This window comes from Ochlerotatus camptorhynchus, unplaced genomic scaffold, assembly GCF_037179485.1.
Source record: "Ochlerotatus camptorhynchus isolate MF236.1 unplaced genomic scaffold, CSIRO-AGI_Acam_v1.1 ptg000282l, whole genome shotgun sequence".
Classification (NCBI taxonomy): domain Eukaryota; kingdom Metazoa; phylum Arthropoda; class Insecta; order Diptera; family Culicidae; genus Ochlerotatus; species Ochlerotatus camptorhynchus.
The window spans coordinates 733014-877192 of NW_027040771.1; the positions used below are offsets into that span (position 1 = coordinate 733014).

Consider the following 144179-nt stretch of genomic DNA (forward strand, 5'->3'; position numbering starts at 1 on the left):
GGGATTGAACCCAGGCCTGCTGGGGTGAGAGATAATCACGCTTACCACAACACCACCGGCGCCGTTGATATCAAGATTCAAAATCAAAAATGTTATCAATAAGTTTTCATTTATTCAAAATAAAAACAACACACTTAGAAATTTCTGCAGAAATCTGTAAAAATTGTACCGAAATCAAAACCGCTGAACGTTCGGTAAACAGTTTCGCAGATTTCCTGTTATTTTTCACAAATATCTGTGAATTTTTCATAGATATCTGTAAATAATTACACAAAAACTGTAAAATTGTTTACCAAACGTTCAGTTGTTGAGATTTCGGTAAAATTGTACAGAAATTTGTTAAATAATCTAAGATTGTATATTATCTATCGATATCTATCTTATATCGATTAGTAAATTAAATTCGCAGGTAGATTAATATTAATAAATGTTGTAAAATAAAACTGTAAAAATCATAATTGTCTTTGTGATGTTTATAAAGAAAACAGCAAGCATCCTGATTGACTCATAAAAAAATTAAGATTTCAGTGATAAATGTGCATGCTCTTCTAATAAAATATCAAATTTTGTTTTTAGTTATATTTTTTAGAAATATCAAAATAATATCAAAATATGAATTCAACTACAATTCAAAAATAGTATATCAAAATATGTGATCAATATGATTTCATAAACATAATTTGATATCATTTTGATATTATTTTGATATCCGACTTTGCTCGGGTATAGCTTTTGTCATTATAGACAAATCAGTGCCAACATTTCAAAGGGGCGTAATTGCTTTTGTAAACAATGGCTTTAGACGTAGATTTCTCGCAAATGAAAACCCACCCCTTCAAATTACAAATGCTAGCTAATACAGGAAACATTCCTCTGCGTGCTGGTGTCATTCATTTTCATGAGTGTGCTTTCATTCGCGAGAAATCGACGACTAAAGCCATTGTTTACAAAAGCAATTACGCCCCTTTGAAATGTTGGCACTGAAATAACAGACTCACCTCTAGTTGGCATACTTTCCTGATAAATGGAAAAATGCAAAAGTTGTTCCAATTTTGAAGCCGGATAAAAATCCAGCTGAAGCTTCTAGCTACCGTAAAAAAAAAGTTTTATTTTCCACTCTATAGGGGAAATGGATGTAATGTCGGCCTAAATGCCCCTAATTTGGGCCCATACATAAATCAAGCAATCGACTAAATTTTCAATAGCGATCAAAAAATATCCATAAGTACCGTCCCAATGACGCGCTCAACTAGATAAAATTGATAAATAGCAGATTTTTAGCGATGGGTCCAATCTTAGATCCATAGGCCAACATTAGAGCCATTTCCCCTATCACATCAAAGTGGATGCACTTCAATCGTGTCGAAAATATGGTGTAATATTACTTGCCAAAAAGGACAAATGTATCATTAATATAGTGCTTGAACTGACATTACTTGAGCTTGAGCTTGAGCTTGAGCTTGATTGACCGCCCACGGTTGCTACTCTGTTACTGCCAGATCAGCTGTAATTACACAGAGAACCAATAGACGATGCTTGGGACTAGCAATCATCCTCAATGTGTAAAAACTGGTGATCTTAAATTAGGCAATACCAGCGCCGGCCGCGCCCGAACACAGGTCAAGAAAGGAATGGGAAGGATTGTGTTGACATGACACTCGCTTTGATGGAAGCCGAGAACACCTCTGCACTTCCACGAGGAATCACTGGGATGTTGGATAAAACGGTTGGGTTTGCAGCAGGGTTCGTTTTGGTAAACGATAAGCTGAATTGATGTCCTAACGATCATATAACGCGAAGGAGCTTGGGACTAAACCCACGGTCTTCTGCTCAGTAAGCAAAAACGTTTGCCATTAGGCAGACGAGCACCTTTTTAATCACCGAGTTGCTGTTATTACCATGTAGTCATATTAACAAATAAAACGATTGACGAATCTTGAATGTGGATGGGCCTGAGATTAGACTCATGATGTTCTGCTCAGTAAGCAAAAACGGTTGCTCTAAGGCCACCGAGCCCCTCATATCACATAATACCGTTGCTCAAATTTGTGTATCCATTCAAACCCGGAACCAACGACAACAACGAGTTTCGCAAAATACACGATACACAAGCGATTTTACCATAAATCTCTTTGATATGTAAGGACCTGGCACCACGTTTTTCTGCTCAGTAAGCAGGCCACTGTAACCGACGATCTTTCAAATCCGAAAACTAAAAACTACGAAAAAGTACTTAGGCCTTCATTAAGTTCCACTTTCACGCGACGTTCAATGACAGGGTCCTATCCAGGATTACATCTGAAAAATCCAAATCTGGTCAACGCCCACCTAAACCTGTTCTAATCCACCTGAAATGACTAACGAATGGAAGACTTTGACTACCCAGCCATGCAATAGTCTCATTCCGTGCCTTATGGCAACTTGATGATTCTATTGCGCTCATCTTTTGGCACCACCCAGGGGAGACTTGGTCCTGTACCCAATGCTTAACTTATCTCCATTCCACTCAGCTACTCGCAATTTCTTGTGATATAGTGGGCGGAATATTATTATATTTTTTTTATATCTTTATTAAGGAGACTTTCAGCCCTGGGCTGGTTCGTCTCTATATATTATTATATGAGACAATTCAATGCAGACGTCTTTCCAAATTTGGCAGATCGACAGGTAATCGGTGAGTTACCACGATAGTTGCTATTCAACAACTCGACAACGTCCCATCGTCAACGCCTGCTATGAGAATTTCCCATTGCAGACGCCAACGAAATGACGTCATCGAGCTATCGATCAACTACCCTGGTTATCGCCTGGTACCTTATAGCACGATGCTAGGAGGCGAACCGGAAGAATCGATGAGCTACCTCTCCCCCATGAACTTAACTGACATTACGCTGCTTTTACTGCATTTGTTTATTGTTGTGACCATAAAAATAACATGAGATTTTCGACATGATTGAAGTGCATCCTCTAGGATGTAGTATTAAAATTTATTTTTTTTGCTGTGCAGGCATTTCTGCTAAAGGAAGAAGTCTCCCGACCAACCATTCGTGAAACTTCTTCAAAGTTCTTTATACAAAAATAAAGATTAATGTCGGTAATTCTTTACTTTCAAGTTTCTTTGATTTCGATGAATATGTTTAAAAACCTTTATTGATCGATACTTACATTTAAGATAATTTCCTTATCGGTCGCAATTTCTTCTAATTTCGATGTGTCACAAGGACTATAGTTTTCTTTATAAATATTCATCTAAAAATATTTGAATACTGATACCATCGTAACGTTGAACTTTGGCAAAGAACAATAAAGATTGCCATCGATGCACATTATTTTTTATCGATTTGCATCGCTGGGTAAAGAGATGGTACACACTAGATGACAGATGGCAATGTTTATATTAGCTATCGACAAATTTGGTTCTTCATCGAGAGAAGCATGATCGGCCGGAAAATTAATGGGAAGACTGATCGATGGCCACGATGATACAAATGTTTTCCATTATAGTTCTTTAAGTTTACGTCGATACGCTCTCGGCCATTTCTTAAGAATCAGCGATAGCAAGCGTGGTAGAATTCTCGGCATTTTGAACCGAATGAGGGAGCTTGATACTTTGGTTATGGATGTGACAAATAAATTTTAAATTCATGCTTGAAAAGATGTACATAAATTTCAAAACACCATATACTAGAGTGTGATTGCCAGTCGTTAAGAAGCTCATCAACAGCAGCTGTAGACCCGAGGATTAGCTACCAACAAAGAAATCAGTACATCCTAGATGGCACGGGATCGAAACCTAGCAATTATGCAGATAAAAAAAAATCCTAAAAATATCAGTACCGTGTATTGTTATTTTGATCTGACAAGAGAAATCGATACTTTGATCTGGCAACACGAATCAACACATAGGTAACGATTAGTAGAAACATTTTGATAAAGATGTTTATAAATGATTCACGATCAGGCTTTTAGTATCTTTACATTTATATTCATTAAATGGTGACGATCGCTATCGATTTTTCATATGAATGTCTTTGAAGATCGATATATCGAAAATTAAAGAAATTTAACGAAATGGTTGGTCGGGCTTCTGTTATTTGCAGCACACTGCAGAAAAGTTTAGTTATATTTTTTCTTCTGGTTTACAAAAATGGAAGATTTCTGCCAACGCTTCCAAAACTCAGCTTATAATATTCCCACATAAGCCTAGAGCTTTCTTTTTGAAACCTAGTACCTAATACTCAGATGAGTGTGACTATTGTCGGCAACTCGAAATCAGCCGTATTTTGTAGTGCCTATGTTTCATTTGAAGAAAAACCAGGCATAACCGGGCAGGCCGAAGCCATCATTGTGTGTGTGTGTGTGTGTGTGTATTCCCTCTAACCCCCACTGGCCGGCAGTGTTATTATGGAAGAACTCTCTCTACAATGTCGCATTTATGGTCATTGTAGACAGCAACCCATTGAATGCCTGGAGAGTCACGCCCATTCCGAGGTTACTTTCACTCACAATAAGCCCCGCATGTATGCATCACCGTTATCAAATGGATATTGGTTATATATAGGGTAGAGCGCTACTTCGTCGTAATCGCCCATTTCCGTTCTATCGATGAGAAAAGATCAACAATATCAATGATTTCACCGTGCATTAATCAATAATAGCTTTGTTCCTATGCGTTAGTTCATTAGCTACAACATAAATCCTATTAGAGCGCATTGTATGGATATTTATGCTCATTGAGCATGAGCATGATTGACCGCCCACGGTTGCTACTCTGTTATTGCCAGACCAGCTGTAATTACACAGAGAACCAATAGATGATGCTTGGGACTAGCAATCATCCTCAATGTGTAAAAACTGGTGATCTCAAACTAGGCAATACCAGCGCCGGCCACGCCCGAACACAGGTCAAGAAAGGAAGGGGTAGGAATGTGTTGACGTGACACTCGCTTTGATGGAAGCCGAGAACACCTCTGCACTTCCACGAGGAATCACTGGGATATTGGATAATAGGGTTGGGTTTGCAGCAGGGTTCGTTTTGGTAAACGATAAGCTGAATTGATGTCCTAACAATCATATAACGCGAAGGAGCTTGGGATTGAACCCTCGGTCTTCTGCTCTGTAAGCAAAACCGTTTGCCACTAGGCAGACGAGCTCCTTTTTAATCATCGAGTTGCTGTTATTACTAGAAATACTAGAAGGAGAGATGAGCGGAATGTTTTGAGCCAAATGGACTGTCAAAATCTGAGCCAAACGAACATTCCCATTAGTTTTTTTCCGAGGATTTCTTGTTCTTACTAGATTAAATTTGAGAGTATTGCATTCGAACCGAAATTCAATCACCTTTATGTTTCGTGTGCTTCTCAAATTCAACTAGTTTTTGGAATCAAAAGCAATATTCATAGAGCTAGAACAAAATATTGCGATGCAATCAATTATTAATTTACACGTAAATCGAATCAAAAGTAAAAGTCATTTTTAAATGCAACGTTTTAGCAAGCGTTGCAAGATAATTTAGATACAAATCCCTGCTGCCGAATTGTATTTTGTTTTCTCCGCCTATCTCTCCCTCTGAGTATTTCTAGTTATTACCATGTAGTCATATTAACAAATAAAACGATTGACGAATCTTGATGTGGATGGGCTTCAGATTAGACTCAGGATGTTCTGCTCAGTAAGCAAAAACGGTTGCTCTAAGGCCACCGAGCCCCTCATATCATATTAACGCTACTCAAGTTTTTATGACTATTCAGACCCGGCACCGACGACAACGAAAAGTTTTACAAAATACACGGTAAACAAGCGATCTAACCATACATTTTTAATATGAATGGATCTGGGACCGCGTTTTTCTGCTTAGTAAGCAAGCCACTGCAACCGACAATCTTTGAAATCATTACACTAAAAGCGACATTAAATGTTTCGATTTTCTCTTTACGCATGGTTCAAGTAATCATAACAAGCTATGACCGACGTGACGATTGTTTAAGACCTAGTTGAACAAGCTATTCAAATAAAATTACGTTCTCGAATTTTACTTGGCATGTAATGAACAACAGAAATACGCGATAATTCATATTTTCAGCGGTTGGTGTTTAATTTTAAATATACTAACGGTACTGCCTACGAATACGACGGCGATTACGACAGCGACTACGACGGCGCCTACGACAACGACAACAGCGAATTTGTAACTTACTATTTGTCTAGGATGAACAACTTTGCCCGGCCCCTCCACTGGTTCTTCATGTCCGCTATCTGTCACTGTTTGCAAAATATCTGATAGCAATTACCTTCCAATACCAATACTTCCTGTATTGCCATGGTCATCTGGAAGGAGGGTCGCATCTAGTGCTTTCCCCAGGAACCGTTCACGGCCGCCAGCTACTGCCCGTTCAGTCTTGGGCGTATCCAGCGAGGCATCCTTCAGATTACTTACAATCTCCGACACTCAATGCAAATCGCAGGCACACTTACGCTAGTTACAAAAAAAAAACACACACACACAGCCGTGCAAAGAAACGGATCAAATAAACGTCACTCTTGCGAAAGCACACCCGTCGTCGTCGAACGGCAAAAAAAAGGAATCGGTTGGCAATTTTGTGATACGGATTTCCAAAATCAACCGGGAATGCACGAATTTCACCACACCCAACTACGAAACACGTTTAGAAGCACTTTTGGTACACTTTCGTTCGAAAACACTTATTTTTTTTTTTCAAAATAGTTGCGAGTGAACCAACATCATCAACGCGTAAAAATCTGTATGGATATTTATGCTCATTGTTCTCAACACAAAAGAAGTGCTCTTAGCGAATCTCCTTTTTCTACCTAAAAATCCGTAGGACGCAGAAAATCTAATGGCGTTTCAATGCGTTAGGACGGGGAATTGAAACTTGTAGAACGAATTTAGAATCAAGAAGCAGTATTAGATTTTAAACCATATCTCAACAATTTGTGACTCTTTATCAAATCCAACGGTACGTATGAAAAGGTGAATAAATTTAGAAGTCATCTTTGACCGAGTCTTTGACAGAAATATTCCATTTTTCGTTCAGATCCGTTCAAAAAAGAGAGGTTACACGCGGGTTATGCTTAGTAGGACGGAAATTAGATCAAAAACCCTACACACTTCCAGGTTTGAAAATATTTATTTCAAACCTGGCATGCATTTAGTTTAATTTTGATGTTTGATTTTTTTTTAAATAATTGGAAAGCTCTCACCATATTCTGCTCGTCCGCCGTCGTTAATTGCTTATTTTGGAATCCCTTGGACTTTTTCTCTAACGCTTCGTATTTCATTCCGTGCTTCACCGGCAATTTCCTTCCGTAGATCGTCCTATTTGCACCCAAACCTATTTGCATTACTGGGTCAATCTATCCCGGGCCTCGACTTTTTGTTTTGTTTTTTTTTTTTAGAAAATACCGTGGCCGTTTTTGCTTATTGAGCAGAAGACCGTGGGTTAGAACCCAAGCCCCTGTACATTACTGAGTTGATAGGATCACCGCGCTTTAAAAGATCGCATCACTTTCCAATCTGAATCCAGATCTAATCTACTCTTCTCACTAACAACAACGTCTTTCCCGTGACAACGACCGTAAGGACGTAGCCAGCACCGTTGTTTACCTGAAAAGTAATGATTTACCGGATTTTGAACAATGAGAATGGATTGCTAATCCCAAGTCCCATTTAAAGGGTTATACGGTCAAAATTTGGTCAATATCAACTTGACGTATTTCTTTCAATTTTGCATTTAAAAAACCTGAACACCCCTCATTTTGAAGGTGTGTGTGTGTAGAATGTTGCTCCTATTTTGATTTTGGAATTCACTCTTCAGTTGTCAAAATGCCGTCCAAGCAAGAAGAGCAGCGTATCAAAATTTTGCTCGCGCATCGCGAAAATCCGAGCTACTCGCACGCAAAGTTGGCAAAATCGCTAAAAGTTGCCAAATCAACCGTTACAAATGTAATTAAAGTGTTTGGGGAACGTTTGTCGACAGCCAGGAAGTCTGGATCGGGGGGAAATCGAAAACCGGAAGCCGCTGAGACGACAAAGAGAGTTGCCGGTAGTTTCAAGCGAAACCCTAACCTCTCTCTCCGAGATGCCGCAAATAAGCTGGGTGTATCGTCTACAACCGTGCATCGAGCCAAAAAACGAGCCGGACTATCGACTTACAAGAAGGTAGTGACTCCAAATCGCGATGATAAAAAAATACGACGGCCAAAGCGCGATCCCGGAGGCTGTACACGACGATGCTGACGAAGTTTGACTGCGTGGTAATGGACGACGAAACCTACGTCAAAGCCGACTACAAGCAGCTTCCGGGACAGGAGTTTTATACGGCAAAAGGAAGGGGAAAGGTAGCAGATGTTTTCAAGCACATGAAACTGTCAAAGTTCGCAAAGAAATATCTGGTTTGGCAAGCCATCTGTACCTGTGGCTTGAAAAGCAGCATTTTCATAGCTTCCGGGACTGTCAACCAAGAAATTTACGTGAAAGAGTGTTTGAATAAACGTCTGCTGCCTTTCCTGAAGAAACACGGTTGTTCCGTACTGTTTTGGCCGGATTTGGCATCTTGCCATTACGGTAAAAAGGCCATGGAGTGGTACGCTGCCAACAACGTGCAGGTGGTTCCCAAGGACAAGAACCCTCCCAACACGCCAGAGCTCCGCCCAATTGAGAAATACTGGGCTATTGTCAAGCGGAACCTAAAGAAGACCAAAAAAAAACTGCTAAGGGCGAGCAGCAGTTCAAGGCAAACTGGCTTTCTGCGGCGAAGAAGGTGGACAAGGTGGCTGTACAAAATCTGATGGCAGGGGTCAAGCATAAGGCCCGGCAATTCGGATTTGGAAAAGCGGAAGCCTAACTGAATATTTTTCCTGAATTTTATACTAATTGAACTTGAAAAAGAAATTTAATTTGATTTTTTAAATAAACGATTTCACCGATTTACACGCGTTTTCCCTTGACCAAATTTTGACCGTATCACCCTTTACATCTGATTCTTTGTGCTAATTTCGGTAGATCTGGTCAATCACGGACTAGCAGCTACTGAATTGTATGGTTGTCAATGCTCATGGAATGTTCGGTCAAGTTTTAATGGTCTATATGAAAACGAGCTCTATTACTCAATATTTTTAACTGCAGTTTGTAGACTTGAGTAACACAGTTAGTATACAAATAACTTATAAATTATGTTAGCTCCTAAGCGGAAAAGTATAAGAACAGAAGCTGCGTTTTAAAATAGGAACATCTTTCGGATACTAAAGCACCAACACACAATGGGTACGTTTTTAAATATATTCCAATGCTTTTCAATTTGTTTTCTTATTTATATACAAACTTGTTTTACTGTTTACAAATTACCAATCGTACAAACTACAATTTAACCTTCTTGTTTTTTTTTTCAATGGATTATCGTTTAGGTAGTTCATGTTGCGATTACTGTTTTTTTCTTCTTCTGCTCTGTCATATCCCACTCTTTCCGGTTGGTAGGTATAATTACATTTGAATTTTCCTTTCTTCCTCCACTATTTTTCAATTCTGACACAGTTAGTCTCTTTTTCGTTTAGATATTTCTCCGATGTCGATAAAAATGTTTCCGTTTTGGCGTCTAAAAATCTTTATTCATTCAGGACCTTACGCCGTACGATTATGGATTTGTGTTTATTATGTTCCTGTATTCTGTTCAAGACTTTGTTTCTTTTTCTTCTGTTTGATGGATAAATTGCAGGCAATGTTCGATTGCTCACTTTTTGCGAATTTCCAAACGGGTAATTTCTAGAAACATTCAAACCAAACTGATGGTCGTTCTGAATTTTTTGATATATTTTTAGTAATTGTTCTGCATCTAGTTTGCTGCGTTGGCTTTAGTAGTAGTCGTTCTTCATTATTCGGAGTGTTCTCGTTCAAATGGGTTTTGCTGGTAGCCTTTACTCAATGATTTTATGCTTTACACGTATGTACAAATATGGCGAGTGTTGTGTTCCAATGTGTGACTGTGTTTTCCGGGCTGGACGGTTGAGTCCGGGGACAATCCCTGTGCGGGTTGGTTGCATCCGTCCTCGGAATGCTAGTCGACCAGCCTCAGCAGTCAGCGAATGCTTAATTAGGTAACAAAAGTAAATCAAGACTCGGGTTTTCAATGATCGATTATTTTTCATCTCCTAGGAATGATAAGGGAATTTTGTATCTTCCAAATGATGTCACTTTTAGTGAAATTGGTTTTTACGTTAGGATTTGGCGTTTTGTTGATGACGAAATCATTCAGTTGGGTACAAATTTCACTCGCTCAAATCTGTTGATTTAAATAAATACTAGAAAAAAAGATCACTTGCGCAGTTGAGAGAAAACTAAGCCATGGAACGCCATACTGATTCACTGTTACAATATCAACTGTTAATAAAAGTAATGATGTTCTGCACATAAAACAAACACACGAACAGATCCTATCGATTTGCTTTAAAATTAATAAGGCTTGAGATCATGATTGCACCCTAGAACTGCACGAGCAAGGGGCGGATGTAAAAAGTAACATTTGTTCTATTACTATCGTCAGCAAAGAATCAGATTCCACCTCTCCACCTGTTGGAATTAAAAACCGAAACCTAACCAGGTTCAAAAATCAACTGCTTACTATATTCAAACTCTTCCAGAGGGAATCTAGACGATTATCACGCTCTCGCGATCAATATGGTGAACGGTTAACGATTGATGCTAATTGTTTTGCTGTGTTGAATGCGCTAATACCTAATTGGAGTTCCCCGCTTCAATCTATATTTGAATTCCTCAATACACAGCAAAAAAAGTTGTTGAATATTACATCGAAAATGATGCAACCAGGTCAATCCATCGGTTGTGTAATATCACATTGTACGATGTACATCGATTTGGCGAACAAAATTACATCCATTGATGTAATATTGTATCTGCTTTTTGCTATTACATCATTATTTCATACATCAGCTTGAATTACGTTGATCGATATTACATTTTTTTTTGCTGTGTAGAGTCTGTTTTGGCCAATTTTCCACTAGCTACTCTGTTTTGTTCGGATGCGACCGGAATCGGGACTCGATCTTCCGCTCTAGTATGGGGATGATGCTGTTTTAGAAGTTGTGAAATATATTGTTTTCGTTTCATTAGGTTTTCTGTATATTTTAGTTTACTTGAGTACCTGCTACGTGTACATACGATATACGATTTATGCTAGAAAATTTGTTAGTTTATGTTGCTGTTTACTTTTTTTTAAAGATTCTCGTCGAAGGTGGATTGCTATCTCTTGGAATACGCTAGATTTTCTTTAAGGTACGGTTCGATTTGTTGGTCTACAGAAAATGGTAAATTAAATTTGTTAACTAACATTAATGGCAAACTAGGAATGTGATCATCAATGCTCCGCTGATTACTCTCTGTAAGTTAAGATTAGGACCATCCGTAGCATTTAATACTAGGCGTTGGGTACAAGTTCGTAGGTAGTCTCTTTTAACATTTCACACGGCTAACAATATTTTATTATTGATTCAAAATGTCCAAAATTAATATTGATGGATCAATAAATTGTTTTCTGATTCTACAGTCGTTCTGTTAATTCAATTATATCTTTTGTTGAAATAATCGTAAAATGTTTCTTTTTCTCATCTTTCTGATCAGTTCGCTATTACCTTTCGACATAAGCAGCTGTGTGTTTTTTTCGATGCAAGTCACGCAATAGTCTGTTTTTTGTTTGTTTCCTTCGTTTTATTTTCCGTCGATTTTGTTTCCGTGCTGAGCACCAATGCTACCGACGCCAGGGAGGCAGCTCACACACCTGGACCCTACCTATCGACCCATCAACTCATGAACCGGGGACCAACGGCTTTACTTCTCTTCCGAAGGAAGGCGTGATCAGAGATGTTATGGATCGAACCCAGGCCTGCTGGGGTGAGAGGTAATCACGCTTACCACTACACCACCGGAGCCGTTATAGTCTGTTTTTCGATATCAACTCATTGTTGCAGGGCTTACTCATCGTGTGAAGTTTGTTCGCTTTTGTCGTTGCCCCGCAGGAAGCAAACAACTAGAGATGCCGGTGGAAATAAAGCTGACGATTAAAGGGTGTCCCATATCAAATTGCATCACGGAAAAAACGCTCTAGAATATTACCAAATATATTATATTAACAATATGATCCACTCTTTCGTTTAGCTGGCGAACCGAATTTATAGCGATGAAAGCACCTCTGTGGCAAAAAAGGCTACCAATGTATTTGCTTATCGTCACGAGGGGTAAACCAAATGAAAATTTGTTTAATATTTCAAATGAATGTATTTCAGCATTTTATTTTATTTGATGACAACAGTGACATTTTATACAAATTTTAAAGTAATGTACAAAATGTAATTAATGAACATAATTTGACCCTTACTTTTGTAATAAGTGCTATATTTGCACCCCTCGATAGTAATTGAATGATTGTTGCTGACCTTTTTCAACGCTAGATGGTGCGTGAAGCAATATTTTGCGGGTCGCCATTGCAGCATTTGGAAAAGGCATGAATGGATCATATTGTTAATATGATATATTTGATATTACCCATTGGGAATTTTCTCTTGAAAATTTGGGTAGAAGTAGTTTAGAGTGTATTGTTTACACTGTATTTTTATCGCTGTTAGTTTTTCGAAAGTTGGAAAAATTGGCGTCACCCGAAAAGCAACGTCGCGAATTGATTTTGCGCAAACACCTGGAAAATCCTCAAAACTCTCATCAAGACATCGGTAAACAACTCGGAATCGTGTGATTAAACGTTACTACGAAACTCTGAGCATCGAACGGAAGGATCACAAGCGTGTCGTGAAAGCGTTTAAGCGGAATCCCAGGGATGTGGCCAAAAAGTTTAATATGTCCAAGTCTTTCGTTCAGCCAAGGACCGTGCACAAGGCTTCAAATCGTGACTAACGGCAAAATACGGTGGGAAAGTCACGGGCCCGGAAACTTTACACCCAGATGCTGACGCAGTCTCATTGTCTCATCATGGATGATGAGATTTACGTTTAGGTGGACTTCCGGCAGCTTCCGAGGCTACTGTTCTTCACCGCCCAGTACAAGTTTGATGTTTTGGAGGAAGTAAGGAAGCAGATGCTTTCAAAGTTTGCCAAAAACTACAAGATTTGCAAGCGATCTGCTCATGTGGCAAACGGAGTGCGCCGTTCGTGACTACCGGGACTGTAAACGGAGCGATCTACCTCAAGGAGTGTCTACAGAAGCGTCTTCTGGCCGGATCTAGCTACGTGCCACTATTCAAATGTTGTCCTGGAGTGGTACGAAGCCAACGGCTCACTGTCGTACCCAAGGACATGAACCCTGCCAACGCTAAGGAACTAAGGCCTATCGAAAAATACTGGGTTATTATGAAGCAGGCACTACACACTAAGAACAGCTGAACGTTCGGTAAAACTTTAACCTTCATTTTAAAGGCTATTGAATTTGAAAATAATTTCACAACATGTTCAACCTTGTTTAAATGATCAAATCTTGTCATTTTAGTGGAGATTTAGTTTCAAAGTAGCTGAAAAGCAATTGAATTGAATTGCATAAATTTTACCGAAAAGTTCAGGTGTTCAGATTTCGGTAAAAATTACCGAAGTCGGCGATAATTTCTAAGTGTGTACGGAAGCATCCCAAGAAGGTTAAAACTGAGGAAGACATGAAGAAAAAGTGGGTTTCCGTACAGAAGAAGCTGCAGCCAGATGTTGTACAGAATCTAATGAATGGAGTTAAGCGTGAGGTGCAAGCGTACGGTTATGGCATTGAAGTTGAATGAAACATGGCTCGGTGAAACCATCGATGGATGAAATTGCAAACTTCATGGAAGCGCTGGCCGTGGATCCCACCCGATCGCTACATATCGCCTTGCGGAGGAAAAATCTATGTTTATAAAGTTCAAATCAGAAGATTTCACGCTTCATTGATTGTTGAACGACCGTGAACAATTAACTTTTCAATATACCGATGGGAAGTCAGTCGAGGTACGCATGTCACCTGCTGGAGGCACCGTTCAATATGTGAGAGTGTACATTAACCTCCCACCAGAAGTCCCGGATAGCGATCTAACATCGGTGCTGGAGAAATACGATAATGTCAAGCGTGTAGTTCGGGAGAAATTTCCAGCTCTATATAACTGGAGGTGTATCGCTAAACGAGGAAGCGGTTGAGGTGCTGGAAGAACAGGAAGTGGTGATGAATGTGACGTCCCCGGACGTCGAGAAAAATAGTGGAGAGGTAGCGAGCACTGCTGAGAAACAGCAGCCGCCTGTTTTCAAGTGCAAAGATGATGCGAATTACTACTACAAATTCGGGATAGTAGACAATACCGAGGAGGAGCGGATAAAGGACGAAGAGGAAGCCAAGCGGTGGGCGCTTCTGAAGGAAAAACAATTGGAAGAAGCAAGGGAGGTGAGGGCACGGATGAAAGCGGAAGCTAAACTCATGTCGCCTTCAAGGAAGAGTAAGAATAACTCCCAAACTATGTCCCTCCTAATATTTTAATGTATTTATTAAATTATTTAATGGTTCTCGTCTCTGTGGAGTCCTTTTGGAAATTTGCGCCTAAAAAAACTATTGAAAAAAATTCGGGTCGTTAAATTAGGTATAAAGGACTTCGGTAAATTCTAGCATCAAAAGACAAAGAAAGAGGCATCTCAGTCTACTCGACTATGAAAAACAATTGCTCTGCAAAATCGAACAGAAACAATAATTTGTAAACGTCGTAGGGTTTTTGATCTAATTACCATCCTACTAAGCACAACCCGCGTTTGACCTCTCTTTTTTGAACGGGTTTGAACAAAAAAAAATAGAATATTTCTGACAAAAATGACTTCTAAATTTATTCACCTTTCCATACGTACCATTGGATTTGAAAAAGAGTCACAAATTATTGAGATATTGTTTAAACTCTAATACTGCTTCTTGATTCTAAATTTGTTCTACGAGTTTCAATTCCGTCCTAACGCATTGAAACGCCATAAGATTTTCTTCGTCCTATGGATAAACGTAGAAAAATGGGATTCGCTAGGAGCGCTTCTTTTGTTTTGAGAACAATGAGCGTAAATATTCATACAATGCGTTCTCATAGGATTTATGTTGTAGCTAATGAACTAACGCATCTGAACAAACCTATTATTAATTTGTGCACGGTGAAATAATTGATATTATTAATCTTTTCTGATCAATAGAACGGAAATGGGCGATTACGACGAAGTAGCGCTGTACCCTATTCAGAGAAAGAGTTTTTCCTTGCCATCGGCATCATCCTGGGCAACGACGAAATGTAGTTCTAGGCTTCGCATCAATTTTAGAACAATTCTGCACCGCACTTGTTCCTATCCTGAGCAGGGTTGGCTTTCATAGGTCCGGACCATGACATGGAATGGCTCATCGACCGAAGTAATCTGCTTAATGATTCAAAAGTTGCGAGCTGCGTTATCACCGTGCACTATGAAATCCAGTGTGATGATTGGTATTTCAAGATGTACTCTACTTGTCTGGGGACCTACGCAGTACTACACTACGCCAGTCCTAGAATTCAGGTCTTCAACCAAACCAAAGTCATTTTTGTTATAGTTAGTTAGTTATAGTTAGAGAATTCTTGAAAAATGAAATTGCTGATGGAGCATTATTCTGGAGATCTCTTCTAAATTTCAAATTTTGTTTGTCAAGATCAGGAAGTATATTATTCTGACGATTTTCAACTGTACAAACATTTTTACCTCTCATCCCAGCAGGCCTGGGTTCAATCCCAGTCGGCGCCGCCGGGATGTTCTGAAACATAACATCTCTGATCACGCCTTTCTTCGGAAGGGAAGTAAAGCCGTTGGTCCCCGGTTGGTGAGTTGATGGGTCGATAGGTAGGGTCCTGGTGTGGGAGCTGCCTCCCTGGCGTCGGTAGCATTGTTGCTCAGCACGGAAAACAAGATCGACGGAAAAAAACAAAAACAAAAAACAAGAGGGAAAAAAACTAACCAAACATTTAAATGACGTCTCCAGATATTATTTAAGCAAGGGGGGGAGGTGGCTGTCAAATACGAACAATCGTCGCCTACCTCGCATGCCTCGCATAACTGGTTCCAAACGTAAACAAGCCATAAGAAACCTACAGCGATTGTTTACGTTTGGAGCCAGTTTCATACAAGAATGATCAGTAGGCTGATTTGACAGCATGTCCCCCCCCCCCCCAGTATTTAAGCTAGATTGATGGTTGATCAGATACTATCATGGGAATTTTATGAAAGATCGCAGCTATACATTTAAATATAGATCATTTTTTCAAGATTTTAGGTTGATAAAGTCCATTCTGAGGTTCTTAAACTTTCCAAAAGTTCAACTGGCGTACTCTGATATTCACAAAAGATGACAGATTGATTAGGTCGTATCTCCAGCTGATCGAGACTGTAAATTAATTTCTTTGGATATGTTTAAAGGCTGTAGGTTGATCAGGTCTTAGTGTGGAAATTTTCAACTGTTCAAAGATTCAAATGACGTCCCTCAGATATTCTCCCAGCAAGCCACGTTGACCATGAAGCATTTAAATGATCTCCACCTAATTATTAAGTATTATTCATTGAAAACTGATTTTGGTAACATTATTCATAATTAACAGGTACAAGCTTAAATATGAAGACAAAATATGTGTTTCAAAAGCAAAAATTATGTCCACTTAAAATTAAAAAAAAAAGTCTGTCTTCAGTTTCACCATGTCTTCAAACAACTTCATAAAATATGAAGTATTGTCAATATGTATGCGGGAAAACAATAATTTCAAATGTCTTCAAAATGAAGACATGTCTTCAAATTAGGCATCCCTGCTGAACGAAATCAACCTTTTTAGGGGCTGTTCATCTACGTAGACCGATTTTAAGAGGTTTTTGAACCCCTCCCCCCTCCCCAAGGTAAACAATCGTCCATACATTTTTTTTAGTAATTTGTATGGACCGTAGATATTTTCAACCCCCCCTAAAGAGTCTACGTAGCTTATGAACAGCCCCTTATGAGCCGTTTGCGTGTTGCAAAAATAAACAAATCAAAGATGAAGGCTAATTATCAGCCGTTAAACGGCAATACATTTAGAAATTTAAATTCGCAGTGGAGTTTATGGTGGAGAATATTGAAAAATATCGATGTAAAGCAAAAATATAATTGCGTATGCAGAGTAGTTCTGAACTGCTCAACAACAACCGACTTAGCCTGTTCAGACAGTGTAAAAAAGGGTCATTTTTATCTAACTTCGGCCCCACATCTGTTTTTTTTTCCACCACAGTCTCGAGGGACTATAAAACCGCTATGTACTCTCAAATACTGAGTCATTAGTATACAAACAATAGAAATTAGATAAGTGAAACAAACCTGACCAACAAAAAGCTAAGTGTTTCGTGATCTGTGTAATAGACTCAGTCCCAGTGCAGTCATCCCGTATTTTCCGTTTGTCCTATAGTGATCGTTCCAACTAGACCAAAATTCACGGCACCGACCCAACAGACGCTTGAATGTGCGATAGCAAGAATGCTCCGGTATATTTTTCTACAATTCCATGTCAGCAGCATTCGGCGACGAAATGGGCAATTTCGCCCAAAAATCAAGCTGAACATTGCATTAGGTCCTAAGTAACATTGATCGATTCTCTTCGTCGACTTTCTCTTTCGTTAATAAATTGAGCGCATAACCGCTTCTTGTTGTGTTTGTCGTATTAGATGCTAGATAAAAGCTTTTTTGATCGATTTGTGTGCTGAAAATACCAGGGAATGTCTTTACATGCCCGTGGGGATACAAAGAGAAAGTCGACGAAGAGAATCTGAAAATGTTACCTAATGCAATGTTCAGCTTGAAATGGTCTTGCACTTCCATTTCAAACTCAAAATAAACGGTATTCTTAACCTCAATACCAGGCATCACCAAATTTCTAGACCAACAATTGAAATAGGCGGAACAACCAAACGTAAACAATGCCCAATGATCCCAAAGCCGTATTTAGGAAGCCAAAAAGGTTTACGCTAAAACCGTTGATTTTAGGCATATGGTGTCTTGTGGAAAATTTCTTCATATTTTTTGGCCATTTTTTTCATGTTAGTGAAATTGAACATTGAACAATAGAACATTGCACTGGTCTATCTCACATAATAAAAAAGTTCACATTTTCAATTCACCAATTTTATGGACCACCCTAATTTCACTAACATGAAAAAAATGTCCAAAAAATATGGAAAACTTTCTGCAAAACATCATATGCCTAAAATCAACGGTTTTAGCCCAAACATTTTTGTCTTCCTGAATACGGCTTTGGGACCATTGTGCAATGGCTTTAAACACAGAATTCTCGAGAATCAAAACACTCTCACGCAAACTAACAATGCCATTCAAGCAAAGGAAGTTTGCTCTATCAGATGATGGTGTTAGATTGCTTGAATGTGTTTTGATTCTCGAGGAATTTGCGTTTAAAGCCATTGTTTACGTTTGGTTGTTCCGCGTATTTCAATTGTTGGTCTGGATTTCATTTGCTTCATCGACCGACCCAGCTGCAGGCAATGAAAACCCCTAATAAACAAATGCCATCCTCGAACTGTATCCCGGATGGGTAAACTATCCCACAAATGGTTTGGATGATACCCTGAACACGTCGTTAAGCTCTCTTTTATGGTTATTTTTATTAGGGAATGCACTCGGGGCAATATCCTCTACCAGCTATATAAACGTGTAATCCACATCGAGCTGCTACTCTTATTCTGCTTGAAATGTTTGTTGGGTAATGATACGTAAAAAGTACTTCCATCCTGGGCGTACGAGAAAAAGACTTCCATCCTGGGCGGCTGCTTGCTTTTGCCTTGTCAGATTTCTGTCGACTTGTCAATTTCCTTTTTGAGGATTCGTCGCCATGGGCCCCTGGAGCTGAATCTATTGCAATGTCCTACGATTTCGCGATGTGTGTGGCCGACCCACCTCCACTCACGTTTTCAGTTTTCTCTTGATATTGGCTTCTGGTGACATCAAGATCCAATTGTGAGGCCACCAGGCGCGGTTATATACTACAGGCTTCGGTTAATGAGGGCCTGCAGCTTTTGAGTGTTGTTTGCTGATTCGCTGGTGTATAGCAGAACAGATTTCACGTTGGAATTCAAAATCCGGATTTTAATGCGTTGACCAATATTTATTATTATTATTATTAGTCCATCTGACTTGGTAGTCTTAATAAAACACTTAAATCTAAATGTAGTCACTCATTAAAAAATTTACGATGACGAAATCTGGAGGCATTAATGTCAAAGTCAAATAGGCCAGATACTTCGTTGAATTGATGAATCATGGCGACAAAGAAACTGTTTGTAGCATTACTTAGTCAGTTGCATGTACTTATTCATGTAGCAAGGCTCTCGGACACAGTGTTCGGGAAGGCGCATACAGATTAATCTGTGCCAGTAACTCAGGAACATCATATTCTGCGAGCAAGACTTTAGCAACGAAGACGACCTGCGATACGTCAAACGACAGCGGTCAGCATACGGTGGTATATTCAGTGGGTCACTCCAAGGAAGAAAGCGCAGTGCGTATCTGACGATTTTGCTTTGAACAGTTCCGAATCGTGCACTCTATACTGCTTGGTAGGGACTCCAGACAACACATGGTTTGATCACCAGATATTTCGTAAGCACCTAAAGGCAGCCCTAGCCTGCTTGATTCGTGCATCTACGCCGCTCTAGGTCCCGTCGTCTAACGCTAACGGGTGGCAACTAAAATTTTTGAATTTCTTTCTCAAGCTGTCAAAAAAAGACAAACATACTTGAAGAAGATCTGATTTATTGAAATAAAAGATACATTGTCCATTGTTGAAAAAAAATAGTGAACATTTGAAAACGGTCCGTAATCGGATGTTCGGCGAAGCTTCCGTTTGATGTCGGAACAGGAGCGTTGTACGGCCTTCATGTCAACTTTGCGAATGCATCTCTTGATTCTACCAATCAACTGTTTGCAATTCGTGGCTCTCCAGTTATTTTTGTACACCAAGAAGCTCAAAACCCCGAAGAAATCTTCGATTGGGCGACACTGAGGCAGATTTGTCGGGTTGTGGTTTTTGGGTACAAATGGGATCGAATGGGTATTCAGGAACGATTGTGTTTTTTTGGCGTAATGCGATGACGCTTTATCCGGCCAAAACACGTATTGTCCATCAGCATGATGTTTTTGTAGAAACGGGATCAAAATTTTCTTCAAACATTCGTTCTGGTACACATATTGATTGATTGCCAAACCAGAGGGCTTGAACCATGGCACGAGAAAGAGAACGAAGTCCTTTTGCGTTCATAATTTTGGCTGGTCTTCCACTACCTTGCTTGCGAGCAGTTGTTGGGGATCTTAGGATATGGTAAACAGTCGAAGCTGCAACATTTTCGCTTTTAAAATGTTGTACCGTATACTTTTTGCCGAGATTTCTGTGCAGTTCGTAGAACTGTACAACGCGCTCGCGAAATACTTCTTGTTTCGACGGCATTTTGAGCAAAACTGAGCAAGCATAAACAAAACAGAAAGAGGAGAGAGAGAGCTAACACATTCACACTCTTATTTCTCTCTGAGCTCGTTTGTTGTTGAGCATAGAGGCCTCGAAAAAATTCCAAAATTTTAGTTGCCACCCGTTATCTTCTTCATTCCTTTATTTAACGTCGGTCTCTGTTTCGTAATCTAGTGCCAATCACCGACGGACATCGATTGCCATCCATTGACGGCAATCGAATGTGCAGGAAAGCAGCTTCCACACCTGCGTAGGATATTGCACCCATTCAACACACATGGGCCGGGACCAACGGGTTTACTTCCTTTCCCGTAGCAAGACGTGACCAGAGATTTTTGTGCGTCAGAAAAATCCCACCGACTTCGGCTGGGATTGAACACAGACCCATTGGGCGGCGCCAGCATCTAACGCTATCTAACTGCCAAGATATTGGAAACTTTCGACTTACTCAACTGCTGGCCTGCTACCGTTAATTTGGAAGGGTTGTTCGTGCTGACATCCAACGATCTTGTGAACATTGATGGTAATACCCATCGCATGCTTTACTCTCTATAAAAAGCATTGAACACAGAATTAAATTCATTTCATTACTAGAACGTTCTCAAAGGATCAGAGAGCAGATATCCAGGAAGTATTGATACAACATTGGGGAAAATATCTGATGAAGACGTGTTGCCAAAAACTTGATGGCACTGTAATACTTCTCCCGAGGAATTCCCAGACTACCAGAATGCACGTATATTCAAAGTTGTTTTTGTGATGTACAAACATATATACAAACAAACAAATCGTATAGAATGCAAAGAAATGGCTTATACGTACAAAAGTGGAGGCCATATACATGCAATTTTTTATTTAATTTTAAATGGGTTGATTTAACATCATATACGATTTAATCTGTAATAACACATTCACTTTGAAAAGTCATACGATGTAATCCGATTTGATTTGTGATAAAGTACGACGAAAAAATGAATCATCGCATATTGGTCGGAAATTTCATTCTATACGATTTAACTTAAACACAATGCGATGCATGCCGTTCTTATATGCGATGTTGACTTTAACTGTAGCAATTTACGATACTGTCTGCACATTGTTATACGACTTCTGGTTGTCTGGGTTCTCATTAGCATTCCCTAAGAAATTTACCCTTGTAGTAGATAACAAAAATGAAATTCTCCATAGAATTCCTTTAAAACTAGCTTAAGATTCAGATTCCTTTGAAAAACTCTTCGAAATTCTCTTGGTTTTCGTGTCAGAATTCCTTTGGAGCTCTTGCCAGAATTATCTTGGAATAGTAATCAAAATTCCCTTTGAACTGTCCTAACATTGCGTTGGATTTATCATCAGAATTCATTTTGAATTCTCCCAGAGCTTGTTTTAAATTCTCTTCAGAATTTCCTTATAATTCTCCTGAACTCATCATAATCACCTTAAATTCCACCTCAGAATTACCTACTAATCTCATAACTACCAAATCCAACTCGCCATAGAATTCGCCTAAATTTCTCCTTACAAAACCCGTGGAATTCTTTTCAGAAGCACCTAGGAAGTACCTTCGAATATTTATAGGCTTACTTTTCAAAATTCCCTAGGCATTCTCTTCAGAATATCCTTGGGATTGTCCCAATTTCTAGGGGGTTCTAAAAGTTGTGACAGTACGTTCAATAAGTATGGGGGAACGCGTAACGACACAACATGGAACAGTGGTCAAAATTCCCTTTGAACTGTTCTAAATTTGCGTTGGAATTATCCTGGGAGTTCTTTTTGAATTGTCCTAGAGCTCGCTTTAAATTCTCTTCAGAATTTCCTTAAAATTCTCCTGGACTTCTCACAGTCATAACTACCAAATCCAGCTCTCCAAAGAATTCGCCTAGCAAAACCCGTTTAAGTCTTACCTAATACACCTAATTAGTATCGTCGAATTCCCTTAAAAATATTTTTCAAAATTCATGCATGCTTACTGTCGAATTGTCCATACACATTTAAAAAAAAAAAATATGGGTCGTGGATACTTGCCACCCCCTCCCCTAAATTGTCTACGTAGTTAATGAACAGTCCATAAGCACATTGTCTAAGTCTAAGCAGTATGTCCCTGGAATTATCCCAATTTATAGGAGGATCTAGAAGTTGTGACAGTACGTTCAATAAGTATGGGGGAACGCGTAACATAAAGGGTGGGGGGAAGGGGATTTACTATTGAGGGAGTTAGAAGGAAAGGGGTGAAAGTGACTATGATCGATTCTCTTCATCGACTTTCCCTTTCGTTAATAATTCAGCTGCAAACACATTCCTTGATTCGTGTGCCATTCTGGATGCTAGATGAGAACCTCCTTTATCAAACTATGTGGCAGAAATAGCGCAAAATCTGTTTATTAAGCTGTGGCTATCAAAAGAAAAAGTCGATGAACAGCCCGGGAACCCCGCGAATAAGATAAATAGTTGTTAATAGTTAAGAAAGGCACATGGGAACTATAGGCAGTGCAACGTCGTTGGGTAGGGACTGAAGGAAAACTCGTACGGCACTGAGCATTCACAGAGCAAAGGAAAAGCCGCCGCCATCTTAGAAGGGCCAACAATGAGAGAATCTTTGCTCAGATGAGCATGCCCTGGAAGGCATATCTTAGCCAACTTCCTAGCAAGACCAACAATTTAAAAGGCCTCAACTCCATTTTGTAAACAAACCTTGTTTGACTTTTTTCGCGAACCGAAGTCCGCCAACGCAAGCCAACAAAAGGTGTAGGGGAAATTCTCATCTTCCCGAGTGTGTGTTAGGTTTACGGATGTAGGTTTCGGTTCGCGAGAAAATGGCCTTACAAGGTTTGTTTACAAAATGGAGTTGAGGCCTTTTCAATTGTTCAATCTTGATCTCTTCCCTTGATTTGTCCCCTAGATATTCACCCATATTCTTGTTTTCGTTCGAACCGTTCGATCCATAAAAAAAAGGTGGTTTGTATGGTGCGAACGAAAACAAGAGCATGGGTGATTCTTTGATTTTTTCCTTTCCTTGACATATGGCATTCATTTAAACCTTAATAGCTTAAGGACAGAAATTCGAAATTCACTGATGCATTATACTGCCGCTATTCGTTTAGAAGTCCCATGTCCTGCGCATTTCCAATCTACACACTTAGATTTTTTTGCCGAGATGGGCACCACCGAGCAGCTCGGCATTTTATTTTGCTGGAAATTCAGCAAAAATATGTTTGTTAGCTGAGATCTCGGCAAAATTCCCGTTTGTTAGCTGAATCTCGGCAAGTTTTTCACTGAGATCCAGCAAAATAAAATGCCGAGCTGCTCGGTGGTGCGCATCTCGGCGAAAAAATCTAAGTGTGTACGTGGGACTGTTATGCGAATAGCGTCAGTATATATTTGACTGCGATCATTTGCAAATCAGGTTCTAAGAGAGAAAAAACGGCATTTGATCGAAATGCCAACGTTTTTGCATCAAATTCAGATTCCCGATCTCTAAAAGATGAAAAACAACATGTCAGGATCACCGCAATGATAATCCAAACATGGAAAAAGTTGAAAGCAAAACATAAATCACGGGAAATTTGTCCGTAGGTAGGTATAAATAGAGAGCTCCCGGATTTCATGATTGATGACGTCTTTGCTTCGAACGAAGCAAAAAAACAATCAAACTCAAACAAACAAAAACATCTCTGTTGGCAAAAACTGCTAGATCAACTAACACCTCGCAGCTGGAAATTACACCGTCATGATTGATAACTAATCAATAGATGAACAGCCACGGTGGATTTCAAAATTCCGGTTCAAGGGAATTGCTTGCACACCATTTGAGAAAAAAAACACAAACCTGCCCAGTTCCTAGCTGTTAAACGAAACCAGTTTCTGGATATGTTGAGAAGGTTTTAGTAAACCAGTATCGGTCGATAAGCATTGATGATCTACCTATTTGTTAAAGAAAAAAAAAAAGAAAACTGACGAGCTTCGACATTGACCAGCAATGTCGTTTCTGTTGATAAGACAAATTTCAGCAAACACAAGGGAAATGTAACTTAAACAAAATAAAAGTAAGAGAACACAAGCTTTGTAAGACCAATAGTTTTTCATCTGTATTTACGAACTCTTTCTCTTCGTTTTAACATGTTTTCTTCTTCTTCTTTCCATCCATTTAAAATTGTTAAATTAAAAAACAAATAATGCTTCACGTTTTCGCTCTTTCGCCTACACTCTAGGTTCCTCTCGGCTATGTACAGGTAGTTCGTTAAAAGAAGAAAACTATATTAATAATCATAAATATATGGTGTGTTCTTGTTTTAAAGTAAGAATAAAGATAATAGCATTTAAAAAATTAAATAGGTCAACTCTTAAAATAGAGTTATCTGATTTGTTTCACTTCTCGCGTTTCAAAGTTTTTCTTATCCTTTTTCTTTATACAAAAAAAAATGTTTCAATTCGGGCTATGATGCTCTGCGAATTTCACCTTATAAACTGGCTTATATACGTTAGCAACTGTTTGCCTTCTGGCGGTTATGTAAGAATTTGTTTGTAGTAATTATTCAAGCGCGCCTTTCCGCCGCACGTTGAAATATAAAAATCTTAACTAATTAAAAAATCTTTCCGTAAAACAAACATATCAATTGTAAGGGATTTTCCACCTCTTGCCTACTGCATAAGCTTGTATTTGTGTACCTTCTTAAATCGATTATTCACATTATTTCGCTTCTAACTTCCGCTGTTGCTTTAAATTAATTCTCACTAAGAATTACGATGTTCTTCCTTTCTGCTACAAAACTAGTTCTTCTTATTGCATTTTCACTGATGCAATTTTTCTCAAGAAAAAAGGAAACATACAAATGAACAGTGTGTTTGTGTGTGTGATTTTAAATCCCGCTCCATTCGTCCGATGGGTTTGTACGAGATACGCCAAAAAAGAGAACTTCTCTTGTCACTAAAAAATGCCCCACAATCGAACGGGTTCGTTCCCCGGGGGGAGGAGCAAGCTTTTATGTGTTTGTGGTTTTTCTTGTTTCAACTTATACTATTTTGATTATGTACAACAATTGTTCCTGTTATTGTATCCCAAAAAACGGTTTCCGTATAAAACTTCCTCCTTTTCTCTTCATCATGCTAGTTTTACCAACAGTTTTGTCAAAATCCCTTAGAGATTCATTCCCTACTCCTATAAAAAAATGGTTTAACTGGTTGAACTTCCGCTGCGAGAACCATTCCTTTCTGTCTGTAGAACGACAGTGGCAAAAAGTTCAATGATTTCACTCAAGTTCACGGCGAGTTCCGGCATGGCCCAACTCCCAAACAATGGATTGTGCTGAAGGCTGAGCAGTTGAAAAACTGGATGCGGCCGCTACCAACTGACCATGCTGCTGTTGTTGTTGTTGATGACGATAGTACAAGGGTTGCTGTGGCGCAGCGCCATGGGAACTGGGCAAGTCCTGTTGGTAGAGGGCGATACTGTTGTTTCTGTTGTCACTGCTGCTGCTGCTATTGTTATAGTACAAGTAACGGTAGGAGGACGTCATCAACTCATCACTAGTAGTAGAACTTCCAACATCATGCTGATGATGTTGATGGTGGCTCTACGTTTCGCGTTCCTTTTTCACCTTCAGCTCCTCGCCAAGGATCGTGGCGATTTCGCCCTGCATGAACGCCCACGGTATCGTCGAGTTGGCCAGCGGGCACTTCTCGCCACTAGGACAGTACACCTCGGCGCCAGAGCCCTGTAGATGGAAAGGAAAGGAGATAGGCGTTAGAGTTTAGCTGTGAGCTGGATTTATAACCTATGAGCTCGGATGCTGCGTGTTTAGACACATTGATTCTATAACATTCCCCAGAATGAACCATTCCCCCAGAATACCATTCCCCAGAATGTACCATTCTCCAGAAAAGTATGCCATGTATTAGATTGACTATTTTTGTTTATTATAGTCACTCCTGGAATCTTCTTTCGCGTATATAAAAAGAAGAGAAAAACTTCTTAATGGATCAAGGGCTTTTCCCTTCTTTGAAAATATAAGAAAAGGAAATAATTTATTCTTTGGATATACGATAAAGAAGGGAATATTCCCTTCTTTTAATATATAAAAGAGAACATAATTAATTCGTTAAATATACGATAAAGAAGGGAATATTCCCTTCTTTTAATATATAAGGAAAATATATAATCAATAGTTTTTCGCAAAGGATTCGGGGTAATGCCCATTCGGGATAATAACGTGTGGAATAATGTTTTAAATTTGTAATCGGTAGTTCAACGTTCCATGCCCCGATTTTTTAATCCATCACGAGAAATTCTTCAACTCAGGTCGAACAATTCAGTGCCTACATTTCAAAGGGGCGTAATTGCATTTGTAAACAATTGCTTTACCCGTTGATTTCTCGCGAATAAAAGCTCACTCATGAAAAATAATGACACCAACAGGTAGAGGAATGTTTCCTCTACTAGCTAGCATTGGTAATTTGGAGGGGCGAGCTTTTAGTTGCGAGAAATCGACGGCTAAAGCCATTGTTTACAAAAGCAATTACGCCCCTTTGAAATGTTGGCACTGAATTCTTCGACATATAGAGTTGTTGTTATTCACATCGTCGTGATTTTGCCCTGCTAAATTTGTTAATTTTTTATCACACGGGCTATCGTTATTCGTTTTTTTCCGTTCGGTATACTTGTAATATTGTACTGGTTGTTAGTGGAAAGTGTAGTTCGTTGCGATAATCGTCTTATTAGAGCATATTTTGTGTTGTGAAAACAGTGAAAAAATTTCCAATCGGACATATTGTACACGACTAGCATTGGGCGATGTTGAGAATCCAATTCCTCTTTGCGTATTAGAGCATCTCCACCGCTGTTTCTAAATCACTTTTGGAAACTGAGTCAGCACCAATACGCTAAACCAGTTAAAGGCGATGAAGAATCCGTCTCCTGCATGGCTTTTTTTGCCACAGGATGATTCACCTAAAGTGCGGCGACACAAAGCTGAATAAGGCTTCTCTGAACATTGTCTACACTAGCCCGAGCCTGTTTTGGATGTGTAACGAGTGCGCGAAGCTGATGAAATGTGCTCGGTTCAAAACTGCCGTCTCGTCGTTTGGCAGTGTGATTATTTCTATCACCGAGAGACAGGAAATCGCACACGCTGAGCTTAGGAAGGAAATGGCTAAGCAAGAACAGCAGATCGCTCAGCTAACGAAACGAATCGCATTGACAACTCCGACAAACTCTGATTTCATGCGTCAACCGCCATTAAAACGGCGCCGCGATGAAGTCGCGCTCACTAACAAACCACTTGTTGGTGGTTCTAAAGCAGTAACAGGCGACAATGCCTTTACTTAGCTGTTTTGGCTGTACCTTTCTCGTATTCATCCTAGCGTGAAATCGGAATCAATCGAGAAGCTGGTGAAAGGTTGTGTACGGTGCGAAGATCCGATTAAGGTTGTGCCGCTAGTCATCAGCCGTATGAGCTTCATCTCGTACAAAGTCGGAATGGATCCCAAACTACGCGAAGCTGCTCTTAGATCGGATACATGTTCCGTGAATTTGAAGACGGTTCAAAAAACATGTGGTTGCCTCCTTTGAACACGCCTACCATCACTATCTCTCCTATTACGGGACCTTCCGAGTTCTCAACTCCCATTTCTGGACTCGACCCTGTCTGTTGTTTCAGAATTGGATTTTGCGTTGTGAATTGAAGCGCTGTAGACCAGAACGCAATGCTTGTCGCATTATGGGAGACCTCGAATCACTCGATCCAGTCGCGCTAGCTGTTTCCCGCCATCAAAGTCGTTCTATTTCCTGACATCAGAGTCGTTCTGGCCCTGCGGTCGAGTTCGGTGGTGGGGTCTCCCAAGCATCGTCTTCAGGCAAGTATGCATACATTAATTACAGTCATTTGCCTGATCAGTTTCCGTGTTCCAGTGCGACGCTTCAAGCACCTGCCGGCTGTTTCCAGTTGAGAAGCACTTTTGATACTACTCATTCACAACATCCGCTTTACTGTTCGAATAATCCTAATTCATCTCCGGGACGCACAATAGACCGCTCTTTGGAAGCTCCTGGTTACTCCAGCCCAGTCGTGCCGATTCCTGCCAGCGTTCAGCATAGTCGTCCTGGACCTTGTGGCTGGATATGAATCAGGAGTCTTCCACCTTGCCTCTACAAGCAAGTACAATCAATATATTGACTATTCACTGCCTGATGCCGATCAAATTTTCAGCAATTCTGACTATGTTAGCCATTGTGATGATGCCTCCCAATCCTGGAAACCCGGAACGCGCCGAAGAAAACCCCATGGAAGCCCCAATCCCTCCGTCTCAGTCCTGCCATCAGCAGCCTTCGTTCATCGTAGTCGTTCCGGACCTGCTGTCGGATGTGGAGAGGGGGTCTTCCAACCCACTCACTATGGCGAGTATCCAATGAGACTTGATGATGGTCAGTTATTGCCTGATGTATCTGTGATTTCCAGGGAGAGCAGTCGTTCGATTCCTTGCCGCAAGCAGGATGTCGTGATCTTCTACCAAAACGCCGGTGGAATGAATTCTGATGTTGAAGAGTACCGCCTAGCTGTATCGGATTGTTGCTACGATATTATTGTCCTGTGCGAAACGTGGCTCGATTATCGAACGCTTTCCAGTCAAGTCTTCGGTCCTGACTACGAGGTCTTTCGTTGCGATCGGAATCCTAACAACAGCCGTAAATCTACTGGTGGAGGTGTCCTTGTAGCTGTCCGTAGCGGGTTGGAGGCAAAGGCCATCGAGCACGATTCATGAAACTATGTGGAGCAGGTTTGGACAGCCATCAATCTGGGAGATCGCATACTATTTCTATGCGCTCTGTACATTCCACCTGATTGAGTGAACTCATTGATACTCACTGTCGGTCAGTTTTCACAATTGTCGAAAGTGCCACTCCAGTTGATGAGATATTCATTTTTGGTGACTTCAATCTGCCAGGCGTTTCGTGGAGTCCATCTCACAGCCGATTCCTGTACCCAGATCCTGATAGCTCTACATTTCATGCAGGAGCTATTAGCCTTCTCGACAACTACAGCGCAGCGACGCTTTCGCAAATTAACCATGTAGTTAACGAAAATGGTCGCTCTGCTTCGTGAGCACACAGGACAGGGCTCCATTCATTTCCTCGGCTCCTTGTGCACTAGCTAAGCTAGTTCCACATTACCCTCCTCTAATTGTCACTGTTGAGGGCAAACTCGTGCGTGATTTCGACGCTATCCTGCTACGGTTTCTTATGACTTCCGTAAAGCTGACCACCGTAGCATCATAGATGTATTGCCTAGCATGGTATGGGAGAACATCCTTGATCCAGATGACGTTGAGGCTGCAGCGCAAACCTTTTCACATGTATTGGCATATGTCATTGACAGACACGTCCCGAAAAGAACTCACCACAAAGTGTCTCACCCTCCCTGGCAGACGAGAGAGCTACGTAGGTTGAAGTCAATCAAGAGAGCAGCATTGAGAAGATTTACGAAGTATCGCACGCTTCCTCTGAAACTACATTATGTGAGGCTGAATCACATGTACCAGCGAGTCAGTGGTGAATGCTTTTCAAGTTTCCAACGAGGCATCCAGCGCAAACTTTTGGAACTACGTGAACGAGCAACGCAGGGAATCCGGCCTCCCATCGTCTATGGAATTCAACGGAGAAGTTGCTGCTACTGTTCAGGATATATGCCACCTTTTTCCGAAAAGTTTGCCAGTGTATTCACTAATGAGATACTAACTGACGACCATATTAACCTGGCTGCCAGGAACGTTCCAGTAAACGATCAAACGCTGTTTGCAATTGATGTTAATGCTGAGATGATTTCTAAGGCCGCGGCTCTGCTCAAGTCATCCTTCAATCCTGGACCTGATGGAGTTCCATCTGTATTTTTGAAGAGACATATTGCTAGCTTGTTAATTCCGCTTCTTCACCTGTTCCGAATGTCTCTCTCAGGTGGCATATTTCCATCTTGCTGGAAATTTGCGCACATCTAGATAGAGCTAGAATTAGGGCGTAACAGCTTTTGTAAACAATGACTTCTATCGATGATTTCTAGGAATTCAAGGCACACTCACGCAAACCAACCTAACCATCCGATAGGGAAAATCTTTCCCTACCCGATGAGGATGTTTGTTTGCATGGGCGAGCCTTTAATTTCAAGAAATCGTCAAGAGAAGTCATTGTTTAAAAAAGCTGTTAGGCCCTAATTCCAGCTCTATCTAGACATGTTTCCCGTCCACAAAAAAGGAAGGAAACGAGCTGTGGATAACTATCGAGGAATTACATCGTTAAGTGCTATTCGAGCTAGTGATTATGGAACCGTTGCTGTCCCATTGCAAGCAGTATTTGAGTGCTGATCAACATGGGTTTACTGTCGGCCGCTCTACAACCACCAATCTGCTGTGTCTCACATCGTATATAACCGAAAGCATGTCGGATCGGGTTCAAACGGACGTTATTTATTCAGACCTATCCGCAGCATTCGACAAGTTGAACCATGCTATTGCGATTGCTAAACTCGGCAGGCTCGGTGTATGCGGTAATCTTCTGAGTTGGTTTCGATCATATCTTACCGGTGGTCGGCAACTCAAAGTTGCCATAGGAGATTGCAGATCAGCTAGCTTCTTCGCCACATCAGGTATACCTCAGGGAAGCCACATGGGACCGTTAATTTTTATACATACTGTACTTCAACGATGTGCATCTGGTCATCGAAGCTCCTCGGTTATCATATGCAGATGACCTCAAAATCTTCCTACGGATCTGCTCCATTGCTGACTGTCACTTTCAGAACAGAATGGTAGTGAACCCAGCCAAATGCTCCGCTATTACGTTCTCACGAAAACAACAACCGATAATACTTAACTATGACCTGCTTGGCTCGACAATCGAATGCGTGAATCAGGTGAAATACTTGGGTGTGATCTTGGATTCGCAGCTTTCATTCAAGCAACACATTGCATATGTTGTTGATAAGGCGTCAAGAACTTTAGGGTTCATTTTTAGGATAGCTAAAAACTTCACTGATATCTACTGTCTAAAATCTCTCTATTGTTCGCTTGTTCGATCGACGCTTGAGTATTGTTCAGCGGTTTGGAACCCAAACTACAACAACGGTGCCGAGAGAATTGAATCTGTTCAACGTCGCTTTCTTCGCTTTGCGTTGCGTAGATTGCCTTGGAATGATCCGTTTCGATTACCCAGTTACGAAAGCCGTTGTCAACTTATCGACCTAGAACTTCTCCGGACTAGAAGAGACACAAGCAGAGCCCTAACCGTGGCCGATATCCTGCAAGGAAGGACAGATTGCGAGGCTATCCTGAGGCAAATTGACCTGAATGTTCAACCGCGACGGCTTCGTAATAACCTTATGCTAATACTGCCTGCGTACGGTGCGATTTGGGGACTGCAGAGAACATTCAACAGAGTTTCATCTGTTTTCGACTTTCATCTCTCCCGTGATGCGCTTCGTCGAAAGTTTTCTTCTGTTTTTCGCCGGCAGAGTAACTGACTATAAGATATATGTTTTTTAATGTTTTTTATGTTATGACCATGCTTGAATGTATTTTTTTTACCATAGTTGATAAGGTTAACATCATGATGTAAAACAACAATAAAACAACAATAAACCAATTACAATTAACTAGTGAAGAAGATAAGGTTTAACAGTTTCCGACTGATTGAATTGGATTGCATAATAGACCCTTTGACTTTTTAAATGATGCACTTCGAAAACTTGCAGGTTGTCTTTTTCTAAAGAGCTATAAAATGGTTTGGAATTGATAAATACATAGTTCCATAAAATATGTATATTAAGCTGTTCTGTAATATCAAATAATAATAATCTTTTCTGGGGAATGGTGCATTCTGGGGAATGCTTTTGTGGGGAATGGTGCATTCTGGGGAATGTTAAAGAATCTAGTTTTTTCACTATTTTAAGAATTAGTACTTCTTGGAAAATACAGCCACATAACCGTAGAAACGTGTTTGTTTTTTTTTTCGAAGAACACTCAAACATTCCAACCGATTCCAACACACTCACCTGTCGCTTGATGCTCTCGCGGCTGCAGGGGAAGCAGAACTTGTGATGCCCGACCGAGGGACACTGCACGAAGTGGGTGTCTTCCAATCGTTCCTGGCAGAGGGTACACTTGAGCGTCGGATTCGGAGCGGGAGCGGGCGCATTTCCACCGGGTGCACTGTTTGGTGCCGGTCCGTTGATTCCCGGTGGCGCTCCGGGTCCCGGCGGTCCAGGTCCCAGGGGACCTGGTCCACCCGGACCACCAGGCGCTCCGCCAGGTCCTGCACCACCGACGCCATCCGGGGGCGGTTGCGAACCGGGCTGTGACTGCGGTTGTTGCGGGCCTTGCTGCGCTATTGAAGGTGCCCCCAGGGGTCCCAGTGTGACCGGTGTCGTACTGCCATTACCGTTCGGTCCATTTCCGTTGGGAGTGGAAGCACCGCCCGAGTTGGACTGCGCTGCCTCCGTTGATGTGACTGTTGTACTGGAAACGTGCCGCGAACCGGATGATCGTCGACCACTAGAAGAACCTGCAAGGGAGGAGGTGTTAGGTTATTAGTATCAGCATAATACGATCAAGCAGAACGAAAGCAAAACAGAAATCGTACAGCTAAAAAAACTCAAGCGTGGTGGAGTTTGTTTTTGATGCGCGATAGCTGTAAATTGTAACGGAGGGTGGAAATCAAACACGTCGACTATAAAGTGACAATCTTCTACAGAGGGTGATATAATGAGCGCAATGGAGTTGATTTTTTTTTTAAAAAGGAAGCCACCTACCGGAACTGTTTGGCGAATGTTGAGAACCTCGGGAAGCCGTTCGTGGTGGCGGCGGTCCCGGTGGGCTTGGACCGTTACGTGGGCTACCCGGCGGCAGGGTTTCGGTGATCGACATTAGATTAGCCATAGGGCTTTGTAGTGGTGCCACCGACGATGGGGTCGGTGGTGTAGAATCGCCCATCGAAACCGGCGGAATCGGTATCACGGTCGGGTACACTACACGGAGGAAAGAGAGAGAGAGAGAGAGAATAGAAAAACTTTTAGCCAAATCTCTTATTTCATGCGGTTCATAGAATTTCATTCGAATCGTCCTACAGGAAAGTGTCCCGATCGCAAATCAAATTTCGCTGACGTGATGCGCTTATTTACAAACAGTGCAATTATATAACAGCAAAAACAGAGTTATTAAACCGTTCAACGGAGTTGTTTGGGTATTCAATTTACAATTTTCTAAACAGAGACTTTTAGGCAGCAATCGCGAGCACAATAGTAGAATTATTCGGTGCTGATTAGCGTGCTTATCAGCTGAAACGTATACCTTTTTCACGCTGGCTGCTGATAAGCGAACTGCATGCCACACAATCTCGCATTGAAACGACACACTGCCTGATAATGGCCAAGCAGCTGAAATCAAAGGAAATATTTCTTTGGTGGTGAGATAAGCGCGGCCGCAGTCGGTCATCAGTGTGTTGATAGTAAACAGAACGCTCCACTTATATGTGAGGTACAATCAGAGCCATTATCGCAAAAGCGCGCGGGACTATCAACGAACAGAAGGAAAATAAAAACATCCTTCAAAACCGCCATTCGGTCAATAGCACAGTGTGTACAGCTGAAGCGAGCAAAAAACAGCGTGTCGAGATCGTGCGCCGGAACGTGGTCGTTAGTTTCAGTTTTTGTTTTGCTCTCCGCTAGGAATAGGTATACAATTACGATTTGCTGACTCCATAACTTGGGATTGCGTCATATATGAGATTGAGAGAGACGGAGACTGGGGTTGTAAACTGAGAAAGCTTGATCTGTTTTGTGTACATGGATTTTTTTTATTCTGCTGGAGGTAGCACGTTGATGAAGGCCATTTGCGTCAGACCGAATTCAGCCACGTGATTATGTAGGTATGGAGTTGATGTCCTTGATATTCATTTCGCGCAAGAAGGAGTAGGTGCTGTTGTGCCAGTTATCAACCGGTTTGAATGTAGATCATGAAATTGCTATTGGAAGTTCTTAGAACTTGTTGAAATTGGCAAAGGGGTTGTTGTTATTATAAAGATCTCGGAGCAGCCAATTTTGATATTGCATTCCATAGATTTTTCATACTAAGGACACAACATCGAAGGCATCATAAACAAGAAAGTCGTTTGAGCTACCGATTTGTAAATTCGAATCTTGACAATGGCGTAGGTGAAACTTCATCATAGGAAGAGCGGACATCCCAATCGTTTTGTGCTTCACAACGGGTAGTAAAACATAGTAATTACTTAATAACATATTAAAAGATGTATCGATTTTATCCGGCAACTCCATAATTAATTCTGTAGAAAAAAAAACAAGATTATAAGGATGCCAGTTGAATGATTAAGCAGAATAAGGAACGATGAAAGAGGTACAATTTTTTTTTTGCCGAGATTTGCACAGCCGATTACTCGGCAACCAACTTGACTGAGATTTCTGTAAAAACGATGCTTGCCTCCAGTGATGGATCGCTCTTTTGGGACGTTTTCATTACTTTTTAATATGGAATGCTTACGTGAAATCCAATTGAAATTTCAGTTAACCCACCCTAAAAATAGATAGTTTAGTGCTATTAATCTCCCTATAAAAATTCAAAATATTCGCACCGTAGAGCTACACTCTGTGTTTTCACTGAAGCTACACTCGAGAGCGCTCTAAAGTGTACCTTCAGTAAAAGCACAGAGTGTGGCTCTATGGTGCGGATATTTTGAATTTTGATAGGGAGATTAATAGCACTAAACTATCTTCGTTAGGATGAGTTAACTAAAAATTAAATTGGATTTAACGGAAGCATTCTATATTAAAAAGTAACGAAAAAGTCCCAAAAAAGCGATCCATCCCTGCTTGCCTCCTTAGATCTAGCGAAACATTTTCCGAGACTCAGCAACCAAAATAATGTCTACTACCTTGAAAACTCTGGAAATACCTGTAAAACCAGGAATTCTCAGAGATCATCAGTTTCCCCTGGAATAATCTGGAATTCTCAGGGAATTTTGAAATTAGAATAGAATAGATTAAGGTACGCGAAAGAATCTAAATTTATTTCCTTGATTTGTTTTCCGTCGATCTTGTTTTCTGTGCTGAATACCAATGCTACCGACACCAGGAAGATAACTCCCACACCTGGACTCTACCTATCGACTCATCAACTCATGGACTGGGGACGAACGGCTGTACTTCTATTCCGTAAAGAAGGCGACGGGTTTGAACCCAGGCTCTTAGGAGTGAGCGACAGTCACGCTTGCCACTACACCACCAGCGCCACGGACTATTACTCTTTGAACATAATAATAATTCTGAAGTGGATTCATCTTCAGTAACAACCGAAATTATGCTTTTTTTAGGGTTCTGAATCATGAATATTTTTTACAGATTTTAAACTTGGACAAGTTTTTCAAACCTTAGCTAGGCCTGATAATATCAGACTTAGCGAAATTTTCAAGAATCTGGAACTAAAATTAACATTAAAGACGACGAACATTAAATATTTCCAAGAACCCAGATTTGAAAAAAAAAACTTTAAAAAACCCTTTCAATACATGAGAATCTAAAGGGAAGAATTGTTAGGAAAACTTGAAGAGAAATCTGAGGATTCCTTTCAAGTTACTGCTGTTTAACTCCAGATGAAACTTAAGGTGAAACGTAAGGTATCTGAGTATAATTCCAAGGGAATTTGAGTAGGATTCTGAGGAGGTTGATTCCAAAAGCATTTTTATAGGTATTCCAAAAAAAATTGCGCAGTTCCAGGCAAAAATCGAAAAAAAAAAAAAGAATTTATCAATCGACTTTCTCCGATTTGTATGAAACTTTGCGTAATTATTTGCAGTCGCGTCGCCCTAACATCAATCTACCTGTTCAACAACTCTCAAAAATTAAACAATATTGGTTCAAATGGATACAAATCAGTGAAATTAGAAGACCCTGTGCCATTTTAAATGGATTTGAATGTAAACATGACCCTAAATAACGTTTTCAAAGTTGTTGAAAAGCTAAAAAGTGAGGTTAAGCTACGCCACTGATTTTTTGTTGAGGACAATGATTCACATTTTTGCTAAAATTCGGCCATATTAGATCTTGTAAAATTTTCAAAATGGCGTCTTTGAAATTTAAACAAAAAATGGTTGCATGAAAACAGCATTTTTGATCGAAATGACGTCTGACACTAAGTTGTCTTTATGGCCAAAATTAACTATTTTTAAATCTTTTCAAGTAAATATTAAAAATAGACCAAATATCCAAAAATTACCTTACCAGATTGAAAAAAAAAACTTATAATACTTGGTGGAATGTTCAAACCATAGACACTTGAAAACTGACAAAAAAACTACAAGAGACAGGGGTTGTACGCAATGGTGACGTAGGACTACGTGGTCTTATATATTATTTTTTTCCTTTGGTTTGTTTTATTCCGTCGATCTTGTTTTCCGTGCTGAGCACCAATGCTACCGACGTGCCAGGAAGGCAGCTCCCACACCTGGACCCTACCTATCGACCCATCAACTCATGAACCGGGGACCAACGGCTTTACTTCCCATCCGAAGGAAGGCGTGATCAGAGATGTTATGCCTCAGAACATCCCGGCGGCGCCGACTGGGATTGAACCCAGGCCTGCTGGGGTGAGAGGTAATCACGCTTACCACTACACCACCAGCGCCGTTCCGTGGTCTTATATAATAAATCTTATTTGCTAACTGCAGCAGGAGCTTGTGGTGGCGGGGGGGGGGGACACCCCTCACCATCCTTCTCCAAAGGGGGAGTTTGGTAAAGAGAGGTCCTAGCTCGCTGTTCTAACATCTATATGCAATCTTCACACTGCCGTACTCTAACGGAACTATCAACTCTATGCTTTCATCTACTCCACCTATCGTATAAAAATTACCACTACAGTCTGTTATTTGAAATTAGCATCTTCAACTATAAGGAGCTTGTGTTTTGTATAGGAATTTGAGTGGAGTTCTCTCTGAATAAATTCCGTGTTCTAAGATGTCGAAAAGGTGAGTAAAAGTGTAATTGTGCGAGAATGTCTGCCGAATTTATGCGCATTGAAATAATGTCGTTGATGAAGAAAAGCATTGCAAATTGGCGACGCTCCTTAAGTGTTTGTATATTGATGAGCATGCAGCGCGCTTCATAAGATGGTAATAGAAATGCAGTCCAATTCAATTTACGTAAAGCATATAAAAGGAATTGTTTTTGGACAGATTCTATGCGTTCTTCGTGTATGGAAATGCATGGATTCCATATTAGGTGGCAGTATTCCAGAATTGAGCTTATATATGTGGTATATAATAGCTTAATCGACAGCAAGACATTGAAAGAAGTCATTGTTTACAAAAGCTGTTACGCCCTAATTTTAGCTCTATCTTAATATGGGAACTGACATCCGATTGATGACCTTGACAAATGTCCAAAAATACTCTTTTACAAATTCATGGTGGTCCTGATGGTTGAGTAATGCTGAGCTATTAGGGTGTTAAACATAGATGGTCCACAGCGACTCACGAAGAGCTACTGATTCCGATCAATAGCTGTGCGGCTTCGTCCTCCTTCTATGGATTCTCATGTAGGCTGCAGCTCGTTGCTTGCAGCCAGCCTTTCGTTGTGTACTGGAGAACACCACCACTCACCACGCGATGATTGAATAAACACCGTTTGGTGAGACCGAACGGAATTCAACTTTGAAATCTGTGTTAGAGAAATCGTTTTTCGCAGGCAATCGGTGATAATTTTAATTATCATAGCAACGTTTGTTGCACGTTTGTTCAATTTTCAAAGTCTTAATTTTAGCAGATGCGTAGGAATATTTCTGATCGATTGGTGGTAAAACTATTGAAATTGGTCCAGGGGCAGCTGAGTTATTAACGTTCAAAATCTTTCATAATGTTGTTACATGTTCCATTTTCGGTTTTCGCAAAGTGTACCCCCATATAGAAATCACAGACGTAGTCCTACGTCAAAAGTTAGAACAAGAACTTTTGGTCAAATTAGTGAACTTGTTGTTAGTACGGTTTGCAGAGAAAATTATTCAAAATGCCTCACACATTGTCTTCTGAGTATAAATTATATGAAAAAATATCAACAGAAAAAAAAAAGTTCAAAAATGTGACCAAAACCTCTTGATCTTTGATTTTTGTCAATTGTTAAGTGCCAAAACTTCAAAACTTTGCATTTTCCATGAGCTTTATTTTGAAGAGAAAAGACATTAAAATCGTTCAGGGAAGATTTGAGATATTTAGAGATTCAACAATTTTTAGCAATTTTTACTTGAAATTAGTTACTACATTTTATGTTTGTATTTTTTTCAGAAAACATAATTCAAGAACAACATGTGAAAAGGACATACAAGCTTTTGGTAAACAAACCTTCTTATACACTTTTCTCGCCACCCATATGACACCAACGCAAACCATCAACATCACCGGGTAGAGGAAACTTTCCCCTTCCAGATAATGTTGTTGGTTTGCGTGAGCGACCCTCGGTTGGCAAGAAAAAGGCAATACAAAAGTTTGTTTACAAAAAGCTTGCATGTCCTTTTCACATGTGATTCTTGAATGTTTCTCTACAACTTTGTTTCATACGTTATTGCAACATTTTGTTATTTGATAAATTCCAAAGTCGCCAATCTGAAAATTTAACAGGATACAAAGATGCAAAGGAAATTTCCAACAAATTTTTTAGGTAAATTTCAGAAGAATATTTAGGACCGTTTCAAGACTATTCCAGAGGCGTCGCGTGCCTCATTTGTTAACCTGTGCACCAAGCTTTGTTCGTTATAGTTTACCACCACATGTTAGTTTTTGTTATATTTTTCAATGCTCCATGAATTCGAGGGACATATTCTCCATCACTATATCAATCACTACCTAACGTAACATTTGAAGAACCTATCATTTTGTATAAACAAAACTTGTATGACCCTTTTCGCGCTAACCGAAGTAGGAGGAATTGCAAAACTTATCTAATTCCAGCTGAACATTGCATTAGGTTCTAAGTAATATTGACCGATTCTCTTCGTCGACTTTCTATTTCGTTAATAGCTTGAGCACATAACCATTTCTTGTTGTGTTTGTCGTTTTAGATGCTAGATAAAAGCTTCTTTTATCGATCTGTGTGCTGAAAATACCTAAGAATGTATTTACATGGCCGTGGAGATACAAAGAGAAAGTCGACGGAAAAAATCTGTCAATGTTACTTAGGACCTAATGCAATGTTCAGCTTGAATTCTCGTTTTTATCAAAAGGCTAACTCTTCCGACTGAAGTGTAATAAAGAATATCCGTCAAACACTTCCGAAAACATTTTTTAAAACCAAACAATGTCAAAATCTAGAGAAAATTCATAGTACCCTGGGTAGCGAACTTGAATTAATCAACTCTTTATTCATCAGAACAACACTATCAGAATGAACCAGGGGAAGCTTAAAAGTTTTGACAGGCGCACCGGCGCAACTATCGGTAATTGAGAGATTCACAACTGATAAGAGAGTTAGAGCGGGCTTTTGCGCTCTCTTTCTCCATTACTCTCTTTGTCTGCAATCAGATATCCAAGTGCACAGCGAGAAATGCACACTTTGGGCACCCATACATCACAAATGTTCTTCTAATTTAAACTCACACATTCAAACCGGTCTGCAAGTATGATAACGTCCAAAGCGTACCAGACTGCTGTTTTCGTGTTGCTCCCGTTTGACGCGTAACGCGAAAGCTTCAATTACAACCAGTGGTGCAAACCGCCATGTATTGTGGAAAATTTGTGGTATGTTTCAAGAGGTGATAGAAGGTCTGCTTGGCTTACATCAGGCATTTGGCCATTCACAAACTTGCCACCCGCCACCCAAAAGAGCTATTTAACGACATGCTTAGAAATCAATGCATTAGGGATTAGGCAGACCATCTCAACTGAATTTAAACCTTTTTGAAGCAAACCAAGGTCGAAGATTTAATTGAACCACACTATAAAATAGTGTATTCACTGTGGTCTGGTCTGGAGTAAAGAAGTAAAGCTATAATGTGACCATAAAATCTATAAAAATCTAATCGCATTTTTTTTTTTAATTGTTTACACCTGTGTCGTGCACAGGTTGCACATGTGGACGCGACACCTCCTGTAATCATTTTAAGAGAAATCAAAGAAGAATTCTGAAAAGCATTTTACAGAAATTAATTTACAGAACTGCTCTTGGACAACTCTGAGCGACATTTAGAGGGAATTCCGAAATCGACGGAAATTTTATGAGATAGTTAGTGAATACTGATGAGAGTTTATTTCAGAAGAGTTCTTTGGGATTTCCTAGGTAATTTAGCGAACTTATTGAATCGATAATTTTTAGAGTATTATGGGGGAATACCAAAGAGAGTTCTAAGGCGAATTTTGAAGAATTTTTTGATGATTTTTAGGAAATCCATGAGGAATACTGTGAAGAACTCCAAGAGTATCAAGATGATTCACAGAAGAAAAATCAATCTAAATTGATAGTTTTAGTAGAATAATTGTATACCTTTTTGGTCGATTTTTCCTTTTAATTCTACTACTTTTATATCACTTTCATATCTGTTATAGTTCAAAGTGATAGTGAAAGTAAAGAGTGAAAGTGAATTAGAGACAGTGAAAGTGAAAGTGATACAAAAGTAGTAGAATTAAAAGGAACAATCGACGAAAAAAAAATACATGTAGACAAATCAAGGTAAAAAAAATAAAAAAAAGTCCTCAGACTATGATTCCGATCTTGGAAAAATTCTGGACCATGGGAAGTTTTCAAGATTCAAAACTAACACAATTATTCGGATAGCATATTTTTAACGCATTTTAATTAAAGGTTGTTAAAGGTAAATATAGTTATCCTGAATGAAATAGTTCAATCAACTATGGCATGGCATCATCAAACCGAAGACGGTGGGTTTAATTAATAGCCATCGATGGGTTTATTTAACAACATTCTTTAGGGAGTCTGACCACTTGCTCAGGGGTACCTGTAACATGTCTGGATACGAACAATGCAGTTTTCATTTTCATTTTCATTTTGCAGCGTTTGGTGGGGCAATGGGAGCGCAAGTCAATCCAAAGCCGAGGATAAAGGACGGGTAATGGCTGAATAGTCTATGCGGACCACTTGAACGCCATGGGAAAAGGAAGGGATTGAAGAGGCCGGTTATTGGGGGGTTTTGAGGAAATGACACATAGTGATGGTAAATGTAAAGAAACCGGAAATCCATCTCCCACTGATTCATCCTTTCACATATACACCAAATTGATATTTTAAAGCAATAATCAAAATAAACAGACAATACATGAAAAGGCTAATTGCCAGTTGCTTTAAAGGCTAGTTGCCAGTTGCTTTAAAGGCTAGTTGCCTCCCTAAGCGGACCCTCCGCATCCTAACTCTTCTGTTAATCCACTTAATGCTACTAGGCTGCCTATTTTTTTTTTATTTAAGTTCGTTTGATGATTATGATATCTCTAGTCTAATTTAATAAATAATTGAAATCTCTAATCTACCTACCATGCTTTATTAAGTACCTGCACTTGTGAATGTAATCTAAAATTTAACGTGTTTCAAGTTGTTTTTGACTTTGACCTATATTTAATATATATTAGTTCGTCCCAGGTGACACCTTCAAGTGACTAAAATGCTTCACTTTGAAGTTAGTTTCCTAGCTGATTTTTAAATTACATAGGGTATATGCTTCAACTACGCTCACACGTTTCCACTATGTCGCACCACAAAAATACATATGGATATGTCACAATAGAAGCACGCCACAGTGGAAATCCCGAGCCATAGTTCAAACACTTATCCCAAATCAAAATGAAGCACATATAAGATTAGTTGCAATACCATGTACAAAAATGGTGTTTAACATTGTTCCCTGAGTAATACCTCAATGAAAACAACAACGAAAGCTTGTCACGCAAGTAGAAGGACTACTGTTGGGCACTTTCTGAAATATTTCAATAGTTTAATTTCCTTGCAAACCCAAATAAATCTATCTGCGTAAAAATAAATAAAATAAGAGTAATTTGCGGCAAAACCCGCCAGTATCGCACCCAACGTCAGTGCCTATACGTAAGCGTACTACAACGCGGCTTTCAAATAAAGGAGTAACAAGTGTGATACTATCACTTCAGGCTAGAACTTTGGTTCTCTTATGCAATGGTTCATCAGAGAGGGGAAGCTCAGTAATCCTCATCGCATGCTCATGACGCTATTTTGTCACGGCATGAGCCAACGATGCCGGACCTAAACCAACCGTCTCCAACGCTCCACTATGAAGCATAAGATTAGGCCCGCCCACCAACGTCCAGGTTAAAAAACTAGCCAAGGGGAGGAATGAACAGAATGAAAGAACAATGCAGTTTTGGATACTTATTATGACATCCATTAATGTTGTGTTTGAATTCTCATGTGATATATTATGGCGTTTCTAGTCTTTGGATACATACTAGCCCAAACATGTTATGTTGGCCGATTCGAAAAATCTGGTCTATAGTAAACAATACCGGCCATTTTGGTTCTTTTTTGGCAGTGATTGGCAAGAAAAACATCTTCTAAAACTTAAAATTTACATTGCCGGCGTATCGAAAAACATCACGGCGGCGCGCCGCTTCAAAAACGTCGTCGGCGGCGTGTGAAAAGGTGTCTACCCTAGAAGGAACTAAGGGAAATTCCAAAAAGACATTTGAGCGAAAAAATAAACAAATTTTAGATTTTACCTCAGAGTCCCATCAAACTACGGATAATTGTTTGCTAGGGGTAATTAACCAAGTGCAGGAATTTTGACTCACGCCTAATTTTTTTAAAAGTTCATTCGAGATATTTCGAATAAATTTCTAGTGACTGTTCTAAATAAAATTGGGTTCAAAATCACATGTTAAAATCCATGTGCAAAGAGTATTTTCAGCAGAAATTACAAAATAGTTTTCTTAAAATGCATCGTTGTGCCTAAATGTAAACCATTTCTTTTTAAAATCATTGTAAATTTCACAGAAAACCATTAATTTCGAAATATCGAAAACGTTTTCAGGGTGTCGACTCAAAGTAGAAAAAAAATTCCCCGATTTTCCCTGACTTTCCAGTCGGTTTTCAGAAAAAAATCCAGTCCACAAAACTTCGTTATTCAAACCTAAGAAGCTACAACGTGATGTGCTTTATTATACCGTAGTGCAAATTAAGGTTAGTTTAAAATGAGCAGCAGGGTAAGCTATCGAAAATATCAAAAATAGCATACTCATGGCACGTACAACAGAAATTGATACTAATACAATTTTTACAGAACATATGACCGACTACTTACGAAGGATGTGAATAGACCTAGGGCTATAAATACATATTATAATATAATAATGAATAACTACTGCTCACAACTAGGCTCACTATTCATTACTAAGTAATAATAGGAATATTTAATCAATGTCACCAAGCTCTCAATTTGTGTTCATAATTTCACAGCCAAATAAAAATCAACCCGTAGACGATCCTTTCTCTTAACATATAAATTATTGTAAAATAACAGAGCAGTGATTATTCTTGCTTTGGCAACCGAACCTGAGGATGCACTGCTCATGCATTAGTCAGTTTCGTACTCTCTAGAACTCCATATGACAACCGCAGACATGGCAAAATAATTTAAGTTCAATTATCATTAACATTTTATTCTCTCAGTAAGTTCACATTACAACGAGAAATTGCAAGTTGAATATGTGTTTATTTTCGGATTACGTTTAAAAATGTTTATCATTTGAGCAGAGCAATTTTCTCCTGCAAACTCTCGGCTTCTTTTTGAGCATCTTGAGCTCTCGGAATCTAGAGCTTCTTTCATACGACGATCCTTGTCTACATGGAAAGCGAATGCGATTTTTCGAACTCGCCGGATAAGTTCACTCAAAGTTTGTAAGTTTTCCAACCCGCTTGCATGAGTAACACCATCATAGATCTGACGTCACGCTACGACTGAAGGCCCAAACGCATTGTGGGCGGAAGCGGAACGGAAACGACACGTTTGACAATTGTCACAAATGACATCAAGATGCCTAACCGCAGTCGATTTGTTTCTAACTAGTTTTCAATCCGACAAATAGGCTTACTCAGATCGGGCTTTTCCGCTACCACTGCCGTTCCGCTGTCATTACGCTTGGGCCTTGACTCTTCCCTGATGTTTTCAAAAAGATATACTGCATTTACCGAAAAATTAACAATAGTTCTGAATACACCGACCAATAACCTGTTCCAAAAAACGTCCAGTCGTTCCTTTTTGCGATCATATTGATCGAATGTGCATTTACCTGTGCAATATTGTTCAGATGATCAATATTAATGAACCTTTCCATAATGCCTCTAACCATTTGAGACATCATGTTGTACAAAAAAGGCACCATAGGGTTGTCCGTCTGAAATTCGCATAGAAATGGCTCAACTTCGACAGCAACTGATTTGAAGAAAGCTAGCTTAATAACACGTTCCGACTACAGAGTTATAACACGTTATAACGGTTGTCAAATAATTGCAACACAGAAACCACCATCAAGATAGTGCTATAACATGTTATAAATCTGTAGTCTGAACGTACTATTAGCCATCGGCAACGAGTCATTCAACCCGTTTTTAACATCTTGGTAGGAAGCTGACGTTGGTTCGATTTTGTCTTTCTGGACGCCTTGAATAAATTTTCGTATTTGCGGAGTAATTTTGATTGCCCTCTGAACATCAGCACTATTTTCCAACCATCGGTGACTGAAAAACTTTAGCGGGAATATGGTAGATCCAGAATACATCGTGATAAACGCTCGTCTTGCTGGTACATCTTTGAAGATATTGTAGATACCACGCAAATATTTGACAACATCCCAACTGATACTGCGAACACTATCCTTGAATGCTTTATGCAAAATATACAGCCCACAGCTTCCTAGATCTATCAGCTTCTCGCCACGTTTTTGTACCTCTAGCTTCAATTCACATTGGACCCATCCATGAACACTTGCAGCAACTTGTTCGAAGAGATACAGGCAAGGGCGCCCATAAACGCAGCGAGTGGATCTGATGCCCGGGATCTCCCCAAAAACTTTGACATCATTTCAAAAATTGTTTTTATGTGTCCCACACATGATTTTTTGCAATGTGATCAACATAATTTTTTTCGCTGACCTACACTAAAACTCTCTGGCATTCCCTGACTTTCCAGGTTTTCCAGGTAGTCGACACCCTGGTTTTATCGTATTTTTTAAAAATAATTCAAATTCTTTAACGCTAAAAAATACTAAGTTGACAATCGTTGCAACCTTATGACCGTTTGTTTGAGTTTTGATATAGAATTACTATTAAATTAAATTGAAATTTATGCAGTAAAATCTTATTTTTTGTTATGAGAATCACGTCGAAGCAATCATTGGAGTCTCTCGATGGAATGCTATTATGATTTGTCTTGATATCTACCACCGAAAATGTTCTACGTGACAACTAAAAACGCAACTTATAATGATCAACCGGGTTGCGCTACCCGTATTATAATTGGTAATGCGCCCATGTAGGTTCAAATCCCACCGGTTGCTCATCATATGTGCTTTGCTTCTTAGTACCTGCTTTCTAAAAATAACTTAAAAAAATAGTTTCACATAAATTCTTTATAAAAAAAAGGGCAATTGACATCGTATTCAACCAGCAGATGAACAGACTGAACACTTAACACTAGCCAATGGACAGCACACAACACCCAGTAGACCAGTAGAGAAATTTGCTTTTAACGAAAAGTTCCATCGGCTGGAGCGGGCGTCGAACCCCTAAACGACGGGTGACGCCCAAAATAAAATAAAAATCTCAACCACCAAATAAAAGAAGAAAAAAACTTGGTTTTTTGGAGCATAGAGATTTTCTTTGGAGTAAAATTAGGATAGCTGCACCAGTTTACACATTTACAGTTTAAAATGATAAATTACCCATTTTTACCCCCTACTCAGGACCAGGATTATCTTGGAATTTAACTCAGTACTACCTTGGAATTCTCCTTACGTTTCACCTGGAGTCCGGAGTTTCTCAGAACTAATGTGAAAGGAATCCTCAGATTTCACTTTCCTAAAAATCATCGTCTGATATTTTCCTCTGAATTTCCTTGAAACTATTCTTAGAGATGCTTGGAAATTCTCATCAATTTCATTCATAAAAGTTCGTAAGCTTTGAAACTTTAGCAAGGCCTCTGGATTCTTGGAATTTATTATTTTTCCTTAGTCTTGAATATTTATGTTAGGCTGTATGGAACATGCTTGTTCAAAAACGCATTTTTGCATTTCAAAACAACGGAAAACCTTCTGAGCGGTATAGAGGCACACAAATTTGACACCTATTAGATGTCTTTTTGTATAAATAGTCACTCGAAATGGGTGCAAATTAAATGAAATCAATGACTTGCATCAAATTCAACACCAACTCGAACTCCATATAAGAAAATTTATTGTATATAACAAATTTGGTAACAGAGTCCATCTTGAAATACATTCTTATTTCTTTATATCAGCCATCCAAGTCGTCCAAGATCACGCAAACCTACGTCATTCGTCGATTGGATGACATTTTCAACTTGACATGATTCTCTCATTCCTGTCACAGTCTTCGAGGGAATTCTATCCAGACAATTGTACATTTCCTAGAGCGAATGATTGAAAGCATGCTCTGCACGACGGCTACAACGCTGACACGCTACCTCAGTGACTGACATGCCCGACGAGTGCTATATAGCAACTTACTTATACTTTGCTGACGTAATTCACCCAATTGCCCGAGTACCTAGCGTAGAGAGTAAGGTTTACATATTTATCATGAAGGTGTAAACAAATACAAAACAGAAGTCGTCGGTCTAGGAAAAAGAGCCGGGTTTCGTACGTCAACCTGCACCTTCCCCGAACGTGGTCCGTTTGTTATTATTTATTTCCATTTCAGTATTGAATAATCGTATAAAACTGAAACCGAACAGCAGCATGGTTCGGTTGAGTAAGCATGAAGTGTAAGGCCAGGAAGCCCGATAGAAAATAACTATCACAGCCGCGTGAAAAGAGGAAATGACCAAATGGCGTAATTTCTGACCGAATTCAAAGAGAGTGAGGGTTCCTACGTCAAGCGTAGTAGTACGACGAATTAAAGCAACAATCAAAGAGGAAAGGCAGATAAATGTGTGGAATTGTTGCACGCAAGAAACGGGGTAGTGAAGGGTGAGACACGATATATAAAAGACGAAGGCCTACAGAGAAAATAAAAAAAAAAACGTGCATCAAGTCTAGCATGTCTAAAAATAGAGCCATATATACACGGACCTTTGTTGAATAGCTCGCCGTTTCGTCGAGCGTACTGAACTGACTGCTTGAAACGTGACAAAATCGCGAACCACCAAAGGGAACAAAACAGGTTCGTCACGGAAGCCCAAAAACAGAAAAGCGCTCGCATAGTAATTAAAGGTATTAGACCGTTACACGAAATACTGCCCATATTTAAAATTGCTTGAAAATGAAACAAAAACAAACATTACGTGCCGGGTGTCAGTTATTAGTCTTTCTCACAAACCAGAGAAAAACAAAACCGAAAGCACGTGACATTTCTCTTATTGCAAAAGCTTGAATGACTCAGTCAATCCATGCAAGCACGTCTCACACAGTCTCTATTCCGGGCTTGGAACGAAAGGAGTGGTCGTCGTATTACTTCATCAACTCTTAGTCGCTCTCTGCTATTGTTGCTGATGGCAAGTAGCTCTGTTATTATTATTATGAATACTATCACGCCGAACTGAAGCTGAAAACTGAACCTTCTCGCATCGCCTCCTCCGACGGATGGTCGACGACGGGGCGATAGTAGGCGTAGCGCGATTCGAAAACATCCGCTTTGCAAACTATTTCCAGACGAACATGTGAAAAGGGCAAATGAGGCAACTGTAAACACTGACTTTAAATATCGATTTCTCGCGGATGAAGACTCATCCGGGCAAACCAACAGCAGCATCTTGTAGAGGAAGTTTACTCTATCAGAAGGTGTAGTTATTCATTCGTGAGAAATCGACGCGTTAAAGTGATGTGGCTCATTGGCCCATTTCAAATGTTTGTCTAGATTTCGCGTTGTTATTATTGTTACCGCACCATGGATAGGCGCTGTTGTACCGTTATGGTACGGCACTAACGATTGAAGTTCAAGATTGCACGTTGCACAATCAGACGGTTTTGGAAAAAAAAAATAACGAACAGGCATAGAGTAGAGAGAGAGAGATTACAATTTGAAAACAGAAGCGACAGTGAGTAACCTTCGATTATCTCATACGGGTTGTTTTGATGTATCTGTCTATTGTTTGTTTTCTACATAATTTTGCAATAGGTAATTGTTCCCAGATTTGGAATATTTATGCCAATAATATGGTTTCAACTTACATTTGTAACGTTGGACAACAGGGGCGTTCACGTAAATCCCCATGTTTTGTTGTTTTTGGTCTGGAAGAATAAGAATAATAGGAAATTTTTTATCAGAACCGAGATCGGACGATTGGTATGGTAAATTTTATTTATTGAAATCATGATATAAATATTAAAAAAAAACATCATACGAGAGGAAGACATGGACAAGCGGATTTTAGAAGTAAGTGCATTTTGTATTTTTATTTAAATAGCGATACCTAAGTATACGTTCACTTTTATACATTCGAAAATAGCAACTGTCCGATCTCGGTCGCCCGAAGATTATCCTCACAGCGTACAAATAGAGGACGATACGTTAGTATGTCAATGCCCAATTTCAATAGCTTTACGGGGCCGTGAATCAGTTTTTGAGTAACAAAAATCTTAAAGCTAAGCTGCTCATAAACGCGACACTAACATCTTTGATTGGTATCCCATTTTACATGGGACAGTTAAGGGTTTAGATAGTTAGCATAACGGGCAGGAATGGGTCGCTTTTTGGAGCAAAGTTCATTACTTTATAAAAAGATAACGTCAAGTCCAATGAAATTTTCATTTCATCCATCTCAAAATATTCTATTTTTCACTCAAGGTTCACTCTAGTGCGCACCTTCAGTGAAAACACGGAGTGTTGCTCTACGGTGCGAAAATGTTGAAGTTTGATCGGGAAAATATTAGCATTATCGATCTATTTTAAGATGGATTAACTGAAAATTCAAAACGGGACAACAAAAAGAGAATACTATTATTGAAATGATGACATTTCGGCACCAACATTTCACAAGGGCGAAATTACTTTTGTAAACATTGGCTATAGCTATAGTTCTTCTGTCAGCTGGCATCGTTAATTTGCAGGAGTAAACTTTTATTTGCGAGAAATTGACTGTTGAAGTTATAGTTTACAAAAGCAGTTTCACCCTAATGAAATGTTGGCACTGATTTGTTACAATTCGATATACCCGTTCGATTTTGGCAACACATGATTTCAGTCTTCTAAGCCCTCCACAAACTTTAATAATTGTAAACGTAATCATCAGGACCAGGGCTCTACATTTTCGAAGCTCAAAAATGAACTCGAGTTTTTTTTTCACTCATACAAAGTGTTCAACGCTTCGTTTCTTTAACACCTAGCTGACTATCAGCAAGAAACGAAAATGAAAAAGAAGCACGCTTAGAAGAAAGGCTGGCTGTGAATCTTCTCGTCGTAGCTTTGCTCATCGCTTTCTCGATCGTCGATTTTTTGGTTAAACGACACCTCATTATGGCTTTCAATCGTATTCACGAACACTCTATCACCGCTATTTCAATTTGTTTAAAATGCGTTATGTTCCGTTTTCGTTATTTTTTTTAGATGGAAGATACATTAAACATATTACGTGTAATCTTCAAGTGTTTTCACGTGACAAATGCTTTAAATATATATTTTCATTTTCCGTCATATACGTCATGAAAGCTATGTTGATGTGTTTCATGAAAGACGAAACTATCAAAGTCGAGCGCTCTTTCACTCGTCCGTTTGTTTCACCGAAGCTTGAAAGAAAGACGAATGGAGCGACGGGAGAAAGAGAGACAAGCGATTGAACATTTGTTTGTGCACGGCGACTGAAGATCTAGAATGCTGCGAAGCTGTTGGACTTTAGCAGAAAAAGAAAGCCAGCAGATTGAAGCTGAAATTGTGACGCCCTAATCAGGACACATTTCAAAAGCTTCGCAACCAATTACACTGGCAATCTTAGAAAAAATATTAAACTGTATAGCACATGCAAATCAAAGATATTGAGGACGTGTTACCAAAATTGAACGGATACGGATATAAAAGTCCACGTTTTCATGAGGATTTTAATAGAACATGGGACAGTTATGCGGCAGTATAGAAGAACTATAAACATGAGAGTAAGACGCAGGAAGGGTAGAATTTATCCAAGTGTGAAATTTTGGATTTCACTTCTTAAAATCTCCAAGAACTATTTCAACTTCCGTAAAGTGTCGGAACTCTCGAAAGCCTGAGATTCTGAACCCGGAGTTATCGTTGCTATCAATATAAACAATGACAAGAATTCTAAAGGTCGGGCAAAAGATCGGAAAGACAAAAGGTCAGTATTCGAAAACTTTATTAGTGTCTTTCTAAGAAAACTGTGCGTAAGCATTGCATAGAACATGGGCAGTTATGCGTATAACGGCGGCTTATTTAATACATTATTTTGTGCCTTATTTTTATTTTTTATTCTTTAATTAACAAAGAAGAAGTGAGCCTAAGACACCAAAATAATTCAACGGAAAACCATAGTTTTATTGGCGATTGCGCACAACTAATAGCACATGCAATACGCAATATTTTTCAGCAGTTCCACGCCAAATGACGAATCGATCAGATGTGACCTTGACCGTCTTATTGATTTTATTATTCAATTTTGCTTAGAATTGCTTACCGTCTTGTTAATATCCTGAAAAGGAATATTTGTTTTCTACAACTTTGTCTCAGACGTCGTTTTCGAGTTATGATTTGTTAAAAAATCTCGAATACACCATTTTGAAGATTAGTGAAAGTTTCACGCAAGTCGGTGAAGGTCGAGTCTGAAATTCAATTTTTGTTTTGCTTATGGCCTTGAAATGCTCTATTTCATTCAACATAAAATACTAAAACCAATGCTCGTCATGGACACAAAGTTATCTGAAACCCAAATGTTAAAAAACGAGCAGCTTTCAAGAAAGAGAAAATTGTATAAGGTCAGATTTAACTTTGGTTTGGTCAGAAAACATTAGATTCAGAAAATTCGACCTTTTGTCTTTCAAGTTTCAAGTTTGTCGACCTTTTAGCCCACATCCCCTAAAGTAGATATTAAACATATTCAAACATTGGTAGACAGTGTATATACAACTGGCAGACCAGCAACTAAGCACATTTGGACCTCCAGTAACTAGTGTAACTATTGGAACTTTATGAAAAAAAAAACCCTGGAAATATCTAAAATGTTGGTCCACAAATAACTTTCAAGATTCTCGCACTTCTAATAATTTTCATATTTTCGGGAAAGAACTGTCGGAAACCTCCTAAAGGCCACCAAACTATAATTATAAATCTTGAAACACCGATAACTCTACAAATTCCTTGAACACCGGAATTCCAGAAACATGTGGAACTGTGAGAGCTCTTGGAACATAAATACTTTATGAGCTTTAGCAACTCCTAAAACTTCATGAGCTCTAGTTCAGCAACTCTTAACATTTTGTGGAATTTCAAAAAATCAGGAACTAAATATTTAAACCAAGGCAAACTTCTGAAATTCCCGATACTTCAAGAACTACCATACACAGCGAGTCATTAAAATTGTGATAACCTAGAAACTTAAGGAGTTGTTTCTGTTGATAGGGAGTTTTTTTTTTAGTAGTAGAAAATCCCGATTTGCCGGAGTTTCAAGAGCTTTTAAAGCTGCTCGAAAGTCTCGAAGGAGCTCACAAAGTACTGACATGGATCCCGTCCACCATGCCCATTGGGAACTTTCTGAAGCTCGGATGGGTTCTAGAGTTCTACAAGAATTGTCACTGTATCTTCAGATATCAGAGATTAGAAAACTTCCTGAGGCCGAAGCCGATTCAATGGCGTTTTAATGCGTTAGGCCAAGTTTGGGGTCAAGAAGCAGTGTTAGATTTTTAACAATTTTTCAACAATTAGTTACTCTTCATCAAATATTACAGTTGAAAAGGTAAATACATTTAGAAGTCATCTGCAGCGAAAGCATTTCATTTTGCGAAAAAAAAAAATTTCTCTCGAATAATACAGGTAAAGCCCTACTCTAGAAACTCAATGAGTTTCTGTTGATAGAGAGATTTTTTCTGGAGTAGTAGGATATTCTGAACTTTCTGTATTTGCCAGAGTTTCAAGAGTTCCGAAGGTCTTGAAGGAGCTCACAAAGTATTGACATGGATCCCGTCCACCGTCTCCATTGGGTTCTGGAGTTCTGCAAGAATTCTCACTGTATCTTGAGATATCAGAGTTCCGAAAGCTCCCCGAGTAGTGTTCCCAGAATTCTGAAAGTTTCTAGATTTGTTGATTCCGGTTGATACTATCAGAGTTCAGAGAGCTACCGAGAGTTTAGGGCGCTTCTAAAGGGCCACAAAGGGATCTGACGCGTTGCTGCAAAGTGACAGCTAAATCAATTGTCTAGCTGTCAAATTTACGTCAACGCAACGCAAACGGATCTAATGTCGGTGGCCCTTAAGGACTCCTGCTGTTCCGTGAGTCTCTAGGACTTTTGTAACTACTTAGAGTAGTGTCCGTCAATATATAGGTCACGACCAATCGGTCGGTATCTCCTTTCAGGAAACTTCAATGACAGTTTTTGCGACTCATGGCCTATTTTGACGTTTTAAGGACTGATTTATAATTTTATGTTACGCCTATTCTGTTGATTTAAAAGTCATGTTGACGTTCTTAAAAGTATTTTGGTGTTTTGTTCCAGGCCATTTTTCGGTAATTTTATGCTTTTCAAACGTTCAGAAGTCATTTTGACGATTTCTAAATTATTCTAGAAGTTTACAAACCTTTTTGGTGTATTTAGGGTAGTGTTTTAATGTCCTGACAACCCGTGAATGAGGAAACAGCTGATGGCTCTTCCCGGAAATTCCCGGGAATTGGGAAATATTTTTATCCAGTATCCAAATATTATTTTCGATTATTCTGCCAACAGCGGAAAAATTTATACTTTGGGCTGGAAATTTTCGGGTGTCACTACACGGTGATAAGCAAGTAATACTCAGAATAAGAGCCATGATTACCGTACAAATCAAATTGGAATCACTTCACCGTGACGACAAGTGACAAGTTTTCACCATGAAGTGACATCCGTAATAAGCCCCGTTGCTTAATAACATACTGAAAACCCGAAGTGTGTTTATTTTAATGTTTTAAATTAACAAAAAATACAATTTTTTAGAGATCTCAACAGGTGTCCCCCTTGAAAAAAAAAATCAAGGATTGGACATAATTTTAAGATTCTGACACTTTGAAGAATTGTGTACAGGATTTTTAAGAAAATACTAAACGTAAGGGAATTTTACAAAAAAATAAATGAGGGATAGTTATGTAGGAGTTCTGGGGAGGATTCTACAGGAATTCTACAAGAAGTTCCAGGTAATTTTGAGAAGTATTTTAAAAAAATGTTAGGATAACTCAAGGTGAGTTCTGAAGAGACTATTATCAGGATTGAAAAGATAATTCCAGGGAAATCTAAGGAAAATGTGAAGGAAATTCAGGGAGAATTCTATAAGGGAAAACGGAAGAGATTTGATAAACTTTATGCTAAACTGTTTGCGATATAACCTGACATTGTCCCTAATGATCAAATTATAGATGATCATAATTCTTTACGTAACTCTTTAATTGGGTTCTTTAAGGGTATTGAGGTAAATGTATATTCGTAATCTGCATTAAAAATGGAATCCAAATCCAAATTTTCATCAATTTTGGTACACTGGAACTATTTTAAATAAGAACGATTACATTTGCAAAAATCACCTTATTAGCGCCCCTCGGTGTCACTTTGTATGGGAGCGAGCTGTCAGTTTGTCAGCTTTGTGTCAAACAGTGAAGTTATTATTTAGCTTTAAATCTTGATTTAAAAATCGAGATGAAAGTGTGTGGGCTCGAAAAAAATATCGCTGTGTTCAGAAAACGAACCTCTTTCAGATAATATATGAAAACCGATAATTTTTTTTCTAAATTAAAGAACCCAATTACGTCAAACTTAGCCAAGGGTCCCATTTCATACCTTTTAATTCTTTTCCAGAAACGAGCGAGCATACGGCGGGAAATTGCTTAAATATTAATTATCCTATCGAAGAAAATACTGAGGAAAACTCCATGTAAATGTCGATAATAACTTCAAGGGAATCTTATTCTGATGACAGCTCAAAAAAAATCTTTGCTGCATTTGAAGCTGGCTTAAAGATTGTATCAAGGGAATTCCTAGGAGACTTAATTAGCATTTTTAGGATTAACAAGGAATTTCCGGGAGGAATCCAAAGAGAACAATTCCAAAGGTATTTTGAATATATTTCCCAAGAATTCTGAGTAGCAGTCCAGGAAGATTAGGCTGATAGTTCTACGAGATTTCTAATGAGAGTTTCTAAATAACTTCGAAGAGAATTCCAAGGAAATTCCAATAGATTTTCTCCGCGCTTTTTGAGAAGAATTTCAGGAGAATTCTAAGAAGCAGTCCCAAGGAATTCTGATGAGAATTACAAGGTAATTTAGGGACAATACTCCCATAGCTCAGTCGGTAGAGGCGCAGCTACAAAGCAAGACCATGCTGGAGGTGGCTGGGTTCAATTCTCGGTCTGGTCTAGGAATTTTTCGGGTTGGAAAATTTCTCGACTTCCCTGGGCATAGAAGTATGATTGTACTTGCCTCAAAATTATACCAATCCATAAATGGTACAGGCATCGAGAGCTCTCAATTAATAACTGTGGAAGTGCATCTAGAACACTAAGTTTAGAGCACGGAATAAGCTAATATGCGATATGCAATAAGCTTGAAATGCGAAGAATAAGACTTTGGGAAACCTGGGGTGAATTTCAACATCAAGGGAATCTTAAGGATAATTCCTAGATAATTATGATAAGAATTTCAAGAAAATTCTTGGGTAAACTGAGGTAAGCTTTCAAGGTTCAAAAACATACAAAATTATTCAAAATGCAGGACATTGGACATCGAAAAACTTTTAAGATAGCGAAGCTAACATAAATCAAGTGCCAGGGGCTTGGATTTTTTCTAGTATTCTGCCTGGAATTAATTAAAAAAATAAAGATCTTGGGCTTGACAAATTTATTAAACTCTGGGACATTTCTAATTTGTTTTGTTCTGATTCTTAACTTTTGATATCTCGTACTAAGTACGGGAAAGTAAAGATTTGCAAGCTTGAAGAAATATTCAAAATATCAGATTTTGATTAACTGAAAAAGCAAATTATCTTAAGGCTCAAATCAAAGTTATTTCCCCGTTGTTTCCCATTCTCGTTTAATTCCCGGTTTTCCCGGTTCAATGGTCACGCTGTCATTATAGTCCCATTCAGATAGGAAACCCACAGTACACGGGACTGTTGTGTGAATAGCGGCAGTATAGTAGACTTTAGAATAACTTGTTCAATAAACTAACAGAGTAAGACGGCAGCGGAGTTTTCATTCTCGAGAAATATTGCACAACAGTCCCATATAGATGTTTTTCAGAACTGAGTTATACATTAGAATCGATTGCAAACTACCGGCATTTTACATTGTGCACTACAAGTTATTTGTTTTGTTCAGAAAATATCGTGAAACATACCAAAACTAGGTGGTCCCATCCATAAGAGCATGTGGAGTAAAAAAATGCAAACGCGTTTTTCTCGGCTTGCTGTTCTTCCAGATGAGACTGATACGCTTCAATGGGCAGAATATAGTAGGCTCTTAGAAAACAAAAACCAGCAGTTTTACTCGTTTAAATATTAAACAAACTTAAGCATTTAGCGAATCATAATCACCTACCAACTCACTTAAGATTTGCCAAATGACGTCGTGCGATGAAAGTCGAAAACCAGATTACCGTCGGCAAAATTTCGCGCTTTCCGACTCGCAGAACCAATCTTTCGCAGATTCGTGTCAACTCCCGCACTGTACGTCCGCCCCACCACCCCGTGGCCATTGAACTTCTCTTGCAATCTACCCGTCTCAGCCTACCACCAACACAACAGTGCCATCTGGCTAGCTGTGTGCGAAGCGAATGTGTTCTACACGAGCCATTTCACCTTATTTCTGCGCGCTCTATTTCCGTTCCGTTCCCAACGCCATTGTGTGCGAAACCAGCCACACAGTCAGTGTACGCTTTTCCTCCCAGACCGGCCCACCTCCCAGTCAGTCAGCCAGGCAGCCATGACCGCCGACTCGTCCTTGGATTGTGTGGATTTTTTTTTCGCAAACTCTCACTAGCGCTGATCTTCTTCTTGGTGTTCTTCATCAGCCTTTCACTACTACGCACGCGATGCGGATCACCACTACAAAAGTGGAGCGCTATCCGTTCTATGTAAAATTATGCCGTTTCTTCGCCCTCAATGCAAACCACGCAAACATTCGCCCCATCTTTTTCCTTCGGTTGCATGACTTTACTATGTAGGTAGGTAGGTAGTGGAGTACATAGCAGTTATAAATTCTCCGCCAAATACCAAACCAGCCAAGCCAGCCAGCCAGCCCGTCAACCAGTCAGTCAAGTTTCGTGACGTGAAACCCCGCACGGCCCCGCCATGGGGCGTCAGTGTAGACTCCCCCCTTTCTAGACTTTCTAGAGTTTGTGTCGGTGTGTGTGTGTGTGCGTAATACCGGTTTGTCGGTGTGTGTTGCGAGGGCCAATGTGGAACGCGAGTCTGCTGTCTCGGTCGGGATGCATTGCGCAGATTCTCGTGGTATAATGTATACATTGACGACGCGGGTTGGTGAGGATGGAAAGGCATTGGGGTGTTGGGGGGATAACGAGGGGGAACAGACGCGCCTGACGACGACGACGAAGACGACGGTTTTCTACGTAAGCAAGCATAAATTGAAGGTATCTCTCCTATGTATGCACTGCTGTACGGGCCCTGGTCTGTCGGAAATATGTAGCTGATGGGGAAGAAAGGAAATAAGATGCAACCGGGGAAACCAGAAGTAGAAACTGATGCCAACTACAGGTTGACTGGAATCTGGTGCTACACTAGATGCGGTTGCATCCGAATGGAAGTGTGGGGGAGTTTAGTGCAGTGATTCTGACAACGAGAATGTGGAGAGCTTTCATATTGTTGAACTGAAATTGTTGGTAGTCAATGGGTAACATTTTTGCTGGATTTCGATTTTTTTTCATTTGTGTGAACACAAACAGTTTTGAATAAATAATAAATAAATAAAGAGTGGACTCCCAGAACTTACAATGTTATGTCAGAAGATTTCGAAACACATTTAGCGAAGTTCTAGGGTAAGTTTGAATGGCAATTTAAGAAGTCTTAGATGCAATTTCTGGAGAGGTTTATAGATATATACTAAGATTATAAGATGGTTCCGGTGATCTTTGGTGGTATAGTTTAGATTTAGAAATATTCAATGAAGTTTAGTGTATACCAGAACATATCCATCGCGAGTCAGTTCATCAAACTTAGAAGACAAGCAAAACTATTAATTAGTTGAATTTCCTGATCTTGATTCCTGAACATATCTTCGAGGTCTTCTTAGCATATTAATTGATGGCTTTCATTTTACTATTTTAGTGCTTAAGACTGTGCTGGATTTGGAGGGAAGCATGGCTTTACAATCCTCTTGATTTGTCTCCTAAAGTATACTTACTCTGAAGGCTATCTGGAATCGATCTGAAGGTTTTACAAATTGAGCTGAACCTTGAAGGTAACTAAATAGTCCCAAATTTCTACCTGGTGAACTTTGGACTTGATGCCATCTGAAGTATCCTTTGTGGCTTAGATTTTATAGAAACGCCCACTTTTCTCGGTATGGAATGCATGTACTAGGAGTTATTTAGCATGTTTAGGGTTTACAAGGAGTTTCCGGGAGGAATCCCAAGAGAACAATTTCAAAGGATTTTGAATATATTTCCAAAGAATTCTGAGTAGCATTGTAGTCAGATTAGGAAGATAGTTCCACAAGATATCTTATGAGAGTTTCAAAAGAATTCCGAAGGGAATTCCAAGGAAATTCCACTCAAGCGCATTTTGAGAAGAATTTCAATTCTGAGAAACAGTCCCAAGGAATTCTGATGATAATTCGACGTAACTGAGGGACAATACTTTGGGAGTCCTGGGATGAATTTAGACATCAAGGGAATCCTAAGGATAATTCCTAGATAATTCTGATTACAATTTCAAGAAAATTCAGAGGTAAACTTTAAGGGAATTCTGAGTAGAAATTTCAGTAGTATGTGACATGAAAATCTTTCAAGGTTAATAAACATACAAAGTTATTCAAACTGCCGGACATCGGACATTGAATTTTTTTTGAGATAGCGAAGCTAACATAAATCAAGTGTAGTCTCCCTGGCATTATATAGAAAAAATCTCAAGATCTTGGTCATGACAAATTTATTAAGCTCTGGGACATTTCTAATTTGATGGTATCATACTTATTTTTTGGTATCTAGTACTAAGGGAAAGGTAAACTGAATTCGCAGCAACTTACACACTAAGATTATTTCACCGAAATCTGTGAAATTTTACCGAAATCTCAACAGCTGAACGTTCGGTAAGCAGTTCGGTGATTTTTCACAGATTTCCTGTAATTTTTCACTGAATATCTGTGAAAAATTATAGGAAATCTGTGAATAATCACCGAATTGTTTACCGAACGTTCAGCTGTTGAGATTTCGGTGAAAATTCACAGATTTCGGTAAAATAATCTTAGTATGTATCTTAAAGTTTAAATCAAATTTCCATTTATTTCCCGGATGTTTTCGATTCCCGGTTAGTTCTCGGTTCAGTAGTCACGCTTCAGAAAACTATTAATGAGTTGAATCTCCTAGATTTTATGATCTTGATTCCTGAACATATCTTCGAGGTCTTCTGAGCTTTTTTATTGATGGCTTTCATTTTACCATTTTAGTGCTTAAGACTGTGCTGGATTTGGAGGAAAGCCTGGAGTTACAGTACTCTTGATTTGTCTCCTAAAGTATACTTACTCTAAAGGCTATCTGGAATCGATCTGAAGGTTTTACACATTGAGCTGAACCTTGAAGGTAACTAAATTGTCCCAAACTTTTACCTGATGGACTTTGGACTTGATGTGATCTGAAGTATCCTTTGTGGCTCAGATTTTCTATAAGCGCACAATATATAATCCATCTCACACTTCATGTTTGGCAATGGTTTAAAGTAAAAACAAATGTGTCGAAATTTATGCCACAAACTAATAGATGCAAACATGTTTAGCCCTGGAAAACGAAGTGGATAGCTCTATTGTAGATCCAGCAACCTATGTCAAGAATTACTAATAATAGTAACTCACACACAATAAATCACGCCATCATGCATTACCTTTATCAAATGAATAATGGAATAATACAATAATTTAAAATAAGAAACATATCACCCAATTTTACGAAATGACGGGCATGATGAAAGGACTGAATCAAATGATGAAAAACAACAAAAAACCGCAACCGGGTATGTGTTTTCTCAACAAATGAGTGTTTTGGACCCTAATTTGAAGCGGTTTGACTCATTGAACTTTCTTGATAAGTATTTCATGGAGAGTAGGTAGGAGCTCTGCGGATTCAACTCATTTCCCCTCACTACATTTTTGGGAAGTCATAGAAAATAATATTGGACCTGTTTTAAGATCGCAATCTAATTCCGGGATTCAGAGCTGGTAGTGGGTATTTGATACAATAGTAGTGACTTTAGTGACTAAAATAACGAAAATAGTGACTAGATAGTGACTTTAAAACAAGCAAAAAGTTACCAATAGTGACATTTATTGATTGGAAAGATATGAAAAATATAAATCCTATCTTTCGTTGATTGCGACCCACTTTGAGAAATATTAAAAACTCACAACCCACAATGAGCATTGTTCAAGCTTATTTAAAATAAAACAAATGGTTGAAGGATCCTATAAATTTGATTTCGAAAAACTCAGTATTTATTGAAAAATCTAGAGCAAAGTCCACTTCAAACCTCCATTTCGTCACACAGTACTCATTTTTCTGCCTCGATTTTTTGGAAACAAACCCTTTACTAAGTTGAATTTAGATTCAGATCGCAAATTGGTCATTGGAATGAATTTCGGGATGTGGATAATATAGAAATTTCCTAGGAAATCTTGGACTTCAGAAAAATTGAGGCGCCGGATGCTCACAGTCTCAGCCTTGGAAATTTTTTGGCAATTTTAAAACAAGCAATTTCAATGATCTCGAATACAGAAACTTCTGTAACACCTCAAACATAGACAGATTTTGATAACTGTGGAACCTAGGCAACTGTTCTAAGACACATTCTCATTATTCTGGAACGAGGAAAATGTTCCCACTTGGGCAGAAAAGTTAAAGGTATTGGAATTTTTTTTTTAAATGCTGCAAATGCAAACAAATTAAGAAAGCCTGGAATAATTTTCGACATGATATGATTATGAAGTTCACGGTTCTAGAAAAAATTCAAATGCTTTTGAAACATAAACAAGATATTTTCATTTTCATTTTGCAGCGTTAGGTGGGGCAATGGGAGGGCAAGTTAATCCAAAGCCGAGGATAAAGGAAGGGTAATGGCTGAATAGTCTATGCGGACCACTTGAACGCCATGGGAAAAGGAAGGGATCGAATAGGTCGGTTATTGAGGGGTTTTGAGGAAATGACACATAATACTAGATTTGTGATGCAAAATGTAAAGAAACCGAAAATCCATCTCCCACTGATTCATCCTTTCACATACATACCAAATTGATATTTTAAAGCAACCATCAAAATAAACAGACAATGTACAAAAATGGTGTTTAACATTGTTCCCTGAGTAATACCTCAATGAAAACAACAACAAAAGCTTGTCACGCAAGTAGAAGGAGCACTGTTTACACTTTCTGAAATATTTCAATAGTATAATTCCCTTGCAAACCCAAATAAATCTATCTGCGTAAAAATAAATAAAATAAGAGTGATTTGCGGCAAAACCCGCCAGTATCGCACCCAACGTCAGTGCCTATACGTAAGCGTACTACAACGCGGCTTTCAAATAAAGGAGTAACAACTAACAAGTGTGATACTATCACTTCAGGCTAGAACTTTGGTTCTCTCATGCAATGGTTCATCAGAGAGGGGAAGCTCAGTAATCCTCATCGCATGCTCATGACGCTATTCTGTCACGGCATGAGCCAACGATGCCGGACCTAAACCAACCATCTCCAACGCTCCACTATGAAGCATAAGATTAGGCCCGCCCACCAACGTCCAGGTTAAAAACTAGCCAAGGGGAGGGAACAAGATATTGGACGATATTGAACATATACATTTATCTACAATCTGAGCATGGACATTCTTTTTTGATTCCGAACTTGTAAGAAATACAATTTGATGGGCTTAGAAATTCTTCTCTTGCTACATGATTTTTCGATGTTAAAGCTACCGGGTACAAAGATTTTTCAAAATTCAGGTCTTTGATAAACTCTCTAGAGTTTGAAATGTTTCCTAGACTATCTTTCAACATCTTAGGCTTGGAAAACCTTCAAGATGACGAACTTAAAATGCCAGGATATTAGGACCAGAGTTTTTTTTTTCGAAACCTCAGAATTTTTGGTATTTCACGATCATTGGCAACGAAAAGAAAATGATTTTTTTTTTAAGATAACAGACTTGAACTAAATGCACCCTGGCCACTCTATTTAAGAGTTTAAATACCTGTTATATCCCGGTTTAGTTGAAACAGCTAAATATGATAAAATACCATCTTAAGCTTTATTGCATGATAAAACCAAAATTCTTAATTGAAGAATAGATTATGCAGATAATGCAGTATGTATGGTGAAAATACGTTATTCTCTATGGACTGGGAAATTTCAATGATGAAAAATCTGACAATTCCTAGATAATTTATGTTTAGATTTTCAAGACAATTCTGAGATGAACTCCAAAGAAATTCATAGCAATATGCGATGGATACATTTCTAAACCTTAACTTTTAAAGATAATTATTTAGATAAATTTAAAGGAAACTAGGTGAGAATTATTAAGAATGCTAATATAACTGTAGCTTGAATTATGAGAATTTCTTAGAAGGAATTCCAAAAGTTGGATACAGATAATTCTGAAGACTCTAAGGAACAAACATGTCAATGGAATGCCAGAGAGAATAATAGCATTATTCAGGGAAATCCAGGAGAAAGCAAATCGAAACCGAATGAAGATGAAGTAATGAAATTGGGTTGTTAGTGGAATGCTTAAATAATTATTTTTACCGAATGAAGAGTTAACTTCTAGAATTGTAGAAATTATCTATATACCGTATGCGTGATAATGTTTGCACCTTCGTACACATAAGGTTCCCGTTTCACTTGTGCATACAATGCCTTGGTTTTTTTTGCATGCACATAACCTATACCTCATACCGTAGTAGGCTGTGTATAAAAGAAAATGATTTACTTAGTTTGACAGTTGCACCATGACGAAGTGGCAGCGTATTCGTGATTTGTCCCACGCGCAAATGTCGCAAAAAGACATTTCAATCGCCGTGGGAGTGTCCCGGTGGACCGTCAAAAGGGTTTTAGACCGAGAAAAGAAAGGACAACTATCCGCGAAGGTGGCCACAGGTCGTCCGAGGTCAGCTCGGATTCCGAGGGTTATCGCTGCTATCAAAATGAAGATTCGGGTGCATCCAGTTCGTTCAATAAGGAAAATGGCAAAGGAACACGGGATCAGTGACTTTACGGCACGGAAGATCGTAAAGGAAGATTGCGGGGCGAAGTCGAGGGCACGGAAAAAAAACTCACATGATTATCAACCGCATCCGGGAGCTACGAGTCGAACGATGCAAGAAAATCTTGAACTTCCTTGAGCGAAAAAATCCGGTAATCCTGTTCACTGACGAGAGCATGTTTGCCGTCGATCAAATTCCAGAACCGACCGGTATATTAGTTCTCTTCCGGTAAAAGACGTGGCCGACGAGCACAAGAACGTGTATCTGATCAAGCATCCTGCTAGCGTTATGGTGTTTGGATTGGTGGCTTCCGATGGCAAAAAAATGGACCCGGTGTTCATTCCAGAAGGCGACAAGGTCAACACGGAGGTCTACATTGGGATTTTAAGTAAGTATGTTCTTCCGTGGATCAAAGAACAGTACGGTCCGAAGCCAAATGTTGTATTTCAACAAGATGGGGCTCCGTGCCACACCTCGAACCGCACTCAGAAGTGGTCAGGAACATCTTCCGTTCTGGGCGAAGGATATGTGACCGCCATCCAGCCCCGATCTTAATCCGCTGGATTACTCATGAAGGCCAAGATTTCACGCTTATAAAATAATGAAGATCTCGGCCTGATTTTCAATGTTTCGAACACAAATTAATTACCAAATCAAGCATGTTTTACAAAGTGACTTTAGTGACTATATTTTAGGAAATAGTGACTTAAGTGATTTTTTTTTTTGTGTAAAAAGTGACTTCTTTCGCCTGACTTGAAAATAGTGACCTAGCCACTAAAAAGTGACCAGCCCTGGGGATTTGATTTCTCTGCTGATTTCGATTCCCGGTTAGTTTCCAGCTCTCCCGGCTCAGTGAACAGTAATATTTATGAAAAAGAGACTCGACCCCATATTTCAACCTTTATGAAGAAATTTTATTGACATCATCTGCATCAATATTTAGGAACGCTTGTGAGCATGAGTCACCGGGTTGATTTAAACGGCCATCATGGGAATTCCAGCAAAAAAGAACCTCAAAAAGCTTGCCAAACTCTTGATGACGTAAATCCCTATATAGCGAATGCAAATCACAACTGTATGCAGAGATTTCATTCGCCTCAAAGCGTACCCACTTCAAACCCAATTATCAATTCACACGAAGTTTGTGTCATGTAAATTTAGCCCGTCGGCTTTTGCGTCACTTTTTCCATCAAGTGATTCGATCGAGAGTTAAGGATGCCCGTCACAACGCGGCTTGTATGCACCGTCGTAAGACTCATGGGTGAGTGATTGCCGGTCCATCTGATCCATAATTTCGAAGCCTTGTACCCTAAACACCTCTCGCTTTTGGTGGTGCTGGCGGTCATTGCCATCAGTTGTCTGGGGTTTTCTGTATAATTTTACCAGTTGTATAAATCTTCCATTTCTAACGTGGAACGAATTCGGAGCAGGTTGGTAATATGATCTTGAGCGGTTTTTTTTCCCTTGCGGTATGTCAACAAAATTGGAAATTTTCACCGTCAAGTCCGCACTACGTGCCTTTTAGGAAGGCGCCAAGCGAGCACGTTCTAATGCGTCGGAATTCAACGACGACGACGACGCTGGCTTGAACTAATGGTGGACGATTTATCGGGTATACGTGTGTCATTCAAAGTTGCTCTCACTCGATACTCTATTCATGACTCGTATGGTACGGCACGACCGAGCCAAAAATCGTGACTTGAAGCATGGCAAGGTGCAACGCAGCAATGCGACAGGCGACCATCACCGGAACAACAACAACAACTGCGCTGTGTTCGTTCAGATTGCCGCAGGAGCAAAACAATACATAATGTACAGTTACACGGAATGTAGGTTATACATCGGAGGAGAGAAGGAACATGACGATGTGGAAAACATACACAGCACATAATGCGTGGATTAAAACTGGCTGGATGGGAATGGTTGATCCGGGCACGTTTGTTTGTATGATGCTTCCCTTTATTCCTACTTCCGTGGCTTTGAAGAGGATGGATCGATTTTACTCGTCACGAAAAGAGAGTTTCACGACCAAGAATTGATTTTCGAGTTTTGTGTTTGATTCAAGATGAGTTAATGTCCTAAAAGTTCCCGTCGGCTAAGAACTTCAGTTTTCAATCATATTTGAGGGCTTTAAAAGCTTAAATCGACCAACGCTTACAACTGTTACACAATTTAACTATCACCATCAAAGAAACGAATAGGAATGCAATGTTTGTACTTCTCATCACTCCATAATCGTCACAACCGTAAACGACGGGCAATAGTATTCGTTTCAGCTATATAAAGCCTAACTTCGTGATGATAGTAGACCGAATGTACATTCACGTTTCGGTGACTGACTGACTGACTGAATGACCGGATAGGGTCGTCATGATGTAATACATAAACTTGAGAAGTGCAGAGTAGAAATACAAAAAAAAAGCCATCAAACCAGCCCAGGATGGAGTTACCATGGTTGGGGAAAAAATAGAGAAATAGCAAAGCCGCTAAAAGCGTACGTACATAAATGTTTGTTTATTATTCTGGTTTACTGCGAGCACAACAACGACCCAGAAGAAGCCAAGCTGAAATACCAAGAGACCAGTTGTTGGGGACCGGTTTTTGGAGGTGCTAAGAAAGAACCGTGCCAGGTCCAACAAACCGAGCGTTGCTTTCGAAGCAGGTTTTTTACTTCTTTCCTTCAATAACGAACGGGTTTATGATTTTTTTTTTTTCGAAAGTTGTTCTTGACTTGACGCGATGACTTTGCACGCAAAGAACTTGTTTGAAAAGCTTTTTTTTTTGTTGTTGCTCATCTACACTTATTGAGGTGGCCACATAAACCGGTCATGTGATGCGAAATGGAACGACGACGACGACGACGACAATCGATGGTTTTTGTGATGACGAAGGCGATGATGATGGGGAACGGTGCGTGGCGGCGTTGGTTACGACTGAGAGGTTAGGGTTTTTTCTTCTCTTTAATTTGGAAAGGTTGGAGCCACCAGGGCCTTTCACTTTGCACACGGAGGTTGGATACAGCCAGCGTTGGTCAACAAAGTACGAACATTTTAGCGTTATGTTGAACAAGTGGCGTCGCGTAACCTCACTTTTTATCTGTCCTCGCACTATGAAAACGTAATTTATAGCCGAATTTCAAATTAAAGCAGTTGCAGTATACACATAATCTTCTAGTTTCTCTGATTTATATGTATTTCAAGCCATTTTTTTTATATCTTTGCGTTTCTAAAGTCGGAGAATAGGTAAAAAAGTGTGGTTACACAACGGGAATTTTTAGGGTTAATCCGTAAAGCTAGATTGTCGGTGATAAATCCTGCTCAAGCACGAGTTCATGGAACATCGCAAGAAGATCAGAAAGGCACTTTTTGCGGGATTTCAGTACATGTAAAGATTGCAGATTTGGATATTTTTAACGATTTACCTTGCAGTATCTTCCTAGTAAAAGCTAGTAGTGGATGATGTCCAAAAAGCTAGACAATTAAGTGTTTCAATTAACACTAATTGCATTGTAATTGATGTAAGGATCCCACCGCTATAAATGTCCAAGTATGAAATGCCCAAAAGTTTTACTAAAATCAAGTTTTCATTTACGGAATTTTCATTTTTCTCAATGTCTTTAAAAGCTCTATGGAGCCGAGGGACATTTTGAAAATTTATAATAATAGAGTTCTTAATTGTATTCCTTGTTCTTTCTTCTCGCTTGCAGCGCTTAGAATCACACCTGACGCATTGATTTGTGTGAGTTAGATACAAGCCTCCCTTAGCTCAGTCAGTGAAGGCGCAGCTACAAAGCATGACCATGCTGGAGGTGGCTGGGTTCGATTCCCGGTCCGGTCTAGGAATTTTTTGGGTTGGAAAATTTCTCGATTTCCCTGGGCATAGATTGTACTTTGCCACACAATTATACTAATGCAAAAATGGTACAGGCATCGAAAGCTCTCAATTAATAACTGTGGAAGTGCATCTAGAACACTAAGCTGAGTGCACGCAATAAGCTAAAATGCGATAAGCATTAAGCTTGAAATGCGAAGAAGAAGAAGAAGAAATCTGTGAAAGATAATTGGGCTTCAAAGAGATTAGAGGAGTAATTCACAGTAATTTTATGGAAAACCAGTTTGCATTGTTCAGAAGTCCCGTATCCTTCCATTGGACCTCCAACAAAGGCACTATATTTGAATGAAAGCATTTTTTTTTTTCTTGAATATGGTATAACAATGCATAGTGGTCCAGGATGGGAATCTAGCTAGACAAAAGTTCTTGTTTATTTATCTTAAGTTTTAGAGGTGTAGCGTCTTCTGTAAACTTTTTCAACTCAAAAAGCTCTTTCTCTTGGCCACTTTCAAAACTAGGGTAGTCCTCAAATTATTGTTATAGAAAAGTTTTTTTTTCTTTTGAAAATACAAACGCATGTTCTCCAGCAAAGTTGGATTTGGATTTCACCTCAGAATTCTGCCCACCAGGAATTCACCTCAGAATCCAAAAATTTTGCCAGAATTCTAATGTAATTTCCGCCAGAACATCATATTCCCTTTGTTTTTTGTCGGGAAAATCTAGGAGTTCTGCTCCGAATCCTCTTGGATTTTTTTTTCAAATTCAAATTCGCAAAAACACTAGGTCACTCATAGATTGAATCATATTTTACTCAGTCTATGAGTGATCTACGATTATGCGAATTTTAGTGAACGAAACTCAAATATGAGTCAGATTCAATGGCCGAGTGGATTTTTTTTAAAACTCACTTGGAACTCTCCTGAAAAGTTCCATGAAATTCTCCTCAAAATCCCTTACAAAATTCCTCTCAGAAATACCTTGGACGTAGCTTTTTTTAGGGATGTCAGCAGAAGTTGAGACCGGCCATGTATTGGAATTTCAAACCGTACTGGACAAATAAGTGCGTTTTCACTTATTAAAAAGGTGCGATAAAAGTGCGAGTTTTCGTTTAATCACCTTGGTGTCTCCGGCGCACTAATTCCTTATGATCCACTTTATCACACTTTTTGCATTGTTGGGGCAGTCCAGCTTCAGATGCAATCAGCAATATCCAACTCGCTACTTTTCTGGAATCCTGCATTGTATTGTTGCCAGAATTCAAAAAAGAAATTCTTGCTAGAACTCCCAATTCCCTTTGAACTATCTTCAGAATTCTCTTAAGGAATTTTCCTCTGAATTTTCATGGAATTTCCTAGGATTTCTCATTAGAATTCACCAAGAAGTTCTACTCACAATTTGAATTTTTTTTTTCTTAAAAATAACTCGAGATTCTTGCCAGAATTTAAAAACATATTTTCGCTAGAACTACCTTTTCTTTTTGATTTTTTTTTTTCAAAATTCTCTTAGAGAATTTTCCTCTGAATTCTAATGGAATTCTTAATGAATTCTCCTTAGAATTTACTAAGAACTCTCTCTCCTTAAAACTTTTATAGAATTCCCAATTCTTCTGAAATGTTCCCAATAGATTCTTGAAATTCTCCTCAAAATTACCATGGAATTCTATTTGGAATTTCCTTGGAATTATCCTCGAATAACTTTAGCTGCTCCTCATAATTGAGATTCTCCTTGGAAATACTGTGAAACTATGTTATTCACAGAATAAGATTTCCTTAAAATTCTAATCTCAATTCCCATGATAATCTCCTCTATTGGAATTTTCCTAACAATCTGCCACGAATACTTGATAACATTACACTGTTACTCTACTCATCACTATTTTTAAATCCTTCTTTTGTATTTACTTGGAGTTCAACTTACATTTCTCTAGGAATTCTTCTAAGAAATAACTCGAAATTTTTGCCAGAGGAATTCTCGCTAAAGCCCACTATTCTCTTTAAATTTTCTTCAGAATTCTGCTGAAATTTCCTAGGAATTGTCTTATTTCTCTTGGAATTAACTTCAGAATTGAATTGGCCTTAAAAAAATTACGGAATCCTACTTAAAATTTCAGAGAAATGTTCTCAGTGGAAATTAAAAACCTCCTCAGAATTATCATGAAATTATGTTCGGAATTCGGAGAATCATCCTCGATATTGCTTTGTAACTCAGGAATTTGGAATTGGAAGAAATATCATGGAAGCAATTTTTGCACAGAATTGGATACCTACCTATACGCAATTTTCTTAGAAATCCTCTCAGAATATCCTCACAATACGCAAACAGGTTGAAATTAAACCATTTGGAAAAGTACCACATAAGCTGATAAAGTTGAAATCCAGAAGCTTAATTTTTAGAAACTTTAAAATAAGTTTGTGCAAAAAAACACATTATAAGTTACAGTAAACTCATACATTCATAACAAATAAAAGTATATTTTATAATTTAAGTAACTATTGATATTAAGGTTCATTGATTTTTCCCGGTTTTTCCATAGAATTCCCGGGTTTTTACGGTAACTTTTTAAAATGCTCGGGTTAATTCTCGGTTTCCCCGAATCGTTGGTCACCCTGAAATGCTTTTCAGAATTTTCATAGAATTCTCACCAAAACTCACAAAGGATTTTTCTTCGAATTTCATAAGAATACTTCTTACAATATTCAAGGAATTTTGCTAAGAATGCCCTATTGTAATAATCTTAAGAATTCCTTCAGAATACCCATCAAAATTCCCTTGAGAATTCTTTCAATGTCCAAGAATACTGAAAATGTTTCAAGATTTAGAGATTTTTTGATAAATCCGGAATACTGGAAACCTGGAACATTGAACAGACATTTGAAATACCGTACTCTTAGTCGGAAGATCATGAATATTATTCTTAGTCCGAAATCTTCTAAAATTTCCTGATTTTTTTCAAGTTCGAAATTCTTGAAACAGCTGAAACTCTCACCTTTCAAATTTCAACCAAACGATTTATTCCTCTATCTGTAAAATCAGAAAAATTTTCAAGCTTTAAAATTAAAATTAAAGGGCTGATAGCGATCACTGAAGTCAGAAATAGTGATTTTAGTGACCATGTTGAATAAATAAGTGACCAAATAGTGACTTACAGTTGTAAAAATAGTGACTAAAAAGTGACCTAAAAGAAGACGCATCATATAAATGTTTGATGTATTAGACTTATACAATTATTATCTCATAAACACTTATGTACGATAGGAACCTTTAAAGCGAAAGATTCAATAGAAAGTTTATAACCAAACCCACGGTATTAGTCACGGTGTCTACTAACTTCAAAAATCTGAAAAACCGGGAATTCTCAGGAAAAATTTTGTTTCCTTAAAATACCTGGAAGTCTTCAAAGAATTTAAAAAATTTCTTACTAAGGATGTTTTAAAAAAAAATAATGAATTTTAGAATACAACCATTTAATTTTTCTCGTTATTTTCATTCACACTTTGAACTTTAAAGATTAACAGTGGATTAATCTTCAGTAAGAAAAAAAAATAAATATTTGTTTTTTGTGGTTTCTGGAGATCACTGTCCTTCTGTGAAGTTTCCGAAGTTTTTCTAAATGTATGGAGCTTTTATGCTCCCTCAATTTTCATGGAATTAGAACTAAATAAATAATGTAGTTTTTTTTATTTTCACTGATGTTCTCAAGATTTTTCTGAAGTTCATAAAACTTCCCTTAAATTATAGACACTAATTTAAAACTTCATTCATAGTCTAGACTTTTATGGCACCTAAACGATTACTGAATATCTTTAAAGTTCTCTATCAGTATTTTTTTTTTAAGAGCCAGCAACTTTACTGAATTTAATTAATTTGCCTTGAAGTTTCCGAAATGTTCCTTAAGTATTATAACCATTATTAACACTCGCTTTCCCCTGAACTCATCTATGCTTATCTGAAGTTCTCTAAATTTGTTAAATAATCCAGCAAATTTTCTAATATATATTCATAATTCCCTGACGCTTCTGACGTTTAAGGATCAATCATACTTGGAATACTATATAATATATAAGCTATATAAAAATATCTAAATTTAGTTCTCTGGAATTTGTTGAAGATATCGCTGCTTGCTAAAAGTTCTCGCTTTTTTTTATTAATGGAACTTCGTTGATGTTCTCTAATCAACTTAGCTAAATGTTCACATTTTTTAAGTTCTTGAAATCTCCATGATATAAGACCCTTAAAATACTCTCACGTTTTCCGGATGTTCATAAAATTTCCAGGAATTCTCTCGGAGCTTTGCTGAAGTTTTCGGAAATTCACTAAGTTTCTCGAAACTTCTTTAAGACAGGCCCCATTCCTTGAAATTATTTGAACTGCTTTTTGATTCTCTGACCTGTCTTGATGTTCTCGAAGCTTCCATAAAGCTCTCTATTGAAGATCTCGGTTCTGTTCGGAGATAAATAGTAAACACCTTTAAATTTCCCTGAAACTCTTTGGACTTATGTGAAGTTTTTTTTTAAATATTTCTGAAGTTTTCATGAATTCTCTGAAGGTCTCTGTACTTCCCTGAAATTCGCGGAACATCCTAAGGGTTCTCGATTTGTTTTTCAGCACATCATGGAACTATCTTGAATTTATCTAAATTAACGATTATAGATTTTTAACTAAGGGGACCTCCCTTAGCTCAGTCGGTAAAGGCACAGCTACAAAGCAAGACCATGCTGGAGGTGGCTGGGTTCGATTCCCAGTTCGGTCTAGGAATTTTTCTGGTTGGAAAATTTCTCGACTTCCCTGGGCAATAGAGTATGATTGTACTTGCCACACAATTATACTAATGCAAAAATGGTACAGGCATCGAAAGCTCTCAATTAATAACTGTGGAAGTGCATCTAGAACACTAAGTTGAGAGCACGCAATAAGCTAATATGCCATAACTTTTTAACTTAAAAATTTGCACAATACCCCACAATAGTTTTCTAAATTAGTCAAGTTTACAAGGTGTCAATGTGAATTCCCTGAAATTCTAGGAACTTCATAAAAGTTCCTGAAAAGTATCGGATGCTGAAAGAACCGCTTTGAGGTTCTTGCAGCTTCCAGTAAGTTTCCCATATTTACAGCGTGTTAACTTCCCTTATGTTCCCGCGGTTTGTTTATAGTCACTGAAATTCTCAGCATTTCCTTTCATTCCTCAGAACTTCTCAAAAGTTCCTGCAATTGTTGAAAAGTTAATGGGACTGTACTGAAGATCTCTAATCTTTCATAAAGTTAATTACGAACTTGAAACAAATCATTTTTTTTTTACTTAATTCTGACACTTTGAATATATTCTCAATATCTTGAACTTGTACATCGAATACGAAACTTCAAGACATTTAATATTTTTAGATCTTGGACTAACTTACTTGGAAAACTCAGGTTATTTTATCCGAGAGAGAAAGACGATTAAACGTCACAACGCAAACAATAATCAATCTTGAAATAAATTCACGCTAAAAAGTTGAAAATAGTGACTTAGTACAAGAAAAGTGACTTTAGTGATTTGGCCTTAAAAAAAAGAGACTTTTTAGTAACTGACTTGAAAAAAGTGACCAAGTCACTAAAAAGTTACTCGCTACCAGCCCTGTAAATATGACTTAATTCTGGGACTTTGACAATTGTGATCGGAGAACTTTAAAATAACAATTTTGCAAGTCCTGATATGACAGGCCCCATTCCGATAATCTGCATAGTTAAGCGGAAACCCTTTGGAGAGGTGAGGTAACAGCTCTGAAGATCTTTAAAATGCACTGGGTTGTTGTTCGATTCGAGATCTTTTTAACCTTGTATATTTTTACTGAGTGATACATTTTCTCTGAAATATTGAGCAGTCTCGTTAGACAAATTTCTGGAAATTTTTAAGGAAGCTTCTTCTTTGGGAGCACGCGAGTGTTAAGTACGTCACGCGAAAAACAAGTGGATCCTTATTGAAAGTTAAAAGTTATAACGCTTTGGTCCGTATGGGAAAAATAATAAAAGCAGAATCACATACAAAACAACACACGTTCTCGTGGCGCAATTAATTGAGCTGGAAATTAGTAAACGTCAGTGTTGCATTTAGCATTTCCAACTGAACTCCTCAAAAGTGCGGAATCGCTAATAAAATTGCGCTTTTACGTTGCATCGTTTCGGTGTTTTCTGCGCACTTCTTCGCTATGGATTTAGGAATAAGTGCGCCCACGTCGCCAAAACGATTAAACGTAAAAGCGCACTTTTCGTCGCAATACCCATGCAACCAAAAAACCCGCTAATTACCCTTTTTGCGAGATAAAGCTGATATACAACTGATATAAAGTTTAGGAGCCCTATATTAACCTTATATTGCAAATTACAAAATTTCCGCGGGATCTCATTTATTAACATAGATAATAAATTAGGCTGCTAATACTTTGCTTTAAAAACTTTCTTCCTCTCCTAAAAAAACTATGATAGAATGTTCTTATAATTTCCTGCTTCCTGCAACAAATCGTTCCCCATAAAACTGATTTATAGCCATTGTGCAAAACAGTCCCCGCGGACATCGTTTTCAGCCGATGAAGAAATGGCGTCATACTTTTGCCCGTTCTTTCCGCCTCTTTTCTAGCGTTTTCTCATTTCATATTCCCAAAACACACACCAAACACTGGTATTCCTTTATTACTAGTATAAGATTGTCCCATTATGAATGCAGATGATTAATAATAGAGTACCCTTCTTCAATTTTTTATTTTGCGATTATTTGGCGGTACACGATAAAATCGGAACGGCGGTTTTTGACAAGTACAATATGCACAGAACATAGTACATACCAACACCAAAGGCAGAAGGCCATACTGAACGGAAAAAAGAGTGAGTTTTTTCATTCGAGGAAGAAAGAACATTCCTTTATAGATGGAACCAATCTGCTCATGTATTCCACCAACGTGTGCCTCATACATTTTCATCCGAACAGAAAGAAAAACATTAAATTTGCCACACCAATACCAGTACCTCTCGAGGCTATCGACATTTTTTTTTTAAATCGAGTTGGATTCTTGTTGAACTAAGTACAAGTGTAGGTAAAAATATGTGAGATCAACCTAACAGCATCTATACAGAAATGCCCAGCCATTGAATGGCGAAGGCGAAAAGAAGAAACAGTGGAAAATAAACATGACGAATGGACGCAGAAAACAAAAAGAAAGAAAAAACTTGCTCTTGCGTGTGATGTCAGGCCCCGACGACGGTTATAGAAGCAGCAGCGCTTGTGGCGTGTTTGCAGTGCAGAAACCGGTCTGGTCTCTCTGTACCTCCCTACCCTCCCTACCGACACTCACACCGTGAAGGGGAGAGGGTGGTGGATGTTTTGGGTGGAAGAAATCGATCGAGCGGATTTTTCCAACCCTGATGCAACGTTGCCACGTTTTACACTCACCAACCCATGTATGCTCGTAACGCACACCACGATGCACGACCAACAAAACGCGCAGTTGTGGACGCTGCGTCGTCTTCGTCAGACGGCAGCTGCTGTTCGTGTTCTATCGTCGTTTCGTTTCAGGGACGCAGGAGAGGGGTGGATGGATGGAAGGATGGGTGGTGGTGGTTGGCAGAAGGAAAGGCGTGCGAGTTATTTTTGTGGAACACTATGTAGGCAAAAGAAGGGAAAGAAAACCGAAACCGGTTTAAAGCGATTCAAACTACGATGATGAAGTTGATGGTGGTGTGGTGGTGATGGCCTCCAACACCTCTCAACAGGGCCAACTAGCAACAGCATCATCGTCATCATCATCATCATCAGCAGCAGCAGCAGCGGCACATATGATTTTTCGGGATCATCGTCAACGTCGTCGTCGTCGTCGTCGTCGTCGTTGCAACGTTGTCGAATTGTTTTTGCAAGATTGTCACTTCTGCCGCCGCGGCAACTACGTATTTCATGGTTGGTTTTCTTTGTGATTGGCTTGGTTGCTGCTTTTTACCCGTTTTTTTGTGATGAAAAGTGTATTGAAACGACTCTTAACGGAAGGTTGGTTGTGGTAGTTTTTTTTTGCTTCTGTCGCATACAAATCTACTTTTCGTGATAAACCCACACAATGTGTACGGGGAAGGAAAATCGCGTCTGTTTGCGGCAGTGAAAATGCAATAAAGTTTGTTTAAATATTTGCATCTCTGCTTAGAGTGGCGAAGAATATTGACCGGCTGGCGCAAACGCAAACCGTAGGCAGTAATAATATTTATGTTGAAGTTTTTATCACGCTGCAGTGTGATCGCTTTGGACAGAGCAGATTGTTTGAAGTAGTACTTAACGGTGACTGGATTTTGTGTCAAACTTTTCAAGCGGCTTCAGATCGCTATCAAAAATATTGTGTATTTCGTTATCATCCCATTCGCATCGTTTACACATAAGAAGTTGAACCGTAATGGCTTGAAATCCGGACACTTTTCAAAGATGATTATCTCAATCCAAATAGCACGATCATGGTCTTTTAGTGGCATTCTGAATGATCACACAAAGTAGACGTAATATTTACTAATATGTACATTACATTCCGGATTAATGAAACGTATTCGGTGTTCGGTGCATTTACGGTATACAAGTCCTTCAAAGTTAGGTACAAACAATGACTTATGAACTTAACCTTTCTAGTGCGTTGAGGTCATTTTTGGCCTGGAAACACTGTGTAATCTTTTCCAAAAGCATTAGGAAGGTTAAATAAATATGTTTTGTGAAGAAAGTAAAGTCAACTCTATCTTTATCTTTATCTATATTAGGAGCAGGGAAAAGTCCATACGGTAATTGAACATCAAATGCAAGATATTAGTTTTGCACCTCTGTATTTGTTTATCGCAGCAGATTATACCGAACAAGCAACTTTATTTTCTGTATTATTATTTTCGTACAAAACCATCACAAGGTCATATTTTAGGTTCAAGCCGTTGGTGGAAACAGGCGAAAACTAACTTAAACTTTAAACAAACAATAATTGTATACAATCATTGAAAACTCCTCCAACGGTTACGTTACAGAATCTGTGTATCCGATAATTTATTACAGACTAGCTGTCCCGGCAAACGACGTACTGCCTAGTTGTGTGATATAAACCCGTCGGGAATCGAGACGAAAAAAAAAAAAGAATCATGCAAATTCGTCAATCCGTTCAAGTTATAGCGTGACATACGAACACCATTTCATTAATATTTATTCAATAGATAGATGTTGCATACCTTTTTACAGGACTACAAGGATAAACTTTCATTTTCCGGTTTGTTGTAGTTTTATCTATCTATTTTATGGGTTTCAGTAAGTGAATGCCGTTTGCCAGACTATAACTAAATGATTTTTTTTGCAATCTCATAAAAAACAGGCCTTTTCGTTGAAGTAAAAATGAAATTCAACTTTTTGTCATTTTGATTCAAGCTAAACATGATGTTGGCACAGCAAGGTCGATTTTGCTTTGAATATTATGATACTTATATTTAAATTAGCCAACCTTGCTTTAGAGAGCTGTAACATTTCTCGCTTACGGCGGGTTGTTTTTGTCCTAGGGTAAGTGAGCCAGTTATGTGCTCTAGTTTTTGGCTCTAGGGTCTAGCTCAAATTTTGAATAAATGTTCACTGGTCCACTTACTCTATTGAGTTAATGATTTCACGAAAATATACTAGAATGTCATCAAAATTAAATGAACAATATATTTTCCGAATGAGTTAAATCAAAGACCAGCATACAATTTGAACCTGGAAAGCTTGTGTTATAAGTTTGCTATCTTATATAATTTTTAGGATGATAAATATAAAAAAAAAATGTCGGCTTCCCTCGGTAGATTATTTTCAAACAGGTCTCAAATAAAAAAAAACCGTCAGTTTTTGAAAAATAAAGGATTCAGCGATGTTTATTTTTTTGTAATAATATTGTTTTACCATACACATCGTGTAACTCTCCAGTCTGATCCTACTGTGTAACCTGACTCATAACGAATATACGTTGTATTCGCGGGATTGCATACCTCGTATAATTTTACGTTCATTTTGCTATGTTAAATTAGACGAGAACTGTTATAAGAACACAAAATCTTAAGAAACATGTCTTAACTTGTCCTTTGTCGAGTTAATTTGAAGGTTTAAATAAATAAAAGCATCATATCCATTAGTACCATCGCAATGACGCGTTCATTTAGATAAAATTGATAAATAGCAGATTTTTAGCGATGGGGCCCAATCTTAGATCCATAGGCCAACATTAGAGCCATTTCCTCTATGTATTGCAAATTAAGAATTTAAATAAATTTAACAAATACGCCCGCTATCAGAACTTCTCATTTATTGAAACTTGTACCAGGTGCGCTGAGATTGTTCCAAAAGATGTCTGATTTATTTTTTAAAAATATCTCAAAGATTTGCCTCTCAATAAAACCTATTTCCTCTGGTCATGCTTTGCAAGATAATAAGACTTGTCCCTTGAACCTTGCTTAATTGCTCTGAACCCCATACAATCTCAAAAGTTACCTACCTAGCTTACCGGATTTGTCCTACATGAATTCTAAGTGGTCTCTTGGAGTTGACCCATATATTAACGTAGTTAACACGTATGGTGTGCACTGGCAGCATCAGTGGAGGGGCAGAACGGGCACCAGGGTTCGGAAAATCATTCTCACATCTCATTCATTGAGCTATGCTGAAATAAATAAAAACTCACGTGCAAATCTGCAAAACAAATCTCACGCTTGAGCTCCTCATGAATTTTGAAGCACTCACAGTCATACTCACAACGACAAAAATTTATCCCAGCTTCACCACATAAAAACCATTCATGCTCATGCATCTTTTGTTAGTTTCCCATCTAATAATGCAAGAACAAGACAATGAATTTTTGATCCGGAAATCTCATTGTTGATTATTGCTCAGTTGAATTTCAAAGGCTAAACTCATAGGCAAATAAACTCATGCATGATCTTCAGGTTAGTCAAGATGTATTCACTACAAGGTTGACAAATATTATAAATAATGTTTGAAAACCTTTTAGGGAATAGTGTCTTTATTAACTCATGAGTCATAAGATTTCTAAAAGATTCTTATTTCTATAAGCCTTTTGACAAAATACAGAGTTAAAATCTCAAAACCTATGGTCTCAACCTAACAGCCATCGGGAGTTGAATCATAGGATTTCTAAACTTTCCCCGAAAGGGTTTTGAAATTAACCCATACAGCCTCTGGAGTTGACCCTTAAAACAGATCGAAATTGATTGATGAATTCTCGGCAATGGGACATCAAGGATATCATTTTCCAGTACACAGAGGGCCTGATAACTCACAGCAGGTACCTTCTTTGTATGAAATACCGAGGCTGTAGTGCACGTCATTAGACGGCAGTATGTTTTACCGTATTCACCGAAATTAATTACATAATTTACATCATTAGAGCAGTTCAAAATGGCGTTCCCTACAAACTTTACCATGGTCTAATATTTTTAGAGTTTTTTTCTTCTGGAGCTTCGAGACAACATGGTGATATTTATGCTCTTTTTAAATGAACTGCAATTTCTAAATTGCCTTGTTGTGACATGAGGGGCTCCGGCTGCCTTAGACATCAATTTTTTTTACTGAGCAGAAAATCGTAGGATCATACCCAGGCCCCATCATATTAAGGAGTTTGACGAGTTCATCGAGCATTTAAAACATAAATCATGGTCTTCAGAACCTTCATAAAACCAGAATTGTTACTTGGGATTGCTTGCTGATCGTGTGTTTTGTTAAACTTGTTGTCGTCGTTGTCAGTGCCGGATTTGAATGGTTTTCAAGTTACAACAACAACTCGATCATAAGTGGTGTGATGTGATATGAGCAATAATGGTAATAATGCGATTAATCATCATAAGGTTTCCACAGCGAATCATCTTAAAGATGACTCGTACTAGATATGAGGCAATCCCTCATCTATTGGTAATGTTAGTTGGTATGGTTGACAGCGTGTCCATTCTATGAAGATAACCACATTCCATGTACTAGTTCTTTCTGGACATTTTTTCATGAAATATCACATCCATGAAGAACGGTTCAGTAAAATCGCAAATTGAATAAAGCGTTCTAAACATTTTATAGAATTCAAAAAAGACAAAAATCACGTGTTGCCAAAATCCACAAATTATAAACGTGGTTAGCGCCAGATAATCAGTTCAAACAGTAACCGGGATGTTACTCTGATTGATAACGATGTGTGAAAGAAACTGCAACCATCTGGATATAAAATGGCTTGCTTAATCGCATAAAGTTTTCCGCAATTTCTTTGATTCGATTCTTACCTCGATTTACTCCACGATACGAGAAGAGGTTCTTCGCATGGACATTTTTTCACCCTTAGTTTCTAACTGTTTCCGAATTCCACGCAAGGGGCAGACATCCACTCAGTTCCCCATACATCTTGCATATGAAACACTTGTCTTTAATCCCATTATAATTTTATTTTTCGTTGAGCATGCTGGGACCCAGCCTCGCAAGAAATATATCCCGGATTATACGCTTAACCAAACGCTGATTCGCGGCAGGATTTCTCCAGTGAGAAATCGTAAAAGCAGCACTTTCACCTTCAAAATTCTGTGAGTATATTTCATCTCAACAGCAATAGCAGCAGCATCACAATACTAAAACTTGACTGAGAAGCTTATTTTCCGAGCTAACCAGGTTTACAATGAATTCCTAGAATACACAGAAAATCAACTCTATGCTGTCAAGGCAATGCTAGACTACTTATCGTTGGTATTTTATTCAAGTATAAAAGTGCTACTCCAAGCAATCAACAATATTTCCATCCTAACAATACCATAATCCTAAATTATAATTCAGTTCAGCGGTTCTCAACACGCATTAGAGGGTACACCAAAAAGTCTTTCATGATAGAGGAATAGTTTTAACTTATTTCAAAACTTGTCAATTATTTCAAGGAAATTTGGTTGTAGTGTAACGACTGTTGCTGAGATGTGCTTTAATTATAGGTCGTTTAGCCTTCGAAACGAGAATGGTATGTTCAGTTAATGTAATCTTCCAAAAATGCAGGTATTCTTTAACGTAACTGATCTTGTTCACTTCTATCGTTGATGTTGACCATTCTATACATATTTATTTCACTCGTCCTTGGGGGTAGCCTAAAGGGTAGCTCAGTTTAAAAAACCGACATTGAACATCATTGAGTACAATTTATGAAGATTCTGGGTATAATATCTATTAAGAGACATACATACCCATTTGAGGTTAAATTTTACACGAACTAACTACAACGTAAAGACGGAAATGGATTTTTATCAAACTTCAGGAATGTGTTAACACCCAGTGGGAGCTGAGTTAATGTTAGGCCCAAAATCATCGAAATACCCTTTTATTTGATTAAATTTGCTCAACTTGCAAAAATGCTCGTTGAGCTCGTTCATCTGAAATTCACCCATAAGGCCTTTGAATAAAACTCCTAGCACCATTTAATTTACCCGATAAAACATTTGGCAATACTCCACAAGAATTAGGTTTAGCTCTACGCATCGCAAACCAAAAAAACCCCATGTCGTTTCCGTAAATCATAGGAGATAGATGCAATAGGGACGATGTAATCTCATAAATGATGAAACCCGTTTCTGAGCCAAAGTTATAACTATTATTATTAAACACCTTTTGCACATTGCACAGGAAGATTGATTTAAAGTGATTTTTTTTTTCAAATCCAAGTTTCAAGGAAGTTTGAAAGTTGATAATTCCGATCAAAAATTACTGTATTCAATTTAGTTAGCTCGATTCTGCTCCATCTTTTCGGACATTTATAAACCGAACTTACATCGAAGTTTCTACAATTCCGCAAAAAAAAAATAAGAATTCATCCCAACATATCTAAAACATCCCAATTGGAAATACCTGAGTTTGTTGTTGCAACATAATCGTTTGGTAATACACTAGGTAATATCCATCGTTTGAGGTCAGTAGCTACAACAAGAAATAGGAAAAGTGTTGGATTATTTTCGAGGAATTGATCGATAGTGATAGATGAGGGAATCTGGGTAATGGTGATTGATGGCTTGATTGGTATTTCAACTACAGGCGGAGAGAACTGCAGCGTTGTGTGCTCAGTTGTTTAATTGATAGCTCAAGTGATTCGATAGACCGAGTCTAAGTTAATTGTTCCGGGTGATGTAATAGTGATTCTGATTAGCAGGAATCGATGACTTTCAATAGTAGTGGTTCCAATATCTACAACTTCCCATGAGTTCAAAAAAAAATAACATATATGATGACTCACACTTCAGTTGATTTTGTTGAATGGTTGTTGCGAGAAACCAGTGAAATAATCAGTTCTGTACTTATTCCTCAACAACAGTTACTTGGAGTTGGAGAAAATTATCGACATATTGAAGTTAAAATAAAAATGTGTTATTCATACAATAATATAAGAAGAACGAATCAGATTTGTGTCTACGCGCAGACTACTGAATTTCTATAAATCTTAATACGATTATTTTAAGAGGCAGGTCGGTTGGTAATCATTACAGATTTAAGATGCCTCATTTATGTTTAAAACAAGTGACGCGATTCAATTAACCTCATGCTTTTGTCAATTTAACAATACTTTGCATATTCAAGCATCGAATTAACAGTTTAAAATAAAACGCAAATATCCTAAATTCTAACGAAACAGAAATACCAGTGTAAATAGTTCAAACAAACCCCACTCAAGTAGCAGCGCAGACATCATTCCAATGGGAATCCCGCTTGGAAACCTAACGGTTCTTTGAACATGTTCTTCTGATTAGGATCATTCCTATGCTTTGCCGCATAGGAAACCTACACAAACATTGCAATGAAGGAAGGAGAAAAAAAACTATCAACCAGAGCAAAGCGAAGAAGAAGGTGAAACACAAAGCAAACACAAAGTCTATATTTAAAGCCAAAACGCTTTTCGCTGTGTCATCTCATCTTCATCCTGAAATCTTCGTTCCTCTGTGGGAAGACGAGGAAAATCTACTTTTTTTTTTGGGCGAGTTTCATTTTTTTTCTCTTTCTATATATATTTTTAAACATGGTTAATCGTTCGAATGAACGGACGCCGTCACCGCAACCGGTAAGCAGACGAAATATTGTAAACACGCCGTCATGTTTTCGTCCAAACAACAGCCGATCGTGAGCTGCTAATGCGCGCTCGATCACCGACCGCAACGACGACGTCGATCAAGCACCGGAGCATGTGTGTTCGTTTCTCTGTTCTAGTGTTTGGATTTCTTTATTTTAGGTTTATCCCATCTACTCGGCGGCGAGTGACGCTAGTCCTAGGTATTTGGAAACTTTCTTCTCTTTTTGTCCTCTCTGTTGCTAACCGACGAACAGGGCAACGGAAGAGGATCAAAACAGTATCAGTAGCGTTGCATTGCATTCGATGATGACGATGATGATGATGCAGTAGGTAGGTAGTAGGGAAAATTCTTCGTGAAGATTTAAAGGGCACGGGGATCGACTCCGGGGCAGACATGTGTTGGTTTTATGAGTTGCATCCGATGACGAGGATGGTGCCCGATCACCACAACGGTAAATCGAGCGTCAGCTGTTTTCCAGTCCTTTTTAGTCTTGAGATATTTCCGCTGCTAGGAATGAACTGAACTGGGAAGAATGCCCGCCCTTGAACTTGCTGATATAGGGATTACCATGACGTTCGTTTTGTACCTTCGGTTTGCTTCGTTCGGACCAACTCTTGAAAGAATGGAGTTTTCCAAAGCTTGGTATAGATTGAATCTCTTACGATAATTTTGATATCTCTAGAAAGAGCTGGAATTAGGGCGTAACAGCTTTTGTAAACAATGACTTCTTTCGATCATTTCAAGAAAGTTAAGGCTCGCCAACGCAAATCAACAACACCATCGGGTAGGGGACGACTTGCCCTACCCGACGGTTATGATGGTTTACGTGGGCATGCATTGAGTTCCTAGAAATCATCTTTAAAAGTCATTGTTTACAAAGGATGTTACGCCCTAATTCCAGCTCTATCTAGATCTAATTCATATGACACACAAAAAAACATATGACATATTCCACATAACTTAATACTTTTCGAAAATTGAGAGCATTTTTTCATTTAGTCATAAAAGATCTTTGGCAAACTACAGAACTCTTCTTGGAGCTTGGAGCTGAGGAATACATGAAAACAAACTAAACCTGGAGATTCTTCTGTCTAATACCCCGTTCACATTACAGCCTATATCACGTAATATAGGCTGTCTTGCAATGAGCACCCATACATATGATTTCCAGTGAAAACTAGATGTATGAGTGCTCATTGCAAGACAGCGTATATCACGTGATATACGCTGTAATGTGAACGGGGTATAACTTAAAAGTTTCATCAGTTTGATAAACAGTTCAGTAAATACATAAATGCACAGCAAAAAATGAGGAATGCAAATAGGGATGCCAGTATCGGACCTTTTTTGCTAGCACCGGTAATTCGGTAATGAGAGGTTCACTACCGGTAATACCGGAAAATTACCGGTACCCATGCACACTTAAAATTTTTCGCCGCGACTCCAACAGCCGAGTAATTCTGCAATTTATTTTGCTGAGATTCAGCAAAACAATTGCCGAGGCTCAGCCAACAAATAACATTTTCTAAGATATCAGCTAAAGCGGCGCTGGTGGTGTAGTGGTAAGCGTGATTACCTCTCACCCCAGCAGGCCTGGATTCAATCCCAGGCATAACATCTCTGAGTACTAGAAGTAAAGCCGTTGGTCCCAGGTTCATGAGTTGATGGGTCGATAGGTGGTATGGTCCAGGTGTGGGAGCTACCTCCCTGGTATCTGTGCTCAGCACGGAAAACAAGATCGACGGAAAACAAATCAAGCAAAAAAATAATCTGTTGGCAGTGACGTAAATCTCACTGTTCGCAGTATGGAATGTTGGGTAGAGTCACCCGAGAGTAGAATGTGAACAAAGTACTATTTTGAGGAAGGTACGAATCGGATCGAGCATTTCTTTTACAAAACCAACCCATTGGTAAGGGGTATTTCCCCTCACCACCACTGGCAAAAAGAATGATCGCCGATTCGCTCATGTACCTCCGATGAGCGGTAACGGTTCTATCGATTGTAACACACTCAAGTCGCCATCTGACGTAAACATCAAGTCGATGGTTTTGAAATTGCAGCTATTGTTTCCTCTACCACTCACTGTACATGAGCGAATCGGCGATCATTCCTTTTGCCAGTCGCGGTGAGGGGAAATACCCCTCACCAACGGGTGAGTTTGATAAAAGGAATGCTCGATCCGATTCGTACCTTCCTCAAAATTGCCCTTTGCTCGCTTTCTACTGTCTATATACATAGGCCTGTTCTGCGCGGCATGTAAGGTGAGGTGACAGTGAAATGATAGTGAAGTGATAATTGTCACCTCGGTCTCTATAACGGAACTATCAGTTCTATACATTCATTTCCTCATCGATCGAATAAAATGTTCACTTTAAGACTGATATTTACGTTAAGCATCTCCAACGAAAAACTAGGCGCAGTAAAATGAAAATAAACTAAATGTAGGACTTCTAGAAAAGCATAGAGTGAATTAAGTGCTTCGAACAGTACCGGTACTTGTACTACCAGTACAGTTTTCAGGTAAATTCAGTATAAAAAGTCAACGAAGTCTGATAATACACCGGTTAGTTCTAAAAATTCGCATTTGAATGACGAAATATCGGTGAAGGCTATCAGGAAATTTCGACTGACAGTAACGTGATTTCATATTTTCCAAGCATCTAGAAGTAGAATTAAAGGAAAAGATGATCTGTAAACAATTATCATAAAAAATCGGAGTTTGCTTTGTAAGGTTATGAGAAAAGAATATTATCTCTGGGGGATATTTCGGTTTTCTTGAGGAGCAACCGTTATTGTGGAGCTAGAAATAAGTATACCGTGATGTGCCATAATTTCGCGCAACACCAAATTTATTTACTTTTTAATGTGTTTTGTGATGTTTTCAAAATTTATATTTTTTCCGTATACTAATGAGAAATTAGGAGTGCGTGAAATCAGTGGCGTAGTACAAAACCGACTTTCAAAACCAGATTTAATGCCATATTCAAGCAATATTTTGATTATTGTTTATGCTTTGAGAGTCTGGTTAAGGCGAAATTAACAATTTCCAGGTTTTGTCCAGATTTTTCCACGGCATTTTGAAAATTTTCCCGGTTGTGCGATATACTTTAAAATAAAGCATACATCTGAAAGTCGAAAGGATTACTAGGTTAGATGGGTTATTACTAAGACAGCAGAATTTTTCCTGGGCCAAATTTGGTTCTGCCTTTGAATTCTTCAAAATTTGTCTATGCTTTAACTAACTGCAAAATTGACACAAAGCTCTAACTACGTGTTGAGAATTATATTGAACACTAGAAGAATCAATTTTTTTCGCAGATGATCAAAAATTAGCATTAATATTGCAACCTGTGAAAATTCTAACTATTTTCCGTTACACCTATCTCAAAGAAGAGACATAGTTACACTCAATATTACTTATTTGATAAACAAAACCTGAGTTAGTTTTCATGATAAGTTAGGTAATCCTAACGCCAACGGATATCCTTGAATGAACTTTCAACAGAGAAAATTCGGAGTACTTAAGTGCCGCTATTTGCATAACAGTAGTGGCATCGTCCTAACCTCAATCTACCTGGTCAACAACTTTCAAAATTAAAGAAATAAAACAATATTGGTTCCAATGGATTCAAATCAGTGAAACTAGAAGATCCTGTGCCTTTTGCAACTGATTTGAATGTGAACATGACCTTAAATAAAAAGTGAGGTTACGCGACGCCACTGAACACCCAAGTAACAATTTTGGTTTTATGAGGGTTCTGTATACCATGATTTAGACTTGTAGAATGCTATAAAACCACGATAAAACCTGCAATGTTACTTGGGCAGTCCAATGTCCTATGAAATTCCTCTATTGACTTCGGACTGTTGTAAGAAGTATTCGAAATAATAGTAGGTTTGTTGATTTTTTAATTGAACCATGTAACTTTATGCAACAAATGGGAAAGTTATTTAAGAAATGTTTGAAGATTCCTAGCACATACCATGTTAAAGTTTTCGAATGGTTTAGTATTAGCTCCTGATGATTTTGAAAGTTTTCAGCCGATTCTCTAGTGGATTTCTTCACGAGTTGATGATAAACGGTTGTTTAGATAAAACAAAAGAAGCTCTCCGAAGAACTCTTTACAAAACTATGTATAAATTGTAGGAATCGTGAAAAAATATTAGAATATTCCGAGAAAAGTTATCATAAGGATACATGCATAAGATTGAAGCAAAAAATATCGGTCGATTTATTTTATGGTTCTCAAACCTTTCATAAGGGCGCAACTGCTTTTGTACACAACGATTTCTCGTGAATAGAAGCTCACATATGCAATCTAACAACACTATCAATTAGGGGAATGTTTCCTCTACCAGTTAGTTTGATAAGTTTACAAGAATGGCAGAATTCGGCGGTAGAAGCCATTGTTTACTAAATTAGTTTCGCCCGAATGCCACCAATGTTGGCATCGCAATGTTTAGATTAAGATTTTTTCCAAATTGAAAATCAAGCCGAGAAAAGTCTGAGTAGCTTGATGAGGGCAAGATTTATAAGAATATTAATGGAGTAAAACCTTTGAAGAAATTTCCATTGAATTTCATAAAAGCTACACAACAAATTGCCAAAGTTTCCTGACGAGAATCACCTAAGAAAATCATCCGCTGAATAATGATTGCTACTGCATGCATTTGAGAATCAGTTTCCCCATTGCATCATTAAAAAGCGATGAACTTTCACCTGACGTCCGGTAACCTCACTTTTGATATATTCATAAGCTTTGAAATCGCTAAATCGGCATATTTATGTTCAAACCGGGTCCAAAAGGCACAACATCTACAAGCTTCAATGATTTGTATCCTTTTAACGTAATATTGTTTCATTAAATTTTGTTTGGGTTTTGAGCAGTGATTGATAGATATCGAGTAACCTAGCAGATTAAGTGTATTTTCAACCGATGCCAGTATGAATATGGCATTAAATCTTTGATTTGAAAGTTGGTGCACAGGTAAACAGTGACGTTACAGGACTTTTGAGAGTTGATTAACAGGTGGATTGAGGTTAAGCCGACGGCACTTATCAAGGCAGATAAATTTATTGCAAAATTCTGTTTAACTTTCCGGATCACCGAAGAGAAATTAAAAAAAAATGCAAACTTGATTATCTAATCATGGCCAACGCCTCACAACGATCCGGAAAGTCTTAAATATGAAATTAGGTTTATGGTATTTACGTGTAGACTGCAAGTAAATTAAATACACTGGAGATGTGCCATCAAAATTGCACCTACACTGCGAAGTATTATTACTGGATTATTTTCGGTAAATTTCAGTAACAATTTGTAATAAATTTCCTGGGAAATTTGAACGAACTATTAGAATACATAACTTTTCACATACCGTAAAAATTCTTTGTTTAAGTTTTATGAAGTTTTAAGTAGCTTTTCAAGTTCAATTCAGAAATGAAGTGTTTACCAACACGTCATAATTAAATCAGTACTGATTTTTTTTACAATGTCATTTAATATATTGTAAAAATTGTTACTACAACTATTTGTTGAGCACAGGTCACCAAGTAGTCCTCTAATTTGTTTTTCTACAATGTAAGCATGATATACAGTTAGTTAAATGCATCTAAACTTTATTTTAGCCGTACATCAGCATTATGCTACAAAAACGCGAATTATCAGGCTTACTGGTAACTTGGACAGTTTGATTCAACGGGCTTAATGCACCAACCACACATTACAATAAAATAACCCCAGAAAAAGATGAAAATTTACAGCTTGCACACTTCAAAACACCCACCAGTTTCCAACAGAAGTAAAACCAACCAATTTCAACGTGGTACAAGAACATGAAACTATCACTAACTATAGAAAAAACTATTGGAAGATGTGGAGAAAACTTACCGCCTGGTTTGAACGAGGACGTATCGAAGGAAGCAGTTCGCACCGGGTGCTTATCCTTGTAGTTGGGCTGCTGCCGATCCTGAACGAACGGGGCCGCCGGTAGCGATTCGCCGCGTGTCAGCGGCGGTCGCTGTTGCTGTTGCTGCTGCTGCTGCTGTTGTTGTTGTTGTTGTTGTTGTTGTTGCTGCTGCTGCTGCTGGATGGCAACCGAGGGATCTTCGGCACCGCGTTTGGCACTGCCCGTCGGTCCATCCATCGGACCACCGTGCTCGTCATCATCCGGCGGTGGCCGTTTCAAGTTGACGGAAAGTGCCGGCGGTACTTGCTGCTGCCGATTGCCGTGCGGCAAGTGATGGGGTGGAATATGCTGCTGTAGCCGGGCCCCTGGTCGAACACCGGTAATGTCGTGGGGCTCGTGCTTCGGTGTGAAATCTACTAGCGTCGGTCCGTTGGGACCGGCTCGGACCGAGTAGTGGTGATGTGCCTGTGGAACCGATCTGTGCGGTGGCATCTCGCCATTCTCATGGCCACGTTTGCTGCCCCCGCTACCACTTCCTCCAGATCCACTGCCACTGCCGCCGCCGGCACCGGCATGGATCCGCTTCATCTGCCTAGCGGTATCCAAAACCAACTCGATACGATCTGCTCCCTCGTAATTTACACATCCTCGGCATACAGCTTCCGTAAAATCGTGAATCATTGCCCACGGCATCCGGGGCAAATCGCACAAGTAACAATGTTGACGCTTCGCTTGAACCGACATTTTGAAGCTTATTGATATCACCAAAACAAATAGTTGAACTATTTCAACCAACAATTAACTACCATACACACTAAGCCAGTGTCACTTATTCACGCTTAACTTATCCATATCGAAAGGGGTCACATCCATCGAATTCGATAACACTTTTTTAATAAACAATCAAAAATTCATATTCCAATTAACTTCCTTCCGAAGGAATGTTTACTTTTCTGCCACCGGTCGTCACTATAAATCTTCCGTTATGATAACGATATTATATACCTCTTTATTTACGTAGTGTGTGATTCAACGAATTAATGATGCAATCACGCCGTGAATCGTCTTCTTCCTTCCAACTTGCTCACTCCTTTCTATCACAACTCGATAGCTTAGAGTGGCGCGCACTTTTGTTTTCACCTTATTCCGGTATCGGACACACTCACGCTGGCGGGTATCCTCAAATTTCTTCAGATCAACCAATCTAATTGCACTAAACGGGGTGATTCGATCTAAACCACCCTCACCATACTCAGCTTCCTACCCCCTCTTTCGGAAGATTCCCTTTCAATATTGATATGAACCTCCCTAATTTGACACCTCAAAAATTGCGCGCAATCCGAAATCTATCCACCAAATTTGAACCAAATCTTCATTCAAGAAAAGCGCTTTCAGATTCCGGTCCTAAACGGCAAAAAATATAATCACTTCCAAAAAAAAACAGAAGAAAAACTTCCTCCACTACTTCCACCACGTAACAAACAACGACGGGAACGAACGATGTTGTGCAGCAACCAACGAGCGCGTCACTTTTGAAACGAACGGTTCGCTCCGACTGTCGTGGAACCCTCCTCAATGGTGAGTCTGCTGCTGCGTGCCTGCTGTGCTCTGATGGCTGTTCGTTCTACCAACAACAACAGGCTAGCTAGACGAGTAATCGCGCTCGCACACATGGAAGCGAATTCGTATGCTTATATGTACCTACATACATACATCGTTTTACGTTGGTAGGAAGTAGTACCATCAACAATAGCAACAGCGCCAGACAAGGCTATTGGGTACCCACACTAGCAGAATGTCTGGTCGCGCTACGCATACACAGGCATAGAGCAGTAAAGTGCAACCGCATCAGGGTGGATCTTGGCAGCAATAAATATATATATGAGCCAATTTTCCTTACAAAACTCGACTGATTGAAAATAATTATGGTGAAATATAAAAAAAACGTTAAGAGTTGTGTCCCAAGCACGACCGCATTATTGACGTAGGACTACGAGATTGTGGTTGTTATACTCAATTTAATAATAAATTTATTCGTTTATACAACTTATTCAACAATAAACAAATTTCAAATCAAAATTTTGAAAATACCCGATATTCAAGATCCTTAATTGAATTGAATTTTCAAATTGCACAATTCAGTTCCTATCCCATTAAAAATTACTTTCCATGTACAACCAATTTTCCGGTAGCTACTGAATAATGTTTATTTACAGTAACTGGAGTGAAAATTCGCTAATTAAAATGCATTAAACCGGTTTAAAATACTTCAAAGTACGTCACACTTTATTATAGCATTTTGATGTAGCATAATTATGTCAAAAAACATTTGAGTTTGTCCTTTATCTGTGTTCAATCAAAAATCTATCAAATAGCGAACGCTGTAATTCAATAAATAGAAAGTCAATTAAATTGTTTCATATTAACACCCCAACAAACAATTCTGTCACAAATAAGCATATATATTGAATAAATGCTGTATTACAGTGTAAAATGCTGAATAAAACGAGTTGTCGAATTATGTGCTGAAAAAAGCTCATTGAGATCGATAGATAGCGTAGCATAGCATAAACCAGGTTGCACAATGGCGTAGGTGATACGAGCTCCAAACTGTTGTTAAAAAGGAGACCCACCGTCATCCGTTGCTGTTAGATAGTAATTTGTGATTAATTACTACCTCTTAGATAAAGGATGTGTCTCCCTCCCTTCTGGCCACGTCCTTACATCTGGTGGGGAAAGGGGAGGAATGTTAGTCCGATACTTACTTAAGAGAGATGCAGAGAACTCTACGACCCCTCATAAGTGTCACGGGAAGGGTGGATTTTTGTTAGTAGGGAGGGTAAGCCATCTGTGCCATCTGGGGCCTCCCTTGGCTCAGTCGGTAGAGGCGCAGCTACAAAGCAAGACCATGCTGGAGGTGGCTGAGTTCGATTCCCGGTTTGGTCTATGAATTTTTCGGGTTTGAAAATTTCTGGACTTCCCTGGGCATAGAGTATGATTGTACTTGCCACACAATTATACTAATGCAAAAATGGTACAGGCATCGAAAGCTCTCAATTAATAGCTGTGGAAGTGCATCTAGAACACTAAGTTGAGAGCACGCAATAAGCTAATATGCGATATGCAATAAGCTTGAAATGCGAAGAAGAAGAAGAAGAAGAAGAAGAAGAGGGTAAGCCATAGGATACGCCCAGCCGGCGTTGCTGGCAATCGTTATATCAAGCATTTAATAAATAGAGCTGTAAGTAGTTTATCTATCCGTTGTTGCTGCCCATTACCTAAACATATTTTTCAAAGCATTATTCATATTTTGGAATAAAGAAACGTTATCAGCTCGACCCTGTTGCTCCTTTGCGCCTGAAAATGTGTGTTTATCCTAAACATATGCACAATTCATTCTGATGTGTAAAAGGTTTTTAATAGTATGTGGAATCGAAGATTAGAATGAAGATTCGCCCGTGGCCTAGCTCCCACTGTCTAGCAGTGGTATTATGGATAAAATCTGCCTGCAATTATTTCTTATGAATGCAAAGAAACTTGAACCCGGGAGTTAGAAGGTGACAGCTCTACCATAGAGGTAACTCTAAGACCAGAAGGTCCCGAAAAACGAGCTCAACTTTTTGGCTCAGCTCTGGTACTCTCTTCGGTCCCAAGCTAATCGATTCACCCCTCGAAACTTAAGAAAATCCACTAATCCCTCATTTTATCTGTCAAACTTTCATAGCGAATCAAAACAAACATAGTGTAGTACTGGAATTTATACTAGAATGGGGTCCGTTAATCGATTTGCTTGGGACCAATAGGCTAGTCAAGTAGTGAGCCAATTTGAAATCGTTAGTTTCGTATTGATTGTTGGCTCTACCGCAGCTACAATAGCCCATTTCAAGAACGCAAACATTCCGAAACTATTTTCACCATTGATAATGTACTGAAACTTTAAATCAAACAGTAGTGCAATACTTGATTGACACGTTTTTAGTAAGTTTTGAAATAATCGTCTTGAATTAGATGGATATTTCCCATCGAGGACAGAGGAACGAAAATGTAAAGCTGAGCATAGCTACGCGTAGGTTAGAACAGTCGGCACCACATGCAACAGATAGGAATTTGAAAATTTTCCTTAATGCACTTTTCAACATTACTTCTGCACTTTCAAATTAAAACTTTTTAAAAATGATTTTGTAAATTTATAACATTTTCACTAGAACGAAAATGACGCAGTAAAACAAAAACACGTCATTTTCACAGCGCGGCTTACTTCGATCAGCTCATTGAGATCGATAGATGCACATTTATTCCATTGTTTGCTCTGATCTGATTAATTTTCTTATTAAAAGCTGTTTAAATGATAACTGTCTTCGCAATTAAATGCCAGAAGTTTGATCTAATAACAAACTAAATCAGTGTAATTTGCACATAAATTGACGCTTTAATTCGACTGTTTTCAATTGATTTAATAACATACTTTATTAGAAGTCCATTATTAGATTTGCATTGCTTTATAATATTGCTGAATAAAGGTGGATACAGTCAGCTTAATAGCTCTTATACCACTTTGCGTCCATGTTTTAATCGCATGCCTTGTAAATGCTTTATAAACGACATATTAGATTCATTATTCTACAATACTGATTCAGTCTAATAATAAGATGAAGCCAGTGGTTCAATCCCAAGCTAAACCCTTTTTTAATTTGTGTTCTACGCCTAATTAATTTAAATCGCATGGCTCACGGCAATGAGTGCATTGATCTTGTTAAAAATAACCGAGCATCCTTGGAATTGGAGAGGTGAAGAGGTAACATTGGTCTCATGTAAGACATCGATGAATAAATCATTCTCGCACTGGGCCTTGAAGAAGCTAGAGTTGTGATCAGGAGTGCTGATAGGTATTCATTTTCCAGCAAGCTTTGATTGATTATTGAGCTGCCTTTAAGATGAATTCTAGGAAAGCTCAGATGACAAGGCAAGTGGCTGGTGATCGGATGGTACAGGCAACCGGTGGAAACTAAAGATTTTAAATTGGCTCACTCCATGACGCCTATTGGTCCCAAGCATATCGATTAACGTACCCCATTCTAGTCAAAATTCTAGTACTACACAATGTTTGTTATGATTCGCTATGAAAGTTTGACAGATAAAATGAGGGGTTAGTGGATTTTCCTGTGTTTCGAGGGGTGAATCGATTAGCTTGAGACCGAAGATAGCCAAAAAATTGAGCACGTTTCTTCGGGACCTACTAGTCTTAGAGTTACCTCTATGGTACAGGGTTCGAATTCCATGCAACGACATGTGTAATGTATGTAACTCATTCTCTAATATGTGTGTGGTGCGTGCCACCAATGGCGTGCCACGTAACTGGCAAATGTACCATATGGGGAAAGGGCGGTTAAGTATAGTTACTATACGAAAATGACGATTTTCGGGAACAAGTTTTTGGCAAAATAGCATGGGGAATGGTTACATTTTCATCCTTTAAACCTAAGGAAAAAGGCATGCCTTGTCATTTGCGAACAATTGGATGATAAGAATAAAATTTACCGTCGTATTGTGTATCTATCATTGCTCAATTATAATATTATAAATTGATCTACTATACTTTCAAGTAAGTTAAAAGCCATTAAAAAATTTAATTTCAATGTATTTTTATTCACTGAACTGTTGATTTCTACTTATTTTTGATTTTCATTTTGTATTTACAAGATCCGGTTCCATTTTGTGTTCATTAAGCCGTAGCCTCTCAGGGCAGTGAAGAGGTATTGATCATCCGGTCCGGAATGATGTTTGAGACTACGCGCACCACCGTTGAAAAAGGATGGCTGGTGAGGCTGGCTAAGAAAACCGTGTCGATTTTATTTCTTGACTGTAGATATTTTTTTTGCTTACGTCACTGTTCCGATACCGAAGACTGGATGTGATTCTGGATTGAATTTGGGTTGTGATTCCGGACGAATACACGTATAAATTGGATCCGAGAGTCATAGAAAATATCGAAGCTTGGGAGAAATCAAACTAGCGTTGTATTTATTAGGCATACATTTTCAAGACCAGCAACTGGATACAGTTCCGGGCTGAATTGAACGCGCTGCTTGCAAATGATCATTTTTCTATGAATCACATTCACGGTGTATACTATACCCATAGAGGTAACTCTAAGACCACTGGGTCCCGAAGAAAATCATTATTATTTTTGGCTCACTCAGTACCAGAACAACGGTCCCAAGCAGTCCCAAGCTATTTCACTCACCCCTGCATGTTCTGCATGAATCCACACACCCCTGATGTTATCTGTCAAACTTTCATAGTGAATCAAAACAAACATAGTGTAGTAATAGAATTTCAACTAGAATAGGGTACGTTAATCGTTTGCTTGGGACCAATAGGCTACTAAAGTGGTGAGCCAATTTAAAATCGTTAGTTTCGTATTGATTGTTGCTATAAGTACTTTCTGGGCGCAACAAGAAGGGTGTGAATTTGATTCCTTTCGTACTGCGATGTGCTTGCTGAGCTCCATGATCCAATTTCTTTACGTATTCGTCCGGAGTCGTTGTCACGGTTCAGATGTGAATCGTTTCCTGTTTGCGTTTCGTTCCTCGGAATTATGGTCCGGTTTTGCTCCGCTGGACTGGCTGTCCTTCGTTGGTGGTGTGCGGGAGTGTTCCGAGAAGGAACTTGGAGGATCGTCATCGTTTCGCTGATCTGGGAGTGTGGTTATTGTTTTGGGTAAGGTTGTCCGGTCTACTTTTAAGATCAGTGCACCAACGGGGATGAGGTAAAATTTGGCTGTGCTTTGACAGCGGAAGACTATTTTATTAGTGTATGCCAGGGCTTGTTGTCCCCTGTTAGTCTAAACCCAAGATGGGAAATGACAGGTGGGCAGGAACTCACGGTCTCACAGTGTTGGTGAGTTCTTTGCCGTTAATGTTCACGAAAAGTTCACTATTTTGCCATACAGAAATTTAAAACAAACATTTTTATCTGCAAATTTGGACTGTTTTTGACCTGTTTCGTACGACCGGAAGGTGTATGCTGGTCACAAATGCCGTGCCAAACTGATTTCCTACTCAATTAATCAATCTTTGATGTGAATTTCGCTAATAAACACGAGAAGCATTTCTTTTAGCAAACTTGCCATAACAAAATGGGCATGGTTCATTTAAGTAAACAAACTAACACTTTTTCCGACTGTGGCACCTCTCTTACTCGCCTGGGTCTAAACCTTCTGATCAAGCATCTGAAAGATTTTTTGTGGAAAACTTAATTATAGATATATTGTTTTTTTTTTTTAAATATTTCCTAGAAAACTTACAAAAAATGGGTGGCTGCTGTTAAACAAATTCAGAAGACAACATGGCGAACGAAATGCAACAACAAAGTTTGAACACCAATCCATACACACGCCACTCAGTTATTTGTTATAGGATCTCTCCAGATATCATACAGCTATTATATGAAGATAAAAAATGATAGTGTATGTGTGTCGTCTTCCTCTATGATGTCTTAATAGTGGAAGATAAATACCTATACTAGAAGTATACACTAGATCATTATTACTTGTCTGGTCGTTCAATTCAAGTTTTTAACGTTCATGAACTCAGAATTGCCATACACGGATTATAAACGAATATTATGCAACAGTATGTTGTATAATCATCACATGATACATCATCCTTGTACAATTATTTGTCGTACGCTTTTGGTGGAGTTTTATATTATTTGTATAAAATGAGGACTGTCCCAATAATAACGCTACTGCATATGTCGTCAGTAAAATTACTACTATAGTGCAAATAGTGTTTGATTATGCGGGTTGTTGGTTTGTATGGGCGTACTTTGGTTCGCTTGTAGAAAGCCTTAGAAAGTTTGTTTACAAATGCTTTTGTGCCGTTATAAAATGTTATGCCTATAGTCTTAGAGTTACCTCTATGATATTATGCTGTACGATGTACACAGAATTTGTCAACAAATCATTTTAATGAGTTTAATATTGTATCCACTTTTAGTAACTGGTTGGTTGATTGATACATATTGTTTGCTTTGTACACATTAAAGTGATGAGCGGTGGTAGAAAGGGCACTCATTAGTGATGCATTACCACGTTTAAAAACTTGTTTCCAATAAAAAAATCACACTTTACAATCAAAAGAAAGCCCTAAAACAGACTGAGCTTTCCCTTACAGATCCGTATTTTTTGCAAAATTCAATCAATTCTATAGATCTACACAGAAAAAAAAGTTGTTGAATATTACATCCAAACTGCTGCAACCAGGTCAATCCATCGGTTGTGTAATATAACGTTGTACGATGTACATCGATTTTGCGAACAAAATTACATCCATTGATGTAATATTCTATCTGCTTTTTGCTATTACATCATTATTTCATACATCAGCTTGAATTACATTGATCGATATTACATTTTTTTTTGCTGTGTACGAAATATTCCGAAAATTTTCACTGATTTCTATCTGTTTTGTTTTTATTCAACACAGCTGACGCCTTGACAGAATGAGGGACTAGTGAGCAACTAGTGAAAAAATTACACGAACGAGGGATGCTCTGCTTGCTAAACAATGCTTCGGAATTTGCATGATAGAGGGTTCTAGCATAGAGGTAACTCTAAGACTAGAAGGTCCCGAAATAATTTTATTTTATTTTATTTTATGGCTCAGCTCTGGTACTATCTTCGGTCCCAAGCTAATCCATTCACCCCTCGAAACATAGGAAAAACCAATAACCCCTCATTTTATCTGTCAAACTTTCATAGCGAATCAAAACAAACATAGTGTAGTACTAGAATTTATACTAGAATGGGATACGTTAATCGATTTGCTTAGAACCAATAGGCTAGTCAAGTAGTGAGCCAATTTAAAATCGTTAGTTTCGAATTGATTGTTGGCTCTAGTGTGCATGCAAAATACGCTTCAAGATATTTTTAAAAGAATTTTCTTCTAAGAGATGTGTCTGTTTGTCTGTGACCAATAAGTTCAATGTGTTGTGGTTGAACAAATTCTCCAGATTTGCAGTTATTATTAAAAATAAAACAAGTATTATTAAGCATGTAGTTGAATCAAATCGTCAAGATCAATAGCCGAAGAAATATCTCAATTTCCTCCTGAAAAAAAAACTCATATCTATGGCGATTTCAATCAACGGAATGCTGATTTCATTGCTGATTCAGAAAATGAGAGTATTCTACTTCCACTCGTTGGTGAAAATGGGACATTGCAATTTATTTTTAAGGCCTAAACCAAATAAATCATGTAAATAATCAGCAGAACTGCTTCCTGGATTTTTTACTAACAAATACGCATGAAGATTTCTGTGTAAGTGAATTTGTTTCTCCATTATGGAAAAATGAAGCGTTTCACACAGCAATCGAGTATTCTATATTTGTGCATGAAAACCATCCTATCGACTGTGACTACGAAGATGTCTTTGATTACGATAATGCTAATTATGACAATATTAAGTATTAATTGAGTACAATTAATTGGCAATCAGTTTTGAGAAATCAAGAGAATGTCGATTGTGCAGTAGACGTTTTTTATAAAGTTTTAATGGAAATTACACAAGAGGAAATTCCTTTTAGAAGAAGACGACGTTGTTATCGCTCCAAAAATCCGGTTTGGTTCAATAAGCAAATCATTAATTTTAAGAATCGAAAACAAAAGGCTCACAAAATATATAGAAAACAGAATAATCAGGGTAATTTGGAAAAGTATTTGAATATTTGTGACTAGCTTTGCTTTGCTGTTTCTGCTGCACTTAATGAGTACAACATGAAAACTGAAAATGAAATTAAATCATGTCCAAGAAACTTCTACAATTACGTTAAAACTAAAATTAATTCGTGCAACTTTCCATCAAAAATGACTTTAGACGAAAAAGTAGGAAATAATTCAGAAGATATAAGTAATCTTTTATGCAATATTTTTTCAAGAGACGTACTCCAATTTCTCGATGATCGTGATTATGAATATTTTTCATACTTTCCTGACTTTTAGAGTAATGTTGGTGTTAGAAATATTTATGTTCAAGATATTTCGACTGGTCTAAAAGATTTGGACTCCACTAAAGGCTCAGGACCAGATGAAATCCCACCAGCCTTCATGAAAAATTTAGCAATTGAGCTCACAACCCCTTTATACTGGCTGTTTTATATGTCACTTAACTCTGGTACATTCCTGCAGGAATGGAAAAAATCTTTTTTAATACCCATTTATAAATCTGGTAAAAAATCTGATATCCGAAATTATCGTGGGATTGCCATCATCTCGTGCATTCCTAAACTATTCGAATTAATCATAAACAAAAATATCTTCAGCCAAATAAAACATAGAATAACACATGCACAACACGGCTTTTTTAAAGGTCGTTCTACCACAACAAAGCTCCTGGAATTTGTTGATTACTCATTAACTGCAATGGACAAGGGAAGCCAAATAGAAGTTCTTAACACTGACTTCAGTAAAGCGTTCGATAGACTTGACATTCCAATGTTGATTTTTAAATTAGAAAAAATGGGAATTGAGATAAAACTCCTCACCTGGATTAAGTCATATTTAACGGACCGTCGGCAAATTGTAAGATTCAGCGAGAAAAAATCTAACCCAATTCAAGTCACGTCAGGAGTTCCACAGGGCTCGCTCTTGGGACTTCTTCTTTTCATTTTGTACGTTAACGATATCTCCCTTATTTTGAAAAATCTCAGAGTGCTTATTTATGCTGATGACATGAAACTCTTTTTAGAGATAAGAAATTATGATTATATCAATACGTTTCAGAATGAAGTTCATGTTTTTTATACGTGGTGTTGTAAAAGTTTGTTGGAACTAAATGTTGAAAAATGTAATCTCATTACTTACCGTAGAAAACTAATAAAGCCAGATATTCGTATTACATTAGATAATCAAATTGTTCAAAGTTGTGATAAAATAAGAGATTTAGGAGTTATTCTAGATTCTAAACAAATATTTGTGGATCATTATAACACAATTATTCATAGAGCAGGCAATATACTTAATTTTATAAAGCGTTTTGGTTTACACTTTAAAGATCCTTACACAATTGTGTTTTTATTGCATTTTTTTTACGGAATACCTCAATGAAAGGATACTTAAGCAATGTGTCGAAGAAATGAAACTAAATTGTTACCATAAATTATGTGTCCTTTTACTGCGGCACATACCTTAAAATGTCCGAAATATGATTCAGAACGGTATTGGTTTAGATGATTAGCTTGGATAATCGTAGAGCCACACTCCTGGTTTCTTACCATATTTTAAGTTGAAGATCATTATTTAATGCAATAGAATCACGTGGTCAATTGTATAAGATATCAAACTGCTTACGTTTCCCTTACTAAAAATTACTTCGTTAATCTGAATGGCAGAATTATTCCACAGATATTTATGAATGAGCACTTTTTATGGATCTTGTTATAAGGGTCAGAATGCTTCTTTTTAATTTCAGTAATGTTTTTTTTTTTTTTTTTTTTTTTTTTTATTAATTACTTTATTTGTACAGGCTCAATCGAATAAACTTTACAGAGCCGAGTTATCATTTTTGTTATACATTATTGATTTCTTATATTTAAAGTTAAAGGAGCTGGACCGGATACTCGCGGTTGTCTCGAGGTTAGTGGGGATTTACAATTTTTTTTGGATGGGAAAAGGGAGAGGGAGGTTTGAAATGTGGTTTACGATACAAATATTTAATTAATCCTAAAACATGAACTAATTTCTATTCATCTTCAAAACAAACATAAAAAAAAACCCACACGTACAAAATACAAACTAAACACAAGGTTAATAAAACTTACAATCTAATGTTAATATTCTTAAAGTAAACATATATGAGTTTCATAAACTCCAGATCGCGTCTAGCCAAAATATCCCGAACTGGAACATTAGGTTGTCTACCTCGAGCCCGAAGGGAATCGTACAGTTCAGATCTGACTCCGCGATACTCAGCACAAGACCAAATAATGTGATCTGCGTCCTGGTAACCTTGTCCACATTCACAGAGATTGCTGTCCTTCAGCCCAACACGGAACAAGTGAGCGTTTAACGAATAGTGATTGGACATGAGGCGAGACATCATACGAATGAAGTCTCGACCCACATCCAACCCCTTGAACCAAAAACTCTTCGACACCTTAGGGATGATCGAATATAGCCATCGTCCCAAACTCCCTTCACTCCACTTATTCTGCCAGCTGACGAGTGACTGTTGACGATAAATGAATTTCAGTAATGTTGTTCTTTCTTTTTCTTCGCATTTCAAGCTTATTGCATATAGCATATTAGCTTATTGCGTGCACTCAACATAGTGTTCTAGATGCACTTTCACAGTTTTAATTGAGAGCTTTCGATGCATATAACCATTTATGCATTAGTGTAATTGTGTGACAAATACAATCATCCTCTATGCCCAAGGAAGCCGAAAAATTTTCCAACCTGGAAAATTCCGGACCGGGAATCGAACCCAGCCACCACCAGCATGGTCTTGCTTTGTTGCTACGCCTTTACCTAACGCCTTTTTACCTAACCTATCATTTCCGATTGTACCACCACCCTAACATTTCTGGTACTTATCGATTTTTCATTCGGTCTGTAGGCCAACATTTTGGAATCGTACATATCGTAGCTCACCCACCGACGACGACGACGACAAGCTGATGATGACGATGAAGCAACGGTAGTGTTAGTATGTATGGACTGAAAAGGAAAAGCAAAACCAACAAGAAGTAAACAATAATACAACGAAACGAGTAAAAAAATTCATTTTCATTCAATCGCACTTGTATTGGTAGGCGTGTCCAAGTGTGTTTGGCAAAACGCTTCGCTGTTGGTTGGCGATGGTAAAAATCTCGTCCGTATCCCAGCGGCGAATATAACACTTTTTTAGCATGTTCTAGGTTAAGGGCTTTTTATAGGTTTATTTTTAATTAAACCACAACAATTGCATAATTTATGTTGCGCTTCATAGTAAATGGATTAAAATAGTTTCAAGTGACTATTGTTTTATGTTTACCAAGTGCCAACATCACGCGATAGCAATGTAAGGACGAAAAGGCAAGCAAGCGCGCCGATCAGCATGCGAGAAGCGGAAGCGAGACGAGAACTTGCTGGTGCTGCGATGGGGCAAAGTCTACTCATACCTACAGATATTCGATGATTGTCTGGTGTATTGGTCTATAGCCGGTCTAACGGAACCGAACCGAGAGCAAAGCGAGTCGTGCGAGCCTGAAGTTGACGCTTGCTGGTTGTTGGGCTGTCAGTTCTGTATAGTCAGTGCATTCAGCTCCTAAAAGATGAACGTAGATCCGAAAACGTTGATCGCCGAAATTTTTGCAAGGCCAGCTATTTGGGATAATAAGCATAAATGCTATCATAACAGACCATACGTGGACAAATTATGGCTAAAACTGGCGGATGATCATAACGTGCCGGGTAAGTAGATCATGGATAACCCTTCATTAACATTTCAATAGGATTAAATTGCTTTCGTAAACAATGGCTTCAACCACCGGTTTCTAGCGAACAAAGGTTGGTTTAAAGCAGGCCTGCCCAATGAGCTGTACGTGGTCTCTGGATCTCAGTAACGATATCTTTTTTAATTTCGATTTTCGTTGAAAAATTGCAAACATCGATCTTCAAAGAAACAAATCAAGCTGAACAATGCGATTTGCTTTCATCCCAACAACTTGGTAAAATGATCATGATCCTAATGATGTATAAAATAGATATGACAATGTAAATTTGATAGGTTGTCTCTATGAGGGCGACTATACCTAAGATGGAGGAAAAAACAAAATTCCTTTATTGCTGTGAAATGCGCGCGACGATTGATGAAGATTTTTAAGATTTCCTGCAAAAAGGTCGAGAGCGGTGCGAGTACCTAGATGAATTTAGATGCAAAAGATGAAATAAGATTTCTCGTAGATTAATTCACTAGCGTGAGATTAATCGACAATCTAAAATTGAGATTTAGATGTGTCCTACCCCTAGGGTTGTTCTTTTCATGATAGCAACAGTAAACATTTACACACTTAAACAAGCATTACTTCAAATCACATGAGAATCCTCAAAAAAGCGATCCATGGCAGTTATATTGAGTGCTCAGGATCACATTGGCCACCCATGGATACATTCTTAATTCCCCCGGGAAATGTCCAGAGTCTCACAACCGAAACCTATCATATGCCATATCAAATTACAAAGAAATTTAAATCTAAGGTTAATTGTTTGGTCATATTGTTTGTTCAATATCTTCACAAAGATCGAGCATATAAAACAAGCTTATAAGGACTGTTCAAGTTATAAAACAGACACACTTTTTCAGTCCCAACTGATTTATTTGACTACTTAGCTTAATGCTTTCTTGGGCAAGTTTCAAGCTCTACTTATAAGCAACATACTGAAATTAATAAACAATATATTTGAAACAACATGTAATTTTTCCTATATTTTTTGCAATTTTTACAATAAATAACTTGAACACCAGGATACATTTTGCAATTGTGTCCAACCAGATATTTTTTATATCAGCTCTTCTAAAAGATGAATACACACTCATTAAAATAAATATTATTTCGTAGAACAAAGTGTTGATACGATTTTGCATAATTCTCGGTGTCATTTTTCGTCCCACGTTTACAACTTTGGAACATTGCCAATATTATCTCAAAAATTCTGATACTTCATAATACCGTAAGTTTAAGCTATTCAGTGTCAGTTTTCATTAAATTTGAATTGAACGCATTTGAAACGCAGAAAATAAATTTCGTTAGGACTATTAACTATGTCAACACACTTTTTATCACATTTTGTACAAATTAAATGATCTGACAAATGTTATGGATAAGATTTTTACCTAAAGGCGATCCCATAGATGAGATGATCCCATAGAAAAAAAAAACATGTTTGCTTACGCGAGAAAACAAAGGATGGTATTTTGTAAGTGCAGTGATGGTTCATTCTGAAGTGATGCGTTTGATTATCATTAATTTAAGCAGTCCCATGTAAATATGAATGCCATAGGACATGGATCTGTTATGCGAATAGCGGCAGTACAGTAGTTGCAGAAGTGATTACAAAATTTCTGAAATGATTCAGTATTTTTCGGAATGATTCCAAACTTTTCTGATGTGAATCAGTTCTTTCTGAAGTGATTCAGAATTATGCTGAACTTTCCGAAGAGATTATTAAATTTTCTGAAGCGATTCTGTGCGTCCGAACTGATTCCGAACATTTTTTAATTGATTCAGTGCATTCCTAAGTCATTAAATTATTTTGATGTGATTCAGTTCTTACGGAAATGGTTACAAACTTTCTGAAATGATACAGTACTTTCCTAAGTGAATGCGAAATAATCTGAAGTGATTCAATATTATCCGAAGAGATTCCGAGCTTTCCTGAAATGATTCAGTACAATTCTTTACAAAGTGATCTAGTACTTGCAAAAGTGATTACAATCTTTCTGGAATGATTCATTACTTTACGGAGTGATTCCAAACTTTTCTGAAGTGATTCAGTACTTTCTGAAGTGATTCATAATTTTGTAAGTGATTCAGTACTCTCTGAAATGATTCAATACTTTGTGAAATGATTCAGTAGTTTCCGAAATAATTGCGACTTTTTGTGAAGCGATTCAGTACTTTCGAAGTGACTCCGAACATTCCTGAAGTAGTTCAGTTTTTACCGAAGTAAGTCCGAACATTTCTGAAGTGGTTCAGTGAATTCCTACGAACTTTCTGGAATGATTCAGTACTTTCCGGAGTGATTCTAAACTTTTATAAAATGATTCAGTTCTTTTAGAAGTGATTCAGTACCTGCGAAAGTGATTACAAACTTTTCTGGAATGATTTAATTCTTTCCGAAAAGAATCAAATTTCTGGAGCGTTTCAGTACTTTAAAAATTGATTCTAAACTCTGCTGACCTAAATCAGTGAATTCAGAAGTAATTCAAAACTTTTCCGAAGTGATTCAGTACTTTCTGAAGTGACTCAATACATTACTAATGTGATTCAGTGCGTTCTGAAGTAATTCCAAACTTTTCATAACCGATTCGGTATCTTCAGAAGTTCCGATTCAGTTCACAACATTTCTATAGTATTACAATACATTCCGAAGTGATTCAGTACTTTCCAAAGTGAGTCCAAACTTTTCTGAAAGGATTCACAGGGCTGATAGCTGGTCACTGTTTTCAAGTCAGTCACTTAAAAGTCACGTGTTTCAGCCAAATATCACTATCACTTTTTTTTCGAAGCAATAATGTTAAGAGTAGAGAATTTGCATTTAAAGAATCACATCAAATCACAGCTTGATGTGGAGAAAAGATCAGCGTCAGCGACCTGACAAAGAATAGTTGCGAACAGCCCGGAGCTGTCCAGTTCGTGTTGATGGAATCACCAATATTTTGATATGTTTATAAAAATTTTCCCATGCCTCTGTGATCTCGAAATAGTCATAGATAATTTCATTACAAATTTTCTGAGGTTTCGAAAGAAATGTGGTCCTAATATCTTGGCTTTTTTACTTCGTGATCTTTGAGTCTTAGATTTCGAAAGATGGTCTAGAAAAAAATACAATACAAAATATTCAAGGACTAGAATTTTGGAAAATCTTGATGAAAGTATTGTATTTTTTCCGGATTTGCAATCTGGAATGCAAAATTTTCTTCTTTCCATCTTGGAAACTTTTCTTCGTTTCAGAATAATGAGATTTTTTTATTACTGCTAACTAGAAAAGTTGTGTAGGTCCCAGAGTTATGAACATTTGAGGTGTTACAAAAGTTTCTATATCCGAGATCGTTCCAATTGAATGTCAAAAATCACCAGTTTGTTTGTTATCATAAATCGTGTCAGAAAAATGCGTAGAGTGAGAAAATGGACAATGCACTTGCGTATTGAATTAATGCGACCAATAATTTGATCTATTGTCCTTAGTTTAGTGCATGTCGTATTACTCCATCACTATTGAGAAATGATAAAGTATTCGGTTTTTTACAGTTGTCATTTTTCCATTTATCGCAAGGATCCGACTCTAATTGATAGGTCCCGCTATTTATACCCTTCGGAGTGTTGAAACACCCTCCAAAGGCGCGCCCCTTTGTCAGTCAAAATTGGATTCCTTAGCAACAAAATTAAGGAATGACACCGATAATGACCATGCATCAGAAGCCTAGTCTTAATCACTTCAAACTAGGGAACAACGAATAGAAGATTAGGAATCACATAGATGAAGAGTAACTAACTAGTTTTTCCTTGTTTCAAGATCATCCTCAGTGGACAAAGCCGAGTCTTGTCACTATCAACAAGGCATAAAAATAAACAAGGACTAAGATTTAGTTTGTTAGTTTGAAGTAGTCAGGACTAGGAATCGGTGGTAGATCTTACATCCCGTAACGTACCAAGAAAAGGTGATCTACCCACGTTACGGGGCCTGATTACCTAATAATAATTTAACAAATAATATTTTTTCGACATCAGATGTATGGGATCCTAAAAACATAATTTGATTTATTTTAAAGGAGCATGAAAACTGCTCATGATGGGTTTTGATTGATCTCGAAGTGGGTCGCAGTCAACGAAATATTGAAACAATTTTTTTTCGGTCAATAAATGTAACTATGAGTCACTTTATTATTATTTTAAAGTTCTGGTTTGGTTATTATTTTTGATATTTTAGTCACTAAAGACCCTTCTATTATAGTACATTAGCTATTCAGTACTTTATGAAATGATTCATTGCATTACGAAGTGATTCCGAACTTTTATGTTGCGATTCAGTCCTTTTCGAAGTGATTGCGAGCATTCCTGAAGTTATTCAATATTTTCCGAAGTATATAATGTTTTGCTGGTAGCGAGTCACTTTTGAGTGATTTGGTCCCTTTTTTTCAAGCACTAAAAAGTCTCAGTTTTTAAGGCCAAGTCACTTATGTCACTTTCTCTTAAAATCAGTCACTATTTTCAACTTTTTTAGCGTGAATTTTATCAAGATCGATCATTTTTCTTGCAGTGTGTAGAATCTGATAGTCCAATCGATGCCTACATTTTGTTCTAATTTTCTAACAATTCGAAGCTTCTATGCAGCTTATTTACGTTTAATTATCTTTCTGTATCAACAGCAGTGATAGCCAAAGTACATTACGATTATATGGCCGAAATAATTGGTAAATACTTAAAATATGACCATTGAACAATGATACAGCTATTTAAAAATCGACATGAGCACCACTTAAATGCATTAAATTTTGTTTTGTTTTCTGATAAAACAACAAAAGCAATTAACGTTTTTAAGACAGAGCAATCAGTTTTGAAGAAATAAATTTACACTCAAATCCATTAAATGTACTTGCTTAATTTTGATAAAAAGTTTCAAAGTGCCAAAATTAAGGAAAATTAAATTAACTTTAAATGATCAGTTTCAAGTTAGTAATTAACTTTATAAAACATTAGATATCTTCAGTGAAGCCCCATTAGCTTCACAAAAATTGCAGTAACTTTACAGAAATTATTAGAAATGAAAGGAATTGCTGAGAATTTCAGTGAAGCTAAAAAACTGCGAAAACATAAGGTTATCATTCTTAAAATTTGAGGAAATTACTTGAAGCTTTAAGAACCTCAAAGCAGTTCTATTAGCTTCCGAAAAACGGCAGGAACTTTAAAGAAATTGCTAGAATTTCAGAGAACTTTAACGTTGTCAAGAGAACGTCAGAAATATGGAGAACTAGAGTAAAATCGTGGAAATTTTTAAGAAGTTTGAAGCACCTCAGAAAATCTAGATCCTTGGAGCATTTCAAAGCAGTTCCCGTAATGTTAGTTTCTAAACTATCGATGCCTAGGAGCAATTTAAAGAACTATAACCGTGAATTTAGAAAAAAAAAAATCAGGGAAGATCCATGATGTGCCGATAGAAAAATCAAGAAACCTTAAGATGTTACGAGAATTGCAGGGAAATACACAAACCTTCAGATATTTTATGAAAACTTAAAAAATATTCCATGAACTTCACCCAAGTCCAGATAATTTCAGGGAAGTTTAAAGGCGTTTATGAGAATTCCATTTATTTCAGAGTAGAAACGAGATCTTCAATAAATCTTCAGCAAAGCTCCGAGAAAATTTCTGGAATGCAATACAAATTATATGAACATCCGAAAAATGTGAGAGTATTTTAAGGGTGGTATATCATAGAAATTTCAAGATTAAAAAAAATGCGAAAATTTAGCTTAGGTGATTAGAGAACATCAACCAAGTTCCATTAATTCAAAAAATGCAAGAACTTTTAGTAAGCACCGATATCTTCAAGAAATTTAAATATTTTTACATAGTTTCATGATTCTCAGCGAAGTTCCGAGTACTTTGACGACGATCAGATAGTTACAGAACAATCCTATTAACTTAAGGAAATTTGCAGTGACTTGCAAGGAGTTCCGTGGAATTATGCGATATTCAGAGAATTCTATGATTGATCCCGTAAACTTCAAAAGCGTAAGGGAATTATGAATATATATCAGAAAATTTTCCGGAAAATTATACATATTAAGAGAATTTCAGGTAAGCACAGAAAACTTCAGGGACTTCCAGATAAGTTTAGGGAAAATAAGTGATTTGAAGCAAAGTTTTGTGAGCGTTTATAAAGTTTATAAAACATATGAAAAATAGTGGAACCAACACAATTACATTAATTTCAGTAAAACTGCGGGTTCTTATAACCAATTCTGAGAAATTCAGGGCAGTTTAGAGAACTTTAAAGAAATTATGAAATATTTTGAGCAGTTTTAATAGCATCAGGAAAGTCTAGAATATTGAAGAAGTTATGATTAAGTGTTGAAAATTTAAGTGCAGCTTAATGAACTCCAGAAAAATCTTGAGAACTCCAGTGAAAATCATAGAACTATATTAATCATTTCGTTTTGATTCCAAGAAAATTGTGGTAGCTTAAAATCCACAAATTTCTGAGAAACTTCGAAAGCTTCACAGAAGTGCTGAGATCTTCAGAAACATTTCGAGAACTTCATAGAAGTCTATGGAACTTAAAAGAAGATCAGAGAACTTCATGAACTTGCTTGAACATAAGCAAAATGCAAGAGCATTTCAATTAAATTTAACAAGCTCCAAAAATTGGGGAAGCCAGTTCCGTTAGTTTCAGAAAATTAACGGGAAATTTGAAGAAGATGTTCAGAAGTTCACGGAAGATTAAACATTTTTAGGACAAGTGCAATTAACTGAAATTTATCGAGAACTTCAGGAAAAAACAGAGCAACGCAGAGCAGTTTCGTTAACATCAAAGAGATCAAAGACGTTTCGAGAACTTCAGCGAAATTTTAAAATATTAGTGAAAATCCACGATCGTTAGAAAAATTGAGAAAACTTTAGGAAGTCCGAAATAGTTCTTTTGCCAGTGGTGGCGGCGGGTGATACCCCTCACCATCCCTCACCAAAAGGGCAGTTTGGTAAAGGAGATGATCAATCCGATTCGTGCCTTCTTCAAAATTGACGATTGCAAGCTTTCTACTCTCTATATACAATTTTCACACTGCCGTACTCTAACGGAACTATCATCACTATACTTTCATCTCCTTATCTATCGTATAAAATGACCACTCAAGTCTGATATTTGACATTAATCATTTCCAACTAAGTTCAGGGAAGTTTTAAAATTGAATGAGAAGTATTGTGAGCATCAGGCTAGTTTCTCAAACTATAAAAAAAAATCAAGGCAGTTCCATTAACTTTCAGTCCATATTCAACGCAGATTTCTCATAAAAATTCACTGGAAGTTGGTCTCAGCATTCACTTTGATCGGAAACTCTCATGAAATTATTCTAGAAATTCACTTGGAACGCTTTTCTGAATTCTGTAAAAAATATCACCAGCATATACTTAGAAAACTTCTCGCAATTCCATTGATATATTCCTCAAAATTTCCTTCGAACTATCATCCGAATCAAATTTTCCTCGGGATAACTTTGAAATTCTCCTCAGTAAAAAACCCTTTGGCAAGATACTCAGTATTTTCATTGAATACAATTCAGATTTCCGTTAGAATCTCACTCCTTCCCTTAGAACTCCATTCATATTGAAAGTTTCCTAAGAATTCATTTGCATTTGTCCACACAAATTCCTTATGTTTCTCCTCATAATTTGTTTGGTAAACTCTCCAGGAATTTTTTCTCGAATTTCTTTGAATCCTCCTTTTAGCATCCCTCTCACCATTTAAGTATTCTCCTAAAACTTCCAAGAACTTATGCTCCGGATTCGTTTTCTCTCACAAACTTCATTAAATTATCCTCAGAATGGTCTTGGAATTTTCCTCTGAAGTTCACAGGAGTCCTGCTCCTCAGCAATTTATACGAGTTTTCATTAAAATTTACTTTCAATTCAAGTAAGGGTTTTCTTGAAATTATACTCTAAACTATCTCAGTCTTCACATGAAATCTGAAACTCCTCAGGATTACCTTGAGGTTTTTCTCATGTTTTTCCCAGAACTCCCTTGGAATTAGATCATTAGAAATTATAATAAAATTCCATGAGCTTTTACAACTGTGCAAGGAATTTGACTCCAGATTTATGAAACTTTCTTGAAGTATTATAACTTTTAAATTCAGAATTAAAAAAAAAACTTGTTAAAATTTAAAAATTTGTGGAAAATATTAGTGGCGTCGCGTCAACATATGCAACCTGTGCACGGCACAGGTGTAAATAATTGAAAAAAAAAGCGATTTTTATTAAATTCAGTTCGGATGGTCTGCCTAACCCCTAATGCATTGATTTCTAAGCATGTCGAAATCACTACCATGACAAAACTCGTTAAATAGTGCACCTAAAAGAGAGCTTTTTTGGGTGGCGGGTGGCAAGTTTGTAAATGGTCAAATGCCTGATGTAAGCAAAGCAGACCTTCTATCACCTCTTGAAACATACCAGAAATTTCCACAATACATGGCGGTTTGCACCATTAGTTGTAATTGAAACTTTCAGCAGTCACGCGTCAAACGGGAGCAACACGGAAACAGCAGTCTGGTACGCTTTGGACGTTATCATATTTGCAGACCGTTTTGAATGTGTGAGAACATTTGTGATGTATGGGTGCCTAAAGCGTGCATTTCTCGCTGTGCACTTGGATATCTGATTGCAGGCGAAGAGAGTAATGGAGAGAGAGAGAGCGCTCTAACTCTCTTGTCAGTTGTAAATCTCTCAATTCTGATGGTTGTGCTGGTGCGCCTGTCAAAACTTATGAGCTTCCCCTGGTTCATTCTAATAGTGTTGTTCTGATGAATTAAGGGTTGATTAATTCAAGTTTGCTACCCAGTGGACTTCATGAAATTTTCTCTAGATTTTGACACTGTTGTGTACCAAACAATATTTTCGGAAGTGTTTGACGGATATCCTTCCTTAAACTTCAGTCGAAAGAGTTAGCATTGTGATAAAAACGAGAATTAGTAAAGTTTTGCAATTCCTCCTACTTCGGCTAGCTCGAAAAGGGCTATATATACAAGTTTTGTTTACACAAGATGATAGGCCCTTCAAATGTTACGTTAGGTAGTGATTAATATAGTATTTGAGAATATGTCCCTCGAATTGATTTCCCGGGTTTTCAGGTAGTAGACACTCTGGTTAATACAGTGGGTTGAGTCATAAGCTTTCTATTAAATCTGAGCGACTACTTTTCTTCTCTTAGGTAACTTTTTAGTCACTTTTCTTTACAACTGTAAGCCACTATTTGGTCACTTATTTCTCCAACATGTTCTTTAATATCACTATTTTTGACATCATTATTGCTACCGGCTCCCTAATATAGATACAAGCAGGGTTACTTCCACTCACTTGCTATAAAAAATTGTTTTTCCGAATTATGAAAACATTAGATGTTATAGTGATAATTAGTACTTGTAAGTTACAAGAAGGCGTCGTGAAGAATGTGTTTGCTACATAAAACCTGTCAAATTTGCTTTCAGAGCGTCACAATCAGCGATCTTATGATACGCGAGCGTTCACTCAGAGTGACAGGTTTTATGTAGCAAACACATTCTTCACGACGCCTTCTTGTAACTTACAAGTACTAGTTATCACTATAACATCTAATGTTTTCATAATTCGGAAAAACAGTTTTTTATAGCAAGTAAGTGGAAGTAACCCTGGATACAAGTTGGGATTGTCCAATCACTAATTTTTAATTTTACATAAACCCAACCGGAAGATGTACTATTCTATTAGAGATTTGGATGAAAAGTATCAGAGTTGGTTGGAAATGCTAACATGAAGCTTTAGTGTGATAATTTATTAGCTAGATAATGATCTTTAGAAGAGGGTAGGTGGATAGTTCCGTTAGAGTATGGCAGTATGAAAATTGAATAGAAGTTGAAAATGAGCGAGGGCCATTAATGCGACAGTTTTTAAAAAGAATGAAGTAACATAAAAACACTTTGAATGAAAAGTATATTAGATTATTGTTCGAACAAAGTTTGTTTCCCCAAATGCATTGTGTCTAGAAAATCTTCTCCTAAAGGTTATATACAAAAATATGCATTCTAAAAAACTTGCTTGTCTGCTGCAGTCCATTGCAAGACTGCCTTTACATTTGTTGGATGAAACCTTGCAGAGGATGTAATAAATCCAACCTTACATTGGAAGTAAGAGACATTTGTTTTGGTGTATAATTGATTATTAATTATATCTACACGAATACACATCTGCCGAATGTTCTACATTAAACGTTCGCTATCTGAAAGGATCGTCTACCCTTTATGGTTGTAGAAAATAGATAAGCTGGAATTTTTAAAACTACCCAATGAGGGTGAAAAGGTCATCTAGCTTCAAAGTAAATACCTTGGCTATAGCTGATATTACTCAATTTAGGTTGTACTGCATTGTTTGCAAACACTCACCTGTTCTATAGTAAAACTAACCAATATTCATTATTTGCTTTAACATATTCCACTAGCAGTACGTGATCTGAAACGAAAATGGAAATACCTACGAGACCAGTTCCGGTCTGAGTGCAAGAAAATCCCCATCGAGCGGGCAAACGAGACAGGTTTCTGCGAAGCCGAATTGGAAACCTACTCCTGCTGGCCATACTTCAAGGCACTGCTATTTCTGAAGGATCAAATCAAGTGTCGCGATTTTATAGGAAATTTGGATGGAAAGCGGATTGCCGTGGATGCTATGGAGAGGCTCGAATCCGAAGCAGAATACGTTGAAACGAGGGTCAACTGCGAAAAAATAGACAAACCTGTAATTGCTGGCATCCGTGTAAACCAGGACGATGAGACGAGGGTCAACTACGGAAAAATAGAAAAACCTATAATTGCTGGGATCCACTTAAACCAGGACGAAGATGAAGCTTTCTTCTACAGTTTGTTGCCACATATCCGGAAGCTAGAACCCGCTCAAAAATTACTGTGCCGAATGGAGCTTCAGAGTGTTGTGTTCAAACACGTGTATCAGAGACAGGAGCCGCGAGTAGTTCAACAGCCATATAATGTGGAACACCTGGTTGTAGAAGAGCATCCCGTGGAAACTAAAATTGAAATCTTTGATAATCCTATTTAAAATGTTTTCCGTAATGCTACATTTTCGAATAAACCATACCATCATTTACTTAGAAACCATCATCTTAAGATTCGAAAAATCCGAATTGACCATGAGTGGAACAGCCAACGTTGGGAAAATATTGTTCGAATGTGATTATTCGGAAGACAAGACGCATGGTTTATTTATTTTGAGCAGTATCGATTTTCTTTTACTCTTGCCGGACCAACTCGTTCGTCCGTCAGCTTTTGCATCCCATATCGACCGACGGCGACGGGTACTGTTTGCTGGCTGGTATCAGTGGGACCTAGTGGGACTAGGTCGCAACGACGGACGGTTGTTCTTACGGCTACCAATACTACTAGACCCTATAAAAGGTGATGACTTACGGTTCACTGTATACTTTCGTGTTATTATCGTGACAGCAAAGTCCTATAGTACATAGCACATACGCAAAGATACGCTAGAGGCACTGCTATGACTGAGTATAGTAGTAGGTATGTAGGTGGTAGTTGCTGTATTCTTTCGTGTACTCCCTGGCTGGGTGGGTGATGATGAAACCCGAATGAGTAGGTGGCCAGAAAAAGCCCAAGCTTTCGAGTACGAGCAGGACAGAAGATAGTACGGGAAACATAATAGCACGTAATACATATACAAGGATCTGTTTTTTCATCACGTTTGTTTCTTTTACGATCGTGTTTCTGACGGTACGTGGTGAAAATGCTGTATTGCTGAATGCAAAGAGGAACTTGTTCCGTGCGAACCCAAGAAGAAGAGAAAATACATAAAAGAAGGAACATTGAGCTTTTCGGTTGGTTTCTGCTGACCGACGGCTAGTGGTACCAGGGACATACATTTTTTTGTTGTTCTACATGGCCGTTGAAGCTCACTCTAATTTGAGTTCCGAATAGTCGAATTCGCAAAAACCACGATCACTGGACTGGGTACAATTTTCCTCGGTTTTCCTCATATTCGAGACGATTTTATTCAGTCTAAAAGTGACCGTGGCTTTTGCGAATTTGAGTAAGCGGAACTCAAATTAGAGTGAGATTCATTCAATGGCCATTTATGAAAATATCAACGGACTCAAAACGGTCGGATGTGATATGGCTACTTATGAACAACTGATATTAGCTACGTTTCTAAAGAACATTGTTATTAGCGCCATGTTTTTTTACTGGGACCTTGGGGACAATTTGACGAGTGTATCCCATTAGGCATAAATACGTTAGGCATAATGGACGTTAGGCATAATGGACGTTAGGCATAAAATACCTTGCTGCTGTGCAACTCTAGAAACCTGTTTCGAGCATGGCAAACAATGCTTAAATTAGGCTAAGCGTTGAATAAAAAATGATACAAGTTAAACAAACATAGATTAAGCACAGTTTGGAATCCATTATTTATCACATCATAAGTGACGTAGCTACATATTTACTTAGATCCAAGATTAGTAGCGATAGCGGTTAAGTAATCTGGCAATGAAAACTCAGCATAGTTTGAACTATATCTTGAAATCAATCGCATCGAGAAATTAAAACATTTGTTGTAATATATTCTTACACACATATTGCAATTGTCAAAGAAGAAAAGTTTTTCCTCAAAGAACAGCTCATGAAATAAAGAATGGTGAATTGTGTGATTTTTCATTCAATAACAAAAAAAAAACAGCTTAGGTTGAATAAAATATGATGCCAAAGAACAGCTCATGAAATGAAGAATAGTGAATACTGTAGTTTTTCATTCAATAACAAAAAAAAAACATATTCCAGGATTTCCTGCCATGCTTTTCGATACAATGATTCTGTTTTTGTTATCATCAGAATGAAAACTAGCGGAACCGTCTGCTGATGTGAGGGAGCGATACTTCCATGAACAAAGACGAGTTGCCGAAACAAACAAGGAACTGTGGCAAACGTACCATCTGTAACCAAATACTTTGCCTGTCCAAGACGTCGCAAGTTTTCATGAGTTCCTAAAATTAAGGCTCTTTCATTATTGTCACCGAAGTCAGCAATCAATAGACGGTCCCCATTATCATCCTTCTGGAATTCATCGGGTAGATTATGCGTAGCGTCCATTATGCCTATCGTACATTATGCCTATCGTATATTATGCCTAACGTCCGTATGCCTAACGTCGTGTACCCCAATTTGACCCCAGGTCACTTTGACAAACTAGAACCGTTTTTCGTTTGCACGCTTAGAAATTCAGTACCCGTTCGATTTTTGGCAACAAGCTCGAAAATTTAGAGTTGTCTAAATGTACTACTGTGCCGGATTTAGTTTAAAATTTAATTGATGATTTCGTTGATTTTGGACCACCGTGAGGCATCTTTATGACATAGACGTAATCAATAATTAATCACAAGGAGCAAAAATACATTATTTTCATAATCCGGTTTTGTGGTTTTGTTGGCAAAATCAAACGGGTACTGTTATAAACGACTTCGTTAATTTATTATTATTATTATTTATTAGTGACACTTTATAACTTCTGCGAAATTCGTGTCGTCGACTTTGTTAATGTTTTACTGAACGTTCGGTATAAAAACCTTCATTTAAATACTTATTGCACCAAATTTAATTCTCAGCCTTGTTAAAATATTCAAATCTGGCCATTATGGTAAAGTTTTCCTTGAAAACATGCAAACCAATAAATTAAAATGCTTGATTTTTACCGAACAGTTCAACTGTTGAATGTTCAGTAAAAATGACCGAAGTCGGAAATCATTTCTGATTGGGTGACAATTAATTTGTCTAATTTTGCACCATAGCTCAAGATGGAGAAATTATGGACAAAAAGTTTTGATTTTTAAAAAAAACTCAAGATTTTAGAGAAAAAATAATTATCCAAAACTTGGTCCAATTACTATTTTGACTTTATATAATGAAAGTATACCAAATTTACAATACAAAATTAATTAGTTAATGAAGAATAATCAGCAAGCAACTATTCATCCATTTATCATTTATTTTAAACATGAAGGAAACATTGATCATTTATGTTACGTAGTAATTTCAGAAGATTTGTGCCTGTATCTGTAAACTTATTTATCTCAAAAATGATTACTTTTCTACGTACAGAACAGCAGTTAACTGTGAATAAAATTTATTTCATGTCTGACGGAGCTGCATCCCAGTATGAAAATCGCAATTTTTTTCTAGTCTTTGCCAATTTAAGAAATAATATGAAATAGAAGTTGAATGGAATTTTTTCGCAACATCGCATGGAAAAGGTTCATGTGATGCTATAGGAGGAACACTGAAACGTACACACTTAGAAATTATCGCCAACTTCGGTAATTTTTACCGAAATCTGAACAGCTGAACTTTTCGGTAAAATTTAAGCAATTCAATTCAATTGCTTTTCAGCTACTTTGAAACTTAAGGTGATACTCTAAGGAAGCCTTAGCGTGAAACTTTAAAGGCACAAATGTCAGCTTCCACAAAACATACAAATTTGAAATTGCTACTCCTTTTTTGCTGTGCTACTACAAACAGAGAGTAGCAATTTCAAATTTGTATGTTTTGTGGAAGCTGACATTTGTGCCTTTGAAGTTTCACGCTAAGGCTTCCTTAGAGTACCACCTTAATCTCCACTAAAATGACAAGATTTGACCATTTAAACAAGGTTGAACATGTTTTGATATTATTTTCAAATTCAATAGCCTTTAAAATGAAGGTCAAAGTTTTACCGAACGTTCAGCTATTCTGATTTCGGTAAAATTTACCGAACACCGAAACAAAATCTTATGGTGGTAAGCTCCAACCGGTATTATCCTCGGATTAAATCCCGATCAAGAATGTCCGGCTGGTTTGATGTCGACATCAGAGTTAATCAACATAATTCTGAGCAAACATTTTTCAGATCATACAAACAGGGACGGTATTAAAAGTTAATCCGAGTTGGAGCTTACCGCCATTAGTGTGTATGGCTACCAGAGCTAGTCTAGCTACACACTAAGATATTGTTTACGTGTTCGGTAAAATTTTACCGAAATCAGAACAACTGAACGTTAGTTAAAACTTTGAGCTACATTTTAAAGTCCCTTGAATTAAAAAAAAAAATAATTTCAAAACATGTTCAGCCTCGTTGGAATGATCAAATCTTGTCATTTTAGTGGAGGTTTAGTTTCAAAGTAACTGAAAAGCAATTGAATTGAAATGCATAAATTTTACCGAACAGTTCAGCTGTTCAGATTTCGGTGAAAATTACCGAAGTCGGCGATAATTTCTAAGTGTGTAGAGAACGTGAATATCCGATAAAAAAAATGCAAGGGAACTATACGATTGGGCTCAGAAGCGAAACGAGGATCAGCTGCCTCAAAATTTCTTTTGTTATGCAACTACTGAAGAATTTGAAACTCATACGCACGAGCTCAACGAACAATTTTTTTTCCTCTGTTCGGGACCTAACACGACTGCGACCAGTAAATTGATCTATTGTAGTATATCCCGTGTCCTTAGTTTATTTTTTTTTTGTTTATTTATTTATTTGATAAGGCTCAACCGAATTAACTTTACAGAGCCGAGGATTCTTGGTCACTATACAATACATCTTAAAACTATAGTACAACACAATAAACACGTTATCTTCCGCTATCCAAAAAGCCTCCTCCATCAGAACGGGATCCGCTTCCAGTAGTTTCATTGTATGGCAAATTGTTGTACGCCAACGAGGGTCAGAGCGCGTCCATTGTAGCAATGGACGCAAAACGTGGTCAGCACTCACACACTCATCACGAAACGGTTGCTTTCCAAAGTCGACGACGCATCGACCGAAAGAACTGCTGATGAAGAACAATGAGGAGGACCACACAATGGTTGCTGCCGAGAAAACAGACGATCGCGTAGCACACATCGAGAGTGGCCTGCTTTTGTCGACAGCCGAGTGAACACTGTGTCCTTAGTTTAGTGCTTGTCGTATTACTCCATCACTATTGAGAAATCATGAAGAGTATTCGATTTTTTTTACAGTTGCCACTCTTGCATTTATCGCAAGGATCCGACTCCAATTGAAAGGTCCCGCTATTTGTACCCTTCGGAGTGTTGAAACACCCTCCAAAGGCGCGCTCCTTTGTCAGTCAAAATTGGATTCCTTAGCAACAAATTTAAGGTATGACACCGATAATGACCATGCATCAGAACCCTAGTCTTAGCTACTTCAAACTAGGGAACAACGAATAGAAGAATAGGAATCACATAGATGATGACAACTAACTCATTTTTTTTTCCTTGTTTCAAGATCATCCTCGGTAGACAAAGCCGAGTCTTGTCACCACATAAAAAATAACAATGACTAAGATGTGTTCCTTGGATTACCGAAAAATCCTGTTCCCCTAGTTTGAAGTAGTCAGGACTAGGAATCGGTGGTAGATCTTACATCCCGTAACGTACCACAAAAAGGTGATCTTCCCACGTTACGGGGCTCAACGAACAATACTAAAGGACTATAACCATTCAATGAACTCAAAAATACCACTCATTTATTCCTATTTCTGAAAGACAAATAGAAGTCAGACACTTTTCAAACTGTTATAATGAAAAGAAAATTGTTGATTTCTATTACAACTATATCAATAATAATGTAAAAATAAATGGAACTATTCTCGAAAAATCTCAATTGTAAGTTCTTTGCATATGCTAACGAGCGAAATATGTATTTGCAAGAAAATAAATTGTTTTAAAACATGCACATTCCGGATAATTTAGATCATATAGATGAGCCACTTAGAGCATTTTTATTGTGAAATTTTCTGATATTTAAAAAAAAATATTGTCGGATATAGTGATGTAGACCTTTTTGACGTTTAATCATCTTTCTCTATCTAGCACAATTGGATGAACGGACGGTTTGTTTTCCCACTAATCTGTTTCTCTCTTGCTCGCACTCGTTCGATTTCAATTGTGCAGTAGTATGCGCCGATTAAACGTCAAAAAGCTCTATGAAGAAGCAAAATGGCATAGTCGGTCATAAGGAACGTTTCTGCAAATTTTCAACCAAATCAATAAAAAAAATTAACCTATTTGCGAATTCGTAGGAAAGTGTTCTATTCATAACAAAAGTTTGGATCTTGTATTCCTAAACATCTTTGCTGATGGAAGTAATATCCTTCACTGGTGCAGTGAAAGAAGGTGGAGGGGTTTAGGGTTCAACCCCCCTCTCCTCCCACAGAGTCTAGGCCAATATAAAATTATCTTTTATATAAAATGTCAGTCAACTTTAACCACTTTTCGCATGTACAAAATGCGAGTCAATCTGAGCGATTTTTTATATGGGCCACGTATTGCTCAATCCTTTTGTACGAAAAATATCGATAAAAACTTGTTTGCTCTAGTACTACTCCAGGAAGGGCCATCCGACTTTCCAGATTTTGTTTTTAACTTTACACGGTTTCTTTCAGCCTAGTCGGTAATGGCGCAGTTATAACTCAACACCATGCTGGAGGTGGCTGGGTTCGATTGTTGGTCCGGTCCGGTAATTTTTCGGGCTGAAAAATATTTCGACTTCTTTGGGCATAGATTAACAATTGTGGAAGTGCACAAATAACATTAAGTTGAGAGCTAATGTAAAGTCCCAGTGGGGAGGTAATAAAGCCAAAAGAAGACAAGACCCAGTTTCTTCTGACTTGCTTCAAGAGTTTCTTCGAAATTCGTCGGGAATTTTCTTGCAATTTCCTTTGAATTATTCTTGGTATTTCTTAAAATTACGGGTATGTGCGTAACTAGAACACCTGGATAAATTCTGCATTTTTTTCCTTGATTTGTTTTCCGTGCTAAGCACCAATGCTATCGACGCCAGGGAGGCAGCTCCCACACTTGGAACCCTCCCTATCGACCCATCAACTCATGAACCGGGGACCAACGCACAGTGGTTCCTGGCTGGTCAAAACCTCAAAAATTAAAGTTGATATTTTTTTATTTCAATATTTTTTTATCATTTTTAGATGTTAATAGTAACTTAAATTGAATGATTTGTGCAGTTCTGTTGATTACATATTTGTTTATGGTTTTTATAGTGTAGCGATATCACAAATTTTTGAAAAAAATCGTAATGTTTCTTGTTACTGTTTTGCTCAAATATAGCAAAAAATAATGTGTTTATCAACTTGGTTGCTTGAGAAGAAATGTTCCTCGGCTTATTTCACGTCAAATGGATGGTAAAAAAGAGTGTATGCACAGTTTTAAGTGACAGTTTCAAATAAAATAAAAATATATTTTTTTTCACATTTAGACCAAGCAAAACATATGACGGACACATTCGCCCACTATCCTTTAGTAACCAATAAATAGCTAGAAAAGCTAGCTTTCAGGTAAGCTTCAATGTGTTTTGCGATTTTTTGCGAAAGATGTTGAAATTAGGAAAAACAAGTAAAGTGTTCTTTGGAAAATATCCGTTTCTAAGTTAAATAATCTGCGGTGTATACTGTAGCAAGCTTCACAATGCCTTTTCAAAGCACACCAACACGCACACACATACACACACGTACCATATATCAATCTCTTATGGTTCATGCGTTATGATTTTTTTAAACAAGCAGGTTAGGGTGGCCCCTAGAAAATCGGCATTCTTTACATATCTTTTTATACGTTCATTTCTCGTGATATTTTTATACTAGACACTTTAAGAACTTTTTATGGCACATATTTTTGCTAAGTTGTTATCTCTTTTATTTGAAAAGTTATGGCTAGATTTTGCTGAAAAATATTACTTTTTTTTTTTATTAAATTAAATCAAAGACATCATATCAAGAAGACTGACCACTTTGCCAGAATCCAAGCGACAGATACAATAGCGCTGCGCTTGAGTGAAGGTGGAAGCAACGCATAGAAAACTGAGCAAATTCACAAACCTTTCTTCTGAGGATGTAATCTTTGCTATCAAATTCGTTCGAAGCATTTACCTTTGAGCGGCAGATGACGCGATTGTCCCTGTCTCATAGCGTTCGTATGAGAAAATGGAAGAGTTGCCAGTCTTCTTGATTTGTTGTCTTCGATTAAATGCTTTAAACAGTAAAAGCTCTTGCAGTTTTTTACAAAAAAAAATAAGAAAAAAACGGTGTTTCCAATGAAATTAAATGTTTGAAATATTGACAATTGAAAAGAGCCATTTTTTCGAGGAAAATAGCCTTTAACTTTCTAATCAAAAAAGATAGTAACCTAGTTGCTTGAGAAAAAAATATGCGTTATCAAAAGTTCTAAATGTAATCAGGACAATGTTTTTACGAGAAATTAACGCATGAAAATATATTCAAAGAAACCCGATTTTAGTGGCCACCCTAACATGCTTATTTAAAAAAATCATAACTCATGAACCATAAAAGTTAAAAACGTTGTGTCTTCAACAAAGTTGCTTTGAATTGAATGTTCTACAACTGTTTAGAACACTGCTTTGGTCTATCTCAAATAATAAAAATGTTTGTATTTTTAATTCAACAATTTTATGGACCACCCTAATTTTACGAACATTAAAAGATTGAACAAAACATATGAAGCAAGTTTACCTAAGAAACCATATACCTAAAACTGACGGTTTGGGCGCAAACATTTTTGTCTTCCTAAATACGGCTTTGGGACCATTGTGCATTGATTCTGGCTCTACTATACTCCTTTTTGTGACGTCTTGAATGTCAAGTTGTCTTCGCACAGCTAAAAAACATCTATTTCAACTGTTTTATGCCTATTTGCAACAATTTTGCGATTTTAGCCAACTTTTGTTCTAAGGGGAACCACTGTGCAACGGCTTTACTTCCCTTTCGAAGGCAGGTGTGATTAGAGACGTTATGCCTCAGAATATCCCGGCGTCATCGACTGGAATTGAACCCAGGCCTGCTGGGGTGAGAGGAAATCACTCCTACCACTACACCACCGGTGGCGCTGGGCAAATTGTGCATTTGTATTAAGCCAAATATTTTCCTTTATTTTATCGCTTCGAAATTATCTTACACACCAACTAAATAAAATATTAATTTCGTAGAATAAACTGTATGTTCGACTTTACAACATTTTTGGTGTCTCACGTTTACAACTTTAGAAAACTTGTCAATCTCAGAGACGAATGCCCTTGAAGGGTTAAAGTCACTTTAAGCAAAAAAAAAATACTTCTTATCACAAGAAAGTTTTTCTTTTTTCACTCGATGCTCGCACCAGTTGTGGAGATGGGGAAGGGGGGGGGGGGGTTAAGAGTGGAGAAATAAAAAAATGAGCAAAAAAAAACACATTCAAATTTTGTTTTACGTCACATGTAAACCGTTTATTTCAAACGTTTACATTAGTTCTTAGCCTTCGTTTTAGTCTTATACTTCTTTGAAGCCGTGATTGTTAGCACTAATGCATAATAGAAGCCACAAATGTTGTTTTTTTTTCAACAAAACATTTCGGAGTTTTTATATCCTTTAAAGGAAGAACATTGATAATAATGTAGATGAATAGGATTAAAGCAACAGATTTTTGGGTTATCCATCAACCGGAATACCACAAACGGTAAACCATCAACCGGAATACCACAAACGTAACGTGCTGTTTTCGATAGTTTCTCCACAGACAAACAGACGTAACTCTTCATTGTGTATCTTCGTTCATGCATTTAACGGTTGATTTGAATATTATCAGTTCCGCGAACTACTCGCCGCAGCGCTGGCATCGGATCACTTTGACGTTTCTATACATTCTATAGAACTTGTATGCAATATTGTTTACGAGTTAGCGAGCAAGCTTGTTTTCCGCGAGAAGCCATTGAGAAGTCGTCCAACCGATCTATTATGAGATATCACGCTCCGGCATGACTCACAAATGCTCATCGTTTCATCAATTTCGTGGTTATATCCCATAGAATGTATTTTTTCTACCATCGTTGACGATATGGCCCGTAACTTATTTCGGTTGCATCTCGGATTATTTATATTTGCACATCATTTCAATCCTTTGAGCCTTAATTTACTACTTTGGTCCATGATAATAATTTTACTACAACTTGTCTTCACAACTTTCGTAATCAGATTGACTGCTGCTTGTATGAAATCAACCTTAGTTTTATAGTGCTCATAGATAGAATGAAGTGGTAGATATATGATGTTAATGGTTTAGGTATAAATAACAGAAGGGCATAAAGAATTATGATGCGATACGTTGACTTCCCAAATCGTTGTTGATTCGAAAGAAGATCTCAATTTAAATTTTATTCATACCTAATTCTTTATGGATAATTTAAGCTAAGAATTCTAAGTTACTCAGTAGTAGACAATATAATCAATTATATTATTTTCTAATGATATAAGCCCTTTTCATATGGAATTCTCGATTAATCCAAGTGATTAGTTGCTGATTAGACAAAATTGAATCACAAATGGAGCTTCATTGGGTTCTGAGATGATTTTGAGCTTCACTGGTTTAGTTTTGTGTGAAAATGGCAAATCAAAAAAAAAAATCAGTTCAGACATGAAAAAGTTTTTGTAAGAAAACTTTTTTTTCCTTAAAAGTGCCCATCTCGCAATGTATGGACGGATGGTAGTAAACATAATTACCTATCTTGAGGCAAAGTTTCATCCAAATCAAACATGACCATTTTTTTAAATCGACTTTAAATTTTAAAAATCGATTTTTTTCAGTGTAGGTCTCAAATTAATTTTTTTTCAGTATTTTTTTTTCGATAATTTGGTCAATTTCCTAAAAGTTATCCATACAACATATTTTTGTTGGAGTTGTCATTTTTCCATAATATTTTTTTGAAAAAAAATCGGCAGAAAAAGTTTGGCCCTTCTCAAATGTTAGTCTAGATAACTTTTGGAAAAACTGAGTATGCAAAAGTGCTTATTTAGTCAAAGTCTACACATCCAGAAAATTTCCTTGAAATCTGAGAGGGTGCTGCCAGCTTCGATTCGATTTGGCGCGAAATGCGACCAAGCGTCTCCATCGAATACATCACAATATGTGTTTCACATGTACCTCACTTTCGAAATGGTTTTATATCTCGATCAACATTTAAAATAGGCAGAACAAACAAATGTTAACGAAAATTTCTCGAAAATCAAAACACACCCATGAATACTAACAATTCCATAAGATAATGGAAGTTTGCTCTATGATTCTCGAAAATTTTGCGTTTAAATCCATTGTTTACTTTTGATTGTTCCACCTATTTCAAGTGTAAATCTAGATACTATCGTAAAGATAGATTATGCAGCAGTGTAATATAAATTAATTTCTCAATAGGAGTTAAACTTGCCTAAAATACCATTACTCTAGGGTCCGAACACAGTTGTTCATTAAAATAATGCATACCCCTATAAGTTCAATCGAATCGGTTTCGCTTTATAACACGCCTCCATCGAAAAATGTTATGATCCATTTTGATAACGAAAACGACCAAGCGTTACGTAAGATGTTATCTGTCCATTGTTTCGTGCTTGTCAGCAAGGAAATGAGTGAAAGCCTCTCGATCACAAACAATTTCGTTCCCTTCATCAATCAACGAATCAAACATTCCAACCCGTTGAGTGAAAAAAAGCATCCTCTTATCAGCATACTACTAAATGTCAATATAGGATTGCATGCTTTAATGCACCTTTGGTGTTTATAAACAAAATCAACGTCACTATCAGTCTCGCTGTGCGCGCTATATGGCGATATTATAGTGAGTAGGTAAATAAATAAGTGCACAGTTAACGACAGCCAGCACGATATTAGTGCATGCAGAGCATATGGCAGCAGCTAGAAGTGCGCGTCCGTGTTCGGTTCCGGTGATGATGATGATGATGATAGTATTCTAATAATAAATACTCTTTAGTAGGAAAAAAAAACGGGCAATGCTATTTACTACCATTGCAACACATACAGAGCCAATATCTGACCGTCGAAGAAAGTGTGAGTCTGCTTTTCACTGAAATCCTATCGCTGCGGCAGGCACATGGTTGCTACACGGGAATACATATTTACGACAACTGCTGATATTTCTCACCATAGCGGCAACGGTGAAACAGCGTGAAAAATACGGCAACAATGCTATTCGGTTAGTATACTAACATATACTATGTTATGATGGAAGTTTTCAGTGGTGGTTCTTGAGCTCTGTATATAGTTGGTTAAGTAGTTTTTAAGTTAAATTTAATATCCGCAAACACTTGAAATCAAACAGTGACCAAGTTCATGCAAGCTTTTAAGAGACACTAACGTGGAGAAATAATATTAATGTATAAAGTAGCAAATATCAAAGATTTAACAACTACATCAAAATATCCAGCAACAAGATATTGGAAATCTAAAAATATCAGTAATTTTTGCCCAATTATTTAAAAATTGCACTAGCAATTTTTTTTTCTAAGTCATCATGGCAAAACGCTGGACTCAAAAAACCGTAAAAACTGACCTTTCGGTTTTGTTTACAGTCCAACTTTTTGTATGATGAGATGGAAAAATATATTTTTACATGTAATTATTTTCAGAAAACATAGGAGAAAACTGATTTTCTTTGCTTTTTGATATCTTTTTCCGATATAATTAGAAAAATTAAATCGTTGAAGGAAATAAAATGTAATTTAAAGTCAAAGTGCTACTTGGGTGATTGGATTGGTCAGATTTTATTTGCGTTCTGTAAAAACATTCGATTCCGTTTGACACCTTTGAATAGCATATAATAAATACAAATGATAATGCGTCTCCTTGTAGAACGAAGTAATAACAACAATCAATACGAAACTAACGATTTTAAATTGGCTCACCACTTTAGTAGCCTATTGGTCCCAAGCAAACGATTAACGTACCCTATTCTAGTTGAAATTCTATTACTACACTATGTTTGTTTTGATTCGCTATGAAAGTTTGACAGATAACATCAGGGGTGTGTGGATTCATGCAGAACATGCAGGGGTGTGTGGATTCATGCAGAACATGCAGGGGTGAGTGAAATAGCTTGGGACTGCTTGGGACCGTTGTTCTGGTACTGAGTGAGCCAAAAATAATAATGATTTTCTTCGGGACCCAGTGGTCTTAGAGTTACCTCTATGGTAATAACGCATACCAAATCGTATTTCAAAAAGCATTTTCTTGAGAAACAATGATCAATTTAAGAGTTATTTCCCCAACTAAAAAATTTAATGAATGTATTCCAAGTCTGAAGAATGATATGATATGTTAAATATTCGGTTAAATATAACAACGAAGGGTAAAGGTACACTATCCACCCCCCCCCTCCCCACCAGGAAATCACTATTACATGCACACTAGCACCGCGTAGTGAGAAAAAATTCCAAACTTCTGTCCACCAACCATGAGGTCTTGGTCCACTGAAAAACTTTGCCGGAGACAACAATTTCCTAGATAGAAATTATTTCAGGATATGACATAAACAAGGAAATAACAAATTCAAGCACAGTAACACCGCGTAGTGAGAAAATTTCGAACTTCTGTCCACCAAACATAAGATCTTGATCCATTGAACAACTTTGCCGAAGACAGCAACTTCCTAGATGGCAAGGAATTCAAGATATAACACAAACAAGGAAATTACAAATTCAAGCACACTAGCGTCGCGTAGTGAGAAAATTCCTAACTTATGTCCACCAAATACGTGTCCACCAAATACGTGTCCACCAAATACTAAACACGTTGCAGACGATAAGGTGATTCAAACTAATCGTGTGCTTTTATTTGTATTATTGCAATCACATGATCCGGTTGCAATCACATCCGTATTCAAAAGTGATGCTATAGCACTTACCTCTCCATTGTCCGTCATTCCATGGGCAAACTTGACAATACTCTGGGGCTTTTTCTTGCCAGAACTCCCAACCGGAAGTCGATAAATTTTAAAACCCAACAAATTCCTAGACCAGACCACCGAGCATCGATCCCAGCCTCCTTCAGCATTGTTTTGATTTACAGCCACGCCTTTACATATTGCGCTAAGGGAGACCCCTATTATTTACACCTATTGTTCTCGAAAACAAAAGATGCACTCATTGAAATTCTGTGAAGAAGTGTTCCTGATCTTCATAATAATACTGAATAAACATTTCCAATTTTGCAAGGCTTTGAATACAAAAGTTTTATGAAGTCTTACGATTTTCTATTTAATTCTCTCAACTTGTATTATTATTATTTAACTTTATTAAGGAGGCTTTCAGCCTTGGGCTGGTTCACCTCCAACCCTCAACTTGTACGAAGATTACTGAACTACTATAAACCCGGTGCACTTCTATAAAATTTTCCGAACTTTTAAGATTTTCGTTTATTTTCTGTTCCCTGAAGCTCTATAACAAAATTTAATTCAATGTAATGCCCTAACCTATGCTATATATTTTTTTTAAAGTACTTGAGTCAAAATAAGGTACTGAAATTTTAATAGAGTTTTCTTCATTAAAGCAAACTTTCATTAATTCTTAAGTTTCCCTAGCTCTCAGAATTTATATTAGATTCTAAGCTTTTCTACGATTTCACTTAAACATCTCCAAAGCCACTAAAGTTTAAAAAACCTCAATGAAGGTAAAGAAAAATACCAAAACTTTCCCAAATTTCTACAAATTTCTATAAAGATTACTGAGGTTCTAATTTGCATTTCTACGAAGTTCACTGAAGTTTTACGAAGGTCACTGGATTTTGTTTAAAGATTATTCCATGAAAAGTCCTCAAATTGCCGTCCCTTCAAGTTTTATAGAGCACAAATCTCAGGCACTGTTGCAACATTGCCCATGAATTTATAACTCCCTTTTTGAGGTCCTTTTGATTGTGTTTCGTTTCATTCGTGTATGTCTGGTTCATTTGTGTATGTTTTCTGAGAACTGATGTGTGTGCTCTTGAAATTTCGAGGTTATGGTAAGATAAATGAGAAATAAGGTTTCCACAGCAATTCACCGTAAGTTCGTTGAGCTTTTACAATAATAGCTGAACTTCCATAAAATTTGTTGCACTTTAAGTAAAAATTTTCGCAGTTCCTGAAGATCTTAAAAGTTGTCTAAGGTGCTATGAAATTTCTAAACTTTCAAAAAGTCTCCCGACATATACGAAATTAATCTATTAAGTCATAGCTACTACTCGAAAAAAAATAGCCGTCCCATATTTGGTGTACATTTCCTGTCATCGCTATGATATAATGAGCATTTATTTTATTGAATGCATACATCAAAAACATCAAAAACCAAACGTAAACAATGGATTTAAACGTAAATTCTTCGAGAGTCAAACCACTCCCACGCAAGCTAACCATACCATTCAATAAAGGAAGTTTGCTCTATCAGACGGTGGTGTTAGATTGCTTCGATGTGTTTTGATTATCGAGGAATTTGAGTTTAAAGTCATTGTTTACGTTTGGTTCTTCCGCCTATTTCAATTGTTGGTCTAGAATTGTCATTTAAGCAAATGTTTCCCTTTCTGATTTTTCCTCCTGCTCAATATTATCTTTTTGCTTTAACAGAACGTTTAGAAATGATGTTTGCGGATTCCTATTGGATGTCATGGATGTTCTGATTTCTTTTTCCATCAAATTCAATCCAGTGTTCACTCGGCTGTCGACAGAAGCAGGTCACTCTCGATGTGTGTTACACGATCGTCCGTTTACTCGGCAGCAACCGTTGTGTGGTCTTCCTCATTTTTCTTCATCAGTAGTTCTTTCGGTCGATGCATCGTCGACTTTGGAAAGCAGCCGTTTAGTGATGAGTGTGTGAGTGCTGACCACGTTTTGCGACCACTGCTGCAATGGAAGCGCTCTGCTCCCCGTTGGCGATACTGCCATACAATGAAACCACTGGAAGCGGATCCCGTTCTGATGGAGGAGGCTTATTGGATAGCAGAAGATAAAGTGTTTGTTGTGTAGTTCCTATTGACTTTACTGCCGCTATTCGCATAACAGTCCTATGTATATAGGGAATCCACAGGACATAGGACTGTTATGCGAATAGCGGCAGTATAGTTTTAAGATGTTTTTATAGGGAACAAGAATCCTCGGCTCTGTAAAGTGTAAAGTATAGTTGATCCTTATCAAATAAATTAATAAACAAATTCAATCGCTAAAAATAAGGCTTATGGTGGTTAACACATTATTTTAAATATGTTTAACTCATTTTTGGTCCACCGTGGACCTCTGGTAATCTAACCGTTTTAAATCTGAACATTTTTTTTATTTGAACCCCGATAATTTGCATGCCATGCAAAAATAAAAATTTCTCAAACGTCATTCAGCATATGGAATGGAGGAAAGTGAAATGGAACATTGCGAAACGGAACCCAGAATTAAATCAAAACAGCAAATAAGGCTACCTTCGCGCTTAATCTTATCGGAGCTGGCAGCACCCTCTCAGATTTCAATAAAACTTTCTGGATGTGTAGACCTTGACTAAATAAACCACTAAGTTTTTCCTAAATTTATCTAGAATATCATTTGAGAAGGGCCGAAATTTTTCACAGATTTAAGAAAAATGTAATGGAAAAATGACAACTCTGACAAAAAAGTGTTGTATAGATGACTTTTAGGAAATTGTCCAAATGTTCGAATGAAAATACTGAACTAAATTCCATGTGAGACCAATGTACTTTGAAAAAACGGTTTTTAAAATTTAAAGTCGATTTAAAAAAATTCCATGTTTGATTTGGATGAAATTTTGTCCCAAGATTGGTAATTATGTTTAATACCAATCGTTCATACATCGTGTTTTAAGGAAGCAATGTGTTTCTAACAAAAACTTTTTCATGTCTGAAATTTTTTTAACGTCCCATTTTTATTTTGAAAAACTAAACCAGTGAAGGTCATAATCATCTCAGAATCCAATGAAGATCAATTTGCGAGTCAATTTTGTCTAATCAGCAACTAAGTTCACTTTGATTAATCGAGAATTCCTGGTTTATTTAGTCAAGGTCCACACATCCAAAAAGTTTCATTGAAATCTGAGAGGGTGCTGCCAGCTTCGAATACGATATGGCGTGAAATGCGTCTACCAGAAACAGGGAATCAAGAAAATCCTATCTTCCTATGCTTACCGATGATATAAACACTAGTAAACGGAATCATGATCAGTGTACATCTGAGATCATGGGTTATCATTTGTGTTACACATCATGATCAGCAACTAAAACCATAATCCACTGATATGATAACAATCACATCTCGAAATCTTGTAACTTACTGCCTTCGTTCTGGTTGTTCTGGAGGCCAAATACCCTACAATATGGATAGTATTGGAGCCGGGATGACATGTAGATGTCGAAAATAAATATCCACAACCTGTCAAACACTCTACAATATGGGTATTTTTAGAACTGGGATGAACATGTACAATGCTGGAAATTGAGGTCCGCTGCCATTTCGAAAACCAAGATGACGGCCATTGATTTCATGAAAACTGTCACATACCCTACAATATGAGTATTTTCGGAACCGGAATAACATATAGATGTCGAAAATCGATATCTGCCACCCTTTTGGAATCCAATATGGCAGCCATTGATTTAAGAAAAACTATCACGGGTATTTTTGGAACCGGAATGACGTGTAGATGTCGAAAATCGATGTCTACCGCCATTTTGGAAAAAACTATCAATAAACTATCAATAAACTAGTCAACATAATGGTGGACATCGATTGTCAATATCTACACGTCATTCCGATTCCAAAAATACCCTATTTTGGGTACAGTTTGTTTCTTAAACCAATGGCAATCATCTTGGATTCTACATCTGCATGTCATCCCTGTTCTGAAAATAACCTGTTGCAGGGTATTTGACAGTTTTTCTGCAATCGATGGCCACCATCTTGGATTTAGGTTTTTTTTAAATTATTTTTCTTGTCTTACATGGGGAATTTTCGGTGACGACAGTTGATGATCATGAGCGGAGATTATCGCTATTTCATATGATCGTGATCTGTAACACAAATGATAATCGCATTATCGTTTCCAGAATTTTCCGTTGTGATTTTTGAGTTTGTACTGATGAGTGTTACCAAAATGAGAATAACATTATCTCTATCTAAATCGTAGATTTTGCAGAAACATGCATTCCTGATGCTGATAGGTTTACTAGAAGTGCAAATTAAAAATGAACCCCGTAAATATGCATGACGCGTCGTTCAGATTAGCGGGGGTCCATGGTATCTGTATTTTAATCAAATGGGGTCTTATGAAAAAATAAATAAATTTTGCTGAATTTAGTCTTTATTGAACAAATCCACGCCAGAACATATTTGATAAACAAATCCGCGCAAAAATCGTGAAATTCATGAAATCCGCGTTGTAGTAACAACCGTGGACGACATTCAATGGGCTAAACATAATAACATTGAAACCTCTTCTAAGGTGGAGGTGAACCAGCCCTAATAAAGAAAACTTAACAAACTTAACCACGACTAAGCTTTTGGCTGGTTAAAATTCCAAAATTTAAAGGGCGAACACGAAATTATTGCGACACCGAAAATGTCATGCCAATTTTCTTATAATGTTTAGAATCAAACCAAAATTTTAGGGTAGTTTTATACATATATTTACTTCAAAAATCAAAAGAAAAGTTAATCGATGGAGCCTTGAGTGTAAAATTGAACGCATTTTCGCTTCATGCCCTCCATCGAAGTCTTTACAGTGTCATCCGGTACCAGTTTCGCAGTTTTTTTTTCCATTTTCTTAACATGTCCTTCTCGTCTATGACTGTCTTCTTGCTCTTCCGAAGTTCCCGCTTCATTATTGCCCAGTACTGCTCCACCGGGCGCAGCTCCGGACAGTTTGGCGGATTCATGTCCTTTGGAACAAAATGGACAGAATTGGCCTCATACCACTCCAGGACACTTTTAGAATAGTGGCAAAAGGCGCTTCTTGAGGCACTCAGATTTGTAGATCTCGCCATTTACTGTGCCCTTTGTCACGAAAGGCTCACTCCTCAGTCCGCAAGAGCAGATGGCCTGCCAAATGAGATATTTGGAGGCGAACTTCGACATTTTCTTCTTCTTAAATTTGTCGTCCACATCGAACTTGCTCTTGCCGGTGAAAAACTCCAACCCCGGAATTTGCTTAAAATCGGCTTTTATATACGTTTCGTCGTCCATCACACAGCAGCCATATTTTGTCAGCATCTTCTCGTAGAGCTTCCGTGCCCGAGTTTTAGCCGTCGATTGTTGCCGCTCATCGCGGTTTGGGAAGTTCTGTACCTTGTATGTATGTGGTCCAGCTCTCTTCTTTGCATTCTGGACGTAGCTCTGCGACATGCCGATCTTTTTAGCCAAATCACGGCTTGAGACGTTGGGATTTGCTTTAATGATCCGCTTCACCTTTCCCTCCGTCTTTTTGTTCTCCGGTCCCGGTTTTCTTCCAGCTCCTTTGCCGTGGTCCAATGTCAACCGCTCCTGGAACCGCTTCAACACTCTGGAGACAGTTCAATGGTGAATGTTCAACATTTTTCCCAACTGCCGGTGCGACAGGTCAGGAAATTCCAGGTGTTTGGAAAGAATTTGTTCTCTCAACTCGCGTTGGTTCACCTCCATTTTCGTTGAATCGAAAAACACGACTTCGAGTTTGACAGCATGTACACAATACACATCAATGAGAAAGTGTGCAAAATTTTGTTGATTTTTACCCAATGGTAAAAAAGTTATGCCCTGTTGAATGTGTCGCAATAATTTCGTGTTCGCCCTTTACATGGGTATGTTTGCATAAAATCAGCTGCTGCAACTCTCTAAATTTAATAGATGGGAACCGGATGGGACCGAAATCCATACAACACAACTAAAAAATTAATCAAAATCCTGTTATCAGTCTTCAAAAGTCGTCTTTAGACGGCTTTCACGCTTCACGTTGTAAGTAATAATAAAAAGTTACAGGATTTTTAAATAAGAAAATGGATTTGCAATTAAAACGACGAAATGCTTCTTAAATCTTGTAAAAATGCTCTTTTCCCGCGTAGCTACTCAGATTTACTTAGCAAGCTCCTCCGTTAATCGATTTCATGCTTTCCGCGGAATTACCATCGGGTAAAAGCTGGGATCGGTTCCAACAAGTCGTCGACGAAGCCATCGATTTCGGCGCCCTACTGGAGACGACTGATGACATCGATAGATCTCTGTGCGCTGTCGAGGAGGCGGTATCCCGAGCCTGCGAACAACACGTGCCAGCTTCCAGACGGGTGAGTAATTCTCTGAACCTTGATCAGAATACTAAAAACCTAATCAGACTCCGTAACGCCATGCGTAGGCAGTACCAGAGAACTGGACTGCTTACCTTGAAGACCCATTCCAAACTTATCAAAGCAAAAATGGTGGAACTAAGAAATGTTCCCTCCCAGAATGTGCAAAACCCTTTTGGAAACTAACATATTTAAGTCATCAAAACTAAAACGAGGCCTATTCCACCGCTGGTTCCACTGAATTGTCCCGACGGTTCAGTGGTTCACCTGATAACACCTGAAGAGAAGGCTGCCGTGATAGGTCAACATTTCGTCAGCTCCCACAATCTCGGACAAAACATCACCAGCCCACACGAAGCTGAGGTTGCTGAAAATTTTACCAATCTCCACCAGGTTCCTAACATCTTTCCCAAGGAATCCGAGATCATGGCTGATGAACTGTTGGCTTAAATCAACTTTTGGAAGTTGAATGAAGGCCCCAGGTTTCGACAACATTCTGAATCTGGAGCTCAAACACTTGAGTTGGTTACTTCCCCTCGTGCTGGATGTTAGATGTCATCCCCATTGGGAAACCTGAGAAGGATCCTTCCTCTCCTTCAAGTTACCGACCCATCAGCCTTCTCTAAGGGTTATCCAAGCTGTTCAAAAGGGCAGTTTACAGCTGGCTTCTGCCGAAGAAACAACAGTTTGGTTTTCGAAAAGGTCGATCAACCGTCCACCAACTGACCCGAGTAACACACATTCTTAGACTGAACAAGGCTATTTCAAAAACATCTGCCATGGCATTGTTAGACGTTGAAAAAGCGTTTGACAATGTATTCCGATCTTCCTCATGAAGCTTATACAAAATTATCTATCGGACAGGACGTTCCAGGTCTCTCTGAACATGGCCTTTAACATCGGTGCATGTGTGCCCCAAGGAAGTATCCTTGGGCCCATCCTGTTCAACCTATTTACCTTCGATATTCTGGCTCTCCCTGATGGTGGATCGTTGTTTGCAGACGACACATCCATCGTCTACAAGGGTACGGTCATCGGAGTTCTGACTTCCAAACTCCAGAGAGGCTTGGATGTTCTGTCTGAGTATTTCAACAGCTGGAAGATCCGTATCAACGTGGCGAAGACCCAGGTCATAATTTTTCCACACTCTAAATCTCCCAGACTGTTCCGTCTAAGAATAACAAAATCTGCCTAAACGGCACAGTGGTGGAGTGGTCCAAAGAGGTAGTCTACCTCGGAGTAACACTCGACAGCAAGCTGATTTTCAGGGAGCATCCAAGATCACCCGATTCCGCTCAAGAAAACAGTACGTATTCTGGGGGTAGTACTGGATCTAAGCTTCAACCGGCTCTTCAGGATGGTGAAAAAAAACTGTCGTAGCCGCATCAACATAGTCAGGACAATATCCCGCCCGCATCGCTCCAGCAACCGTGAGATCTGCCTTCGTGTCGCTCGGGCTGTTATCGACAGTCGACTTTTCTACGGCCTTGAAATAACCTGCTTAGCCACCGAGAGGCTCAACCACACCCTCGCTCCGGTATACAATACCTACGTACGCATCGTAACCGGCCTTCTCCCTTCCACGCCTGCAGACGCCGCATGTGTGGAAATCGGAATCCTCCTTTTCCGCTATCGATCTGCTGCAGCCATTGCTACGAAAGCCGCTGCCCTCGCTGCTAAGACATCCGGGAATGAAAGGGTCTTTCTCCTCAACGAGGGGAACAGAGCCCTCAGCACTGCAGCCAACCGTGACCTCCCCCGGTGGCCAGGGTCCACTGGCATGGAGAGAAGACTTGGCGATCAAACGTCGTCAAAATAGATAAGCGGATTAAGAGTGGATTCCAAGCCGGAGATAACTCTGTAGCTTTGAGACGTTCTGTCGCAGAGCTTCTCGGGTCGGTTTATCCGGGGCACGTTCATCGTTTTACGGACGGATCGCGGTCGCGGGCTGGACTTGGACTCAGAGTGGCAGGACCAAACACTGCAACGAGTCAAAGTCTACCGGAGGAGTGTCATCCAAGCGCTGGAAGCCGAAGCCCCGAGCCACCCCTGGATACAAGCTGATTACACGGTACGCCCCACCTTCAACCGTCTTTACGTGGATCCCCGGACACTGCGGTGTTCCCAGAAACGAGGCTGCGGACAAACTGGCGGGATCTGGCGCATCCCGTCCCCGCTACACCAGGAACGTACCTCTCCTCGACGTCAGGCGTTGGATTGTGAATATCATTATGGAAGCCTGGCAGCAGGAATGTTTCCTAAGGAAGATCAAGGGAACCGTACGCTCCTGGCCGAACATGCAAAAGTACATGGACCAGCGGATCATCTCAAGACTCCGGACCGGCCATGCGAGGATTTCCTGTAATTTCGGTGGGACATCTTTCCGCAAGGTCTGTTCAATCTGCAGCATCCCCGCCTCGGTAGAACACGTGTTGTGTGTCTGCCCGGAGTTCCAGAAGCTACGCGAAAAACATAGACTCCCGGAGAACGTCAGTAATCTGCAACGACCTCTCGACGTTGGCTGCGCTGATCGCCTTTCTTAAAGAAGCCCACTTGTATGACCAAATCTAGCCCCCCGTCGGTGGCTGCACTGATCGTGTGTTCCTCACGTTTCTATTTTTTTTCTGCCGTCGGGATTTCTCCGCCGGACCGGGCACTGTCTCCTACGGTGGAGCTCTACCTTGTTCGCGCACCCAGTCCTCACCACAGTCCCGATCTAATCCTCACCTTACATTAAGTTTTTTAAATGTTGTCTGTCTCATTCGTTGGGTAATCAGAGCCGGTTATACGTCACGTTCATGTCAAATTGAAACCTATTTTTTAGGCAGGATCTAGCCTGATCATCTGCTGTATAACATGATGAGCTAGCCTACGGCTTAAAAAAAAAGTCAGGGAGCATGTTGACAAAACAAAAACAAAATGCAACATCTTGATAAGGCTAATCAATAGGAAGTCCACCCTATCCCTGAAAAACAAGCTTGCTGTCTACAAGCAAATAATTCTTCCCGTCATATTGTACGAGTTGGCAATCTGGGAGAGTTGGGCACATGCTCATCACCTCAAACTACAGAGGATCGAGAACAAAATCCTGAGGATGATCCTCAACAGTCCACCGCGTACTAGAAATTCTGAAGTCCACCACCTGGCTGGTCCTCAGACCTTGGCGTTACAGAGAACTGCGACCATCAAAAGGTTCAGAGATTGCTGCATGCGATCCGATCAACAGATCATTAGGGCTCTGGCACGTTAGGTTAGGCAACTAGGTTAAGTAGGTAGAATATCAAATTTTCTAATTAAAATCAACAAATATGCTTTCCTTAAAAGCAAAATGTAAACTATTACAATGTAAAACTAAAATCAAACAGCAACTTGTTACAGACATAATCACTAAAGATGAAGAGCTTTCGGGCTAAATCAATTGAAATGTACAATAATTGTAAACCACAAGACAATAAGTAAATAAACAAACATTTTAGTAGCAGTAGCTTCTAAAAGAAATGCTTTAATAAAACTTCTAAAAAGAGCTTTTAAAATAACTTTCAAAAGAAGCTTCTTGAGAAGATTCCAAAAGATGCTTCTTAGGAAGCTCATTCTAGAAGCACCTCTAACTAAAAAAAACACGGTCAGCAAAGTAGATCTGAGTAGCTTCGCAGTAAAAGAGCATTTTTCCAAGCTTTAAGGATTATTTCATGCCCAAGGGCAATTCAATTACATTATATTAATGTCTGCTAAGTATTTGATCCCATTTTAAAATTTTAAATTTTTTCCGTATTTAAATCAATTTACATTCATTTATTACCTAGTTGCTCCAGTTAATGCAGTATGGTAAAAGTACACTTATTTGGTATACCAGGTTGTAAGAAGCTTATATTTAAATTTGCTGGCGTTTACAGTGCATGTAAAACTGCCCAATTGAATTTCCGTAAAATTAAACTTATTTTCAAAATGATTCCGTTCGGGACCCTTTTTAGTGGAAATCATTTATCTTTCATTATATTGCACTATAGAACAAACATGCATGTCATACTCTTTCATTCTGTTATTTTTTCTGTCGACTCACTGATTCTGATGATGTTATCGTGGTATTCGGCGTCGTCTTCATCTACCCTGCCTCTATATCCACAGCCTACGATGGATGGACACACGGGACAGTTATGTGGCTTGGCTGGGTTCCGCAGTCAAGTCACGAGATGGATGGCGGGTGTAATCTACTATGCCATGTAGATGTGTGTATACTTAAGCAGTTGTTTGTATGCCCAGCAGTGTGAAAGGAATGACTCAACCGAATGACGAAAGGCGGCAGGGTTGCAGCAGCAGCAGCACCGGTGAGTGACGACAATCCAACGACCAAAACGGGTGGTGGAGCGCGAGTTGATGGTATGATGACTCGCCACCACCGTTGTCGTCGTGTATGAACTTGGCATCGCTAATGGGTGTAGGGTTTTCCGATGGGTGGTGCATGGGAGTTGGAGGATGGCGGAATGGAAAATTGAAATGCAGGCCATTATTATTTAAAGTCACGTCACGGAAGAAGAGTGCCAAGCACAAGAACATCGACTGGGGGCAAATAGATGAAGAAGAATACGACGAGGAAAAAATATGGAGGCAAACGGCGCGTGCGTGTCAATACACATGCAAACTCGCTACAGGGTGGATATATGTAGTGGGCAGAGCACGTCTTGAGTGCAAATTAACTTTTTTTCTGCCGTTAAATTTAAAATGTAATCAAATTTTTAAAATTTAATCACTGCATATAATCATATCTTGTGAGGGTGATTATTATCATTGGCCTAGGGCGTCGAAATGAAGGCGGGGCTTCCTCAACTCATTCACCTGGGATAAGTTGCAAGGTGTGAAATTATAATAAGGTTCTATATTCAATTTGGTTAATATCCATTTAGTTTAAATCGTACAAGTTATTTTGTTAGGCTAGCAAAAATACACGATATTATACTTGCAAAGTGATTAAGATTTATTCATCAATTCTAACTGCTTCTTAGCACAAACTTACATTAATCGATCAAAAATTCACTCTCCATTTTCACCTTGGTAGGATCGTACGATGACTCTTGGTAGGGTTGAGGATCGCCGCTTATCAATATCTCATCGATGACATCGTAAATCCGTCGTTTGAACTTTCGTTTTTGCACCGGGGTCATCATTCTCATGTCATCCTTTAAACTCAGCAGAAACAGCTCGTCAGATTTGGCAGTCAGTTCATCCTGATGAACAAAGCCGCTACCGCCATTGGTGCCACTGGTGCCGCCACCGCCGTTCTCACTGTCCGCCTTCATACTGTAATACTGTTTTGCGACTTCATCAGGAGAGTCTCGAGATTTGCGTTTACGCACTGAATTGGTTTGTCGCGTTGTCTCCAGGGTTCTGTGTTCGGCAGTTTCTGGTAAGCTGCTGAGTATAATCTCTGGTTCCGAAGGCAAAACCAGTGGCTTCTCTTCGGGTTCCGTATCCTGTGATTCCAGCTCCATCATAACGGTTACTTCCTGATCGTCGTCGTACCCATCGAAGCCTTCCTCATCCTGTTGTTTTTTGGAAACCTTCATAAGCGGAACCAGAAACTTTAGCGCATCGCTTAGGTAGTAGTCCTTCTTTGGCGTTATGCCGACACTTCCGAACAGGTGCCGACGGAATACGGTACGGATGTTCTTCCATCTGAGCTTGCAGTCTCGGACTGGAATGGTAAATAGGAGATTGTTTGCGTTTTATATTATCGCTGTGCCAAAATAAGGTGTCAGGAATAGTAAGCAGATTAGAGAGATGAACCAGCTTGAACCGGTTGAAATTCAAGACAAAAAATGTAAGCAGATTGGGAATTATTATGGCCGTTTGCAGAGATTCCAAATTTTTAGAAAAACTATGGAGAAAAATAATTCCCGCTAGAATAATAAAGAATAGGAATAAGAATGTACAGTGAATTTCCAGAGTATTTGGGAGGAAATTTCGTAAGTGTCCAGCACTAAATTCCGAATCTGTTATGGAGAAACCTTTTAGGAAATACCGGAGGGAATCAAATCTGTTTTTAGGGGAATCCTGAAAGCAACTCTCACGCTAATTATCCTAAGGAAATCCTTAAGAAATTTCGAAAGGTTTTCCGAGAAATAATTGATAACTGTACAAAATCCCATACACAGTAATTCAAGTCCAAGATAAAAATTCTGAGATTTTGATTGCTAACCAATTTGAAAATCCTGGTATAAGAAAACTGTTCAAAATTATGGGAGCAGAAATACAAGAAAAGTGCAACAGTGTGAGGGGTCTGACATCTCCAGGCCACTGCTAGAGTCTATATCAACAACGCAGTTTGACAGTAGGCAGCATATCCCGGGTCCAAATAATTTGTTTTGCTGCCTTGGGCCCGCTGTCACGTACGATATGGTTCTATCATTGGCCTGGAGATTTCAAACTCGTAAAAAAATTCCATACGTCTTCCGCAAATTCAATACCCCAGACTTTGATAAATTTTCAAGATTTTGTGACATGAAAAATTTTAAAGGTTCTAAATAAAAAAAAAAAAACATATTCAAAATGTCCGACATCAGACATCCAAGAACTTTTTAAGATTGCAAAAATTAACAAAAAGGCACGTGTCTGAGGCTTAGGATGTTTTAATGATTTAATGAATTTTTCAGAATTCCGAGCTTGAAGAAATATTCTTGAAGAAGATTCTAATTGAAATATTCGAGACATCGGACTTAGAGTTTTTAATTCAATAGAACTTAATTAAAATAGGGTAAATGACGGCTTCGGCATTCATTTACTGTTTTTGGCAACCAAAACGCAAACATTAATTGCACTATAATTTCACACCAAATCACTTCGCTGAATGCTGGTTAACACGCAGTTCAAATCAAATGGAAAGGTTGCCGAAGAAAAAGAGACTGCCGATAAAAGTAACACTCAACTGAGAAGTTTGGAGCATTGTAGAAACGTTTTCAAACAATTTTGGACAAATTTGTCGATTAGAATGAATAGAGCACCAGGCAGCAGAAGATTTAAATCAAATAATCACGTCGTGTCGCTAAGAAAATGCTAGTGATCGTGCATGCTTCGTCTTTGGCTTTATTATGCTCCTAGTGTGACTATACGTCGGCTCTCAACTTAGTGTTCTTTGAACATTTCCACAGTTGTTAACTGACAAAAGCCCAAGGGTGAAAAATACGTGTCGATGTATATTAACATGTGATTCAGCCACCATTCGAAAAGTATGGCTATCTACTTACAATTGGATTAGGTAGAAATTCGATATGATCTGTGGTTGGACAGCCGGAAGAGTCCCAAGCAACATACGTGTCGATTCATGTTGGAATGACTACACACTTAGAAAAATTTATGTAAATTTAGGTGCCCTGAGACTGACATATACGAGCGTCAATTTTGACATAAAATTGAGTCATAATAGACGTGAAATTCAGCTCAATCAAACGTACCTTCGAACTTTTCAGTCTCGGAGCACTTAATTTTACATGACATGTTTGTTTCGGCTCATCCTTTATGTCAAAGATGGATTCCGTCACGTGTAGGATTAGGTATTTCTAAGTGTGTAGTTCTCGGCAATTTGGTTACCAAATTTTAAGATTGAGCCACTATTTGAAAGGTACGATTATCTCATTTCGAACGAAACAGACAAGGAGCCCATTGGACTCATGGTTGACCAGTTGGAACGAAAAAGCCAGTGAGAGAGAGGTGGCGCTGTGAAAATTCGGATTGACAGGGAAAATGGTCCATTCCTGAAAGTAAAGACTGGACTCGGAAAAAAATGCGACACTTTGTTTTGAGTGTATCTTTTTTCGCGTGGGTAAAAATTAATGAAATTTAGTTTAGAGTGTAATGTATATGGGTGCAAAATTTTATCGCGATTTGTCAAGTAGTTTTCAAGATGCATTCGAAACAAGAAAAGCTACGCCAGCAAATCTTGGGTGCGGTGATCGATAATCCTGGTCAGTCGCACAGATGGATCGGCAAAAGGCTTGGAATCCACCATTACACCGTGTCCCGCGTTGTGAAGATGTTCCAGGAGACGAAGACCATTGAGCGGCGCGCTGGAAGCTGCCGAAAACCGAAAACGGAATACCCAGAGAAGGCGCGGAAGATAAGGCAGTACTTGCCCCGTAACGTGGGTAGATCACCTTTTCGTTGTACGTTACGGGATGTAAGATCTACCACCGATTCCTAGTCCTCACTACTTCAAATTAGGGGAACAGGATTTTTCAGTAATCAAAGGAACACACCTTAGTCCTTGTTACTTTTTATGCCTTGTTGATAGTGACAAGTCCCCGGGTTTCCTTGACCGAGGATGATCTTGAAACAAGGAAAAAATGAGTTAGTTTTCACCTATGTGATTCCAAATCTTCTATTCATTGTTCCCTAGTTTGAAGTGGTTAAGACTAGGGTTCTGATGCATGGTCATTATCGGTGTCATTGCTTGTTTTTGTTGCTAAGAGATCCAATTTTGATTGGCAAAGGAGCGCGCCTTTGGAGGGTGTTCCAACACTCCGAAGGGTATAAATAGCGGGACCTTTCAATTAGAGTCGGATCCTTGCGATAAATGCGAGAATGACAACTGTAAAAAAATCGAATGCTTCATCATTTCTCAATAGTGATGGAGTAATACGACATGCACTAAACTAAGGACACGGGATATACTACAATAGATCAAATTACTGGTCGCAGTAGTTTTATGTCCCGCACAGAGGAAAAAAAAAGGCAGTACTTTAAGAATAACCCGAACCTTTCCACCCGAGACGTGGCCAAAAAGGTCAATTCGTCGAAGTGGTTCGTCCATCAGACCATGAAGCGTGTTTTAAGGTCAGGAAGGCGCCAAACCGGACTGACAAGCAAAACACGGTGGCCAAATTGCGTGCGCGGAAGCTGTACCGTGGGTGGCTGGTCAAGCCAGGCTGTCTCGTCATGGACGACGAAACATACATGAAGGCGGACACCAAACAAATCCCCGGCCTCGAGTTTTTTGTCGGTACGTCCCGCATGGAGGTTCCGGAAAAGTTCTGGAAGAGAAAGATGGACAAATTCGCGAAGAAGTACATGTTGTGGCAGGCAATCTGCGAGTGTGGACGGTACAGCAAGCCGTTCGTTATAACCGGTACCATAAACGGGCAGATTTATCGAGAGGAATGCTTGCAGAAGCGCTTGCTGCCCTTCCTCCGCTCTCACCGTGGTCCCACGCGCTGGTCTGGCCGGATCTCTCTTCGTGCCATTACGCCAAGCCTGTAATGGATTGGTACGAAGCGAAGGGCGTTAATGTGGTCCCGAAGGAGGCGAACCCGCCAAATACACCAGAACTCTTCGTCCAATCGAAATGTTTTGGGCGATAATGAAGAAGAAGTTGAAGAAAAGCGGAAAAACATTCAAAACCGATGAAGCTTTGAAGAAAAACTGGGAGAAATTGTGTAAGGAAGAGCTTGAGCTTGAGCTTGAGCTTGATTGACCGCCCACGGTTGCTACTCTGTTACTGCCAGATCAGCTGTAATTACACAGAGAACCAATAGACGATGCTTGGGACTAGCAATCATCCTCAATGTGTAAAAACTGGTGATCTTAAATTAGGCAATACCAGCGCCGGCCGCGCCCGAACACAGGTCAAGAAAGGAATGGGAAGGATTGTGTTGACATGACACTCGCTTTGATGGAAGCCGAGAACACCTCTGCACTTCCACGAGGAATCACTGGGATGTTGGATAAGAGGGTTGGGTTTGCAGCAGGGTTCGTTTTGGTAAACGATAAGCTGAATTGATGTCCTAACGATCATATAACGCGAAGGAGCTTGGGACTAAACCCACGGTCTTCTGCTCAGTAAGCAAAAACGTTTGCCACTAGGCAGACGAGCACCTTTTTAATCACCGAGTTGCTGTTATTACCATGTAGTCATATTAACAAATAAAACGATTGACGAATCTTGAATGTGGATGGGCCTGAGATTAGACTCATGATTTTCTGCTCAGTAAGCAAAAACGTTTGCCACTAGGCAGACGAGCACCTTTTTAATCACCGAGTTGCTGTTATTACCATGTAGTCATATTAACAAATAAAACGATTGACGAATCTTGAATGTGGATGGGCCTGAGTTTAGACTCATGATTTTCTGCTCAGTAAGCAAAAACGGTTGCTCTAAGGCCACCGAGCCCCTCATATCACATAATACCGTTGCTCAAATTTGTGTATCCATTCAAACCCGGAACCAACGACAACAACGAGTTTCGCAAAATACACGATACACAAGCGATTTTACCATAAATCTCTTTGATATGTAAGGACCTGGGACTGCTCAGTAAGCAGGCCACTGTAACCGACGATCTTTCAAATCCGAAAACTAAAAACTACGATAAAGTACTTAGGCCTTCATTAAGTTCCACTTTCACGCGACGTTCAATGACAGGGTCCTATCCAGGATTACATCTGAAAAATCCAAATCTGGCCAACGCCCACCTTAAACCTAAACCTGTTCTAATCCACCTGAAATGACTACACGGCGAATGAGAACGACTCAAACTTGAGCCCAGCTCCCTCACAATCGCCAAAAGTGCAGGAACTCAGCGATGAGTAAAATTTGCCTTATGGTTTCCTGTGGAAAAACTAAAAAATCTGCCGGAAAATGAGGAAATTGACGAAAATTTTATTCAGTCTCGGAGTAGTACCAATAGACTGAGTGAATCCAATCTTTACTTTTCTCGAATTCGGGAATTTTTCCCTGGAAAATCCTGGAAAAAACCTGGGAAAACATGAGGCAAATTAACTCATCGCCGAGTTCCTGCACTCCCGGCGACCATGAGTGAACCAAACTCAAACCTGAGTCGCTCTCACTCGCCGTGTAACGAATGGAAGACTTTACTACCCAGCCATGCAATAGTCTCATTCCGTGCCTTATGGCAACTTGATGATTCTATTGCGCTCATCTTTTGGCACCACCCAGGGGAGACTTGGTCCTGTACCCAATGCTTAACTTATCTCCATTCCACTCAGCTACTCGCAATTTCTTGTGATATAGTGGGCGGAATATTATTATATGAGACAATTCAATGCAGACGTCTTTCCAAATTTGGCAGATCGACAGGTAATCGGTGAGTTACCACGATAGTTGCTATTCAACAACTCGACAACGTCCCATCGTCAACGCCTGCTATGAGAATTCCCCATTGCAGACGCCAACGAAATGACGTCATCGAGCTATCGATCAACTACCCTGGTTATCGCCTGGTACCTTATAGCACGATGCTAGGAGGCGAACCGGAAGAATCGATGAGCTACCTCTCCCCCTGGGAGAAATTGTGTAAGGAAGATGAGCAAAACCTCGCCCAAGATCTCATGAGCAGTGTTAAGAGAAA

The 144179-nt window shown here is 38.4% G+C and overlaps 3 protein-coding genes across 8 annotated transcripts in view; 1 reads left to right on the forward strand and 2 right to left on the reverse strand.

The window, feature by feature from the left end:
• Positions 1–24584: 24584 nt before the first annotated feature.
• Positions 24585–89712, reverse strand: Pits (Protein interacting with Ttk69 and Sin3A). Of its 6 annotated transcripts, XM_065228098.1 has the most exons (6): positions 88176–89712; positions 81073–81141; positions 48940–48999; positions 33314–33529; positions 32558–33066; positions 24585–26236 (listed from the first exon to the last, which is right to left on the reverse strand). In XM_065228098.1, exons 1-6 carry the CDS (start codon positions 88936–88938, stop codon positions 26096–26098), a joined length of 1758 nt encoding a protein of 585 aa, XP_065084170.1. In that variant the 5' UTR covers positions 88939–89712; the 3' UTR covers positions 24585–26095. The 6 variants fall into 6 exon arrangements, with proteins under 6 accessions (XP_065084170.1, XP_065084172.1, XP_065084171.1 ...); XM_065228100.1 differs by lacking the exon at positions 81073–81141; XM_065228099.1 differs by lacking the exon at positions 48940–48999.
• An 11734-nt stretch (positions 89713–101446) lies between these two features.
• On the forward strand, positions 101447–112797 carry LOC135706494 (uncharacterized). The gene is made up of 2 exons (XM_065228113.1): positions 101447–101648; positions 112146–112797. The coding sequence occupies exons 1-2, from the start codon at positions 101510–101512 to the stop codon at positions 112751–112753; spliced, it is 747 nt and encodes a 248-aa protein (XP_065084185.1). The 5' UTR covers positions 101447–101509; the 3' UTR covers positions 112754–112797.
• A 24975-nt stretch (positions 112798–137772) lies between these two features.
• LOC135706495 (uncharacterized) overlaps positions 137773–144179 on the reverse strand; it is a 14467-nt gene continuing 8060 nt past the window's right edge. The window contains exon 2 of the mRNA XM_065228114.1: positions 137773–138514. Within this exon, the coding sequence (XP_065084186.1) occupies positions 137838–138514 (677 nt within the window). The 3' untranslated portion in view covers positions 137773–137837. The remainder of the gene's footprint in view (positions 138515–144179) is intronic.

Bases quoted from the DNA above. Each gene is read 5' to 3' on its own strand.
- Pits (XM_065228098.1), bottom strand. From the start codon at position 88,938: ATGTCGGTTCAAGCGAAGCGTCAACATTGTTACTTGTGCGATTTGCCC. The intron at 49,000-81,072 runs GTATTTCCAATT...TTATTCTTCCAG, and splicing joins TGTTGCAACAACAAACTCAG to ACCAAAAACAACAAAACATG. The intron at 26,237-32,557 runs GTGAGTGTGTTG...TTCCATCTACAG, and splicing joins GCGAGAGCATCAAGCGACAG to GGCTCTGGCGCCGAGGTGTA.
- LOC135706494 (XM_065228113.1), top strand. From the start codon at position 101,510: ATGAACGTAGATCCGAAAACGTTGATCGCCGAAATTTTTGCAAGGCCA. The intron at 101,649-112,145 runs GTAAGTAGATCA...TTCCACTAGCAG, and splicing joins GGATGATCATAACGTGCCGG to TACGTGATCTGAAACGAAAA.